This window comes from Patagioenas fasciata, chromosome 3, assembly GCF_037038585.1.
Source record: "Patagioenas fasciata isolate bPatFas1 chromosome 3, bPatFas1.hap1, whole genome shotgun sequence".
NCBI classification, from domain to species: domain Eukaryota; kingdom Metazoa; phylum Chordata; class Aves; order Columbiformes; family Columbidae; genus Patagioenas; species Patagioenas fasciata.
The window spans coordinates 85,045,485-85,189,663 of NC_092522.1; the positions used below are offsets into that span (position 1 = coordinate 85,045,485).

At 35.1% G+C, this 144,179-nt stretch overlaps 1 long non-coding RNA gene across 3 annotated transcripts; it reads right to left on the reverse strand.

Moving 5' to 3' along the window:
* Positions 1-6,105: 6,105 nt before the first annotated feature.
* Positions 6,106-91,869, reverse strand: LOC136099285 (uncharacterized). 3 transcript variants are annotated; one of them, XR_011738671.1, is made up of 6 exons: positions 91,710-91,869; positions 88,396-88,532; positions 86,077-86,168; positions 32,428-32,596; positions 16,145-16,277; positions 6,106-6,246 (listed from the first exon to the last, which is right to left on the reverse strand). It is a non-coding gene; the product is annotated as an uncharacterized lncRNA (long non-coding RNA). The 3 variants fall into 3 exon arrangements; XR_011738670.1 differs by lacking the exons at positions 6,106-6,246; positions 16,145-16,277; positions 32,428-32,596 and adding exons at positions 62,329-62,775; positions 89,740-89,853; XR_010651067.2 differs by lacking the exons at positions 6,106-6,246; positions 16,145-16,277; positions 32,428-32,596 and adding an exon at positions 62,329-62,775.
* Positions 91,870-144,179: the final 52,310 nt, after the last annotated feature.

Consider the following 144,179-nt stretch of genomic DNA (forward strand, 5'->3'; position numbering starts at 1 on the left):
AAAACTGACTGTGATGAAAATCACTAAAAACAGTGGAAAACATTAGACTTATCAGCTCCTGTGAATTTTAATTGGCTTTTTAAGACTAAAAATATAAAGAAAGTCTGTGGTAAGAGATACTATTTGAAAATGATAAATATTGAAATGATACAGATGACATGAGGAAGCAAGAATAGTTACTTTAATTGGATACCAGGTCATGAATGAGGAAAAAGATGGAAGAGATTAAATGCCTCATAGAAAAAAATGAGTCTTGTGAGAAAGAAAGAGAGTCTAAATGTGAAAAAGAGATTGCATTACTGCAACCTGCGTTGAAAGGCTTAAATAGCAGAGCTGGAGAACTGCTCCTCTCAGACTGGCATCTTCTCTTAATAACCTCACCAGTTCCTCTTTGCTATTATTCCCAGTATCACAGTATGTTTGGGATTGGAAGGGACCTCGAAAGATCATCTAGTCCAATTCCCCTGCTGGAGCAGGAACGCCTAGGTGAGGTCGCACAGGAACGTGTCCAGGCGGGCTCTGAATGTCTCCAGGGAAGGAGACTCCACAACCTCCCTGGGCAGCCTGTTCCAGTGCTCTGTCACCCTCACTGAGAAGTTCTTTCTCAAATTTAAGTGGAACCTCTTGTGTTCCAGCTTGATTCCATTACCCCTTGTCCTATCATTGTTTGCCACCGAGAAGAGCCTGGCTCCATCCTCATGGCACTCACCCTTTATATATTTATAAACATTAATAAGGTCACCCCTCAGTCTCCTCTTCTACAAACTAAAGAGACCCATCTCCCTCAGCCTTTCTTCATAAGGGAGGTGCTCCACTCCCTTAATCATCTTTGTTGCCCTATGTTGGACCCTCTGCAGCAGTTCCCTGTCCTTCTTGAACTGAGGGGCCCAGAACTGGACACCATATTCCAGATGGGGTCTCACCAGGGCGGAGTAGAGGGGAAGGAGGACCTCTCTTGATCTACTGACCACCCCCCTTGTAATACACCCGAGGATGCCATTGGCCTTCCTGACCACAAGGGCACAGTGCTGGCTAATGGTCATCCTGTTGTCCATCAGGACCCCAAGGTCCCTTTCCCCTACACTGCTCTCTAATATGTAATTTCCCAACCTATACTGGTAAGCCAGCAAGAAGAAAGTGAAACCTACACAAAATGAAAGTAAGGAAAAAAAAAAAAGAAAGAAAAAGGAAGGAGCAGTCTGAGAAACAAAGTGGATGACATGCTGTAGGCATGCAACTATACTAAGTGTGATACTGCTAAAACTTGCATAGGTTGATTAGGAAGAAGCGGTTTTAACTGTCTTTAACTGCTGGCTTTATTCATATTAGCCACATATACGGCTAACTCACATATCTTAGGCAGACTGATATAAGGCTAGGACACCTGAGCAAGGCCACTCACAACCTTTAAGTGTAATATTTAGCATGATTCCAGCATGGGTTTTCTCCAAGCTCGTTAGCATCTTGCCACCTTCCTGAACAAGGCAGGGGCAGTTCCCTTTGGGCAGCATGTGTGAGGTATTTTTGGGAACAGACACGAATTCAGCTGTATGATGCTGAGCTGTGCTGTGTTGTTCTCTCTCAGCTCCAGAGAATAAGTTTTGGCTTATTTTATTTAGAATGTGAGAAGTGGAAGGTAACTGACCCCAAGCTCCCAATCATGCTTAATACTTTATAACTTAGAAGGGAAACATACACAGCCCCATACCTTTGCTTTGCTGAAGTGTGCCCCTATGGGAACAGGTGTTGTATTTAATTAGAAGTTTGACCTTTTTTTTTTTTTTCTTTTTTGTGGAAATAAAATGACAAATGCTACTAAGTAGATCCCCTTTAATGTAATATCCTCATTTGTTTGTTGTAAAGGTGGATGTTGATCGTGGGGCATTTGCTTGAATTAGATCTGAGCAGCATCTGGTATTCTTTTTTGTGCTGGGATCAAGCACATACTCATAGCTTCAAAGTAGAATCTTTCTCTTCAAAAAGTCTCTAGTTTTGTGGTGCTTTCCCAAGTCATGAGTGTCCATCTCCATCAGTCACATACTTGCAGTACGCTACCCCTCAACTTTCATGTAATTTCATGCAAAAAGACTTCTAAGCAACTGATTGATAGTTGACCAATCGGTCACTGCAAACTGGAGCCTTAAGGATTCTTAGTGTAAAAATTCCTTACTGATATCAGGACCCTTTCTCCAAGGCTGGATGGATCTCTAGGATGCAGTATAACAGTCTTTCCATGATATATACAAATGAACTGATTTTGGAGATTTTTTTGTTCAGTCAGCATTTCATGCTGCTGAGTATATGAAAACAGCGAGAATAAATATGAATAGCCCATTGAAAATGTTTCTGCGGGAAATTGTCCTTAATTTGCGTGGTATTTTGTAATAAGAAAAATGGAATATTTTTTACATTTGTGATTTTTCATGTAAAAAGCAGAAGTTGTTTTTTACTTTTTTTTTTTTCTTAAGCTACAGCAAAAAAATGATTAAACTTTGAGAATTTTGAACTGTGACTATATATTTATACGAAACACTAGAATTTACAGATGCTAATTTGAAAGGAACCGAACTTCTAAACATTCTGGAGTTGTCCTTTTGCTGAGGTTGAAGTATATATTGCCTGTATAAGGTAGAATACAGAAGCATTCTAACAAAGAAAGCACTGGTACAGTGTCAGTGCTTTGGGATGAGTGTCTTGTATAAATGTTGTCATCTTTCTTTTCTATATTGATGACAACTATAGTGATGATGGCAAATGAAGTGAAAAGTTAAGGTACAAGGAAACAGCAGGTTTGGTTTTACATAATCGTTTCTTGTAGTGGAGAAAAAGGGCTCACCGGTGTTTTTAAGGAACAGTAATACTTTGACATTTGGAAAAACTGTTGTATAGCCTGAAATGAAATAAATGTGTCATCTACCCAACTGCATTTTTGAATAGGGTATTTTGACTGTTAGAACAGATAAGTATGGTACAAATATGATTGAAAAGTGAAGAAAGTGAAAAGGACAGTAGTGCATAAAGTCAGCAAAGATAAAACTAAAACTTGTTTGCATTCTGATGACAAGTTCTGTGACAAGATAATCTTGTTGCTGACAGCAATACCTATAGCAAACTGGACAATCCAAATTTCTCAGAAAATTGCCTATTAACAGTGGTTTAGTAAGAGAGGAAATTAAACACTTCATGTAAAGGAGAAATTTATGTTACATTTCTCAACAAATTATTTATGAGTCATATTAATGTATGTAGATATGAGATCTAGACAACTGCTAGTAGGGACAAAAGTCAGCTAAAAACCTTCAGCTAAAAAATAGAACTACAGTTCAGAACAGGATTTGATGTAGTATCATGCACGGAAGAAGAAGCATTTTTAGGTTAAGTTGCAGGTTAGTCAATGATCAACTGCTCCGAACATGGGAAAACTGGTAAAGTCAGTGTGCATAGAACAAGAGAAGACACTAATAGACCCTAGTCTTTATCTCCAGCATCTCCTGGGTTCTTCCCACTGCCTATTCATAGTCCTTGAACCCCATTTTAGCTCATCACAGAGATGCCAGTCCCTGCCCCAGAAATGTTACAGGAGTGCCAGTCTCCAGCCTTATCTCCTGGAAGAGCCTCAGTCCTGTGTTACAGGTAGTCCTGTTCCCTGCAAACCTGAGGTGCTGTCAGGACATTCTGGTTGCACCCTTGACTGCACTCGTTGTCTCACCTTCTCTGATAATCACATGCGGATGATTAACAGGACCTGTCACTGTCACTATCTTGGCCTCACTCAGTCACGAGGGGATCTCTAGCCAGCTGGTGCAGTTCCCGGTCACGTTGACTCCTGACTCATCTGCCTTCAAGAAGCAGCCATCAGTGTTTCCTCCACAAAATTTTGTCTTTTGGAAAGTCATGCCTATTCTGATTTTGATTTCAAAAACAGGCAGAGGAAAAAGTAAAGGTATAATCTTTATAAGATCATAAAAGCTGATCTTGATTTTTCAACAAGGGTTAAAAAAAAAAAACCCAACAAGCACAACCACAAAACAAACAACAAAAACAAGCTTGTCGTTAGTAAGTTGTTGTAATAGTGAGGAATTATTATATGAGAATGATCAAAGAATGACATAGTCTATGGAACCCTAAAGAATCACAAAACTAGGGATAATATAGACCAATAATTAAGACAGGGAGAAAAATATGTAAAACAGCCAGTAACAATGATTTTTAATGCTTTATTTTTAAAGGAAATGTGTATGCGATATGACTCTATAAATTAAACCAAATTTAAAAGTTCAGCTAATTAATAACAACAAGTTTTTTTACTTTAAAGTGGCAGACTACTTTTCAGTAGGTCATTTTTCTTTTTTTTTTCTGAAAGAATTGCCATGTAAAATTATAATTATTTGAAGATTACTGACAAATTTTTGATAACAGCAACTCCCACTGACTTCACTTAAGGGAAATTTCTGTCTGAAATCTTTTTTCCTGGCACAGAATGATTAATAGCTTTCCTAAGAAATGATGCCAAATCTATTTAACTGAAATGCAATTTCATGAAGTTACAACAGCAAACATAGGGTGATCTCATCCCACTTTATCTGTTTCACGCTTCATGCTGCAAATCAAAGAAAGAGGGTAGGGAAAAATATCCATATCTTTAACAAGGCAGATGGATATGACAACAATTGGGAGGATATTTATCAGGAAATAAGATCTATTTAAAATGACTTAAAACCCTGCAAAGTAGTTTTTTGATCACTTCACGTTTTAATTCATATTGAGAAGATTTTACAAGTGATTTGAAAGCATGTATCATATTTCATAAACAAGGTAGTGCTAGTCCCTTTCTCTTGGGACCATACCTGATGATTCGTAGGCTTGCTAGGATTCCTTAGCCTACCTAGGCTAAACAGACATGTTATAATTAAAACCTCATAATTCACGCTGTTTGCATTTCAGCTCCCCACCCACGCTTTTCATTCATTTTAATTTAATTCAATTGAACTAACAAATGTGGCAAACTCCACGTTTAGCCCATATCCTTAAGGTCTTGCAACATTGTCTCACTTTGGGAGAAAATAATTCCACTGATATATATTTTTTAATTAAGAATCAGAAGTATTAAAAGCTTGATGATCTCTTCACTATTGTGTGAATGAAGGTATGTGTTTAAATTTTATATATATATAAATATATATATAACATAAACCATTTCACACAGCGTTCTTTGTCAATCAATTTGTGCTGTGACTGACAGAAAGCTGGTAGCTTTTCCTGATTATGTTTTGACAGCTATGCACAATACCTAAACCATGAAACTGAATAAATGTTGCTCATACTTGTACATTCACTTTATCTTTACATTTGATGAAAGGGTTTCATGATGCAGTTTCTCTGGATGAATTTAACATTACCTTTTTTTTAGATAGCAAAAGTAACAGAGTTGGAAGCACGTGAAAAGACTGAAAGTATAAATACGCTGCAATGCAATATTTTTTGTGCTCCTTGTTGTTCTGAGATCTCTGATATGAAAGAAACTAACTTACTGACTTCAGAAATTCATTCATTTCAAACAAATTGTCCTTGTCACAAGAATATGCTATTATCCCAAGAATTTGCTTTTCCATATTTGAAGCATTCCAAGTTTTGCTTCTCAAACACCACAATTCTTGAACACAAGATTTGGATAAAAGGTTCTTTGGAATGCAAGTAAATGGAGCACTCAACTGAAAAACTGAAAATCAACAAGATCATTCAATACATAGGTTATGCATATTTCAGTGATACTTATCTTTTTCTTACTCTAACTAGATGGCGATGATTAAGCACAGAAAAATCTAGTCTGTGAAAACATGAAATTGTTTTAATTGTTGTGGGTTACAAAAGCTGTTTTGATAAATAAAAAAATTTATAGAGTATACATCTTGGTTTTCTAGGTGAAGGAATTTATGTAGCTAAATTAAGCAAAAGTAATCTTTCCCTACTGGGAAAGTAATTTATAGGCTGCTATTTTTTTTTTTTTTTTTCCTCCCCACTGATCAGATCTAAATCTGTCCTAGTGGACTGAAGTGCAAAGCTAATAAATTAATATTAAAAATAAAGTAAAAGCACATAATTGTAAGGGATAGTCCATCCATTTTAGGAGAACAGAGCAGTTCTTATTGAGCAGGCCAATAGGGGTCATTAAACACCACTGGCTGTGGATCCTCGAGAAGCAATGACTCTGCAGACTTGGGATCACGTTTTCCTGTTATACAAAGTCTGAGGGGTAAAGACCAGAAATGAACTGTGAAAAATATAATAACTATTTTATTCTTAGAATTTGGACACAAAAATATAAAACCACATTGTAGATAAACTCTAAAAAACTCTGTAACAGATCATATTTGTCTGCTAGCACAGAACCTACTTCCTCATTTGTCCAAACTGCTGAATACAATTAATTATTATACGCAGAACTAGCAGCTATAATTTTCAGACACCTGCAATATTTGTAATTGTGACCTTCGAAGAGGTTATCTACCTTTCCCCCATTTTCAATAAATAGTTCCTATGCTTTCAATTTGCAGCTATCAATCATCATGAACATAAATATATAAATATGAAAAGTGTTCTGCTGCGTGTTTCCTCATTCAGGTAAGTACAGAATTTCCTTGGGTTTCAAAACTTTATCCTGCTTCAGATAAAATTCCAAAGGTGTGTGAGTGGTCTCATGACACATGACACTTCTGTGAAAAGAGAGATTGACATTAAGTACACTGGCTCCTTCCACATATAAAAAAGTTATGTGTTTGGGAATTCTTTGTGTACAAAATTATGTCTAAGAAAATGTGTACATTATATAAAAAAATGATTAAGCTTCGAGAACTTGATAAAAACCAAACCAGAAAATTCCTCAAAATTAATTGAAATCTTAGTGTTGACTTAGCTTTTGATCTGAGTAGAAATTATTATGCATTTAACCAAACCCTTAAAAAAATTGTAAGCAAGTAGTGATTTATCATAGTAAATATGAAGAACTTTCGTATCAATATCAGGAAACTTACTGACAGAAAAATATACATAACCTTTGATTCTTCACTGCAGTGCTCACTACATACCTGAAGTAGCCATACTATAATTACACTGTGGGCTTTAATATCAATTATCTTCATGCAAACAAGTGTATATATGGGCATTGTCTCGCTGGATTCCACCAGAACACTCAACTGTAACACACTACAGTGATTTTCTGGCATAAAACTGTGGATCCACGGAAAATTCCATACTTCTAACCTCTATGTACACACAGTCATCAATATTTTCATACGTAAGCCTAAGGGTGTATCACATGCCTATCATTGGTAAAGGAGAGGATTTATCAGGAAACTATATGTGTTGTGTGTGCAGAATGTGAATGAAACTCTCTAAAGAGTGTGTATCTGGTCAAATCAAGAACATTACTGTCCTCAATGGAAGACTCTGAGGGGCTTCTCTGAAATAAAAACTTGCCAAAGCTTTTAGAAACAATCAGTAAAGTCTATCTCTGTCATGATTCTTGACAAATGCTATTTGAGAAGAACAGGTATTTTCTGACAAATAATGGCATTTATGTCTGTTGTCTCCCTTGTGTCTCTAAGTGCCAAGTGTGTCCCTCATATGCTGGAAACTGTCTCCAGTCTTATAATTTTAGGAGATTATATTCCAATATGTGACACAGGGTATCTGGTCAAATGAAAGGGTACTTAATGTTGTTTAGCAACATGGTTTGTGCAGCTGCCTACGTTTTTTCAGCCTTTACTCTTCTGTGTTAATTTACCCAGAAGATGTACTTGAAAGACCATGTACGGAAGTATCAAGTAAAATATATCACAAAAAATGACTCACAGATTGTCTAGTGACCTGGAAAAATGTTACCTGAAAAACCAATGACCTAAGTGTGCCTCTAAATCTGAGATCATCCAACACAGAATTCAGAATTCCTCAAAGTGGACATGTAACTAGTGATCCAAACAGAAAATTAAATCTAGCAATGATTTCTTTATAAATCTATATATGAAAAGGTCTCTGAAGTCACCCTTTCTGCTTGAAGCCCCCTCTTCTATGCCACACTGAAACCTGCAGTTGATAGTACCCTGTGAATGCTTTCTATATTCTGCTTTTCTTTTATTTATTCTTTCCTTGTATTAAAAGAAACCAGAATAAAACCTAAAACCAATTCAGGTATTGATGCATGGATGTAAAATGCTATACTGTCAGAGGAGTTATGATTTTAATCTATTGTAGAAGATATGCTACATAAGCTTACTTAACAGATGTTTAATGCTGAGATGTGCTCTATTGTAATTTAGAAACTATTAATCTGTAAATTAATTGAATAAAAATTAGTTTTCATAATCAAACTCCTCAAACTCAGAATAACTGGAAACAGCTGTACTACAAGCTCAGAATTTCAGAGTAAAGTGTCAATGAGTATGAACATAAATTCAATTTTCACAAGCTCTAAGGACAATACAAATGATTGACTTTCTATTCCTTAGTCAATAACTTATTGACAGTCCTGGGTACGAATGACAAAACAAAGAGCAGAAATCAATGAAAGTGGAGCAAAGATCAGATCAATAGCTGAATTTCTCATTAATGGAGCAAATGCCAGTTTTACTCACTTAGACAGAAAAAGACAACAGCCTCATGCCCTTTCTGATTGAGAATGGAATGGCAGAGGTCAAATATGCACAATGAATATGAATCTGCAATTTCTTTAGACCAAAAACCCCTTGCATCTATGAAATTTATTTTTAAACAGATAGAGGATCCCTAGAGTAAAGTCCAACAGACATCACAAGAAATTATGGTTAAGCACTTATAGTGCTGATAGGGGCTATAAACCTGCTTTCACACACGGTGCTGCTGCACAGTTATAGACTTCAAAGCAGAAGAATGTTCATAAATTTACCATTTGCACAAACAAAATAAGAGTGTATGTGTGTATAGGGGTGGATGGGGGAAATCTCTACTGTGTTTGTCACTTAGGTTAAAAAAGAAGACACAGTCTTCAAAATTTCCTTTGCAGTTTTCAAAAAAGTCATGTTGATAAGAACAACATTTATGCCACTTTTTTTTTTTTTTTCCCCTGATCTTAAGTTTATATAAATAAATGGGAAAAGTTCCTGATAATGACTGGGAATTGTATAGATGAATAAAAGAAATAAATGAATAATGACTATTCAGTCTAATTATATCGAACAGTGATTGTACTAGTTTCACAGTGTCTCAGCCTGTTTCATGGGTAATTCTTGTGACTTGTACATCACTTTTCAACTATTTTTGTTAATGGACTGTTGGTTTAAAGAAAACCCAGTTCGTTGACAGTACACTGGTAATTTTTTGTATAATACATGGGTTGCAACAATGCTTCTTAAATCATTATTTCAAATTAAAAAAGTGGCTTTTCCTTCATCAAAAGAAGAATTTTCTGAGAGAAGCATAAATTAGAAATCAAGGGGCAGGAAACCTCAAAGTTGTTCAAGCTCATAAACCAGAGCCATTTATGAGAAGTAGTTTTATATATGCATTTGAATTGTGTTTTATTTTAAAATACAGCTTATTGATGGCCATATAAAAAAGATACTAAAGGATAATATATGACTTATTGGGTGGTCAGCTAGTTACTGTAAATTGCTATAGAGTTCAATGGATCAATAGGTTAACTGTAAAACCTTCTACTTATATACTTATAATTATCTGTAATACATGATACATAAGCCTAACATGCTTATAGTATTTATTAACTTCTTATAATCTACTTACACATAAAATGCTCACTCAGGAATGGCAATATATCTGCAGCATGAAGATTGATCTGTATCAGAACAGAATCTGAAGAATCCAAAATTTTTACCTACAAATCAACCTCCGATAACACCTGAGGTAAAAAACTAACAAACAAACCCACAAACCCATCATGAATTTATTTTGCAAAGTTAAAAAAAAATAGTATAAAACCATGAAACTGTCCAAGTAACATATTGCAGGAGTCCTACTTATAGATTTTTTTTTTATATTGTTGAGTAATAAATAACAGTAATCACCTGATTGCAACAGAAATTTGCAAAGCACGAATATACCAAATAAAACGAGGTCATTCTTAGTTCAGCTGTTCTTCTGTAAGAAGAAATTGCTGTAAAATTAACAGCTTAATTCAGGTTAAACTCTTTAATTATTTTTCACTGGCTTCTTCTAGAATTTTAGGTTGCGTAAAAACTGAATGGCAGTCATAGCTTCTTAGAAGTTATCAGTACTTTGGAAATTCAGATCTTAAATCATATAAATTATATCAGCCACATCATAAATATCCTGCTTTCCCAGACTTCTGTATGCCAATTTCCTCATGTTTCCATGACTGCATTGCCTTTAGATGAAGTCACAAAACTCATTAAAATGCTAAGCAACGCTAATCAACCAGCCAGGCAGTAATCAGCATCAGAGAAGAAATGTGGTCTTAATCAAGTTAGGCAAGTTCAAAAAGAAAGGAGGAAAATGGAGCCATGGGTGATGGGAAAAGATGTTTGGAAATGTATGCATTCGTGCCACCAGATTGATGGAACAGGACTGGTTCTACCTAGAGGCACCTGTTCAGTTGTTTAGCAAGTGTATTATGGACTGTTCTTCTGGTATTATTGCTGATTTTTTTTTTCATCAAGGAACATAATGGTTGGAAAAGAGCAAATTGTAAAGAAAGGAATACAACTTGAACTTTCTGAAGCTTCCTGGATGTTTGAATTCTGTTGGGACACAAAGGACCAGCTACCAATGAACAACCTTCATAAACTTCATTATGTTTTAAAACAATTATCAAGTTCCATCCTGAACAAACAGGAAGGAGAACAGAACAAGGAAATATGAATTCTGGATTTAAATAACAGATACCCCTGCCATCAAAAAGTATTCTTTAGATGTTACAGTTACTAGTTAAAAAAGAAGAAAATTCCCCACATATTTTATGATATATGAATCAGTTTGAACTGAACTGAGAAACACCAAGATCTACAAAGAACCCTGAACTTCTAGTGCCAGCTGAATCCAGCCTCTGGCTCAGCTACTGCATTTCTATACAAATCCTTTTGCTAAGTGTTTTATTTTGGTGCATTATGTACGAAACCATGGACAGCTTAGTCTCCTGGACACTTAAAAGCTGATCATTGCAGTGCTCCTTGTGAATCTAATCACTAGTTCTTTACCATATGCTTATTGTATATGTAGAAAAACCAACATGACCCCACTTGCCAGCTCCTCTAAACAATAAAATAGTACAGTGAATAATACATCAAATCTTTAGTTCAAGGCTACTCATATTCCTAGATGTTATCAGAGAACAAATTCCTTTTCAGATTCAATTTATGAGGACTGTAAAAAGACAGTTCCTTTGAATTTATCTATACTTATGTTTCCGGAAGTTTCAAAATTAATAAACACCAGGCATTGATAACTACAGTTCAGAGGATTTGCAAAGGTAGTCACAGACTGTCTGTGAATTTACCTGCCTTGCTGAGGAGAATAAGCCATAGGACCACTAAATCCTTAATTACCTATGTACCAGATAATTTTCACAGGATTTATCAAGGAGCTCACCAATCACTTAAGTAATAGATTTTATTTTGTTATTTTTATTTTTTCTGGGGCAGGGGGAAGACATTCCTTGTTTTTGCAGAATTCTTAAATGGTACACTAGGTGTCTGTTTAACTGTTGTTTATCAAACCTGAAGCCTTATGGAAACCTTTCCATCAATTTCCTTGGCCTTGGACCAACTTGTTGACCAAAAGCTAGAGATGTGGACCTCTTTTAATTGTGATATGCAAATCTAAAGGTGAATGCATTTTATTATACTGATTTAGAAATATTGAAAGATCTTAGAAATTCATTATTTTTATATTTTGAATTATTTTCAGCCTTTTGGATACTATAGTACAGATACCCACATCTATACAACTTTCATAATTTAAATATTTAGTCCCTATTTTGTTTCTTATTTGGAATTCAGCAGAATAAGAGAGTCTGTCAAGAGTTATTCCATCTCTAAACTACAGTGCTTTAAACATGCTTTCGTCTAAACTCCAGTAAAACAGTGTCAGATCAGATCTGGTGAAGTGCTAAACTTTATTAGTTCTCAGTGACTTCCTTGGGATCTGGAACATTCACTGATGCCTGAATATCATCTAGTTCTGATCTTTGTAATTACTCAAACCAATCAGGCACTAATGATGGTATCCAGTACACCATTTCCATGTGTGCTGACTTGATGTCCATCTCTCAGGTTTCTATATGCAAGACTGTTCTTCGGTCTTCAACAGCACACCACAAATTTTCAACTTCTGTTTATATAAGCATTCTCTGCTAAGAGACAGAGTCCTAACAGTTAATGATGTTTTTCTTTTGCAGTCTTCAGAAATAAAGAAAATAGGATCTGGCACTTTATTAATCTTCTAAATACTGACTACGTTTAATTCAATATATAGTGTTATAGATGCACTATAATACATATTTCAGGATGTTTTTTCACAATTGTGTTTGACATCTTGTGCAGTGATCGGTTTGGAGTGTTTTAGTTGTTTGCTGGTGGTTTGGTTTTTTGTGTGGTGGATTTTTTTTGTTTTGTTTTGTTTTGTTTTGTTTGTGGTTGTTGTTGTTGTTGTTGTTGTTGTTGTTGTTGTTGTTGTTGTTGTTGGTTAGTTGTGGTTTTTTTTCCCCTGAACTCTGACACAGAGTGGATGTGTTCTTTTCTTTATTTCAATATCTGTCTGTTCTGTACAAAGCTCTGAAATCATGAAGTTAAGCTGCCTTTCATTATAATGGGGAGAAAGGAAGGAGACCAAAGTAGATGACATTCCCTCATAGCTTAACACTGTAAGTTGTATTGAAATTCTCAAGAAAGTATTGAAGTTTGAAATCTGCTGTTCCTGCAGAGTCTTAGGAAAAGAAGAAAAAACTGAAGAAGTGAAAGGTGAAAAAGAGATAAGAAGTAGACTCAAAATTTAATTTTTAAATTTCCTTTGGTAATGGAGATTTTAACTTTAAATGTCTAAGTATTAAACGTTATGCATAAACTTAGAAGAAAGTGAAGGAGCAAAGGAGTATTAGACACTTCAAGTCTCCTCCACAGTTTTGCTTCCCTCTTGAGTCTGTGGAACCAGTTCAGCTGTCCAGACATGTCTCTAGAACTTTTTTGTATGTCCATCTGGCTTGAGACTGATTGTAGAAAGAAGAGTATTTTGTCATCTTTAGGTCCCAGTCATATATCCCAGCACCAAGTGAATAACTCAGATAGAGAGGACATGCCGAATGTATTAGATCATGAAATATGGCTACAAAATTTAGTTCTGAAAGTCCATATGCAGGGCTCTAGAGATGTGGTTAAGCATCCATAATGTTCAATCAAAATGTAGAGACCAATTACATTGCTTACGTGTAGGCATCTTCTTCCATCAGAATACCCATGTATCCAAAATATCTGCTTAAGATGGCAGACATGACAGAGGACCTGTTTACTACCTGTGCCATTCTGGAGCTGGTCTTGAGGTCAACCCTTGGTCAACAGAGGCAACGGAGTCTGGGAAGCAACTTCCTTCACCAGCAACCAGGCTACTGACTGTCACTGCCATGCTATCCCCACATGGTGACATGACATGTTACACTGTGCAGACAATTACCCAGTTCTGTGTTCTGTAGACCTTTTAAGCAGACAATAGCCTGCTGCACAGAAGAACATAGACCTGAGAGACAGAGATGGCCAAAGATTCACAGCACTACCTCACATGATGCACAGAAGTAGTTTGACCACTTCTATTTTGGGCTAACAGAAATCTCAGCAATTACAAAGTACATACTCAATATGTAGTTTCAAAGATTTGAAAAAAAACTAGATTAAAAAGTAGTGTTTACCATAACCATAGAAAGCTTCAAAGACTGAGATCAGTATTACATTTCATATTTCTCTTTCCTCAGACACTAATGTCGTTCCCAGAATTATTTTTGATTTTTAGTGTAAAAAGATTCTTCTTTCTTTTTGAACTAAAATGTCTTTGACTAATATAATTAGAATCTAAAAATTTAAATAACCTTTCTGTAATGAGTTCTCCTGTTGTAACACAGTAATATTCAAAGGGTAATTTCTAACATATTTTTAAATGGGTGAGGCATATGAAGAGAAAGCTGAAAAAGGTATATACACAAAAAATGCATACACCTAAGTTAAAAAGATACATAATTACAGATCATTAGTAATCATGAGAAAAACACTTCAAAAAAATCCCACAAAGACTTACAATGTCTCTGAAGATTTAGGATGAACTGCTGATTTTACAGTCAATCTTTCCACATTTTAGATTCAGCTCACAAGAAAAAAAAAAAAAAAAGATTGATACTGAACTTTGAAACAGGACTAATAGAGGACAAGAACCACCAAAGTTTTATTACCTACAGTTTTCTACTTGCACAATTGGAATACAGCAACCACTGAGTATCTCCAGTTCTCAGTGCCTATGGTAGGAAACACTACATTCTGTAAACGCTTGGGAACCATTTCTGCCTTCATACGTAGAACTTGAGTCAGTTGCGCTACTATCAGACTTCATAATTATGACTGAAATTGCCCATTAAATTTTGAAAAAAAATTGAAACTTTTTAGTTTAATTTTTCATTACTATTTTCTACCACTTATAGTCATAGTAGGATTTTTGTACCTATGAGATGGTGCAGTGAATTATACTGAAGCTAAAACTTCAGGCTTTTTACACAATTCTGCAGAGAGAATTGTCAAGATTTTTAACTATATAATTTCTGGTGTTGAGTCTAGAACCTTTTGAAAAGGTAGAAAATTAACTATGTAAACTTCAAAAAAAAAATCACTCTTGAACATTTCTACAGCAAAATACATTTTGGCAGATCCTAGTTTTCTAATAAAAATGACTAGGACTTACTTTAATGTTAGTTTTCAGAGAAACAATCTTTTGCAGTCTCTGCGAAAAAGGATGTAAGTAAAATTCCTGACCTGAAAAGTTTGTTGTTTCAAGTCCCAATACAGAAAAAAATAAATATTTTTTTCATAAATAATGGTTAGTCTAATTAAAAGTCTCTAGGATTTACCAGAGAAGACAGTGACTGAGAAAGCAAGTCATACAGAAAATTTAATTCATATTGGACAGTTATATACTCTGATATTTTCTTTTTTAATTTTCAAGTAGAGAAGACAGATGGAAGGCATACCCTTGTAAATCATATGGGAAATATGAGACTTCACAAGGAATTTTAGTGACAAGAGAAATGGGCACAGGTGGGGCCATTAGTCTTAGACTGACATTGAAATGGGATATATGCAAATTTTTGGTCATGTAGGAAGCCAGATGCAGTGATGCACAGGCAATTAAAGGTAGCAGGAAGAAACACATCAAAACTTTTTGGTGTGTTCAGTTCTTTTGAGCCTTATTCAAACAGCTAATATGTTCTAATTTTCTACCAATACCTTGAATAAGTCATTAGTACTTGGAATAAGTCCATTCTAGCTTCACTAGAGTTAGTAAGCATAGATGTTTTCTGTAATTATGACTCTGAGTGAAAAATTAGTTGTCCTTAATAAGTTATCTAATATACTTGGCACATCAAATTAACCTGCTAAAAGCCTGTCTACAGGGTGTTTCCAGAAGACAGACCCAATCTGAATTGCAATTCAACAAGAAATTGGGTCCATCATTTTACAACACCCTGTATTTTGGGGATGGTGAACAAGAAAGAACATTTTCAGTGTCTGTGGTAGCTTTTTTCAGTAGCTGAGATTATTTTGGAGCAATATTTTATTCCCCTGGAAGAGAAATAGTTTCAGAGAATCCAGTTCTGCAGTTTTGAAGGTTGAATACAGAAACATAGTTGATGTGCTGTAGAAGGATCTGCAGTACTTGACATTTCTTTTCCAGTAGTGCATAGTTTCATACAAATCAACATTAGGAAAAAAAATTGCGGGAAAGTTATGAAGAAAGGGAAAAACATAAACACAAATTATAATAAGTGAGAAATTGGCTATTCTTTTATTTTTAAGGCAGTAGATTGTCATGACTCTTAGTGGTTGTAGTTCAAACACAGAAAATGGCTGAACCATATGCAATAAGGAGATTCTGTAAGTCAGTTTACCTCAAGCAGCTGTGGAATCACAGGGTAGCTGAGAATCAGAAAGGAGCCTGTGCAGATTATCCTGCCCAAGTCCTCACACACAGCAGGGTCAGGTAGAGCAGGTTCCATAGGGCCATGTCCAGTTGGGTTTTGGCTACAAAAGAGTCAAAGCTTTAGGCTACCAAAAGGTTGAGACTCTACAAAATCTCTGAGAAACCCTTTCCTATGTTCAGTCACTTTCACAGTAAAACGTATAGTAAAATCAATAATTAACTTAATTACTTCAGGCATGAAATAAATGAGTAGAAATCCCTGAATGATGGAAGACAAGCAGATAGAGGCAAAAGTCCTATATTCTTGGTCTGTAATCTGATCAAGACTAAATAAGGGTAAGTTGTCCTTGAACTTTCAGGTTTTTATCTAAGATGCAAAAAGTCTAAAGACACTGTCTGTCTGGAAGACAATGGCTGAAGTGGTGTTCATATTGGCCAACAAGCCTGTTGAGTCTGGTTGCAGACATGCACAGGCTTCTATTAATTTACAGTGAAGAACACAACAATGAGGAAAAGATCTCTCTATACTTTATGTCATATTGCTACTGATATCTCTGTATTAAACTGGAGGGGGTTTGCGGGGAGAGGCTGATGTCTCATCGATGTCACTGTTCCCAAAGGATAACATTATCATATATAGTTGTTGAAAGGCGCAATGTGGGTGTGTTTTGTTTTGTTTTTTCTTTTAAGAAAAGGTTAACCTGATTCACTATTTCTGTATTGTTCAACGTGCCAGAGTATAATATCAAAACAGGTCAGGGAATACAGGATTTTCCTGCACAATTCCAATAGAGAAATTGTTCCAAAGGACCAGGATAAAACCAATCTACTGCCTAGTTATTCTCTGCTGCTGACACACCTACAAAGACTATGCTCATGATAAACAAGGATGAGCTTTTCACTTCCTGGAGAAGTGAGAAGAAAGAGTAGAGCAGTTTGCAGCCCTTCAAATATAGCAAAGGTATTGTAGTCAAGGTTGTTAGTTTGTTAGAAAATTAATCCAAGAAGACTTTTTTTCCTGACAAAATTTTACAAAATAAAGAATTTGTCTCACTTCTGTTTCCACAGAACTCTCCATTGTTTGGTTGTAAGACATGTATTGTAAGAGAAAGCAAATACAATTAACAAAAACTTGAAATAAGATTAAAGCTCATATTACTTTGAAAGTCAATTTTGATTGAAAATATCAACTCTAAATGTCATTTGCCTGGACATATTCTGGCATTTCAGTACTTCTTACTTGTGAATGTGCAGTACTTGACAAAGGCATTAGAGCATACTTGGCAGGCGTAGTCATTTGAAAGGAGCTCTGAAACTTTAGGAAGTGATGGCAGCACTAGAGTTGCTCCAGGAAAGCTTCATGCCTATCTGACTCGAGTACAGGTGTAGGATGTGGCTATTCCATTCTGTCTTCCTCACTTCCTGCTCTCTTCCAATTTCTCTGAAACTTTCTAGTTTGAAAATCCTTTGAAACTCTTCTGATTTGATTAAAAAAGGCACCATTTAAAACATTCTTTCTTCCTCTTTTATCTGACTTTTATCATTCCCGAGTGAATCTTACGCAGACTGCACAACGGCAGGATAAATATTTCATACCTATACAAGGCTCAGACTAACATCCATCAGTTTAGATTTATGTAAACAATACTAATACTAAAACTTGCTTTCTGAATATTATTTTTTTTCTAGTTGCTCCCTTATCTTAGAACTTATTTGTTGTGACTTTCCTTCTACTGTTGATACATTTTTGCAGAGAGTGAATATTACTTGTCATGGTGTCCCTCTTAATTTTAAAAGAGGAAGATTGTTCCACAACGTGACTGACAGTGCCTAAACCTAATGAGCTTAAACATATTCAGAAATACTCTAGTCTGTTTAATTACAGGTGTACAGGAGGGGTAGATATTTTCTACATGTACTCAACCTTTTCCCTAATTTAGGTTCTTCAGAACAACTGAATGTAGTGCAACCAGATGGCAGGAGCTCTGTAATTCTCTTAAGTAATAGAACACAGAATAGTCAGTCTTTCACAATTTGTCCATGCCACCGTCATACACAAAAGTTCTTGCATCAGATGTCTCAGAGTATATCATCATTTACTTGCTTGGGGTACTATACTGAAAAGCGTTCATCAGGGATAAAGTTTAAGCGAATCGGATCGGACAAGTTCTGTATAGAGTAGGTTATTCCAGAAGCAGCATAGCAACATCAGGAAAACCTTTAAATGTAGCCCAAACTCATTTTCCTTTTCTGTTCGTCCTGCAGATTACTGAGGTTTTTCTTCTCTTTGGTATCTTTGGCTTAAGACATGCCAACAATACTATTCTTGCCTTTAACTAGGGGATCCCGGATGCAATTTCTTCCTCTCACCTACTTTGCCTTCAGTTAATGTAGTGACATTTAGAGAGTGTAGTGATGAAAAAATCTGTGTGAAATATAGATTGTAAAGCTAAGCTTGCATATGAACATTTAAAAGGGTAAGGAGAGGGTGTCTTTAAAGTAACTGAACTAGTAACTAAACATGCTACTAAATACTACTAAATATTTTTGATTAAATTACTATAACCATTGGGCCTCAGTAAGTACATTTGTCTATATTTTGTTCAAGAGTTACAATACATAGTACAAGGCCCAGATTGGTAAGGGTTTAAGTTTTAGGTTAATTTTTAATGTAGACTGTAAATAAGCAAAAAAAAAAAAAAAAGCTTTCTTGATATGATGAATTGTGAGACAAATCTTCTACCTCAGTTGAGGTGTGTTTCAAGGGTTGGGAGCATACTTGTGTTCAATACTCCTTACAGAATCTAATCTTGTTTTTATCTAAGCCTTAAGTCTTGTATCTCAGAATGGAGAGCATCTCACTTAGATTTCAAGTGCTTAGAAATCTTTATGCAGCAGAAGTGTTAAGAATAAAAAGCTTGTATGCCACGATTAGGAGTTCTTAATTAATGACTTTTATGAGATATAACAAGTAACATGAATGTCAAACAAAAGTATCATCACACGTAATAAAAAAGCATAATTGTGACCTTAAGTGGAATTAATTGACCAGGGAGTAACAGCATAAAAATTCCGAATAGCCAGGGAGTTCATTTTTAGGGCAGTATGCATCTAAATGCTTCATGCAAAACAGCAAATGAGGGTGAGATTAGAAATAAAATTATACAAAATCTACAGTATCTGTAAATGGTCTACGAAAACATTCTTCCTAAATAATCTATAAAGTAAATTTTCCTTATCAGTTAGGCAGGACATGTGCGGGTTGATTAAAGGAGGTGATACCAATACTATTTGGTTGTAGGAACATCAAATACCCAAGTGTCAGGTCCTCCAGGATGTCAGGTGTCATGTGTGCCTGAGTAGGCCAGAAGAATAAGACAGAAGGAAAATCCCATAATGAAAGTGATATTTTTTTCCTCCTGCTACACGCAGGCTTTGAACAGCCTTTTTCATTCACTTGTCTTCCAAACAAAATGCCTGTCCTACATTTTGTTCGATCTCTGTTCTATAATACTTACCTATCAGAGCAGAGATATTAGGAAACAAAGGTGATAGAACTTCATTTTTTTGAATGGACTTGCACAGAAGACAGTCTTTGAAGACCTCCCACTTAACCTATGTTACTCCTATGTCTCAGTTAGGAAAATAACCACCTTAGATTATCTCTTTGTGCATGTACACTAGAGGCATGCGGACACTTTCAGAGTTTCTGCCTCATTAAGATAATTTGCTTCAGTAAGCATAGATGAAGACCTAAACTCTAACTTAATTACTGCAACCAAGTGACTGAGATTAGGTGAAAAATTTGAACCCAAACCTCCAGAATTAGATGGCTATGCATAAAAGGTTGTGGTTTGGTTTTTTTTTTTTCTTTTTAATTTTATTAGTGTTTCATGTGTATGATCTACTTTATGAATCTTTTGCTGCTGGGCATATGACGAAAAATTACAAAAGCATTCAAGTCATAAGCAGTATTTAAGAAATTGCAGCAATTGCCGCAGGATTATGTGGGCCACACTATGAAGACAGAAAGACATACAAGCAACTTTAAGTTGCTTTAATTTAATTTTGACTTAGTTTATTTTTCTGTTCTTTTGTGTTATTGGGATCCTAATACTGGAAAGTCAGAACAAATTCGAATTAGGCTTGTGTAGGGCATCTTACTTACCCTTGATCCTGCATGTGTGCACCCATTATTATAAAATCCTTCAGGATTTGATCCTATGTGTTATTCTTTTATTTTTTGTTCTGTGAGATCCTGCTCATTCAACCATTTTGTTGAAAGCAAAATGTGCTTTTGTATTGATTTTGGCTGCAAACTTTAGGTCTTTCACCTCAATTTTATGCAGAAATTGGCAAGTAAATAAAGTTATACAGGAATTTGGAAGACGGTCATGTAATTTATGTTGCTGAAAGTTATCCTAGGAATTTAGATTCTGCGCTATTCATGCTGTGTAAAAGCTTGCTTAAGTAACTTAGTGTTGGTTTTGCTATTTGATTGAATTATTGTAACTTTTTAAAACCATAACATAGTAGAAAATAACAAATAAGCAGTAATAAACCACAGTAATGATACATGCAGTTTTGTTCTCTCTTTTATGACTAGTCTATGTACAAGACTGACATGCACTCTAACTCAAAGTGATTAACTCTTCGATCCATAGATTAGCAATCTGAAGGATCTTTTACAGATCTCATGTTTAGGCCATTCCTGGCCATAATCCCTCCTGTGTTCCTGTACTTACTGGCTCACACTTAAATTGGTTTTCTAAAATTAAATTATATGAAGACCAGCATTAAGAATTAACAGTTTTTAATTAGAAACATAAAGGAATGTTACCAACTATTTATAGGCAGTGAATGCATCCAGAGAAATCACTAGTTGAAATCTGAGGAACTTTTTTCTAGTATTCATTCAAGTTAAGGAAAAAACTGGGCTCAAGGGTTTCAAAGAAAAGCATAAAATATACCATCTACTATGATTTAGATATTTAAAACATTCAAATGTTTATGAAATCTATCCTGAAGCTAGTACGTACAGAAAATATCAAAAATAATAGAGTCTCATTGAAATCATTAACCAAACTTGGGCTAACATCCTCAAAATTAAGCTTATATTAATGCAGTTTTCTGGCTCAGGGACCAGATTTCCTGATGTATTTCTTGAGAAGAAATATTCAAACTGCGGAAAAGTGTAAAGGACCTCTAAGATTAAAAAAGTACGTACCGAAGTAATTTGTTAGTCTATTTTTAAGTCTACTTTTTTTTTAAGAGTTAAGTTCATGTTGAAATATTTGAATCCATTATTTTTATTCATTAAAAATCGTCCAAGAAAACAGTTGGAAAATGTCAGAAATGTCAGTGTCTTAGATATATTTTCTAAATTCTAGAAAATGAATTATAGGAAAACAGTGTAATTAGTACAAGACTCCTTCACAGACATTTAGAATTCACTTGTTTCAAATGAACTGTTATAGTAAGTTGGCATAAAGTGTGTCTCCTTCTATTACTTTTAGTAAAATGGATTTCTTGCTGTGATAAGTGATGCAATTGTAAATTTCAACTGAAAAGTGATTCTGATAAAACAGTGGGTAGCATTTTTATTTAAGTAACAATGATGTTATTCAACAGCTATTATAAGTGGTCTGAAAGATGATGCTATAGTCAAAAGCAACTGTGGAATGTCATTGTTATCTTTTAGTATCTGGAATTTTTGTCCTTCAGAAGAAGTCCTGGGACCTGTATGAACAAATGTAAATATGAGCAAATTTAGAGTATCAATGAAATAGAACTTCAACGTAAAGAAAGATCTTTCAGGTTTGTGTTGTTGTTGTTGTTGTTATTGTATAAATAAAACCAGAATGAACAATAAGAAAAAACATCTCATGATCAAGTATGAAACTATTAATTAAAACATCTCAGTTTTAATGTTTTAAATAGACAAACATGTATGTGATATATAACTTTGTCAATTATTATTTGCCAGATTGCACATTCTGGTCTTACATCACTTCTTTATTACCAGTTAAATGATACAGAGAGAGGCCGTGGTTATCAAGTTATAGTTTTGGAAGCTGCAAATAAATCTCATATTAGAGGTTTTACATAATTGTGTGAATCAATACTGGAAAAGTCCCTGTAGCAAAATTCATTGTTTCTGTTACACTGGGAAAATGCAGACAGGCAACATACAACCTGCATCATCCAGATTAATTAGAAGAAAAAAATCTGTAAGTATATCCAGCCACCTACTAGGCAGGAACATGTTGCTGTATTAGCTGAACAGAAACCTCCTGAATTAGCATGATGTGCAATATTCTGTTGTTATACGTGGTTGACAACAAAGGAGATGGAAATAATACAATGGAAAACAAAAATCTATTCAAACAAATCCTTAACTGGCAGTATTGAAAAAGAGCTCTGTAATGTTTTATTTTCTTTTTCATAAACCATTTAACTCAAAGAAAGTAAAAATAAATGGGAATTTAACTATTCATATGGCAACTTCATGTGTCCAAAGAGTAAGGAGTTGAAATTTAAAATAATCAAAGTGTAAATAAAATGCATATTTTTAAATCATAAATATCAACTGGAACAAATTAGCAAGGGATGTCATAGATGGATTGTTTGAAGAGCTTGTGTCGAAAATAGTATGTTACAGTTAGACAAATGGCAAGAATATGAATTGCAGGATGAAATCAATGAATTCTTTAACAATGGAGGTCAATAAACATAATGTGAAATTTTACCCTCATAATCTAAGAATCAGATGAATTGCTTATAGGTTTTCTATATTACACTGATATGAAAATATTGTTTAATCAATAAAAAATTAAAAAAATACAAGTCATCACTAAACCCACTTCTAAACAGAATCTTGTTAAATTATTTTAAAATTATGTCGACTAAGGAAGTCATAGGGATCATGGAGTGGTTCAAATGGTCCTAATTTTCTCCTATAAGATGCTTGTGTGACACAAGTAACAGAAACCATTATTAATTCTTTGTGATTTAAAAAAGTAAGAAGACGTTTGGAAGAATCATATAAAAATGCCCCACCTCAGATAAACAACAGAGATATGGTGAGTCAAAAATAAAAATGGGTTGTTCATCATGAAAATGGAGATGATTGGATGGCTGGACACTTAATGACATATAGTGATGAATCCTAATGAAATATAATCTTACTGAAAACAAATTTAGGGAAGATAAATATTTTACAATCAATATGTTTAAGGAAGACTCAAATAAATATCTTCTAATGACAGTGGAAGGCAGCTATCGACTGTGAGAGAAAAAAGTAGTACATTAAAAAATCAGGTAAGTAACAAACTGCCAAATGATTCTATGTCTGACATAGACATATATAATCACCAGTTCCAAATTAAGAGTGTATTATAAAAAAAGATGTGAAAGCAATCTATTAATATCTCACATAGTTAAATTGATACTTCCAATTACAAGATTTTGTTCACAGGTGTGTAATTGCATTACATCTTAAAATAACCAAGCTTAAGCAAGTTAGATGTAAGAAAAGCCTCAGTTCAGACATGTTAAATAAAGTGGTGTTAACATTTACTTAATAGTTAAAGACCCAGAAGATTTCTTCCTTACTAAGAATGTTACATCTCAGGATGTGCAAGCTCTGCACAGGTTTTGTAATTGCTTTTTCTTATACTACCACAGTACACAGCAGAAGAAAGAATGGAAAATATCCATCTTTCATATAAATATTTATTGCATCTTAGTCCTCAAAGAAAAGCAAGAACTGCCCAACTCAGTAACAGATGGGACTGGGAATGGGATTCAAGTTAAATTACTGGGTTATGGAAGGCTAACAGAGAAAACCTTGTATTGAGGCTGAAAATTCGGAATTAAATTCTGAAACTACCTGAGTACTAGATCTGAAATCTACTGAAAAAATGGATGAAAACTGAAATGTAGTGAATAGCATGAGATATGTGAAATGGTATACAGTGTGGATGCATAAGATCAAGATTGTTGTATTAATTGAGTGAAATAAGGCATCATAACCTAGCTTTAGGAGTTCTCAATTAGCATTCTTACTAAATTTATCTGAATGGAGTGTCTTTGAATGTATTACTAAATTTAAAAAAAAAATGATCTAGTTAAGGAGGAACCCATGGGGGTTTTTCTATAGTGTTTTTCTATATCTATGTATGTTTATGTTGATCTGTATCTATCTACATGTACATGTTTCATATTAGAAACTGTTACACCTTAATAAAACTGCTAAAAGCTGATGAGAGGAATTTCTTTGCTAACATTGGTAAATCATTAAATATATGACATCATCTTTCTCCCACCTACCCCAGAATCCTGAAGAAAAGTATGGGTGATTCCCTGGAACTATTATTCCCAGGATTGCTCCTGACACATAGTTTATGTCATTTTTTGTTCAGTAGTTTCCAAAAGCTGTTTGTAAAATCACAGCCCCCCTCAAACAGATTTTCTTTCACACAGACCTCCTTTCTTATTTTCATTGAATTACTGTAATATGCTAACAGCCATGGTTCCTCTGATGCACATGCTTTGACTTTTTTGAGCTGTAACTGCTGCTGTAACTGCTGCTGTCCCTAGCTGCTGCTTCAATAAGCTTTTACATATAGGGGCTGAACTATGGTAAAAAGAAGGTTTTCAGGAAAAGACTCAGTCTTCATGCAAAGCAAATGTCATTCAGTGGCATTTTTTCATGTCAGGGAGAATGTCTTTTTTGGCGGTCAGGTTTCTATTTAACTCCTTGAATGTTTCACAATAAATCATTCAGTTTAGCCCATTGATTTTGTTCTTGTTGTTATTTATTTATTTATATTATACAGCTCACTGAACTACTACCAATTTGTCAGTAGCTTTATGGAAATTTGATGCCTCGAAAGGAATGTACTGATGTAGGTGAAATCACACCAGCACCTTAGCAAGAGTTCTATTAGACTTTTCCTTTGTATGTTAACTCACATGCAGTTCAAAATTTGTATTAGCTTTTTTATTTTACTGCAACAACATTTCACATTGGAAACTCATATCTAATTCACTGTCCAGAGTTAATGCTTTTCAGGTTTTTGCTTCCCTTTCAATCTTTAAAGGGTTTAATTTATCTCTTCACAGATTCTCGAGCTTGTATTTTTTTCAAGCTGAATCTCTGATTTTTCTGTCCATGCTGTTAATCTCTGAGTGCTCATTGGTGCTTGCAACTCTTCTGAATATGTCATTGGCAAATTTCCTTAGCAATTTCCTTGTTTGCTACTTCTTCTTAAATACTAATATAAATTATATATCTGATTTCTGAGTCTTCAGTTTCTCAAGTTGATATGTGAAAATATGAAAACAGTATTTCAAATGTATTGTTCTGTCAGCCTTCAATATACTTTTTCTCTAAAGTAATTGTGAATGCAAAAATCTATGAAAGATAGAAAATAAAGAACTTCCCTTATTCAGTTTTGAGTTGACATCCATGCTTAAATTCACCACTGACTTCAACAGTAGAAATAGCATCACTACATACTGTATCACTAAATCAAGAGAACACCTTGCAGGAGTTTGTTTAAATCTTTAACATATAAACATTTTAAGAATGGGAATATAAATTTCATTTTATTAAAAAAAAAAAACTTTTTTTTTTTTTTTTTTACATAAATATTAACTCATATGCCCTTACACAGGCAGAATACATTATTTTATTGGTTTCCTGAGCTAACTTTCTGTGGGATTGCCCTACTTGGTTAGATGTTCTTGATAATAGATTTATCTTCAGCCTCAAGGGTTGCTACTCTGTCACCATTAATGAACATAATAGATATGTTCCTTAGAAAATATAAAATGGTTTTACCAAAATTAAGAGACTCATGACTATTTATACAAGCTCAAGATTACTCACACGTATGTGTGACTGCATTTTGTTGCACATTTCTATGTGACAGATTTCTGATAATGTTGCTGTCTAGAGTATTAAATTCAGCATATTGCCATGTTACTTTAAAATGAATGTTGTGCTATCCTCTGTTAAGAATAAAGCATTCTTCTTCTCCACTGGGAAGTAGTATCCAAAATTATTATATATAAGGCACTGCAAAACTTTTATGTCTAAATCTCTGAATATCATTATTCAAAATTGTTACATTGGGAATATAGGCATTTCAGTACTATCATACTTTTGATATATAGACATAGTAGTGTGTGTGTATTCATGTGTGTGATTTATCCTTATTGCATTAATAATTTTCATATTTTATTGTACGAATAATGCATTAACTTTATTTTTTTTGTGCTTTGTGATTCAGAAAACAATTTCACAAAACCTCATCTTCAGATCCATTCTCACTTCGACTGAACACTGTAAATATTATTAGCTCAGAAATATGACAGCTATGAAAACATGCGGAGCCCATGGATTCCAGCTGAGAATTGAAGGGAGGTTTTGAGCAGAATAACTAAATAAGCATGTTTACTAGACCTCTTATTTTTGCAAAGTTTGGAAAATGCAGAATTATAACATCTAAGCTGACTTACTTTAGCAAGAATTTCCATTAAAAATATGTGAATTGACTATATAGTGAAGTTCTTTCTTCTTGATTTAGAAAAAAATCCCTTACCTAAATGTGGTACCTCACCATCGTTTCTATGAGATAAGTGAGACTCTAAGAAAACTGTCACGAGAGTAAAAAAAGGTTGAGATTCAGATATTTAGTAGTAGAATTATAGCAAAGTTTGACATGGAAAATATGTTGGTAGAGAGAATAATTTATAGTTTTCTGAACTCATCTCGGAGGATCTATTTTCTCTATGAGACTCTTGTATTTCCAATGAGAGCAGGAGCATTCAGTTCTGTCCCTGTGTCATATAACCTAGCGGTGTCTAAAGCTCAAAAGTACCTTGCAGAACATACAAGATTTTGAGAAATGTGAACACATTACCTACATGAGTTGATTAACAGTAGAATGAGTGAATGAAGAACTTAAGTACTTATTTCACTGTCAGCATGAAGCAACTCAAATCAAACTAATGGGAATAATTACATCTCAAAGATTACTATGTGATGAAGTTCTGCCCTGAACATCTGTGATGTGGGTCAGTAACCTGGGCTCTTGACCCCCAGATAGCATACAAGCAGCTCAAGTGCAGTTACTGTGCCAAAATTAGGCCAGGGGTCCTACTGGGATATTATGTTAGGAAGGCTGGAAATTACTCATAGATATGCATTATTTGGGGAGATAGTGAACAACAAAAAAAATCCACCAAGGCCACTATAGCCAGTGGCAGAGGTCATAACTGACAGGACCATGACACGGTTGGCCATCTCCCACTTTCTAGGCTCCCTTGGAGGTCCTGATCCTCAGAGTAAGTGTCTGGGGGTTCATACATACAACTACTTGGACCTGGAAGCTCATCTTCCCTGTTTATAACTTTCACTTTGAAACTAAATACACCGAAATATATTATTGTAAGGGTATTATAATTCCATAAACCAGTTTTCTGTGTCATGGAAGTAAAAGCTGGTAGTAGTACTTCAGTTAAAAGAAGTAAATTGTTCTTAGGCTACTTATTTATTTGCGACATTATCAGGTTTTGCAAGTAATCTCAGAAACCTGAATTCAAGCTTTAGCAACTGGGGCTTGTTGTAGTGGTTGAGCATAAACCACCTTCTCATAAACAGGAACTTTACTGAATTAATCTTGGAGAATGAAACTATATAATTTTGCAATGCATAATAATCATTCATAAATGCTGTTTTAAGCAGAAGACCCCAGTACACAACCTACCAAAATACATTCTCAACAACTTGATTCACTTAATAAAGACCAGACTGCCTGGAAACAGAAAAGAGTAGACAACTCTTCAACACATTTTTATGTTCTGAAGTGTTCACTAGAAGACAAAAGGAATGTGTTTTGGTATGACAAGCTGAAATTGCTAAGACAACTAATAGATAATTTAGTAACATGTTGGTGGAAAGGTGGCCAAAGGTCAGATATAAAAACTGTGTTGGGAATTAGTTACTGAGCCAAAAAGAATAAAAGGAGAGTCCTTGGAAGTTCTGGTAGTTACAGTATCTGAGCAAATGGGGGACAATCTGAAGACTTTTTCTTTCTCTTTCCCTTTCTCTCTTCCTTGCATAGTGTAACAACCTTACATAAGAGCCAGTATGAAATATCATTTTCCCTTCCTTTACAAAATTGGAGACTGTTCCAGTCATGATCTGCCATCTGTTGATTTCAGTGCTTCAATTGCTTCAGAATCTTCTGGAAAACAACTCTTTCTCGATAAAGGATTAAATGTACATTTAAAGGTAGCTTCAGCTGAGCAAGTACCCAGCTAATCCCCTTAGCACACAGGGACAAGGCTGCCACCAGCTCTAATTGATTCCAAAACGAATCTGTATAGAAAATCAGAAGGTTTGGATTCCCATGTGAGCTTCAATAAAGAGCCAGGATGTAACCCTGACAGCTGAATGGATTCAAAAATGAGAATCTGATAAGTGGCTTGAAATTGTACTTAAGTCCAAAAATTATTTGAATGCTCTTGTTAATGGCACATTGTATATTGTCACCTAGTTAATTATCTCTGAAGATGAGTTCTTGCAAAGGAGAAAATATGCCAGCCTTTCACGGTCTTTTCTCATCACGTATTTATTAAATTCCACCCCTCTTCGCCAGTAGCTAGAAGGCAGAAAGAAAGGATTAAGCGACTCCATTTCCTCTGTGACTGTCAGTTCACTGTGCCAAACTTCAAATATGAACTGTTGCATGTACTGTCACAGACATTTCCTTTACATCTTAATTTGCAAATGAGGAACTGACATTTGTTATGCCTTGTATTTGCACACATGAAAAGCAAATACTGTCACTGCTGGCTATTTTGTTTATCCCTTTGGAGATAGTGTATGGCCTTTTTATAAATATTCTTCAGATTTTTTTTTACTAAGCAAGATAGTCATGGAGTTACATGTCCTCATACTTTATTCAGAACCCTATCTGCAGTTTATGAAGAATGCCCTGCATGCAACAGCTATTTAAAACAGTATCTTTAAATCTATTATCAGTTTGCTGTTTTGCAATTTCTTGATAGATGTTCCTATTTTGTATATGTTTCATATAGATGGGTTAATGAGTTTTTGTGTGCATACAGGTACCCCCTCCTTTTTTGTGTTTCACATGTATTTATCTGCCTATCACATTTGTATTAATAATGGAGAGGTAGAAAGATTGTGGTGGAGACAAAGACTGTTATGTCCATTGTATTATCATAATATAATATCAGATATAAACTGGGGAAGAAATGAAGACGGAAAAAGATATTAAATGGAAGGTTCATTAGAGGAAGATATCATTGAGCAAAATAACTTGTCAGGGAAAACACTACAGATATGCAGAATCATAATCACGAATACCCAAGAAAGTGACGTTGAGGAGTAAAATCTGTATGATTTTCATTTTATCATAAGTTACAAACTTCAATATATTTATCTGCAAAATTATTCTTGTCTTTCTGTTTTGAATTTCAGTAGACTTTCCTGAAACAGTAGTCTGTTCTGACTGTCCTCATGCTACAGAACTTCCTGAGGAATCTTCAAGTCTTTTCTTCTTCCACTTCTGCCTCATGTTTTGGGCAAAATTCTTTTTAATTTGTCGGAATAGTTAGCACAGCAAGGTGCAGAGCTAGTATACTTTAGTTTAATTTGCTTTGAAAATACACATCTTATCTGACTTCTGAAAATATATATTTTTTTCAATACTCAAATGTACATAAAATTTGCCACTAAAGTGGTATTTCTTTTCTTGCATGGAAAATGTAGATGCCTAGAAAAAACAAACAAACAAACAAACAAACAAACAAACAAACAAAACAAAACAAAAAAACTGAGCACCCAGAAGAGAATGGCTGTGTTCTTGTGTCATATGTGGTTGTGAGTTTATGTTGATATATACATTTAGAAATTTAAATCAGTCTCAGAGGCCCTACAAGTCTTCTCATGGGTTTTCCTGGAGTCACAGCTTCATTGCTTATATATCTGAGTACAATTACAGTAAATGCCACTTGTTTGCTATTTCCAAACATACCAGTCCATGCTGGAAAGTTGACTAGATTTTGAACTTTCTGGACAGAAAACAAAACCAGCAGGAATCATTCTGACCAGTAATTTACAGTCAGTGCAGAAACACTGACATATACCTGAGATTTCATCTCTCTTACAAAGCTGCTTTTTTTCAACACCTTCTCTTCTTTGTCATTTTCAACAAGAGTTGAGTTAGGAAATTAGGAACCCAGAGAAACAGCAGCAGCTGCCAGTTGCAGAAGGCACTGTATTTTCTTCATGTGGAGGGTAAGTAGGACACTGTTGGTGACTGCTGAGTTCCTGGCTAGCAAATTAAGAAGTGGTAGACACAGTGATAATCCAGACTGGGTGAATAAATATAAAAAAAAAAAACAACACTGAACTGTTCATTTATAATTAAACACTATTCATGAAGCTTGAGTCAAAGCCCAAGAAAGTCAGTGGAAACACTATTATATACTTTAATAAGCTTTGGATTTGAACCTAAGCAAAACTGCTGTCATTTAAATGGGTTCCACTTCAGTGTGTAAAGTGCCTGGATATCTTGGGAACATCAAGAAGAACTCATATGAGAATTATTATCAGACTGTGACCAGGGTAAGTGGTAGCATGTACAAATGGCTTTTCTGCTGCCTTAATATTGCACCTGCATTACCTAAAATAATCCTTTCAACACTCAGTGAGGTATGGTATCATTATTCTACATCTGTGTTTTCCTGTTGTAAAAGTTGTCCAGAATGTGCTCATAAAAGGTACAAAAAACAATTTCCTAACATATATGTCAGAGGCATAAAAGACATGGAGGAAAACAAAAGCTCTATGCTGTTTAGATGTACATACACACAAATATTTGGTTCTTTAAATGAATATCAGTATACTACTATTGACAAGTGATGGTATATCAATTTTAAAGCAGGTATGTTTCATATTAAATCATAACTATTATAAATCAGTTTTGAAAAGATTTACTGATATACATATACGTTATATATGACACGTAACATCTAAGCACAGATAGTTCACAAGAAGTACTCAGTTTGTGGAAGGCTGTGCTATTCAGCAATCTGAAGCACTTAAATTTACTATTTGTTTGAAAGATCAGTTCTATGAGGAGTATGTGTCATTGCCTCTGGTCTGTAAGAACATGACTATTAGCTGGCATAGCCTGGAACTATACTAGGGTGGAGCGCTAGTTGCTTTTGCTCCTTTATAAAAAATTGGAAGAGCAGACAGCAGTATCCTGTTCTATACACAAATTCAGTGGCTAAAATGGTTTCAAAAACTTGAAACTGGAAGCTTACACCTTCCATGACTCAATCTCTATATGGTTCCAACACAAACCTCCCTTCTTTTAAGGAGGCTGTGTGGCCCATTGCCAAAAGCAAATAAATAAGTAAATGAAAAGGACTCCTTGAACTGGCAAACAAAACAAAACAACAAATGAAGTTGTATACATAGGTACACCCTAAATTAAAATTTTTCTCCAAAATGTCTCAAATAATTGGTTAGGCAAATTAGCAGAACTTGATAAATCAGTACTACTATAATAGCCACTAATTTCTGTGATCTTTTGTATTCAAAATTGAAGAGATATATTTGGATATTAAGCCATTTAAATTTGCAGTGTTTCTCTGAACTATTCTTATAATTTTCTTATTTTACGAGTGGAACAAACTTATTGTTTAGGCAATTAGTAAGATTTTTCCATATCAGAAACAACAATCAGGTATCTAAGTCCCATTTAAATTGAGCAACAGGCAGGAGGCCAATCTTTTACATTAAAACTCAACTTGACTTGCTAGGAATCACATGGAAAGTTGAGGAATAATCTGTTGAATAAACAAGAAAATCCTTTATGTATCTTTGCTTAAGACTGGGATATTGTCCCACAAGTTCTATGTATGTTATTGAAGCTCAGTATAATGTTGATTGTAAGCCATCATTGGAGAAGAGGAATAAAATATTTTGTGAAGCAAATATGCATCACACATATCATAAATCTCTTTTAAGTATTGAAGACTAGGTGTTCACCCCTTACCTTTTCCTCGGTTAATGTGAAAAATTAAATACCGTTATCTTGGCAAAAACCAAAATGTACCATGGTATTTTTTATATTAAGCAAATATATAACTAAAATCCTGACTTTTCCTTCCACAGTAATTACTTTTAAACTTTCTTACCTCTGTGTCAAAAGGATATGGATAGCTTGACTATAACCTCTTCACCTTCTTGCTTTGCATTTTTGCAGAATATAATTTTTTGAAAGATGAAATGTTTGACAGCTCTCACAGGAAACACTTCACTTATTTTGACAGTGCTATATCCAGCATGTCTTCTTTACTAGGCAAACTGTCGGGAAGGGAAAATAGAAATAACAACACATTGGCTTTTTGGTTTGTTGCTATGGCTAAACTGCATAGCAACAAGACTTAGAACATTTGCCTGTATTCAGGAAAAAAAAAGTGAAAATTTAGCTGCCTGTGTTAAGTGCATAACACACGCACACAGAACAAAACCTCATATCCACATTATGACTGCACATCTTCTTTATACTTTTCAACAAGAGAGATAGATGGACCTTAACTTTTCAGAAGGTTAATCAAGTAAAAGGTAAAATAAGTATGACTTGTCACTGGGAAATATTTCTTTATATGAATTAAGTGACTCTTCTTATGCACAGAAAGAAACATAAGAGTAGAGACTGGTATTTTGATATAGAAATAAGAGAAATAAAACAAAGGACAAAATTCTATTGACAACACAAACTTTTAGCTGTTTTTCATGCATCTTTCAAGCTACAAGCCTTTCCAGAGAGTTTCACAGAGCATAGGATATACTTGGTTGTTCAGTTTATTTTACTTCTAATTGTTTTTGGGGGGAGGGGTTGTGTGAGGTTGTTTGTTTGTTTGTTTGTGGAGGTGTTTGTTTGTGGGGGTGTTTGTTTGTTTGTTTCTCCTCCAAGCCCGTATGTGGTGGCTTTTCCAAAATTTACTATTATGTTGTGAATAAATGAATGAAAGTCTTAGCTCAGCTTCTATAGCATATTCAGTTGGAACAGCTATAGAACTAATTACTGGATGTAAGGCAATAAAGACTAAAGTGATTTTTTATTATTCTGCTTTACTGTTTTGAAAAAAGTGCATAAGAGACCCAGTTCACAAAAAAAATAAAGATCAACCTAAACTGTAATTTGCATCCTCAATTTAAATTGTTGGTATCTCAGGTTTCCATAAGACAACTTCACTGTTGCAGATTAATCCAATCATAGGATATCTGGACTGCAGACTATAATTAAAGATTGTTCCAGCATTTTGCTGCTAGATTTGAGGTATTCCATGTCATTTTGCTTCACCTCTCTGGCATATTTTTACTCTCAAATATCTCAGTCAGTGTAACAAAACTGAGGGTTTAGCTTTCAAAGTTGATTTTGTCCTTTAAGAACATCTACACCTTACCTACTTTTGCTTGACTAAAACTGTTATATAAAATATAATCTATTGTACTCATGTGGACAGATGTAAATGGAAACAAGGAGAAAAAAAAATAACCCATGCTGAGGGGCATGTACATTTCCAAAAGACTGAGCAGGAGGTATGTAGACAAATCCTATTATTGGGTAATGAGATTTGTACGCGTACCCGAACACTATTATGAAAATGTAGCTCTTTTTCAAAACAAAGTGAAAGAAGGGGGCAATCTTTTCAGCTGGGGTCAAATTCTGCTTCCAGTAAGGATGTAATAAGTTCCATGAAAATCAACCTTATTAGTGTCCAAAAGTGGCTGAAAGAAAGAAATAGCCTTCACATTCACAGAAATTTCAGATGACTTTGAGCCTGATCATGCTCTCATTGAAATTAACAGGAATTTTGCCATTTGGATGTAGCATTAAGCTTATTAATTAGTAACCTACTAAAACTCTTTCAGTGTTAGGATGTTTGCATTCTTTAGAATAGTCTTGTCCTATGAAGTGAAACAATTCCTATAAAATCAGGATTGTTATGAATAAAAGATTCATTCATTACATAATTCATGCACTTAGAGGAAAATTCTTCCAGTATCATGCATTTAAAAATAATAAATCAAAATCCCAATAATGACTGAAAATTGTGAATTTTAATATATGGTAAAAACTGTATATCTACTCCGTGTCTTCTGCAACTAGAGAACACAGAGTTATGTTCCCAAATATTTGTTTTTATAATCGCAGAGGCTAAGAATATACTTTTCCATAAAGGTAAACTGGGACTCTTTGCTAACGAAAAGATTCTTCCAGCAAAGAGATTCTACCAGCAAAAAGATTCTACCAGCAAAACTCCTGTTAAAATGCAGAAATCTGAGAACATTGAATCACTTTAAATTTGAAGACAACTATGTGCAAAAGATAAATATTTGAAGGCAGCTTTATACAGTACTGGTAACCTCTGTGCTTAATCAGCTCATATGGTGAAGAATATTTTGCAAATAAATTTTTTTTTTTGTTTTGTTTAATCTTCCTGGTAACACAGGATTATTTCACAGTAGAAAGATAACTTGTGAAAGGTAAATAATAATCAACTATTTCTACTTCTATAAATAGGCAGATGTTAGGTATTTCATACATGAGAGAATAAGGTCTCCATACCTAATTTCCTTTTTACACTGTATGATTCCTTTTTCCTAGGGAAATTCCTAGGGAAGAGGACTGTACACTCCTCTTGCAGCTTGATGCTTTCTGCCTTCAGAAGCTGCAGTGATTTAAATGCTGACCAGTAGGGGTAGGATTTTCACTATCCTGTCCAAAGTAAAGTAACTCAGTAGAAAGCCTTCATGGTCTGAGACCGCACTATTATTTGTAAACACAGTGTGTATCTGTTATCTTCCATCTCCAAGATGTGTGTCAAAACAGTAACTGTTCAAATCATTGGATGATCTGCTTTACAGAATATTTCTAATCCAGGTAATGGTCCTATTTATACATACTTTCTGCTGAATATATTAAGTCAGATAGCTGTAAAAAATTGGATGTTTGGTAGAAAATATTTGGTGATACAAATGTTACAAAGAAGTAAATTCATGAATTTCATCTTATGAGAACTGTGTATGTATTTGTAACTACAGAATCTAATACCTCCAGCTGGTAAGTTGGTCATGAATTCAAGGTCAGACCAGATGCCACTTCCTTTTTCAAAAAACATGTGATAGAATTGAGAAGACAGTCATAGAACAAAATGACAGAGGATTAATTTGGATGAATAATAATATAGTGTCTCTCTCTTTCTCTTACCAACTGGATTTTCGAGCAAATGTTTACACATGCAAATTGTGCAAGAAAAGGCTGAGTTATGAAAATGTAACAAAAACTTCTTTCAGTAGCTAGTTTCCTCTCACCAGCTCAGGAGGAGGGAGACCTTGCTGTGAAAGCTGTGGCTCTATCTATATTTTACTGGTGTGGGATATAGGTTGTCTATTACTGCTCTTTTTCCCTTTCCATTGGAACTACCATTGACGTGAAGTGATGTCTCAGTTTTTCCTTATGTGTATTTCTGAGCTACATTCATATGTTATGACTGAGTATGACTCCGTAGGTGAAGAAAAAATGCTGGAAGAAACGTGAAATAAGTTTTGATTGATGAGAACTCTGTCATGATGTCATTTACAGCATGACCTTGTTTCTGATCTGTGAGCCAGACAGAACTTCTTTCCTATATAAGGGTGACACCCATGTAAAACCAGTGGAAGGAAGATCAGAACAAGGCTTCGTGTCCCTGGGAAAAAATAGAGATAGCACAAAATAATGATTTAATATGAGGGCATGGGTGAAACACTACTTCCACACAGACAGGGCTGATATACTAAGGATGTGTGAGAGGAGCAGAGTTCCACTGTTGTCATGGAGACTGAAAAAAAATTAACAACTTCTAAAAAACAAAAGTAAAAGCTGTTTAGAATCTCTCCCATCATCATCCTTACAAGGACTAATCTAAATTCTCTGATGTTTATTTTAGACTCTGAGGAAATAACAAATAACTTTTTTTAAAATTTTTGTCTCTGAATGTATGCTTTTATTTTACCAGAATCAATTTTAACAATAAATAATTGAAAAAGAAATCCTGTGTATGTTTGTAAATGCATACACAGCCAATAGGGAAGAAGCTAGCATCACAAAATCATGCAGAAATTACAGAGCTCAGTAGCTACCTTTCTTACGCAGGTGAATGCACAAGCAGGAATCTGGCCCAACGCTCTTTAAACAGAGTTTGAAGGGATTTGAGGGAAATTTGCAGCAGATCATTTACTGGATGAGGATGATACCCAAACCACACAGTACAAAAATCTTAAGGATTAATCTTTTCAATTCTTCCCTCCAACTCATCTTGAAAATGCCAGCTTCTCACCTTCAGCAATTTTGAGTCATAGCATGGAGCTGACACCTGCCATGAGAGTTCTGTGACATTCTTCAGCAGAGGTCACTCTTTTCTTTCAAGTCGCAGCTAGAGAAGGTGGTTTCTGTGTCCCTTTCCCTCATATGCAAGAGATTAGTGAGTAGTCACCTAGGAATATGATGCTCAACTTATTTAATAAAATATGTAAATGATACCAAGGTCAACTAGACGAAGAATATGGATTTGCAAGTTTAAGGTGAACAGGAGGTGATGCGGGAGGCTGGGAATTGTTCTTTCTACTAAGATATGGTAACCAGTAACTCTTTGATGTAAAATGGATAATCATGGGCCCAAAACCAGATCTTACTCCTTTTTAGACAAAACTTTCAGCCCTGCAATGAGTGGTATGTGTTGCCATACTTTTTGTTGAGCTATGATGTCATCCTGTCACAGAGCTGAGGTAAAAAGAATTTTCATAAATCTCCTAACTTATTCTTGCCTAGCCGATATTTATCCTGAAAGAAAGACACATTTCTGTGCTTCTCTAACAGGATTCTCTGGCAAAATTTAGGAGCCTTATGGGTAGTAAGTCATTACCTACTGTGAAAAGGGATGTTCACAAAGCCAATGTGAATTTAGGAGAATATTCCCATCATAAAGTACTTAGGAACACATACAGGTGTGTTACTCATTAAAGACCATTTTGATGGGCTGGTATTCATGCAGAATAAGACTGTATCTTTCCTATGACAGCTTTTTACTGTCAGGACTGAAGTTCCTGAAGATATCTTCGGGTTTTTATATTTTGTATCTTAACAATGAACTAGAACACCTTATAAACTTCATGTGTACTGCAAAACAAGTCTTAAGTGAACGAAAAGAGAAAATACTAAACAGAATGTTATGATTGTTTGAAACCAAAACATAGCCAATACTTCGAATGATTCTATTGTCTGTTTGTCAAAATCTAGCAGAACATCAAAATAAGATCAAACCTGCTGATTCAGTACAGATCTTTTTGATATAGCAACTGTCATGTTATTGCTAGTTACTGGTTTAAGTTAAACTTAAATTGTTATTTATAGTATTTCATAGCTGAGACTTTGACTTCCCTTAGACAAAGCTGGCTTTTAAGCTTACAGCTATTGTTATCACAGCAGAAGGTCACTTCAAATCTGTTCTTCAGTCTAAATGATGCTTAAAATCAATAGTAGTTCCTGAATAGTTTCCCACTCTTCTTGGCTCAGTGGGTAAACAGAGGCCTTGTTCAAAACAACAGAATTTTCTGGCTCAAAGTCACCTTTCAAAAAGAGGGAGACATAAGAATTTGTATCTGTTGATTTCATTTTGGAATAGTGTTGTGATTTATTTACATCACCTCGACAATTGCTGCTGGAAGAATGTCCCAGGACAAGAGAATATATTCTTGCTGTTCTAAACTGATGTCTTTAGAAAGAAGACTAACAGCTCCACAAAAAAAAAATATATATGCTGTTATGCAAATATCTGGATGCGGTGAATCACTAAAGAGACAAAATCACAGCTAGAGTAAGAGGGCAGTACTTGTGAAATGAATAGAGCTGGGCTTGCCTTTTTCATCAAAATATTTTGCCTGAGGCTTTCTAGCATCCAAAGCGTAAAGAGCCAGTATACTATCATTCTGCCTGAGCTGTACAGTTTTGCTATGGAAAAAAGATCTTTTTCATTAGCAACAAGCCCACTGAAAAGAGAAGCAATGGATTTCTTTAGCCATTAATGGAAAAAATATTAGCATAACATTAAGTACACAACTGGGGAAATCCCCAAATTAGAATTCCTCACTTCGTGTGGGTTCAGACAGACTTTGTATAATTTATATTATACTCTAAAGTACAGGGGTCTGATTTTCCCAAATTCACATGTATGCAGAACTCAGTGATTAATTTCAACAAAACGCGTATGTGTAATTTCTGTAATTGTACACACAAATCACACATTTGCCTGTAAATGGCCACCTATTCATTTGCAGATGGTGAAAAAATGGCTTAATTAGAACGGAAATATTGTCTTTATGTAGCTGATTGGGTGCCCATTTACAGCAACTTTCATGCAGGAAAATTCCCATGTCCACTTTAATAAGGAGATGTTTAAATATGTTCTTGAATTCTATTGGGTCAAATGAATGTTTAAATTTTCTTTGGAGAAAGGATGTTTGTCTGAATTTGAATTTATATGCATAACTTCAGACTTATTTCATGTGCCAATTATTTTGTTATTTAGAACCCACAGTGTAGTAGTGGGGAACTTACAATTAGAGAAAGGAGATTACTGAAAATGAACCATTCCATGTTTGTAAGTGTAGTCCTGCTGATCCAGTTGAAATGGATAAGATTTACAGGACTGGCATCCTAAACCATAGTTTTATGATTTAGCAAGAAAATACATACAAGCAAAAATTAATATTGGTTAGTTTATCTTTGCACAAGACTCCATTACAGTTCATAGACTACTGGTAGGAAAAGGAATTCTTCACACATTTGAATGGAAGCTGGATAAGGCCCAGAAAAAACCCCACATCTTTTGACACATTTTAAGGAAAGCTAAGAGAACAGAAGATGAGAGGAGTTAAACAGATTTCAGATCAGTTCTTGCTCTCTGACACTGTTAGCAGATTTTTAGAAGTAAAAGGCAAAATCTCCTGCCAGTTACATCTGTGTAACATTGACTTCAATAGCATTTCACAGTTAACAGAACACAGAATAAGACCCAACATATCACTTCTCACTAAACACATCCTAATACTTTGCTTTTCAGGTCTTAAATATCCTGTTTGCTAAAAAAGGTGAAATATAGCCATAAGAAGTTTCTGTTGCCTTTTGCAATGGTATAAAGGAGTCAAGCTACACAGATGAATAAAATCTTTTAGCAACAGCAGAAGTATTTGTTACCAATGAGAGCTATAATTCATTGGGATGCTATAATCTCCAGTCTCCTCTGAAAAAAAATTATAATCCTCTCCCTTATCTATCATATTTACTTTCCTTCTCCTCCCTTTGTTTTTAACTATTTCATTTTGTAATTATTTTACCTGTCTTTGTGAGAATATTTAAGGATCAGAGTATTTAAAATATGTCATGTACAACATATTTGCATCCCATTATGCTATCTATACATCTGAATCTATTTTCCATAACTGTGAAAGATGATAAACCCAGCTGCAATAAAGGCTACAACAGATAAAAGCTATCAGACACATAACCTGTCTTGACTGCTGGTTTATTCCATTTTCTTCAGTACTATGTGAAATTGGACTCTTTCACCTTCTAGAAAAGGCAAAAGTTTTCAACCTTTTATCCTGATTCCTCTTGACTTACTCCAGCAATTCAGTCAAATTTTCTCTCTGTTGCTCAACAAAGTCAAAAAATTTTGTATAGGAGCAAAACGAGCAGAATTTGTTCAACTTATTCCAAACATGCTGTGAAAATGCTAATGTGTTTACATAAAAGCGCAAGTCTGAAAACACAGTAAATCAACCCCATGCTGTTTCAATGTCAAAAGCAAGAATTACTGAAAATGTTATTAAATTATTGTAAAAATGGTAAATTAAATCTAAACTGTAAATGATGAAAAGATTAGAAGGGCTTTGAGTACAGTTGGCAATGTTTGTTTTATAACTCTGTAAATGTCAAAATTTAGACATTAATCATGAAAGTCAAATCTAGATTCAGGTTTGGAGTGTTTTTACAAGCAGATAGATTTTCTGCCTTTCTCAGACAGTCAATGTTTCTCTTTTAGTAAGGCATTCATACAATCAGACTGTTTCATTACCCTTTTGATAGTTCTAACACTTTAAGGTTTGAGGATGATGGGCAAGTCAAAGTAGAGAATGTAATATTTTTCATGTTACACTTTTAATGAAGTAAATAAAATATTATTTTCTGCAAAGCTACTAGCCAATTGCTTTTGGCAGAAAATTGTACATGGCTGCAGACTGGTACATTCTACCAGGAGAAAAAATAACTAAACAAAGAGTATACAAACATGTGGCTGTAAGACAGGAAGATTACTAAATTACTAAATTATTTGTCATTTTACACCTTGCACAGAGATTGAATGACTACAATAAGCATATTGCTCTTTTGACTTTTTCAACAGCAAATCCAAAAGGCTAACTGGCCGATTGTAAACTTTGCAGGAATAGATTTTGTTTTCCTATGAAGAAATATGAGTATGTAATATTATGAAGAGCTTTTCAAATTCCTCCAAAGGTGTAATCATTCATATATTATGCCACAATTCATGCACAAATGTTAATGATACTGAAGATATTTAGAACTGGTTTTTAAAGGTTCATACATATGTTCATTACTTTACAGAGAAAACATCTTCTTGTAATTGAATTGTACTTTCAATTAAATTTTGTAGCATAATAGAAAAGCACAAAGTGCAACAGAGAATTTTAATGCTAAATTCCTGAAGAAAATATAGATACTGCCATTATTTGGGCTGTAAAGTTGAGAAACCTGAGGTACTTGGTACATCAAGACTCAAGCCCTGCCTTGTGACGGATGGGTCAGCCGCCTAAGTCCAGACTACAATGAATGTGATAAGCATGAAACTCACAAAAACTTGATCTTATTTCAGAATAGGACATCTAGCCTAGAACAGTGCATTCCTGAAAACACACTGAAGAATCAGTACTGGGTTTATATCAAATATCCCATTTGCCTACATAAAACTCTGGTTTATCTCCCCTTTCCATTCTCTGTTTATTTTAGAGGAGACACTAATACCTATCACCACCAAAAACATCACAAGTGTTGGACTGTAAAGTATTTTGGAGGATGCTATCCTCTCTACGCTCTACTCAGTTTTAATCCACCCCCTAGTTTTTTTGTTTGTTTGTTTGTTTGTTTGTTTGTTTGTTTTTATTTTTTTTATTTTTTATGAAAGAGAAAATACCTGAAGTCTGAAGTTTTGTGTACTCCCGAGAGAAACCTAAGCAAACTGATCCATATCCAGAATTATAAGGTACATTTATTAACACATGCGCTTAATAACACATATCATGTATATATCAACACATATACACACACATATATAGGTATTCATTTAAATAAGAAAATAGGTATGTACATTGTATGAGGTGATACAACTTCACTAGAAACCTTTAGATCCCTGTTATTTTTTCTTACATAGATTGGAGTGACAGAATTGATGTGTAGTTCTGTAAGTTCCCCTTTGGCAGATACTTGATTCAGTCATATCAAAGCAAGTATTCATATACTTACCCCCTCAATTTCCATCGAAATTCTGTAGAGTTCTGTTACTGGTTTGACTATCAACAGAAAAAATAAATGTTCATCCAACTCGACGCCTGATATCAGGAAAGGGGTGAACAAAATGTGAATATCCTGGGTGAAATCAAAAGTCTGTCAAAGGGATGGTGTCCATGTCACGTTACATATTACTTTTCACATAGGGTGATGGAAAGGAAGGCAGGAAATACAGGAATGTCTCTACTTAGGGCAAAACTATATTCAGCCCAGTACTTATTTTAGTTATTGTAAGCAGGTGAAGAGTGAAGAAAATATGAGCAAAGAAAGTATGACAATACCAGCTCTTAATGTTCTCAACTACATGAGGCTTCTGTGTTTTTGATAGTTCTCTGCAGATTTCTCTTCCATAAGTTTATCACTTGAAGTCATGCAAAATCCTTATCTTAAGAATCCTACTAAATACTATGCATTTAATGAGGGGGTTTTTGCAGTATATCTTTAAATGTGCAAAGATTTTCCAGGTGTCTGGAAAACCTAATGAAGAAAAACCTAAAGAATTTAATCTGTGTTTAAACTAGTAAGTTAGGCAGTGGCTATAAATGTTCTCAGGTGATAGAACTTTATTATATGCATCACTAAAGAGCAAAAGTGGTCAGTAGAATGGTTTTGGCCTAAGCTACTGCTCTCTCAAGCATTCCCTGGACGTGGTCAAAGAGTAAACACAGTCACAGGGTATCAGTAGGGACTGTCAGCATTGCTAGCAGAAATGTCTTTACAAGTGAATTCACAGATGCTTTATAGAAAACAAAGAGGGACTTTTCAGTGAATACAAAGTATGTAATTTATTCTCAGCATCTTATGAAAATGCAATGGAAATATTGATAATGTGGATAATGTAGGATAAAAAAAGAATTACAAGAATGTTTACAAGACAATGTCAATGCAAAAAAAAAAAAAGAGATGAGAGGAAAATGTTTTCTGGAAAGAAGATGTTGCTGTTTCTATGTTTAATTAACAGTTTGTGACAGTGAATTGTCATCTCACTTGGGTGCCTAATGGACAGCTCAGTTTAGAATGTACCATCTTTGGACACGTTTTTAAAGAGTTTTCTCAGCTGGAGTCTGTTTGTGTTATTGATCCTCTGTCTACAAAAAATCAGGAAGGGAGCAACAGAAACCAGGTTTATATCTCTACTAGGATTGACAAAACTCAAACTTTCATTTCTGGACTGCAGAGAAACAAGTATTTCTACCGAATAGGTATAGTTTATACAGACAATTTTGAAATCCCTGTGATAAGCCCAGAAACTGTTTAGACTTTGCAGTATCCTGTGGAGAAATAGTAAGTGCTGCTAGCTGTGGCAAAATGACCTGTGTGTAAGTGCTGACTTGATATAAACAAGAAATGGCCTAAGAACCACTTGACAAAAGGAGATGGTCTGGCAGTGACTTTCCTGCTACAGCTCAGTAAGGTGTAAAATGAGACATAGGAGCAGTTCCACTGTGCACAGCGAGATATAGAAGAACAGGACAAAGAAACTAGAAGAATCTCACTCTAACAAACACTGAAGGAGAAATGTCTATAAGGGGAAGGGTGATTACGCGAGCTGAGACCTGGAGATGTTTGTGACCTCACCACAAAGAGTGATACAAGGTTTCAAATGCCAAAAGAGAAATGATTGATGAATAAGTGTATTAACTTCATAGCTTTGGATACCTTTCACAGAGATGTCTCTGAATGGTCTTGGAAAAAGGGAGAAATATCACATAGGTGACTAACCTTGCCCCAGCCTCTCAAGGAAAGAAAAACAAAACATAATTTATTCCAGACTGATTTTCAGCTGCAAAATTTATAAGGTGATCTGAAGGACACAGCAAAATGTACACATGAATAACAGTTTTTCTTTACTAATAAAATATGTTTGTTTGTTTGTTTTTTCCTGTCATTAGTTTAATTCATAATTTGTTTAACCAATGTTTACTGAGTCCTCTTTGCTGATGAAACAACACTAACTTCCAAGGAAATCAACAGTAATCAATCTAACATTACAAAGAGAGAAAAGAGTGCTTGAAATTTTTAGTCTAATAAAAAATGGGCCTAGATTATTAGACTGCTTTGTGAGCACTTTGTAAAAGAATACTCATACTCCAGTGATTACTTTTCTGTGTGTTATTGTCAAGTTCATTATTTTATTGAAGACTGAAGTCAGCATTGCATGTAACCAATTTTGAATGCTAAGCATCATAGTTTCAATCAGTCCAGGGAGACCAGACCACTTGGAAGGCTGGAGTGCCCTAACAGTATGTCTGAGGAGTTACAAATGAGCATTTTACAAACAAACAAAAACATTGAAACGAGGCAGTGCAAAGGTTTAATTTTCCACAATGGAAGTTACTTTATGGATGTGAATTTAAACAATATTTGAAAACACTAATCATCAGTCATGTATGTACCTTCATAGACTTCGGAAAGAGCTTCAGTCTGGATATCAGCCTCACTCAAAACTGGAAATATCTTCTCAGCTAATCAGCATGGGCCCTGATCCCATTTCCAGTGAAACTGAAGGTAAGACTCCCATTAACTTGAATGGTATTGAGGTCATACATACAGAAATTTAGGACAGGTTCTTCTCTCTGTGTAGGACTCAACAACCTATTAAAGCATGTCTTTACATCAAGATTCAATTAATATCTCTTCTTCTTTATTTACTTAGGTGTGGGTTTTGATGTACATATTTCCTCAGTTCGTCGATAATGTTACAAATTTACTCAGAAGCAGTAGAAAGGCACCTGTTTCTCCTCTGAGCTCTTAAGTGTGATAGCAATACCAAAGGTCCACTTGAACAACTGTGCGTGCATTGCAGAATCAATATAAAATAGCAGTTAACTGAAAAAAAGACTGTGCAAGATAAAGTGTATATATATACAAGAAAGACCAGTAGCTTGAGCTCAAAACTTATTCTGAAGGGCAAATGGAAATAAGCCAAGCTTTATTTACTTCCTAACACATTAATCACTGACACACTAGTCACCTTGAAAGTATTGATATATCTACCTAAAAGGTCTTCAACTTAGGATATGTAACCAGATTCATCCTGTTGAATTTTAGATGTCTAGCTCAGTTGCCAAAGCTGGATAAGTAATCTCAAGGTTTCTTCTGTAGTTGATGGGGAGAGAAAGAGTCTTCCAAAATCTGTGTCCTAAAACCACTGATTGTTCTGAATAATTCTAACAGATAAAAATGAGATGTAGAAAACTGTATGACATGTTCGAGTTCACAAGCAGAATGTATGTGCGACAGAAAAGCGAGAATAAAATGTGCTTGTCTACCTTGTCCAGTATTTAACTTATATTTTGTTATATTCTTTCTGAAGTGACATTCTTAGCTGATGAGCTGTCTATTTTAGTAACAGAGGGTAGATGGAGAGCATGTGCCACACTTAAAAGTCTCAAAAAATGTTTCTGTAGGATTCAAGTGATGAACCTGTTCAGATGGTGAGAACTTCAGCAGCTGCTGGAGATGTCCTGGAGCTACTTGGTTGTTTCTACCATACTACAGCTGGAGTCCCTCTTTGCTGTGCTCCGTTGATAAAGGCTGAACCACAGATCAACAATGTGCTGCCCGTACAGTCTCACAGTTGTTCCTTCGCATGTCTCTGGCATTGTAAGAAAGACCGCAGAGGCAACCAGTCCCTGTCCTAGTTTTTCCAGTTCAGCTTGGACCTTAGTACAAAATCTTTTTGACTTGGTTGATTTCAGAAAATGGTGAGTTGTATTTAAATGACTTGTCAGAATTTGTATACCTTGCTTTAAGATATCTTTACATGCAGTAGAGGGTAAATGATTTTTACAGTGTCCTGGCTTGTCTTGTACTTGATTTTGTCATGTTGACAGCATGGCGCTCTTCCTGAAGCAAACACACTGTGAGCTGTGTCTTGTTATATATGTCTGATGTTAAAAAGCGAAGTCAGACAAAATATACCCTTTTGAAGGGGCATTGACTGCTGAGCTGCTAGCCAGCACTGACAAGTCTGCCTGGTCTGAAAGTTTTGCAGGACAGTATGTATCAATGAGGGAGGAGAATATAAACCTCTACAACTTTGCTATTGGGAGAGACTCACAGGAGATAGAGGTCATCGTAAAGTTCCTCAGACACCAGTATCTTCCAATTGCAACATGACATTGAAAAAACATCAATGACAATGCAATGTTTAAAAACATACATGAATCTGTGCCTAATACTGAAGAGAGGTCTGGATAGTTCGAAAGTAAAATCATACCTGTTTTATTTCTTTAATCAGAGAAATTTCGAGGAAATTTTTTTATGGCATCAAGAAGGGTAATCTAGTCTTTTGTTTTTGTCCTATAGATCCTAAGAGCATGGAATATGTTACTCAAACAGTTTATATGAAATACTGTTTCATTACAAAGGTTTGTTTGTTATTTAAATTACCTTTTGAGAGTTACTAGCCTGCTTCTGCCTATCAAGGGAACTCCGGGGAAGAAAACTGTCTACCATAACTGTTAAGTCCACCCACATATAGGAATTTGATTATAAAAGCTAAATCTTGATGCATTATTCTGCAGCAATAATATTTTTAATTTAGGAGCGGAAGTAATATTCATTCAAAAAAAAAAAAAGAAAAAGAAAGAAATAAAAAAAACCAAAGATAATGAGCCTTCTAAATTTCAAACTGATAATGTTATGTTCCACAAGACTCCTTGGCTCACCTTTTAGACTGACTTTAGAAAAGCTGTTTATTAGTCTTAAATGTTATTATGTTTGATCACAAGTGTGGTAAATCTTGAATTTTCTACTTTCTGAAGCTTTGTCAGAGCCCTTGGGAGTTCAAAACTTTTTGCTTATCTCTGACAGAAATTCATTTACCAAATCAACTTCAAAACAAATTTACTCCTCTTTGAAGTACAAAACTGCAATGTTGAGGTCATTTGCATTTACCCATTAAACTATAGCATTTCTTTTTTTTTTTTTTTTAATCAAAATGACAACCATTAGTGGGAAAAAAAAAAAAAAAAGAGTATTGAGTCTTTCTATTTCTGTCTAGCTTGAAACTCATAGAATAATAAGGAATCACCTCAGACAAGCACAGATGAAAATGGGTTCTGCCCACTACTGTATCTGAGCAGCTAAACATTTCCGAGCTGCTTTGATGGTTCTTACTTTTTAAAAGGTTTTATCTGAGCTTCCATATTCTCAACCACATTGAACTGTGTGTTATTAAAAAGTAGTTAAATTCTCTTTTCTAAAGTGATTAATCTCTCCCCAGCTAATCTTCTCATCCACACTCTGCTTTTAAGGCATAACAGAAGCTATTTTTCATTGGATTTCAGTTGATTAGATAGTCTGATTTAAGGCTAGTTAAGCTGTGTTTCAATTGTGGTGAAGAGAGATTCCCTCTGAGTGCTAAAATCCCATTGTATCTTCTGAGGGTGTGGGGCCATGGGGCTGTTTTCCTTTTTTTTTTTTTTTTTTTTTTACTCCATTGAGCTAAAGAAGAGACCAATCCCAGCTGGATGTAAGAGCACATCCTTAGAAATTCTTTCCCTCAGGCTAATGCATTCACTTACTTGCTTTCTTTTCTCCTTCTAGCTTCCCATGACATTCACAAATAAAGCTGTTCCACTATTTGGGGAAAAGTTCCCTCCCCTCTCCTCCCCACTACATTTTGCTCTGATTATAAGTTCAGAGCCAAAAATGTCAAGAACAGAAAACCCCCACAAATAATTAACATTTGTCAACAAGAACCATTATGCTGCTGGGTGCAAAGCAAAATTACATTTGCTACTGAAGAAATCAAGTATGTCCTGAGGAGGGGTGAAATTAATGATGCTTTAAAAGTGATTGAAATAGGAAATTAATTTTTAGTGAATAAATAAATAATACTAATAAGCTAACTTTATAAATAGGTGATATGAATATCATCTATAAGTAATTCCTGTTCTGATGAGGAGCAGGTTAGGGAACAATGGGGGAAATATAACAGTATATGGTTCAGAAAATCTAAATTATTTGCATCCTATATTACCTTAGAAATGTATTATATTGCTGCTTCAGATGTCAGAAAAAAATGAAGGGGGCTCTTTGAAAGGTTTGAAACTATTTTTAAATACAAAGGAAATATGGGATGATTACCACATGATCATTTCATATATTCAGCAGAGCAGCATAGAGCTGGTAGATACTACTTTCAAACATGCAAGTCTTTCTATTGACTACAGTGAGACTATGTCTTTGTTTAATGATGGCCATGTGTTTCATTGTTTTACTGGATTGGGGCCATCCTGCTCACTGTCTTGCTCTGCTTTGTCCTTGTTCTTCCTCAAATACTAAAGCTCATAGCAAGAGAAAAAACCACCAAGATCTATAGGCTAATGCACCTAGCAGTAAGAGATAGAATAGATGCAGAAAGAACAAAGAGATAGAAGATAAATCTGATTTATTTTTTAACTAGAACTATGAAGAAAAATGGGGACATGAAAAACAATAGCTGCAATATATTTGGTTTGCAATACATGTTAAAATCTTTGTCAACATTAATTAAAATCAGCTTTGATAGAAACATTGTCTCATTGAAAGACTGAAAGAGGATGAAAGAGCATAAACAAAGGATAACGTCAGCAATATATCCAGATGAGAAGAGGTGTGTAGCATGATGCTGCAAGGATCTGCATTAAGTCAGGGATTAATATCTTCACTAACCCAGGAGAGAAGTAAATAGCATTAATTACATTCACAGATAATACTAAAGAGATGCTTGGAGGACAGGGAAGTAATACAAGGAGACTTAATTATCTTAACTAGCATCAGAAAATACCTGTATGCTCATGCTGCCTGTCACAGCAAGTCATTGGTCTTGACTAAAGCCCCTCAGAAGTAATAAAATCAAAAAATGAGTTGTTATAGAAATGAACCAGAATAAAATATATATTTTTTTAAAAAAAAGGTAAAAAAATAGAAAATGGTATCACAAACATTCAATAGAAACAGAACACACAGCAGTAATTCTGAAAACTGTATGTGTAAGAAGAAAGTCATTTACACACATTTTCCATGCTCATGTGGTATGAAGAAATCAACTCATTTTTGAGACCTATATGCAAAAAAGCATCAGGTCTTGTGGGAGGAAAAGTACTTCGGTGTATGATCGAAGCGTGACTGTCTTTAGAAAATTATATATGTTTCTGAGCAGAGCATTACAAAAACGATGTTAACAGACAGGAAAGTGCTGAAAGACACAAACATTTGAAAGCGATTGAAGATATAATTATGCCTGTATGTTAATTTTTCTTGCATTACAGAATTTATTCATGCTGTTTTTAAACATGTACCTTGTCACTTTGCATAGACTACGTTATAAATAAATAAAAAAAATATATAAAATTCTAGAATGTTTAAGATAAAGAATAAGCACAATAAAATCGTACTTAAATAACATTATGTGATCTAAAATTTTTACATCCAGACAAGAAACTTAGAAAATTATTGTTAAAAAGCCCTTTTGGTTTCCTACACTTTCCTTTGGATATGTGCGGAAAGTATTAAGAAAGGTGATTCATTTGATTTATATTACACACGCAATTATTTTTATCTACAGTTATATTTTACATGTTATATATTGTCAGAGGGGCATGTTTTACTTTGTGTTAGATTCGTTAACCACTTCTTGTGATGTTTGAAAAAATATTTCTATTTATTTGGGCTACCTTCTAAGTATTTAAAAAGATTTTGAAAGACCAGTTTATCTTACTTCATCATGTGGTATATAGGGGCAGTATAAAAAAACAAATAAAGCTCAGCTAGGTTAAACATCTGAAAGGAAAAAAAAAAAAAACAACTTCATATCTGTTTGGTGGGTGACTGTGTTAAATGGGATTCAGCTGAATATTTCCGTCTCTAGAAACATGCAAAACAAAATTGAATATCTTAATGTGATAAGTCACAAATTGCCAGGGAGACAGGCAGCATGATTCAATAATTTTTTTCCATGTCTAATTTGTAAGACTGATGTTATTATCAATAGACTCCGAGCAAGTGGGGTTAGGGAATGTTTGAACCATGTGTGATCTATCACCTCCACTCCCCTGCAGACCAGTGAAGTGCTTTGGTGAACCAGGTCTTAATGCTTGCAGCCTTGTTAACCTGCAGGGTAAGAGCCCTGGGAGGATCAAGATCACTCCTGAAATCAGACAACAGCTGAATTTTTAATAAAGTGACTGCCAAACAGGGGATTTCAAATTCTGGATTTGTTTCATTAAAATTGTAGCTGACAATCATTTTTTTCTAAGCTACATTCTGTAGTCCAAATTTCTCTGAATAGACTACTTTTAACAGCTTTGCCCTATAATGCTTTCTTTCCTTTTTTATATAGGAAGGCAAAACATAGTGAAGAAAGACTAAATACCATCTGAAGTTCACCTTTTTCTTGGTTATGTGAAAATGCAGATTTATCATCCAGAAATACTATAATTCAGAGTTTCTTTCCTATTACTATATTGAAAAAAATACAGTTTATTTTTATTTTTCTTATAATAAATCCTTGAATAAAAATGTTATGTTTGATAGATATATTGAGACTTGCTATTTTAAATCTATAGCCAAGAGATAGGTCAAAATAAGAATACAACTAAACTGGCAATCTGGATTCATAAAAGACAATACTGATGGCCCCTATCTGACTCATATAACACCTATGATCATTGTTTATGGGAGCTTAGACGCTTATGGGAACACAATGAAAATAAAATTATTTAGCAGTTTTATAGCTCACTGAATTTTCAGAGCAGTGTGGTGATGTTAAAAAAGATTCCCAACAATTCTCTTTTTAGTAGATTATTAGACTAGATTAGATTATTATTAGATTAGATCAGACTACTATTAATTATTTGTTGTTATTATTATTAATTATTATCATTATTTCTATTATTCATTGTTATTATTTCCATTTTATAGACACAAAGATCAGATGCCCAAGACAGAAATAATGGTAGAGGCAGAGGCAGAATTAGGAGACAAGACTGAACCTGCTAAATATAGACTTATTTAGCCAAGTAAGAAGTCTCTACTTTCATAATATTTGCTTACTAAACCTTTACTGTTGTTCCTAAACCCAGATGAGTAGTTTAAGAACAAAACCAAAGTAAAAATTATTCTTATGTGTTCTGCCTAGTACAGGGAGAAACTTCAGTGTCCCAATAATCACAACTTTCTGAATCTAATTTCAGTAGTGGGGCATAATTCAATAGAATCACTTAGAGTGGTTGGCAGCTCCAGCCCCTGTATGGAGCATTTACAATCAAATGTAGCAATATTTCATCAAAATGTGTTGTCATTTATACTGTGCAAAACACAGAACTAGCTTGTCTTTGTAAAAGTGTAATTTGGGCTATGAGTTACAAGTATGACAATAAATCTATTTCTATTAAGTTAAATATCTATGAAAGATTTGGGTCACAGAAGGTGGTTTTTAATTCAAGTCACTACTGTACCATCAGTTATTAAGTAGGAAAGAGGTTTACTCTGTGTTTTAAATCACTGTGAGTTTTGCAGATATGCACTATTCTCACATTTTCTTAAAAAGCTGTAACTTGCGGGTTTTATCCACAGGTCACACACTGTCATTTCCAAGCTGGTACCAAATGAGCCATAGAGATGGCAACACACTGCACAGTTTGCACTTGAATTACCTTGTAGTCGTACAAGCTTTGCTTTAGCACTAAGGAAACAATTTAGGGAGGGTAGAACAGAGCTTCAAAGAGTTCTTAGAAACCCCAGTAAAGCTATTTGTACTGGTTTCTCTGACAACTGTGCTTTGCAAATTCTTCTGTAGATGGTTGGCCCATTTTCTTGTCACTGATACAGATCAAGCCTTTGCTTGTCTCTGTAGATTGTTTGTTTTCATATGTCTTCTTTCAATAGCACTAAAATAAATTGCAATATGACATTTATATCTCTCCTACTGATTTAATCTCCTTGTTAGTCTCTTTGAATAGAACAGGGAAGGGGGAAGGTGCCCTCAAATTAATGTGTTTTTCAATGCTCATTTTTATAATGTTTATTTGGCCATAAATTTAATATTATGAACAGTTTTTTTTTCTACTTGGTGATGATCACAATCTGTTTGTTTTTTGTTTTTTGGTTTTTTTTTTTACCTTTTGGCCTAATTCTCACAGTGAATTTACTGCTCATGAAAATTCCTGAGTTAATCACTTAGAGAATGAATTACACCAATTCACTCACAGGCTCCAGCAAGCAGTAATGTAGAACAAAATATTCAAGTCACTAACAATCACCCATCCTCTTTTCCATCCTCTTTAATTAAGCAATTCCTCTCAAAAGATAATAGAGATTGAGGTTATCCAGTGTTTTTGCAGCAGTCATGACTGTGGAAACCATCCACAGTGAGAGCTGTCTGAAAGGGAAACTCCACCTGGATGATGCTGGCAGGAAACCAGGGAAGAGGGGGGGATGCACACTACAGTCCTGCCACCAAAAGTTACATTACACATGGTCCTGGAATGCTCTGTGTCTCCTAGTGTCTATCAATTTCCTCAATGGAAATGAGGGAATAAGAGAGAAAAAAGGAAGGGCAAGAGAAAGGTAGAGGAACTGCCTGAATAGTAGATTTTTAGGACAGTTAGGAGGGCCTCACACTGATAGCTGACTGAGCATTAAGATATACTGAGATATATTAAATGTATCTCACACAGGCTTTCCTCTCAGCAGTGCTGCAGCTGTACATGGTGGTCAACAATATATGGTCCCCTCTGCCTGGGGACATTGTGCTTGTCTGGTGTTGCACCAACCCCTGAAGCTGCAGTGAGACTCTTTCAGCAGGAGGAGGATGAGGAAAGAGCACTGGTGGGTATGAGCCTGTCCCCCGTACACATCCTATACTGCAGATATTTTGTATCTCTATGGTCCACACCAAATGCAAGTCCTTTGAGCTGATTTTTTTTGCAGCTATGCAATTTTGTTATCCTTTCCTTTCTATAAGGCAGATAGAAGGATGTAGAAGAAATTCAAGTGCTGTTGTGTTTGCAAGAACTTTAACTAGTAGAAGAAACAACAGAAGAAAAAAATCTATATATTACCTGATAATAGAAGTGTCTTGTGGTAATCAAACACTCTATTCACAGTAGCATACTAAGATTACAGGGTGAATCCTCTTTGTCAGATGTAGAAAAACACTGAGGAGTTTCCTATTGTAATGGCAAAAACTGTTCAGTTGCTAATGGAGAACTGCTAATGAATAATAAATCAAGGTTCATACTTACTTATGTATCCAAAGTAAGGTTTTGTTTATGGGAATATCTTTCATCAAAACTGTTTTTTAATGAGAAAAATCCCTCAAAAGTTTAATGTTGAACACTACATTAAAATGTACTTCCACACAGCAAAATATTAATAATGTATACATTGTATTTTACAGTTTCATGATAGTTACTATAGGGGAATATTTTTTAACTTAGATTTTAGTTTTTCACATACTTAGCCCCATTTTAAATATAGATGTCAAAATATGATTAAGAGGGGCATTTTTTCCCAAAACATTTTCATGCTGAGCACAGCAGTTAAAGTAATTGCTTCTCTCTCTGAGAAGAAACATGTGGGTTCTTAAATTCTACAGTAATAGACACCTTCTCTAGACTGAAATAATATGGCTTTCCTCAGGAGGGAAAATTGCTGTGCTATGGAGAAAGTTAATCTCCTCTGAAAGCTGTTCCAGTTTGGAATTCTGACAGTTTTCATGGATAAAATTCTCCTTGAGAAGCAATATAGGATGGGGAGGACAGTATGCAGAACGATGTCCTTCACCTTTTAGCAATTGCCCTAACGGTAATTCTGTTGGGGTTTGCAACTTTCTTATTTAGGTATCATTGGGCATGGAAAGATTCAAACTCATTTATGTAGATGTTGATGGTGGATATTTGGGATTCATGCAAGGGTCTGAGTACACATGCCTGATAAGGTTTTGACTTGCTAATTAATCTCCACGACAAGAAGATACCGTGTGTAACTCATGAGCTGGGGTTCCAGTGTCAGTTTTGAAACAGCTGTATTACTTTCAACTCTGGAGGCAGGTGGTTTGTCATGAGTTCGGAGATAATTGCACAGTGTAGGCATGTTGCTAAACATGTATACACTTCTCCAGAGCTACTAAGAAGTATAACATAAGGTTAACCTAAATTAGTTCACATCCCAGGTGTCTTAAATAAGGCTGTAGATTGAAACATGATCCCACTTGGAACCTTCATCTCCAACCCTTTTGCAGAAGGTACATGTCTATAGATTTTTTTATCTAGCAACCAAACAGGGAACAATGTCTTATTTGGAATGTTGCTGAAATAAATAGAACTTAAGTGACAGCCCCATTTTACTTGATAATTAGAAAAATGGTCCAGCAAAATATGTGGGTACAACTTACTCCTCTGCTTGAGTCTGTGCTGAACCACATATACTTGAAGGAGGAGTATATCTATGAAGATCTAAGATACCCTGGGTATTCTCAGCCTCTCTATTTGTTGAACACATGCCACTGGGTGAGATGAAATTCTACAAATGGTGGATCAAAATAGAAGTAAGATTAGTAAGATTAAGACAGGACACAGCTATTTGACCTAGTGGTCATAATACTTACTATAAGATCCTTTGTGCTGATTTTTTTTTTTTTTTTTAAAGTCTGTTTCAGTACTTTATTCAAAACACAAAAGAAAGTGAACACCATTACTACTGGATAAGAGGGGGAATCCAGGGGGTTGAGAGCTGGAGAGTGCAATATTTCTTTGCTCTGAGTAACCAATTCAGTGTTAGGTAGTTCTCTTTGGAGAGTTTCAAAAGAGTGTTTATATTGCCCCAGATAAAATGACACTGAGGTGGATCTCTCCTTTTCCAAACAAACTCTATGGCTCCTGGACTAATACATAAAAATCATACAACACATGCATCTTTTAAATGAGTTGGAAGAATGTAAACTTCTCTCAACGAAACCCGCAAGAACTTACAGTTGAACAATTGGAATGAATGACAAAGAAGTAGTAAATATTGGAGAATTTAAATAGAAAACAGAATGGATGCCAGCTTCAGTAGTAGCTATAAAACAGCCAAATTTAGCCAAAAGCCACCCTCTAGAGACCCTAAAAAAATGAATTAAACTCTCTAGGCTGCACCTGCAGAAACAGTACCTGCAGGAAAGCAGAGGAGTGGGAGGGTAAAAGATTTAAAAGCCTAGGGTTACATTATATTTAGTTAGTTAGTTAGTTAGTTAGTTAGATAGTTAGTTAGTTAGTTAGTTAGTTAGTTGTGGTTTGGTGTATCTTATTTTGTGTTCAATTACCTGTTTGCATCATTATGCAGACATTGTTTTGTTATCTGTTTTGAGACATTTCTGTTTTGTATTTTCTTGAAGAAAGGAGAACATTTTAATGTTTTTAGTTACTTCAGAGTAGTTTGGTAAACTAAGTGCTGTTTAATATGGGAGTGTGGCTCATACAGTTATTGTGGTTTCAAAAATAAAGAGTAATTTGTGTCATATGTTTGTACTACTCTAGAAGAATTGAGAAAGCAAGATTAATGTAAATTAGACATCATTGTGCTCAGAGGCATCCACTACTAACAAAGTTCATTGTAATGAAGGGTGAATGTTGTGCATGATTAAACTAGTCATATACAAACAATAGCTCAAAGAAACAAAGCGTAATTTTAGAATGATTTTCTTCTCCCACACCCTCTCATTCCCCCCAGCAAAGAGAAAAAGAACATGAGGAAAAGAAGAGCAGGTAAAAACAACCAGGAATCTGCACTTCACTACTGAAAGCAAAGCTGTTTAAGGTGAAAATGGACGCAAAAGCAGTGATCGTGACTGGGATTCTATGAAATTCAGGGACAACTTGGAGCTGGTGTACCAATTCAGCCTAACAGCCGTTAAACAAACAGAGACTTGAACCCAAAATCTGCTGCATTATTCACAGTTTTTATATCTCAGATTTTGTTGTGTAAGCCAAAGCTGAGAAAAATAGCACTCTCAGATGGCAGTGTACCTCAGTGATCTGTAGAAATACGTCTTTATCTCCTGATCATAGAAGGAGGGAGTAACTGGTGTAACTAACTTCTTGCAGTTTCAATGAGATGAGATTAATCCCTCGGGTTCTCATAACAAGTGAAATCTGATATGTGAATGTCTAAACTGATAAAGTCTGGTCTTGTAATGACCTTAGTATATGCTGATTCTTCCATCAATAAGGATTGGATCAGATTGGACATGTAAGGAGTAGAGCCAAGACAGAATCTTAGTTATCAGTCTCACATTTCTGAATTATTCAGTTATAGAAATTTGAATCCTAAAGCTTCCTACTGTTGACTTATACACCAACTAGTGACTGTTAAAGCAGTTTTCCCTGTTCAGAGAACCTTGAAAGATTATATCTAAAAGCTAAAACTATATATAAATTCCAGTGGCATCAGTACCATTTAAACATTGAACTTCAATACTCTCGTGAATAAAAATAGTTATCAAATTAAGATTTATTTGGATTAGGTTTTAAAAATTCTATTTCACTTTTGTAAATAAAAAGATTAAGGAAATCTTGATTTTTCTTCTATATTTTAAGTATTGCTCATCCTTGTTTTATTTGTTCCCAGAAATAGAAGAAGTTGTTCAGTTATACTAAGTAAATTTTATTTAGAGCAACACTAATGCTAATGATTTGTTTCATTTACATTTACAGAAAAAAAGTATTCTTATTTCAAGCAGCAACCTGGACTCTGGCTATTCAATAAGCTTTTGCCTTATTCACTGAATATAAAAAAAGCTCTGATGCCTTCTTTTTCTCCAAGGCTGGGAGTGGGAACCCTGCCATTAATTCCTTGTATAATTTCACCAAAGGGATTCAAGGCAACAGGCACTTCTGGACACCTTAAAAATAAAATGAACCAAATCTGAGTTCTGGCAATATTCTCTTTACAGAGGAGCTACCGTCTATTTGTTGCATGTATTGTTTACATTAATGTTTTGCTTTGATTTAGGAGCTCTGAGATTTGAGAAACAAATCTTCCCGTTGTTCCAGTTTTTTTCTGTCATTGTAAAGCAATATCAGAGTGCATGAGCTGGTTGCTTTTCTGATGGAAATAAATCAAAAGACACATGCCAGGAGCACATGCAGAATCCTACAGCCATTACTAGGCATTCAGACTAGAGCTAATCCTAAGTACCTCCCTGTCCCCCCCACCCTGAAACATGTGTGGAATTCATGCCGGGTCATCAGCACTGTTTCTCTACACGTTTTCACCACAAGTCTTCTTTATGCACTGCGCAGCTTGCTAAGGCAGGCACAGCTTCAATCATTTGATTTTTCCTCCTTTGCTTATATTTTAATGTTACTAACGATTTTGGAAAGATTTGTATTTCTTGGTCAAAATTGTTTAGCTTTGTTTTGCTAATGTTACACAGTGGTTTTTATATGCCCTTCTCTGCACATTCCATTTTTTCATTCTCTTGTTCAATTAGCCATCAAGAAATTCAAATAAAATAACATAATTCTCTATGACTATCTCAACATGCATTGACAATTCTTTGAATAAAAATATTCTGTATTTTCTTTTCTATTCAATACGTGGTTGGTTTTGAACAACATCCTGCTTTGCATTGCCACATTAATAAATTACGTTCAAAAAACACTGACAGCATGATTGAACTCCTTAAAGCCCAGGGCAGTTAAAGAATCTCCATCTGTGTTCCATCTTATTTTTCCATATGTATTGCAGCATATAGACTATCTTGACCTGTATTATTGTTTTTGTAATTCTGAAGTGTCATTAAATTCCCATGGGAAACTTTGTGGTTTTTAGATTTCTCTTTGGCATAAGTAAAATTATTTCAGCTTAATACTTACTAATTATTTAACCTATCATTACTGTACAAAATTTCATAAATATTTACTTAAAATTAGAGTTGATTTTCTTTACCCATACACTAATGTAATATTTGATTTACATCAGCATTCAAGGAATTGAATGTTTTTTCACTCATAGAAAAGCTTATTTTGAATTCAGAGACTAGTTACACTCTTCTAAAAAGCCAATGAAGTTTTTCAAGCACTTGGTAAGAAAAGAAATTATGACCCAAATAATGCATTCTCTACATACTTTTCATTTTGGATATGTGCAGACAGGAGTCTTAATTTTCTGTAAATAAAACATGTAATAGTCTGATGCTGATTCCAACTCTAAAGGAGTTTTGTTGTTCTAAAATTGTCCAACTGGACTTGCTGCTTCTTCCTGAAAAAAAGTAGACTATCAGTTGTATTGCAAAGCCTGGTCATACTGTCTTTCATTCAGATTCAGATCAAGGAGTGTGGAAGAAGATAAGGGAAAAATCTAGGAATTGAAGACTGGCTCTGAAGGGAAACAAGGAACATCATGTGGGGAGGTCTGTATTATAAGGAAGTGAATAGTTGTATGAAGAATGATATATACACTCGGTTTCAAAGCATGAATGATAAATAAGACAGCAAGATTGTAGCCTTGCATCTCTCTAATGGATAGGTGGAAGTGAAGTTTTTGTATTTAAGTCTTTTTGGAAATCAGGTTATGTCACCTGAGTATTGATGATCTGTGCACTCTGGGATTGGCAGATACAGCCCAAGGTCTCCATTGAGTGTTTTGAGCACAGTGCTCTAGTTTAGTCAAAATGTATATTTGTATTAACTAACTCCACAGGGGATTAAGGATTAACCATATCAGTGTTAGAAACTGTGGGGATCCTTGATAATAGTATTTCAGTTATTTCTTTTGAAAATGAAGAAAACATTTTGTTTACAACTGGACATATGATCATATTCATAACTAGGTGACCTTTATAACTGACATATTCCCAGAACTAATATGGAAATTCAACGGTCTTAACAGTACTAGAAATGAAGAGAACTGCAGTAATTTGGCTTGAAATAAAGAATCTAAATAGTTTTCTTTATTCAGCATTATGATTTCTCTTCAGAATATATGAAATTTTGAAGATAAAGAAAATAAAGTGATAGACCTCTTACAACACTTTAAACGAGACAATACAATGAACGTTTTCAGCATCAGAATCTGTACACACAAGTGCCAAGGGTAGAATGCACTGGGAGTTATTGACCTTTGAAAAATCTGATGCAGCGAATGTTTTCCATGCAATAGTGTTCCCAGGAGACACAGAGTGAACATGTTGAAATATGAACTATTATTTGAAATTTACTACTACAAAAGAAAGGGAAAGCTTTAGGCTAAGTACTTCCTTGACAGAAGTTTCAGTTCTATTGATTCAGTCTGAGTTCAGTTCTGCTGGCTTCTAACAGTCTTTGTCCAGAGACATTGGAATTCCAGCTCTATGACTGTCTCCATTAAATGTGATCATGGTCTCTTTTATCTCCAACACTTTGTCAAGGCAAGCAGAACACCAGCAAAATGCCCATATCTGCCTTTCAGATAAAGCCAGAGGATTTCCCTATATCGCTATTTCTCTGCTAGTAAACTTGTTGTTTGGAGCTAGATGTCCCATTATTATTAGTATTAGTTATCTTACCTAATGTCTAGGTAATGTTAGCTAAAGTTCAGCCAGGTGATGTTGACAGAAGTGAAAACATATTTTTGAGAACTTTTTTCCTTCACTTACTGTTGATGATTCCCACCTTCAAGTTACTTGAAACTTTGAATTATATATATGAAAACCCCAGACCTCTTCGTGGGCAGACAGAAAACCGACAAAAAATATTTTCTTTTTGTCACTAGTCAATAGACATCTACACATTTATTTCTCCATGTTAAATTACATATTCTTTCTCTGGACTAATTAGTCTACTGTTTTCTACACTGTCAGAATTAAAAAGAGCAGTCAGCTTCACCCTCTTACTGCAATAACATCTTATGCAAGCCCTGCAACAAATTTGCTGCATCAAATTATTTACTTTAAGATATTATAATAGATTTCACTTATATGCAAAGATGTTCAGAGTGAAGGAAATCAGAGAGTTTTGTCTGGAACTCGGGAAAAAAAGTAAAGTTTATGACCTTTGGTAGAAGGGGAAGGCCACTCAGGAGGACTGCAAGGATGTTGTGAGGTTATGCAGGAAGAAAACTGGAAGGTTGCCTTCTTTGTTTCAGTCTAATAGTCAGACCAATTGTTCTCAGGGTATTTAGCCTCCTGAGCGGAAAGACAAAAACAGGGAGCAGAATGAAGCCCCTGTACTCCAAAGGGAAATGGTTAGTGAGCTACTACACTATTTAGATATGCACAAGTCTATGGAGCCAGATAAGATCCATCCAAGGATTCTGAGGAAGTTGGCGGAGGTGCTCACCAAGCCACTTTCAACTACTTATCAGCAGTTCTGTCTAACCATGGAGTTTCCTGTTGACTAGAGGTTGACAAATGTGATGCCCACCTACAAAAATGGCCAGAAGGAGGTTCTGGGGAACTACAGACCTGTCAGCCTGACCCCAGTGCCAGGAAAAGTTATGGAGCAAAGTATCTTGAATGCCATCATGCCGCACATACAGTACTGCCAGGCAATCTGGCTGAGTCGGCATGGGTTTACGAAAAATTGGTCCTACTTGACTAACCTGATCTCTTTCTATTACAAGGTGACCCACTTAGTGAGTGCGGGAAAGACTGTGGACATTGACTACCTAGACTTCGGTAGGGTATTTGACACTATTTCCCACAATATTCTCCTGGAGAAACTAGCTGCTCATGGCTTGGACAGGCATGCGCTTTGCTGGGTAAAAAACTGGCCCAAAAAGTTGTGGTGAATGGATTTAAATCCAGTTAGTGACCAGTCTCAAGTTGTGTTGCCCAGGGCTCAGTATTGGGGCCAGTTCTGTTTAATCTCTTTATCAACAAACCGGATGAGGGGATTGAGTGTACCCTTAGTAAGCTTTCAGACAACATAAAGTTGAGTAGGAGTGTTGACCTGCTTGGGGGTAGAAAGGCTCTGTAGAGGGATCTGGACAGGCTGGACTGGCTGAGGCCAATTGTATGAGATTTAACAAGGCCAAGTGCTGGGTCCTGCACTTGGGTCACAACAACCCAAGTGCTACAAGTTTGGGGAAGAGTGGCAGAAAAGCTGTCCAGTAGCAAAGGACATAGAGGTATTGGTCGACAGCTGTCTGAACACGAGCCACTAGTGCGTCTAGGTGGACAAAAAGCATCCTGGCTTGTATGAGAAATAGTGTGGCCAGCAGGACTAGGGAAGTCATCTTTCCCCTGTACCCAGCACTGGTGAAGCCATACATTGAATACTGTGTTCAGTTTTGGGCCCCTCACTACGACAAAGACATTGAGATGCTGAAGAGAGCTCAGAGAAGGGCAAAGAAGCTGGTGAAGGGTCTGGAGCACAAGTCTTATGAGGAGGAGAGGAGGGAACTTAGGTTGTTTAGCCTGGAGAAAAGGAAGTTGAGGAGACACCTTATTGCTCTCTACAACTACCTGAAAGGAGGTTGTGGTGAGGTGGATTTTGGTGTCTTCTCCAAGTAACAAGCAACAAGACAAGAGAAAATGGCCTCAAGTTTCACCAGGGAGGGTTTAGACTGGATATTTGGAAAAAAACATTCATAGAAAAGGTTGTCCAGCATTGGAACAGGCTGCCCAGGGAAATTGTTGAGCCACCATCTCTGGAGGCATTTAAAAGATGCGTAGATGTTCTGCTTAGGGACATGGTTTACTTGTGGACTTGGCATTATTAGGTTAGCAGTTGAACTTGGTGATCTTAAAGGTCTTTTCCAACCAAAATTATTTTTTGATTCTAGCATAAATAGCAAAGTGCTCAAAGTAAAAACATAACAACCCTACACTTTGCCTGTGTACCTGAATCCACACTGAGAAGGAGAAGATAGAATGATACCAAAAACATACCCAGTTAAACTCACTGTTCTTTAGAACTTCTGGTTGATAGAAAGCATTCAAAATGTGTAATTGAAATTTGACATAAACCCCTGCTAATGAACAGATATTAACTAAAACAAAGACATACAATTTTTGTTTGTTTGCCTATTCTAAGTTTGATTAGACCTACTTTCCCTCATGGTGTGCAGTATTTTCTTAATTCTAATGTTAGAATTAGCCTTATTGAAGAACTGGATTTCTTATGCTAAAGCTGCTGTACATTACAGTAGCTAATGTTGGAGTGGGTTTTTCTAACCCTTCTCTACCCTAAAAACACAATCTAATTTCTCACCTTATTTTCTCTTCTACAGAGATATAAATTAAAATATGAGGTATATATGAAAATGTTCATTTATGTTAGAGCTGATGCTCTGTTTTTCTACTATAGAAGGAGGGAAACATTTCTACATATGTAGTTCAACATTTTGTGGTATGATGTGTTCATGAGTATATGCTGTATGCATACGCACAGATGCAGAACTAAGAAAAAGATTTAGGACAGAAAAAGGATAAACAGGTTTATGGGTAGTCTTTTATTTGAGATGATATTGAACTGACTGAGATTTTCCAGCTTAGAAAAGAAATTGTTTAAAGGAGAACACACAATGGATGTATAACACAGTGGGTTCAGTGGAGCTGGTGAATAGGGATGGAACAATCAAAGTTGGGCATCAGAGAAAATGATAAACACAATTAAATTGTAATTAACCACTCTAGAGCAAATTAGACATACAATGCACATACACTGCAGAATGCACTGACACAAGATGCTGCAGGATGGGTTCAGGAAGAAACAGCACATCTTCATGAAAGACAAAATGTATGGCTACCATGCCCTGCTTCAGAAGTCAGATTTCAAGTTTCAGAAAGCTGACAACATACACCAAGGAAATAACCTCTTGTCTTCTCTCCTTAAACACTCACTGCTGCCACTGTCAGAAATAACTTACTGGCACAGGTGGACCCTTGTGATAACTAAAAAAAAAAAAAAGTAATAAAAGAAAATGTTAACAATATAGGGAAGACACATTACAATAATGCTATCTAGCCTAAAACTTTAAATAGTGTCTGGGACTATTCTCAGATATTTTGTGCCAATCAACACAAAACAGCATACCTCTATTCTATTAAACTCTTACTCTTATAGAGAGTGGCCAAATCCAAATTGTGTATTCAGAAATGTTGCTGGTTGGTGTTAAATCCCAAACAATCCCCAGGAATTGTGTTGCGAAGAATCATTTGGCCAAGGCCAAAGGCATGCCATGTACCTTTCAAACAGTTTAATGGGAGGGATAATTATATGCCTTTATCCAATAATTGTTTAGTATCCTACAATAGAAATAGATCTCGTACTACACGTACACCACTAAAAAGACAGCAATGATAAATATAGTAGGAAAGTGAAATCTATTCTTCATTAATGTACAACAGATCATTTATATTTTCAGTAAAATCTTACTGCACAGGATACAACTTTTGATGGAAATAAAAAACAATTGCTTCAGATCTATACCTTTCTAAACATTCCTTTCCCCTACTTTCTCACATTTAGCATCAAGCTAAGAACAACACAACAAAAAGGAGAGCAAGACCTTTAACAGTACTGCTTTAAATTCACTTGCATCTTCTCCTGAAGTTAGCAATGACAATGCACCAAAACCTGCATTACACAAAACCATAAGTGCTAAAATTACATTGAGAAAGTGCAATGTATTTAATTCTATGACTACTGAGATATTTGGGCTATTCCAAATACTGTGCTCCAAAACTAAATCTTGGGATAGTAATGTTATCCCGGATAAAGCCTGGACAAGGCAAATCATAGCATGAGCATCACCCCCAGGGCACTTCATATTTATCATACCCACTGAAATATGGAATAACAAAATAAAACCTAACACAATTACATAATAATGAAATAAAGTTTTGGTTTAAAAAAATACTGTGGCCGTCTTTTTGTATCCTTATCAATCTGCTAATCTAAGAGTGGCTAGTTCTACACAGACTAAATGACTCTAATTGCACAATTACAGCATTAAGACTATTCCATTTACCCAGCAAATTGATTGTCTAAACGTACCTAAGTACTTTATTATAACATAGAATTTCATAAGAAAATAAAAACAATGTTGATGTTCAGGCCTGTTGAGAAGAAAAAGCAGGGCCCAGGTTTTAGCTAGTGTAGATTCATACGGATCCACTAGCTTAAATGGGCTTCGTTGATTTACACTAGCTGAAGCATACAGCCATACTTACTAGCATATTTTGCATACCTTTTGTTCTTCAGTATAACCACACTTCAGCTGCTCATTGTGTTTGTATCACTATGTCTAAGATGGACTGAATTCTAGAGGCATACTGCTTACAGGAAATGTTTCATATACAGCTGTCAGTTTGCACAATCCTATTAAAATTACAACTAAATAATTCTAGTAGGCAAATTTTTAAAGATTTAGTTGCTTTGACATGAGGTTGACTAGAATAACTTACAATGTAAACCTCAAACTTGCAAAATATTTAAACAATCAGACTAAAACATTAGTGCAAGATAATCTTGGCAGCACAGGAATGGTGCTTTAATAGTATGTATCTTTAAAGAATCAATAGATGTTGCAGAACAATATTGAGTGATGTGTTTTGAAGTCAGATCATTAACACACTTATTCTGTGTTTTTGAGAGGAGGAAAAGGACCATATTAGCTCATGTTTCTTTTGCATCTTGGACTGCAAATTGAGCTTCTGTTCCTTAGGGCTGTAATTTTTTGCCTGCAAAAACTAAGTATAAAGGCTAGTGTTGCTTAAGTAAGAAAAATATAATTTATTTTGTACTTTGTAGCATAGTGAAGCAAAATTCCGAAAGACTCTCATTTGAGGTGTCTCTTGTGACATCATTGCAATATTGTCTGATATTGTGGCAGTTATTGTTCCGTGACTTTGATAGTCTTCAGAATTAATCCTTTAATGAGAAATTCAGTTACCTAAAAACATGTAGGTAATTTTAGATGTCCCAGGGTACTGTGGCTGGCCTCTAGCTGTCCCTCTTGAAAGGCACATATCTTCTGTGAGTTTCATGTCATATTTGTTGGCCCCATATAGAAGCACATGTACACAAATATCTAAAATGGTACTGGATGACCACTGTCACACACTTGGCTATCATCTATAATGTAAATTATCGCCCAATATAAATGTTATGAGGACATATGATGATTAGAATTGCAGACTTGGACATTTAAAGTGGCAAGTGATTGGGGAATTTTGTTTGCCTTCAAAGCAAGTAACTGTAAACTTAGCCATAGGACCTTAATATGAAGACCTCCTATGTTTTGGTTTTGTTTTGAAATAACAAAATATTGTATACAAAAGTCAGGATCAAATAAAGCATAAACAATTTTCAGAATATAAAATGCATTTATTTTTCAAAATGAAAGTAGCATTACTAGAAATAATATTTATAAAGACAATGAAATTTCCAGGAGAGTAATGGGAAAAATACACCGCCAAAAAAAAAACAGTGTGGACCCAAAGTTATCCTAGAGTGTCATTCAATACTGTAACATTATCTTCTGCTTTGTTTAAAAATCAATTTTGATACATCAGAGACATCTCTGTATCAGCAAAGATCAAGAATTTTGAGAATTAGGCATTAGGGCTGAAATTCAGTTAAACACTTAAGACACCAAGCTTTCAGATGTCTATGGGTGTTAAAGCTCCCCCTATCTACCCCTAGTCAAAGGAATCAGTTAAATATAAAGTGGTTTCAGGGACAACACACAATAAATTTGATTCAGCTGCCTAACACCAAGAGGTGGATTATGTTACCTGGAGTATATGTATGTGTAGCAATTGAATTCCACCTTCTTGTGCTATGTCCCATTATAATTTATGGAGACCTTGTCAGTGGATCTTGAGTGGGGATTTATCTGCCACTGTTGCAAACACCTAAGATGGGGTTCTGTTACCTATACAAAGGCATCTTGTGCTATTTGTAGCTGGCCATTCAAGATGTCCATGCAAAACTGGCAAATATGACACACAGGAAATTAATGCCTTTCTGGTGCAACTGCTAGAGGCCATTTGGGGACATTTTCCATTTATCTCAGAAAACAGCAAAGGTCTTACATTCAGTTGAGCTGAATTATTCTGCTGCTGGGTTCCACTGCTGAAACACAAGATTCTAACATAATTATAATGAGCTTGTGTGTCATTGTATATTTCTTGAACATCCATAGAGGGCTGGCAGTTATACCACAAGAACTACAGGTGATCCATACCTTCTGGAACATGAACCAGCAGCCAAATGGGTTTCATTAGGATGTTTCAAACTTTGTTTAAACAATTGCCTCTGTTTAAACAATTGAATTCTACCTGCATATCTGTAGACATGCAAGCCAAGGTGTCTGACTTAACAACTTTTTAACAGCTTCATTAGCTACAGGGTAAGCAATATACTTGTAGGGTTCACAGGATAAGAATGATGACTACCAAGACATGTTCATGGAATAATTAGAGATGGGAATAATCGCTAACATTCAAACTCCTATTTCCACTTCTTAACACACTGAAGATTGAAATAATTTAAGTTAAATAGTTAATGTGATATAATACAAAGATAGAGACAACTACTAATTTGAGATTCTGATATGATGAATTAAAGCATAATTTTTAAAAATAACATATTTATATAAAATGCATCATTCAGTATATCATTCCATATATGATAATACACTCAGTATAGGTTTATTTATGCATTTTTTTAAACAGTGAATTAAGATTTCTTGTTGTTTGGAAAACACATCCTAGTAAATATATTTTATTTAAATAAAACCTTATCTTTTGATGGAAAAAATATTAAGCATGTATTTATCTTCTCTAGTTAATTATTTTTCATGACCTGTTTTAGATTTTTAATCAACGGTTATATTTAATTCACAAGCTTCAATATATTCAAGTTTATTAAAAATGCCTTTTCCTTAATTCAATGTTTACATTAATTTTTCTTTCTTTAAATCAGGTATTGGTGAGAAGTGCTACTTCCTTCATATGAACTGGCTTAATTTCTGGATCCTTGATGGAGAAGTCTGAAGTTTAAGCTTTTTTCCTCTCCTATTTCCCCCATTGGTCTTACAGCAAACGAATATGCAACAGGCTGGTTGAAATTGCAAATCTTTAATCAAAATGAGAAGTTCAGGATTTTACAGACTTCTTTACAGAATTCAGCCTTGTAGTTTTATATTGGACAAAACTCAGTGAACATTCTAGCCTTCGAGGCATCAAAGCCGAGCATCTAATTCAGTTCTATGTGGGACAAGATTTCGTCAAAACATTAAGAGATTGGAAACACATGGATAAAAATATGTACTTCTCAATTTTTAACTATGCATTTAATATAGATTTAGCCCAAGTCTTGACAAGAGTAAAGTTAGCACAAGTATGAGAAATAAAAATTTAGAATCATAGAATGTCCTGAGTTGGAAGGGACCCATAAGGATCACCGAGTCCAACTCCTGTCCCTGCATATGACAACTCCACAGTTCACATCATGTGTCTAAGGGCATTGTTAAGTGTCTTGAATACTGTCAGGTTTGGGGCCATGACTACCTGAATTTATAGCAGTGTAGAATATATGCAAGACAGAGAGATACTAACATCACATAAGGAAAGAAAAAACATTGCCTATTGAGAGTGGTAAACTAAAAATGATGTGAGAGAGGATAATAAATTGATTTTTATAACCTAAAAGACATTTTTTCTCTTATTTTTTATCTAAAGATCTTTTGTGTCTGTTGTTTATTTCCCCCCACCCCGATAATGTAGAGATACCTACTGTAGAAGTGTACAGATCTGAAATAAGTAATTTGATGTGCTCTTTAAAAGAATTTTAAAAAAGAAAAGGATCTGAATAGTTCTCTACCTTCTGCTGTATTTTACTTCCTAAAGATTTCCTTGCAAATTAAACAATGTATGGACTGCTAAGCAGGCAGTATAATAACTGTCTTTTAGTGAATAACAACAGGAAAAAATCCTGTAAAAATGTTTTTGCACTCAAATAACAACTTCTTTTTTTGTAGTTTGCCTGTAACAATCTCTGATGTTTCTGTTTGATCAATTAAATTATCCATGCCTCTACCGCCTGAAAGTTAGCTGATTATTTTTTCTTACATGAGGAAAGATTTCAATAACAGAGAACATAGCTGCTTCAGATTCTATGGAATAAAAAGAACAGTATCTAATGGCAATTTATCTTATCCTAAAATACATTTGTAGTTTGTTAAAGATGAATTATCCTATGGAAGTAACTTGTTTCATCTCTGTTAACTACAAAATATATAGTAGAGAAACTTCTGCTAGATGCTTGAGGTTATAAATGAACCCCATCCTAAAATATTACCATATTGAGTTCAATTCCTTCTGAAGTTGCCTGTTTCTTTCTATATCTACATTTAATGAGATTAGGCTTAGAAGTTTGTCCCTAAATATCTAAAACCAAGTAAGATTCATTCTTTCTAAATACAGACATTATTAGCAACACAGTTATAACTGTAAAGTTTAAAATTACATAGGACATCTTTCCTTACAACATTGCCTGAATATATTACTCAAATAACTGAACCTAAAAAACACAGTTAAAATCAAATACACTTGGTTTAAAAGAATTTGACTATTTAAAGTACTTTCAGAGTGAGTCTCTTAGGTTTAGAAATGGGTAGCCTATTTGATTTGAAAAAGCATAGGTCTGCTGACATTCAAGATTTACTGCGAAGTCAGTGTGTTGGTTACTGTACTTAGTAAGGACATGACTGTTTAGAGACATTTATTTTTATAATTATTTGTTGGACTATTGTATGATAGTTGTACTATATTTTTTAAAGTTTGTTACCCCATTTTTTTACTTCCATCTCCATGTGTGTCGGTGCCCAGGGCTACGGATGTATGCCTTTGTATGTGTGCTATTTTAATGAAAAGGAACATAATTAAAAAAAAAAAAAAAAAAAAGTTAATTTTCAGCTTCAATGCTCTGATTTTCATCAAAGCCAAATGTCACCTGTAAAAATAATAAGTACATAATTGGACTGTGAGGTACAGCTGGATAGGGAAGTTTGTCAGTTCAGATCCTTCTCATTACTTTCTGCAATAGCGACCCAGAATGCAGTGGTGGAAGAGTTTAATGTAATATATTGTTCAATACATAATAGTGAGAAAGCTCTTTTATGTTTTATCATGTATTTTCTAAGGATTTCTTTCTTTACTTAGCCCAGCTCAGCACATGGGCTTACATTTACCTATAAATATACAAGTTCCTTTAAATCCATTGAAAACATTGAGATATTTTTTGCCATAGATGATTTCAGTCTGTGTTTGTATTTACATCTACTTCTCCCAGGGGTCATGTGAAGAAAATTTCTGGACCAGGAAAGATAAGGAAATATTTTGACTCTGATAAAACCATGAAAATCTCGTTGCTACTTCCCTATCCTGAAACAAATTCTGGCAGACTACTAGCTATTTACTTCCAAATTAATGGATGGAAATACATAAAGGTATTTTCTCATTTCTTTTCTAGGTGCTCTTCACCTTTCTACTAACTTTTAACTTGATCTAAACTCTAGTTAGATTTATTGTTTCTGCTTATTCTTAGCTTTCGCAATGGATGTTGCTTCTGTGCATTTTCTGCTTAATAAATTAACTATAAGAGGCAATTTATATATGAAATACAGATTTCCTTATTTTATATTATATATCTATAGTGGCATATGACCAGGAATAAAATATTGCATAGTTAAACAAAAATCTTGTGATAAAAATAGCATTTCTGGATGGACTCTTGCTTGAATTTCACACTTCTATCTTGGCAAATTTGCACTATTACATTTCTAGTCCCCTAGCATAAATTTCAGGACATCATAAAAATAATGTTGTCTTCTCTGGTAAGACTAATCTGGGACCTGAAATTCCATCTTGTTCTATGGCTGACCAGAGCAGAAAGGGGAGAAAGAAATATCATGAAGTGAAGAAAATTACACTGGAGAAATTATAAACATTTTCTATGTCACTAAACAAACTCAGAAAGAATGCAGTTCCCTACTGTGCATCAGGAACATGTAGATCTGATTCAAATTCTTAAAAAAGATTTTCACTGAGACTTTCAGGTAAAACCTACATGAAGTCATCATAAGTTCCTGAAGCAGAAACCTTAGGAATAGCCTTGGTCATTCTTATGTTGACGTTATGTCCAACATACTATGGTCTTAATATTCTCAATACCAGAGTTGTTATTAATGGAGCACATCTAGGGTACAGTTTGCTTCCTCCTGATGTAGACTTCTACAACTAGAGGAGATTATTCTTTCCTTGAAGTATTGAAAAACAAAACCAAAATAAAAAAAAATTAATTGTGCACCTCAGCACATCAGCAAAAGCAAAGCATACTGTGGGAACTAGAAGAGAGGTGATTTTGAAATATAAATCTGAGAAAAATTAGTTTCAGGAAAGCATGAAGGGAGTTAAAAGACAAATCCCTGTGAAAAATCTGTCATTCACAGACTGAAAAATAGTACTCTTTTTTTAAGACTTTAAAATAACAACCTCAACAAAAGGAGAGGCGAACGAAGTTTGACTTATCAAGCTGACAGTGGGGGACCAAGATGGATTACTGAAGCTGTAATCTGTGCAGTTTACCCACAATTCAGCCTCAGGTGCTTCTGAGAAGAAAAAGATATGAAAAAATGATATGAACTCATCACAAGTTACATAGATTTACTTCAAGTCCTTATCAGAAGAAGGACATCTGAAAGTTGCCTGCAAGTTTTAAGAGCAGTACAGAACACTCCTCAGAACTTAATAATCACTTTATTAAACTTGATTTGAGAGAGAAAATATCATTCATTTTGTAAGAAGCTGGATGTAGCTTCAGAGCTCTGAGCATGAACAAAAAACTTCATCCTCCATTTTATTTAGGACAGTTTGCAGAAAAGCATTATTGAACAGGGCTGAAATTTAATTTCAAAGTCAAATTGTAGAGAAGACATAGCAGCTGCATATTGCTCTAAGAGGAAACAGAATTGGTGGTACAAAGATATATAAAATAACTGGGTTTAGAGATTCATTGGCTCAAGGAAAACACCGATTTTAGCACAAATGTTGAAAGACGTTGCCTGGAAAAGTCCTTAGAGATATTCAAAACCCATCTGGACAAGGTCTTGGGCAACCTGCACTAGCTTTGTCCTGCTTGAGCAGGGGATGTTGCAACTAGATTATCTCCAGACATTCTTTCCCATTTCAACAATGCTTCTGACATTTTTTTGTGTGGGGGGGTTTTTTTTGTTGTTGTTTGTTTGTTTGTTTGTTTTTTGTTTTCCCCTGTAGCCCATTTACTGGAATGCACAAGCATACCCAAATTCTGTTTCTGGGGAAAGAACACTCAGTTTAACAAAAAATTACGAAGAGTTAGACAGAGATAGAAAGTCAGAGATTATTGGTGTTATCTAAGAAAATTATGACCTATGTCACAATCTCTGGTTCTGTCAAGACTACAAGTAAGAAAAGAGACTAAGCTCAACTGTCACTTCTACAATCAGATGATTACAGGACAAGATGTCTCCAGCCTTTCTTAATGACGTAATTGATTCCCGATAGCTACATCATATTAAATTTGTTCACTGGACTATTGAAAGCAAATATCTTTCACAGGCAATTCAAAGTGTCAGTTATGAGGCTTATCTTGAATCTTGTGCAAGATGAACACAGAAGTATAAAAGTGGTGGTGGTGCAGATACTGCCACTGTAGATACTGTATTTGCCACTAAGTAACATTGCATATCTTTTTACATCATGATATATGAATATCATCAGTGGAAAATTAAGCAATTTAGGAGGAAATTTTGAGAATGTATACAGGATTTAAGATTATCATCAACTAAAATGAGGAGGTTAATGACAAACTTTATTTTTTCCATTGCTGTAGATATGCATATTATAGTCCGTGAAACACACAGAAGAACTTGTAGGGGAAGAACAAGTAAGTCAAAAATTGGAAGATCCAGTCTGGAATATGATGTAACCAGACCATTAATGTCTGCTAGAGGAGGAATACCAGAACTGGCTCATGCAGGTCCAGAACTCCAGGCAAGTCAGATGTGGGTATTTGCACACAGGTCTCCCACATTCCAGTCAGACATAGGGATCTGGGAGAAGTCTCTCCTGGTGTGTGTTAGAGAATCTCAGAACTACAGAATGGTTAAGTTGGGAAGGGACCTTTTGAAATCATGCAGCTCAACTATCTTGCTCAGTCAGAAGCCTGGGACCATGTCTGGTTTTGAAAAATGGGGTTTTGAAAAACTCCAAGGATGGAGACTCACAATCTCTCTGGGAACCTGTTCCAGTGTTTGACCACCCTCACCGTAAAAAGTGTTTTCTTGTGTTCAGATGGAATTTCCTGGTTTTTAATTGGCAGAGATTTTTCCTGTCCTGTCAATAGACACTGCTGAGAAGAACCTGGATCCTCCATCTTCATTCCCTCCCATCAGGTATTAATACATGCTGAGAACCCTCTGAACCTTACCTTCTCTAGGATGAGCAGTCCCAGCTCTCTCAACCCCTCCTCATCTGATAGGTTCTCCAGTTGAAAGCAGCCATAGAACAAAAATTCTGATGTCTTAAATTTTGGATTTAGTTTCTTAAAATAACACACCCTTTAAGTGTCTCCTTGCAATTGTAGCCCAGAAATAATTTATGTTGTTTGAAAAACTTGTTCAATATCTTTAATCTATCTGTTAAGTACACACAGACTTTCAGTATCATACTCTATAACTAATCCATGTAAAATAATTATGTATACCATGATATTTCACTCTTCTAAATATGTTGGGGTTTTTTTTTAATGTCATCAGCAATGATTTTGTAAAAAAAAAAAAAACTGTAAAAAAAGATTACATCAGTGGGTATAAGATAATACATACAAATACCAGTCCATTTCTGATCAGTATGAAACTTCCTGATAACACCATGCGAATTCTGGTATTCATTTCACAAATGTGGATAATGAAGATGTGAGTGGCAGAGCATGTGTCAAAAGTATGTAAATGAATAGATGTTTAATCTACCCATGCCTAAGAAAAACAATCACCTCCTGCAGAAGGATTGCTTTCATTTAAATATTGCTAGCTGATGAAATCCCAGCACTGTAACAAGGATTTATAATTTGATAAAAATTACTGGTGACTGCATATGCATTTTCTTCAAACTGCCGCCCTGCTTCTTGCTAAGTGCACTGCTGACATGTTTGATATTGAACTTGAACTTAAAAATTACTATCCCAGTAGATGTTTATTAGATTTAGCTGGCTGAAGTAAACCTAGACACAGTGCCCACAGTACAATGTAAAAACAGATGTTATTTGTGTGTGCCGGGAAATGCTGCACGTTTCTTCCAGGAAAAAAGAGAAAACCAGAAATAACAAGAACAAACACACTCACAAAGTAAAGAATTATCCATGCTATTAGAGGAACGGAGAAAATTGACCTGTGTTAGACTAATGTAATGTCATCTTTGAAAACATTACAATACTGTGTAATGCAATTTATTTTTATATAATCATTTTAATACATATTATTGGGAAAAAGCTTGACAGAAAGAAGCACTTATAAATTCAATACATGCCATGAGCTGAAGCAGAACAATCTCAGTATGGGGATCTAATTTTTCATGTGAAAATATTACATTTTAGTAGAAACTAAATGCATACGGTTCATTATAAATTATTTTAATGGAAACATATAAAGTTATCAGAAGTGATAATTTACAAAGAAAGACACACCCACTAACACTTAAACTAATAACTTAGGCTCTTCCCTAGAGAATCAATGTATTTTTTTTAAGAAAAAATAATATTCTGACAAATATTGCAAAACTGTTTTCTGTCTACAGGTGACTTAAATATTATAACCTTAACAACCATGTAACTATCTGCTTCTTCACAAAGATTTCTGTTCAACCAGACACGTAATTATGTGTCCATACCTACTAAAGTCAACTGGAGCAATATATGTTGTGATGACCTGTGCTTGTTGGCAATGAATGTCTCATGTGTCTGTAGGAATCTTTCTGCTGGGGTTCTGCATGATCTCTATCATCCTACCATCTCCTTTTGTTCTACAGCTCTTTGCTGTCACTGATTAATAACATTGAGCTAGTATCAGAAACCTACATTAGTAGAGCATATCTCAGAAATATTCAGTGTTCAATTTCAAATGAAGTTTAACAGTGTTATGTATCATTTAGTGTTAACTGTCATACAAATATCACAGGATTTGTTTGGATGAAGGAGAATGAATGATAAATACAGAAAAGAAAAAAAGAATGGAAGAGGTGTAAAAAGGCAGCAAAAACAGTAAGGAAAAGAAGAATAGGTATCTAAAGGGAACAGGAGCAGTCTCAAGTGTATTGTCATGCATATGGAAAAATAAAAGAGTATGCAGAGTATGACACAGCAAACACAAGATTCATACCTAAAAGAAATCAAGCTAGGGAAATTAGTTATGTGAAAATAATCATGTTGCTAGTAAGTAAATGAGAAGAAGCTAAACATTATCCTGAACCATACTAAGCCTCTAAGCTTCCTGTGCTATGAATACAGCTTTCTGCTTTGTTACCGTCTTCTCTTTCTTCCTTTTCCTCCCTCTTAAATATGGGTGTAGAAGACATACCTGCATGCTACATGTATGTCAATGAATTACCTCCTAAATGTCTTGATGAAATAACATAAGGCAATTCTAAAAATATTGCTGATTATCAGTTTACTGATATGGCTAACTATGTAGGACTACAGGTAAAATCATCCAACAGAGGAGAAATCCTCCCAAAAGAACTCACACCTCTAAAGCGTTTCACTGCTTTTAATAATTACCCTGAAAACTTATGTTCAGTTTCTGCTTAATTAACAAGAAACCATGACTCTACTGGTATCCCAGCTTTAGCATGAAAACTACCTGGAGACCAGGGAATTTCTCTATATGCTCAGAAACACTTTTATTTGGATAATATCAACAATTTGGACTCTACTTTATGCCCAGTCTTGACTGAGACTCGGAAAGTACACATTCCCCAGCTAAGTTCCCCATTTTGGAACTTATTCCAGTACTTATTGTCAAAATATAGCTTGTAAAACAGGATCAATTTTTTTTTTTTTTTAAACACTGACAATAGACATTTTATTTCTTGATGTAATATTTCTGCACCTGGAATACTCATGGAGATGGAATTTTATCTTCAAATTTTTCCTTTCACTTAGTATTTCAATCATACCTTTCATAACCTAACAGACAGGTTAAACACCATGTTTTGAGGCAGTATTTGGAGTTGTTAACATGAGGTGAATCAAAAAGAATTATAACAGTGCTCAGCAAGAATTGAAAAGTGTTTCAAGAAACATCTGTTTGTAGCATTTTGTACAGATCTTCACTCCTGTCTGAGTCCATCTAAGCTGTTATCTCCCTCAACTTTCTGACTTCCATGTCTTCTTTTCTGAGATACTTGGTTTACCCTAACTCCACTGTGGAAGTTTAAGACAGTATACTGCTTCTAGTGGCAGACACCATACCAGATATACTCCTGTTCTTAAATTTGAAGGCACTAAGTTACTTTCTAAATTTATATCTAAATTCCAAGTGGGAAAGAAATTTAGATCAGAGTTTTCTTCTTTTATGTTTGGAACTCTTAATTAGTGCTGATTGTGAATCTTCAAAACACAAGTCCTTAATAGTAGAGTTATTGGTCACTATTGGAAATGCAGACTTTCATGCTTTTAAAAAATATTACCATTAAGTTTCACTCTTTAATGGAAGAAACATACTTTTACACTTTTCGAAAATGTAATTTGTGTTGTCCTCATTACCAACTTCATTACATTACCCAGTTTCCTCTAGGAGGGTTTCTTAGTATATCCTAAAGAGCCACTAAGTACCTGTGAGTATTTATTTGAAAGAGATTTCATTCTGTTTCTCAGGTTGGGATATTTTGTTGAGTGGTTTGGTGTGGTGGTGGGTGTGGTGTTTTTTGGGGTGTTTTTGGTTTGTTTGTTTTAATACTTTATCTGTTTTTAATTTAGCTCAGTTGTAAAGTGTTATTATGATCATTCATGACAAAGGAATCACCAAATTTCATAGTTTTATTTTACTCCTTATTGTTTATTTCTGTCTTTTTCATATGAAATACTTATACTTTGCTGTCTGTGGTTTTCAGTAAGCTGCCCTAATTAAATTTCAAAACCACATTTCAATATGTTATAGACAACAAAGCTTCTACTTCATCACTGTCAATTAGACCAAAAGAATCCAAGAGTAAATCAACAATATTGCAATTTCCCTAAGTTCTGAATATTTCAGTTCGTTGGAAACTTCTCAAGAAAGATAGGAATGCTCTGTGTTTCATGCTATAAGCCAGGGTCCTTTCGTTCTGGGATTTTTTTCACAGATTTTAGAGATATCTGACTAGGCTCCAAGCAATCACTATTTACTGTGAATGCTTCTAGTTAGTACGGGATGAAGTTTAAGTGAAAGCAGCTGAGAGCCTTGTCAGTATGTATATGACACTAGCTGGAAAAGAAATTTGTTGTTTGTTTTTCTAAGAGTTTTCTGTAAAAAATCACTAGATGATCAAAGAATTTCATATCACTGATTATAATCAGGACAAAAGTTTGAAAAAAGGGTTTAAATTATAAAAGGCAATCTGAGAAATCAAGGTAAAACAGCAATATGTTTCTAGCTTCTGGCTGTAGAAGACAGATCCATATTTCTTATTTACATATTTTAGGTAAATATTTTGCTGGCTAACTGCTTTAAATAACCCAAAACTTACCCTCTTCTACCAAAGTTTTAGGAATTCTTGTGAGCTTAAAATAAATACATCTATATTTATTTAGAAATGTAAACCTTTCCAATATATTTTACCATAATTTCTGTTTTATCACCCATTATAACTGAACTTTAATCAGCACTGTACCCGTGGTAGACAAGATTCATGTGCTTTGGCTGATATACATGTGCCAAACTTTATTGGAAACATGTTAGAGCATAGTGATATCTGAGTGGTGTCTCTCAAGAAAATGTAAATTTTATTCTGATTTGTGTTTCTTTCCATCTTACTCAGTTAGCAGTCCAGGAAAAACACTAAGATTTAGAGTATTTTTTAAACATCAGTCTGCTTTCAATATGAAATAACTGTTCTAATAATTTTTTTCTCAAAAATCAAAGTTTCTGATCTGATGAGTGAAAAGGACACCAACTTTTTTTTTTTTTTTCCTTGTAGCACAAAAGGTTCTAGGCAACCTCATAAATCTCTAAACTCTCCTGAGTTCATCTGGTCTTGCTGGACAAGTCTGATGAACTCCTGTGAGCCACTGTTTTATTCAGACCTTCTGGTACACATCTGCCACCCTTCCATCTCATGGGACAGTTATGCAGCCAAACCAATACGCTACAGGATCTCTAAATCAGTAGATATTTGAAAGTTTTTGCTGCTAAGATCAAAATGTCAGTCTGCATTATTCACGTGTTTACTGTCTGGGGAGATCATTTATTGGAAAGGCCCAATCAGAGCCACTCTCAACCTTAACTGAGTAATAGTAACAAAAACTTGTCATCCATTCAGATGGTTACAGTTAATTTTCCATGCAAATTCCACCTATATAATACCAGAGATTTTTTGTTTAAAGTCTCTCATGCCTTTCCTTCTTTCCTACACAATTTCTGTTTGGGAGTATGCCCTGACTTGTTCCAGGGACATTTTTAGGAGAAAACTTGTAATGAAATTCAAGTATTCTTCAACTCTCTGCCATAGTCTTTCAGCTAAACTTAGAAGAGAGATGGATTTTTTTTTTTTTTTTTTTTTGTGATTCAGACATTGCATGTAGAATGGACACATAACAATGAAGCAATTAGAATTTCATGCCCAGTTGTGAGCACATGTTGAATTTAATATCACCTATGAATCTTGAATGAAGCTCGTGGAATGAAACTGGGTCCTAAATATTTCAGTTACTGAGACAGCTGGATGGCAGGACACTAAAGACAGATACATGTAGAGGAGATAGAGTAAGATATTTGTAACAAGAACAAATGACATCTGAAGTTTTTGGTTGAAGTACATTTGTTCACACAATTTAAAAAAAAAAAAAAAGGTAGAATTTACAATAATATTTGGAAGGTTTTATTAGAGGATGGAGAATATATTAGATGTGTAATTCAATAAAACTACTAGAAAATAAACAACAAAGTGAAAAATACTATATTACACTGAGTTACTGATATTGCTTTCTTTAGGTAGAATCCTTCTTGATATCTTTGAGTTTGGGGAAAGAGGAAGCATACACCAGAAAAAAAAAAAAAACAAAACACAACAAACTTAAAATAGATTGCGATAGAAATGCAAACTATTTACAGATGACAGTAATTCCAAATATTGCTGTTGGTAGTTCAAAGAGTGGAGAATTATATTCTGTTCTTAGTATATTGCTGTGGCACAGATCACTATTATTTTGGTCTTTATTGTCCTCATATTGACACAAAAAGTCACAGTTTCATATATGTAAGGTTGCCAGTACTTCCAGTGATACATTGGCTTCTCTGAGTATATGGAAGAACTGCTGATGTCCTGCAGGACTTTTACAAATCTTAAGGTGGAAAATCACCAGTGACATTTCTTATCCAGTGCAAATTATATGTGCTTCATGTTTGATTGAGTACTTACCAGTACAACGTGTATTCTGTTTGCTTGCTTGGGAACAGGGGAAAAAGTAATGTCTGCTGAATGAAGAAGGGAACTACACCGCAAAGTTTCAAAAGCAAATTAGATCATGGTTTTGTCTGAAGGGGCCTGTCTGTCCTTTTTAGTGTGCATGGACATTACTTCATCAGAGTTAGGAGTCCAAGGTGGCTGCCTGTGACACAAGCTAAATCATCCTATTTTCTGTTATTTGTCTCATAGAACATAATCATAGAATATCCTTAGTTGGAAGGGATCATGAAGTCCAACTGCATAGGACAACCCCAAAATTCCCACCATGTGTCTGAGAGTGTTGTCCAAATACTTCTTCAATACTGTCGGGCTGGGCACTATGGCTACATCTGTGGGAAGCCTGTTCCAGTGCTCCACCACCCTCTGAGTGAAGACCCTTTTCCTAATATTAAACCTAAACTCACCAGCAGAACTTTTGTCAGGCTTCCTGAAAAAATGCCTGTAGTGCTCTGATTTGAACAACAGGGTACTTCTGCAGCAGGTTTGCACTTTATCTGGCAATCCATGTACTGTTTTTAACTTTAATATAAACACTGAATCCTTTAAAGTATTGCATATTCCTGAAATTAAAAAAAAAAAAAAAAAAGAAAAAAAAACAAAAACAAAAATAGCTTTTTTTTTTGAATGAAAGCATAGGTATGGAGTTATATGTTCCTGACTTGTATTTTTTACAATACAGTTTCTCAGATTATTTTATACATATATTGAAGCACCATGTAAGAAAAAAACAAACCAAACAAAAACCAACAAAGCAAACAAAAAACACACACAAAATCAAAACCAAAACAACAACAACAAGAAACAAAACAAACCAATCAATAAATAAAAAGGTATTTAGAAAAAGTACATTAGCAGCTACAGGAAACAGAATTATTCTCATGTATGCTGTTCATATGTTTTATTGCAAAGTTTGGTGAATACTGTATTCCAAATAATGTAGGTAATGAGGAGAGTAAATGGCTTAATCAGTGCCATATAAATATAACTGTACCATACCCTCTAAGAAGATAATATTTTAACTTCTGTTTGTTTTGAGTAATGAGAAATAAAAAATATACAGAAACAAAGGAACTGATCTATAACCTTTCATACAGTTTCCTTATGACAAAAAAGTCAAATGCTGTCATTTGTCAAGATTCTTGAGAAAACAAAACCTTAATTTCAGAACTATGAGAAATATTTCACTTTGTCAGTGTTCAATATCCTGAAATGTTGAGGCATGTCTATGAAGGGACAATCATGATAGAGATTAAAAATATTCTGTGTTTTCTATTGATATGAAGTTGATTTTATACACTCATAAATTGCCATTTTGAAGGTCTTCAAGTATGGTGAAAATCTCTTCACTGTGAAGTTCACCAGGTAAAAAATATCCTTCGAATAATCAAATTTTGACATTATAGATACATTCCTATTAATGGATCAGTTAAGATTAAATTTCAAATTAATTTCATATGCAACTGAACTGATTTTTGAATAGTGTTGGAACACTGGAAAAATGAAAAAATACCTTTTAAAACCAAAAATGAATACATATGATCATATAATAATACATGTAAGGACAATAATACGTAGATGAACAAAAATATGTAATCTGTAAACATATGGGATTTTTTCAACCTTGAAAAGAAAGCCATTTTCCCTGTCATTTCTATGCCATGCAGTGAAAGATGGTAAAGCCTAGACCTATTTATTTCAGAGAGGCTATGAATTTTTCTAAGCTTTCAGTTTCACATATGTAATAATTCCTAAATAATACTTGTTTGAAGTACAATCATCTAAAAAAATCTTTGAAAAATCAACTTAATAGGCAATATTGAAGGAAGTCAGTGTTAACTAGGAAACTTTGTACTTTAGCTTAAATTAAAATTTATGTGGATCAAAATGAGATATTTTTTTTCATCATGGGCCAAGAGCAAAAAATGAATGACTAGCTGAATGAACTGTCCTTAATAGAAAACAAAACTAAACAAAACCAACCAAGCAATCAAAGCCAACCAACCAACCAAAACCAACAAAAACAAAGCTACAAAAAAAAAATGAAATGAGCTTCAGAAGGCAGGAGTATTTTATCAGGTGTCAAAAAGGAACACAAATATTCCTTTTATAGTTTCAATATCATTCAATATGATAGCTGTCAGAACCTTGTCCATAACATTCACAATATGCTTCCAGGGAAAAGTACCGATTTTTAGTTATTCTAGTCATTATGGGCAGATACTGCTGGCTGGGAAGGGAAGGTAAAAGGAGGAGAGGGAGAGGAGAGGAGAGGAGAGGAGAGGAGAGGAGAGGAGAGGAGAGGAGAGGAGAGGAGAGGAGAGGAGAGGAGAGGAGAGGAGAGGAGAGGAGAGGAGAGGGGAGGGGAGGGGAGGGGAGGGGAGGGGAGGGGAGGGGAGGGGAGGGGAGGGGAGGGGAGGGGAGGGGAGGGGAGGAGAGGGGAGGGGAGGGGAGAATAAAGAAGAGAGGGGTGAGGCGAGGCGCGAGGCGAGGCGAGGCGTAAGAAAAAGGGAAGGGAAGGGAAGGGAAGGGAAGGGAAGGGAAGGGAAGGGAAGGGAAGGGAAGGGAAGGGAAGGGAAGGGAAGGGAAGGGAAGGGAAGGGAAGGGAAGGGAAGGGAAAGGAAAGGAAAGGAAAGGAAAGGAAAGGAAAGGAAAGGAAAGGAAAGGAAAGGAAAGGAAAGGAAAGGAAAGGAAAGGAAAGGAAAGGAAAGGAAAGGAAAGGAAAGGAAAGGAAAGGAAAGGAAAGGAAAGGAAAGGAAAGGAAAGGAAAGGAAAGGAAAGGAAAGGAAAGGAAAGGAAAGGAAAGGAAAGGAAGAAAAAAAAGAAAAGAAAAGAAAAGAAAAGAAAAGAAAAGAAAAGAAAAGAAAAGAAAAGAAAAGAAAAGAAAAGAAAAGAAAAGAAAAGAAAAGAAAAGAAAAGAAAAGAAAAGAAAAGAAAAGAAAAGAAAAGAAAGGAAAAGAAAAGAAAGTTAACTTGTTTCATGTTTCTGAAATAAACTTGACTCTGGAATGATTTCTCCTACATGTAAGTTCATTCTGAGCTTTAGACAAACTCAAGTAAAATGTTAAAATGGATGACAACCACAACAACCGTGATGAATTGCAGATTTAGTAGGGAGATTAAAAGGGTTTTTGCCATACCGATAACCAGTATATCCAGGATCACAGAATTTCCCTCTACCTCTCAATTTATTTGGGGCTTAGTTCTGCCTTGGAAGTGGTCCTAAATTTATATGAATGGTGAACTGTATCAAGTAATTTTAAATTGAATCTTAGTTAGAGAAAGGTTAACCACCTATGCTATGCTGTGAGCAGAAACTGGGAAAAGAAAGATGCGCACAACTGTGGTGGAACTATGAGAGGATAAAATATGAAAATCACATTTTTTTAACATATGTTTAATATATACATATGTATAAACACATAATTTTATGTCTGTATGTTTCATGTGCACATACAAATCCAATCATACTTTTACTCACTTTCTCTTCCTTTATCTTTGCCTAGGTGGTTAAGTTTTTTTATTGCGTAGTTAACTAGTGTATGTTTTTAATCTACTGCTTCTACCTATATTTCCATCATGTAATTTTCAAATGTAAATTCAGTCATTTTTTAAAAGTGCACTGTGTCTTGTATTTGTCTATGAATGTTAAACTTTATTTTTCCTTTATTACTGTCATAATGGCTATTGAAGGTTTATCAGACTTGTGTTATCTATTTCCTGTATTATTGAAGTAAAAATGTTGGGTTTTGGTTTGATTTGGTTTGGGTTTTTTTTGAGAAAACAGCACAATGAGAAAGAGACACTCAGATTCTTTGATCTAATCCCACTAGATACATGAGGTAACCTGTGTATATGTTGTCTATCAGGGATATAAAGAGGTAAAATCTGAGAGTATTTACAAACGTAACTGGATTGTTAAAGAAATATAGAGCTAAGCGCTCCAAAAAAAAACAATTAAAAAAAAGGTACAAAACTTTTATTTCATAATGGATTTTTAACTATACTTTAATGTCATCTACAGGTTTAATATGTTTTCTAACATATTCAGAAACTAGACTTAATCTTATAATCCATTTATTTTTTAGGTGATACAAGTGGTATTAACCAGAATAGAGTATGACCCCTGACTGGTTAATCCTAATTAGAGCTAAGCAAGAGATTACTTTGCAAAGTTTTCTGATTAATTTAGTAAAAGGCTGAACTACAACTCTTCTGAGGTGTGTTGTTCTCACCGCCTGGAGAAAGAAGAGCATAGTGTATAAATTTTGGATCAATTTGAAGAGTTTCAGTGATACCTATTTGATGAACTCAGCTCAAGTGGGAACAGCAGGGCAGGGCAGGGCAGAGTAATGTTTCCAGGGAGACATGCTTGGCAGAAGATGATATAATTAACATCTACTTGACAGATTATTAAAATTCCAGTCCTACCCCCTGCCCTCCACTATTTGTAAGGGTGTGTTAAACCAGCCTCTCAAATGCTTTAAACCTCCTCCATGACCAGGATGATTCAAAAAGACCTCAGAAATAGAAGAAGGATAAGTTGAATTTGCAAATAGACAGAAACCCAAAGGGTGGTTTAAGCATAAAGCATAGTTTACGGCATCTGTACTTAGAGTAGGACAGAGCAGCTGAAAGAAATAATACAGCTCAACCCAACATGCCTACTCCTTTTATCTTCATCTTGTCCTTGTGAGGAGGTAGGTAGCAGCTGGTGGATTCACATAACAGTAGATTTTTCTGCCATGTCACTACTTTGTGCTAACGGTGCTCCAGACACCATCAACCTACTGTGATAAATTCCTACCGCATTGTGTTATTCAAGTGAGGTTCACAGAAAATGGCTGTGATATTAGAGAAAATCAGTTCTTAAAGTACTCTCAGATAAACCTCAGTAATCCACCAGCATATCAAACAAACAAAAAACCCAATAAATGAACAAAAAAAACCAAAGAACAGTACTATGAACTTTATTTTTCTTTGAAAGAGAAGTTTCTGTGGGGTTTTAAACTATCAATTATAGGTTGTCCTTTAGATCCATGTTTACAATCCAGTAAAATGAGATGATTAAATATTTTCCTCTGTTGGCCAATAAAAGTCACAATTAGAAGTATGTGAACTCTGTTCAGCACCTCTTATTTCTTTGCTGACAAATTGCTCATTATCTTCATTAGGAATATTGTGCAATTATCCAAATATAAAAATTAATCTGGCAGTCGTTAATTTTTTCTGCCCCCGAAAAAAGAGGGCTGATCTGAAAAATTATGTTCTTTTTGCATTCGTAAAAATTAGGTAGGCATAATTTGAGACAATAGAATTCTGTGAATTGTGTCTCAAAACAGGTTTTTAAAGCATTTGGAGGGAGGCGGGGACAAGAATCAGTAAAACTTATGTTTCTGTTGAAAACTCAAAATACCAAAAGTAACTTTTTTTTTTCTTTTAAGCAGTTTTTATATTAAATAAATAAATATTTCTGCAAGTGAAAATAGAATTGTTGTTTCTTCAGTGTAATGTTGTTATGTTCAGATTTTCAAAAGTAATTTCCAACCTGATGGCATTCCTAAACATGTTTTTACGGGAAAGAGTCTTTTTCTTTTAGGTAGTTGGTAAAGGCTGTAGAAAACCTAGCTTCTAGCTGAATCTAGTTCCTCAGTGGACACAACTGAACTTAGACCCTTTAATATTTCGATAAAGATAATGTACACTTCCAAATTTGGAAAACATACCTAGATATTTAACTCCAGCTGAAATTGATAGGAATTAAATGAGTACATATCCTTCACCACTTGCTATTTCAGCCAATACAGTCATTTGGTCATTTGGTCAACATCTTAGATGTTCATATTGCAGGGCAGCAGGTGGCCATTGAGTGAGAAGCTGCTATTTCCCACACTTTACCTTGAGTTTCACGCAGTCTCTTTTCTCTGTTTCAGCTTAATCTGTAACAGCTACAGCAATAATTACTCATACAGAGCTTTACAAGGGTAGTGAGAGAAAGAACACTGAGTCCTTTGAAGTGGGTTGGAGAGCATTAAGAAGTCCCTTCTCCATAGGCATAGTGACTAGATGTTTTTGACCCTTTGAGCTGAACTAAAATCAGTTATTTATATACTTTGTTCCAGTTTCTTTAGCCTTCTAACTTTAAAGAAAAAGATGAATATATTTATTTAATGGCAGAGCATTTGGACCAAACCTTTTGCAACATGTACTCATGCCGAACTTCGGGAGATATTTTTAGTTTAACTCTATAAGCATTAAAAGAAAACTACAACTGCAGCAGCTACCAGTTAAGAAGTAGAATCTGAGTCAAATAAAAATCCATTATTTAAAACTCCTGATACATTAGTTCCTCCAGCAAATATAAAACCAAACAAATTGTGTGGGTATGTCAATCAGAAACACATACAGCCACACAGGGTGGGGGGAGAGGGGAGAGTGGAAAAGGTGAGGAGAGAGAGAATTTTAGTGTTTATTTTCTTTTGCAAATGTTTAACTTGCAACAAATGTGGGTTAAATCCCCTAACATGAGGTTTCTCATGAACATCTTCTATTTACATTTCTGTTAACCCCCTTCTTAATTAAACCAGGAATGAAAAACATTATCCCTTGCTAAGTTTATTGTGGAAAACCACATAGCATTTATATATATATCTATATCTATCTATCTATCTATATATATGTATAAAATTTAAGTCAAAGAGAATTTTTTTGAAAGTGGGATTGGACCCCTCTGTTTCTTTTAACTAGACATCTGAGAATGAAAAACACAGCTGTCAAGATGTGTTCTGGCTTGCGCTATGAGAAACTTAATCCATCCACACAGTAGTGTGATGTCCTGTTAGTGGGAAGCAAGCACATGCTAATTAAATGTTTCAGTTCTTTGTTTAAATGCTTGCAATGCATTCTCAAAGAGAAGAGTGTCCGGTGCAAATTGTTCTTGAGAAAATTACTTGGATTTCTGAGCTTTGGTTGTAATAGAAGTGTAGATGTTGTTAGCAAATTAGTGGTTATGGTTACAGTAAATGGAAAACAGAAAAACAATTATGGCTACAAATTATTTCAGAAGTATTAGAAAAACAAGATGAGCTACTATGTCACTAATGGCAACTGGATGAAACTAGAGCTGTAAACCTAAAAAGCAAGACTAAAAAGTGAATGATTTAGCATCAGAGGAAGACATTTTATAGGAAGACATAATGTTTCGAGGTGCCAGTTGGAGCTTATACTCCCTGAACACTGGTTAGGTTTATACTCCATGAAAATTGCTTGTCATGATTTGTGTTTTATGTATTTGTAATCCTTAAGTTTTGATTGCATTACATAATTGTGACATGGAAGATTACTTTTGTTTCATACCAGCAAACCTAAGTGAGGTCCGTGAGATCCAAGAAGAGTGTAAATAAGGAAATAACATGTTTTGTTTTCAGAATTTACTTTGATTACATGCTAGTTTGTTATATTTCCTAAATAGCTATTTGTTTTACTTACTTTTTGTCTTGTACCAACAGATTCATAAAGTTTGGAACAGGTTCCTTCAGTCAGAGAAAATGATTGAGTCCTCTAATGAAGGTTGCCTGACACTGGAGATAAAGAAGAGAAGACTATGCCCATCTTACAGCAGAAAGTGGATCAACTGAAAATATTTACTGTTCCTATTAAAAATGAATTAACAAAAACAGGTGGCCTTTTAATTGAAGCCTTTATCACTCTTTGCTCAATTTCATTTAAATGCAAATTTGAAATCCTTTCTCTAAGCCAATAGAAAGTTGAAACTGAACATGAGCACTGGTTTACTAATGATGCAATTATGTGGCAAACCAGTAAGCTTAACATGAGATACCACAGATACTGGAAATATTAAAGCAGGCAGGGTCCTCTTGTTTGAGTATATATATGTAAGCTGTTAAACTCATAATCAATACAACATACTTCGCCTGGGTTTGACAAGATACTTATTTCAATTTACCCTTAAATATAGTGTCTTGTGTTTCTTCTCTCCCTGGTCCCACAGTGGGTGCACTTTAGACCCAGAAGAGCTAAAGCTGATCATAGCTGTAAAAAAGAGACTTGTCAATACTGAAGTCTGACATTCCAGACTGCTGAATTTCTACATAGGAGATAGTAAGTCAAGGGCCTAGACAGAAAACTGAAGTCTTCAGTTGCTTGCTAAGTGATTGCATCTTCTGAGTGATCCAATGGAACTGACCTGTGGGTCCTCCTGGAACCTTTTCTCTTTTCTTCCCTTTCTTTTCCCCTTCCAATTCCCCTTCCTCTTTGTCTTTCCTTTTCCTTTCCCCCTTCTCCTTCCCTTTTCTTTTCCCTTTACTTTCTCTCTCTGTCTCATAGAAGACTTTTCGAGTTGGTCTTCTTTATTTGTTTGTCAAAAAGGTTTTTTTTGGCTGTATGGTAGTATGTTTACCTTAAAGTGGAATGGATTTCATAACTGTTTTGGATTTTTCTATAAATGTTTGTAGTCTATACTAACATGAGATATGTTTTCTGAAAAACGTTGTCACAAAGCAGCTGAGAAGAAGGTGTCTGTGTCCTGGCAGCTGCACATGGATGGGCTGAAATGTACGGGATAAAGGGTAGAACTGCTCTTCCACTGAATAAAATCTGACTAGTCTATTTGGAATGTTAATAATAATAATAATAATAATAATAATAATAATAATAATAATAATAATAATAATAATAATAATAATAATAATAATAATAGTTCAGCTAACTAAACAATAACAACAAACCAAACCCAAACAAAAGTACACTCTGATGCCATGAAAAACTCTAATAACACTGACTGGTTTCTAAGGAAGCAGAACTAGCCCCCTGGAACAGATAGCATTACTCAGAGTCTGCATGATGTGTTCAGTGCTTAATTGACACCTCCCACTCTCTTTTTTGATCTTGGTTATATTAACAATATATACATTAAAAAACAAACAACAAACAAAGCCACAAGAAAACTGAGGTATATGTACAAAAGAGACAAAACAGAAATCAAAGCTAGGAAAATAAAAGGATTTATAGCTAAGAGAAAGAAAAAGAGACTAAGAGAGAGAGAAACGTTTTTCCCAAAAAAAAAGATTTATCCTGCCTAGGATATTTAAGAATATTTCTTTTGAGTTTGACACTTTTGTACTGTACCTTCATACTGAAAGAAATAAGAATAAACATTTCAGGAAGGAGTTGTATATACCTTCAGTGATTCAGTTATCACAGCAGTAGTATGGCTGTTTCAGGCTATGAACAGGGATATTTTTCATTAGTCAGGAAAAAAAACAGTAGTAGGCACTATCAAAACTCTCAGGATTGTATAAAAAGCAAATTTTACAGCTTCCAGGTTCAAAAGTTCAGGTCAGAGGTGTGGCTGCGTGCAATTTATTTTGCATATGAAAGCAATAGTCTTGTGACTTTCCATATTAATGGTCCTCTTTCATTATAATATTAAGTACACTGGGAAGAATGATACATCGTGCAGTATAATATAAGTTGACATATACAAAGGAAGCATAAGAAAGCTTAGCTCCTGATACTGTTATTTTGCTTCTGGGTATCTCTGAAATGCTGAATATATTTTCCATTTGATCTTAGCTTAATGCAGGCATCAGCTGTTTGCAGATGGAGAAGCAGACTTTAAAAAACACCCAGCCATCATTCAGCCAAACACTTGACTCCAAGAGTATTTCATTAATTGGTGAACTATTGAGATTCTTCTGACACCTACACAAATTATTGTGCAGAAAATAGGTAACTTGATGCACACAGCTAATGGCTGTCTCCATAGAAGCCTCTTTAATTACTAACCCGTTTTTTCCATAACCAAGTCAAGGGCACGGTATTTGGTTTTTCAGTCCTGGCTTTCCTTGGTAGCAGGAGGGGTCCTTTCCAGGCAGCAGGAAGTCTGGAATGGCTGATTCAGCTTCTTCTCCCTGAATAAGGAACTAATCCAATCGACACACGGTGAAGTAAACAGATAGTGACATATTTATAGACAAACTGTCATACTCTCGTTTATTCCCAAAACCAAATTATTTCTGAATTGCAAGCATGGAATTTAAAAAGCCTGCCAGCCTCAGCAGCTGGTACATTTCTATGAGACCCAGCCATTAAGGCAAAAAAGTAAATTTCAGTATCATGTAGCACATTTCTTTACATCTTCTAGTAAATCTCTCTTGCACACTGAATGGAAGAAATATGCAAATGTTCTTTTCACACTACAGATATCATAGTGTAAGTTATAAATATCTGTTTTCTTTTTGTTTTCTGTTACATATGTGAATAATTTTTCGAAAAGCAAGTTGACTTTGCCCTGTCTTAAAATGTCTTTTCTAATGCAAAGAGAATCTATTTGAAAATATTTATCTTGGTTTGGCATATACTAAATACTAAATAGACTGGATTTTCAAAATCAGAATTAGTTTAATATTGTTCCCACTGAATGCTGAACTCATGCAGTGCAATGAAATCAGGACTCCACCTGCTCTGTCAGAGCCTTGCAACTAGTGTTATTATTCTAGGGGCTGAGTATCCAGCCCTTTGAGCCTTTTACAACAAAAATAGACTGTTTAAATGAATGATGTACTTATCTGTCACACTGTATCAAGTATCATTCTAGTGCAAACACCTCCTTTCTGAACAGAAGCAAAGAAATGTGTTATCCTGCCCTGCCATTATATATTTGTAACGGATGAAGAATGAGGTCTTCTTCTAGTGCATTTACTGAAGATTCCCCTAGACTGAAAAAACTTTTAACTACCGTGCTGTTAAAAATAGGGTCAAGCAAGTAGCTGATGCCTCCAAGGCATGGAGTGAGGATGAATTTTCCTCAGCACTGCATAAATAGAGCACCCAGCGATATTCATATTGCATGGTGAATCCTCCTTAGGCAAGTCCCTAGGGTGTCCTTCTTCCCTGTTTCGTTGGATTTAGGTGAGAGTTCCTGTGGAGGATTTTGGGGTTTTTGAGCTCATGATTTAAGAGTCTGATCACCAAACATATTTAGTGTCTGCAATAATTCATGCCTAATTTTCAGTTAAATCTAGATTAATTGGTCAGACTTAGATGTCTCAGGAAGGAATTTTTTGAAACTGACCAAGCGAAGCACTATTTGAGCTAATTATGACATGCAGAGGAAGAGTTGGGAGTTACCTGGTAAAAGTAGCCAGAGATGAGTAAGCATCCCTGAAATTATGCTTAACTTCCTGCTTTTGGGTTCTTGAACTGTGAACATTAATATGGAATTAAACTCCTGTTAAATGTTCCCTGTAAGGTAAGGCATGTGTTTTACTCAATTTCCTTTGAGAAAAGACAAAAGCACAAAATAAACAAAAATCTGAAGAGGAAGTCAATAGTTAGTAGCTTGGCAGGTTACTCACCAGTGCTGTAGAAAATTTAAACCTCCTATGTCAAGTTGAATGCAGATAAGAGATCTAAATTAATTTTCTACATCCTTAAAGAACATCCTTATTCCATCCATAAAAGTGGAATTTTTTGATTGTAAGTATTTTGATTGTCCTCACCATGGTCTGTTTGCTACGCTGGTACACATCTGCCTCTTTAAATCTTCTTTTGGAGCTACTCCATCATATATAAATAAGCTTTATTAATTGGAGGAGATAGAAATATACATTGCATTATCTGGTAATGACTCACACAATATGTATGTCTTGGTCTATCCTACTGTACAATCTGTCAGAGTTTTTTGTTTGGTTTGGTCTGGTTTGGTTTGATTTGGTTTGGTTTTGGTTTTGGTTTTGTTTTGTGTGTGTGTGTGTGTGTTGTCTTGTGTTTGTGTTGTTTTGGGGTTTTTTTTTTGTTTTTTTTTTTTATTTATTTATTTTTTTTCTGGGCAGACTCTGAAGCTAAAGGATCATGATGTTGTAATAAAGAAGCTTTTCTCCTGGTAGAGTTTGAAATGCAGGAATTTTAACTTTAACAAGAGCTTCAAGCAACTCATTAACTCCTGGCAGGATCCAGCTTCAGCACCTTTGTGTGTGCAGGGACTTATGGAGTTAGGCAGCCAAGAATGCATTTTAAGGATGTAAATGATGGCTAAATGGAAACTGAAGAGGAGGATAAAGATGGAGGCTTTTCCAGAGTAACTTTTAAGATGCAGAGTGAAAAGGCTGAAGAAGTACTTTTGGGAAAAAAAAAAAAAAAATCGGTTGCACAGAATTTAATTTGAAGATGAATATATTTAATTTTGAACTTGTAAGCATTCTCTAGTAGAAGTTACTAATTAAAGTTCGATTCAATGAAGCCACTGTAGAGCAGCAGTGTAACCTGTGTGGCAACTCAATGTTACAGCATTCCTACTTATTTACTTATTTTTCTTATAAATTGACATGCGCTTGTGCTTTATTGGAGTACTTAATGGTTTTAGTTGCCTGAGAAATGCCTTTTTGAAAAGAGTATTTGAAGACTGAAGAAAAGAGCACCTATGATACTAATTACTGAGAACATTCTTGTGCTTCAGAAATATTAAAAAAAGGCCTGCTAATGTTTACTTTTCCACTGAAAAGGGGTTTTGCTTAGCTAAGCAATGTACTGTGACACTAAGTCTCTCATATAGCTTTTTCCATCTTGTCATCTTTTGTTTTGTTCTCCATTAATTAGCTCAATCATCAAGATTACTGACATTTTCTTCATTATTAATTTTCAAAACTATATATGTATCTCATTTGTTTTACTCTTTCCTTGATTCTTTGCAGCATTTGCAGGAGACAGTACTTCAAAGTATAATGTAAAAGATCTTAGAGCAGCAGCTAGTAAATTAGACGTTTAAAAGGCTAACGTTTTTCATTGTTGTCCTTTATGAAGTTTCTAGTTTCTTTAGAACATTTTTATATTTTAGTAAATGGAGTAATAGAGAACATCCACATACACGTGCCTCTTTAATTTTGCTTTAGATTAGCTTTATTAAAGCCTAAAACCAAAAACAACAGTGAAGTCTCTTGCAGATAACCTGGAATATGTCTTCTTTCTGGCACCAGCCAGAGCACAAAATGGTAGCAACGTTTTACAGTTAGCAGGCTTGTAGCTATAGAAAGGCTCAAAAAAAACCTGTACTGAAAGCAAAACCACAACACTTATGCGAAGTATGATATTCATATACCTACCTTAGACAGTGGCTGGCTCCATAAAACACTTCTTAATATGTAGCCTGACTTTGCCTTATCTCACATAGGGTCATTTCCACCTATATCAAGAATATCTGCACACCATTTTTGCCCCACTCTGCTTTCACTTTACACAAAAGGAAGTGACTGCATAAGCTGTAAAGGACTGAGGAATCAAATAGCTCATGTGCATGCACACATGTGCATGTGCACACACACACACACACAGAGGGGAACTGCCGAAATCCCATCTGGATACCACACTCCCACAAAAGGAACATGTTGACAGCTCAGTATCACACTCTGCCCCCCACACAGTGGTCTTAGACAGGAAATAAAATCTGTATCCAGCAGTGACTGGATTTTGGAGAGCAATAAACAGAGACAGAACATAGCTAGGACTCTGCTGTTAACACCTCTTGCAAGAGGGGACATGCACAGGAACTTTGAGGACAGGAGATGAGCCTAATTTTTCACCATAGTGGTGTCATTACCAGAAATGTGTTCCCACTGTTATAATCACTAGCAGCCTGGGAATCCTTAGGGTGAGATCGGCAGCTGAAGTGCTGTAGCTGCAGATTTCTTCTCTAAATATCATTGTCTCTGTTGTACTGATAGGGAGTATGAAGGGCTTGCTGAAGGTCATGGAGAGGCTGGGGCAGATGAGTAGCAATAAGAACTATCAAGCCTCTTCAGCCTGGTCCCAGATACTGACATTTTTCAGATTCCTGTGCGTTGTGAGGCATAACATGCTAAGATTTCTAACTACAAAAAGGAGCTTCTTATTTCATCTGACCTTATTGTATTTTCATTTTTTATATTTGAATGCCAGTATTTCTGATATTTCAGTTTATCTTTACATATTAAACACCAGTAAAAAAAAAAATAAAAATATGGCTATGTTTTTTTTGTCACCTTTAGAATACTTTTCTAACCTATCAAAACAACAAAATACTATTTCTTACCATATAAATTACTTACAAAATTGGCAATTAAATATTTATTTCAGGTTTTATTATGTCTTTTCAACACTTATTTCCTCTTTGGTTTAATATTTCTATAATACATTTACTTTGTGAAATTTATCGCCTTGAAACCCTGGAGACAAGAAAGAACACTTCCAAAACAACCAAAGAAACTTCAGAGCACAGCTGTAAGTCAATGGATCTTTTTTTACTCAGGAAGCTCTGATCATTAGGAAATAAAATAAATAAATAAATGAATTACACCTTCACAGCCTTTTAAGTATGGTGATTTCAATTATTGACTCATCAACTACTTCTTTTCTATGAACTTCTGGGAGATCATTTATGTAAAAATTAGGTAGCTGATAACAACTTAAAAGTAGTCTTCTCTAGCTAGACCCAAGCCCCAATTCTGTCTGCAGACAAAATGTAAAACTTGAGTTTGAAATGTAAGAAAAAGGGCAAATCAAAAATAAAATCTGATGATAAAGATGAGAAGAAAAGAAAATAAAATTGAGTTGGTGGACAAAACAGAGAGAAGAGGGGTGGGGGGAAACTCTGTATAAGAAAACAGATGATCAAATTTCGAGAAGTTACCTCCTGAAAGTAAAGCAGAAAGGAAGAAATTACAATCCTGCATGAAGGTTCCAGTGATTTAAATTGTGAACTTTCTAAAAATTTAGTGAAACAGACCTTTTGAGGCTCTGTCATCTATTACATCTTTTTGCAAAATATTTCTTACTGACTACAAAATGAAAGAATGTAAAGGTCTGATACTTAACAGCCTGGAGCTACTACGATCCACAGAGCTGCAAAGGTATAACTCTGACACTGTACAGAAATATATTTCTGATAAGCATTATTGATATGTTACAGGAAAACAACTGAATATTTATCCTGTTCATCAGTTATTTTTATGTCACACATCAAAAGCTTAATGCTACGGTCCTTGATCAAGAATGGAATGAAATTACTAAATTTCAAAGTCAATATTATCTTTCATTATCCATCACACACTATATGGGTAATGTACCGTTCCAGTAAAGTGTCTTAGTCTTTCTGCTTAATACAAGCTTGTTTTCCTTGCTTGTGACAGCCAGGAAACAGTAGAAGTCACTTCTAACCTCTCTAGCAGTCTGGCCAGTTCCCATGAAGCCCTGTGTGAGAATATGACTGATACCAAAAAGAAATCTAAAAATCCCATCTCTTTTAACTCTGAGGAAGTTCACAATTGAAATCACTGGAACTTTTTTTGCAATGTAATTAGTTGTTCCTTCCTCCTCAACTTTCCCTGAAGTGTAAACTTATAAACAGATTTTCCATTTGCTCTCTTCAGTATTTTTATTCTTTTTTGTGCTCTCCTTTCCATAGTTAGAAAATTATGCTAAGAGGATAAGATATCTAGATGATGTGAAGTCAGACTAACAGATGTGATTAGCAACTAGTTTTCACAAATATCTGGAAATTAAACTGTGTCATCATATGTCAGTATGAAAATTTATACACATACAACACTCTTATGTACTTAACATATTAAGTAAACATTGATGGAAGATGGAAAAAAAAAGAAAATCAATACTACAAAAATACTGTCAGTGAGGAGTCATTCCTTCTAACTAACTCTAGCTTTGTAAATTTTTAGAATGCATTAAAAAAAAAGTCACACAGCTAAGATGTAGTTCTAGACACTTAAAGTAATTTACGAAGGAAATAATATGTACAATAGCACTATACAGTAAAGTGCGAGCAGCTGCTGATACTGACATTACAGATGGTTACAAAATGTATAATTTATGTTTTCTGCAACAGTAAGTGGAGAAACTGTTTAGACATAGATTCATAATTTTTTTTTTTTTTTTCAGCTCTCATCACTGTGGACATCTACACTCAAAGTCTGTGTTTTCACAGTAATATATTTTTGTTATTAATTAGTTAGCATGGTACCTGCCTCTTGGATTTTTATAGTTTCTCTGGGAAGGTGATTGTCTCAGTATATTATCTACTTTTTGACTTTATAGGAATGTGGAAGCAGTCAAGCACTCTTTAGTCTAGATGTAGCCTCTCCGAAGTGGAGGAAATACACAGTGAAAGATGAGAAGTTTACCATATCTAATATTAGAAGACACAGTTGAGTGTTTATCTACTGCCAATAATTCAAGGTTATTCTTGTGCATAAAACATATCGAATCGAGGGACAAAACGTTATCGAGACAGTTATTTACTCACATTTTCTAGCAAAAAAAAAAAAACAACAAAAAACACCAGCCACTCTAATCCCATTCCCCATCTTCCTCCCAACAACAAAAAAAAAAACATCTTCCCAAACAACATCAACAAAAAATTGAGTCAATTTTAAGACTTTGCAGAGAGACTGTATTGGATGCTGGAGAGGTCAAGTGGGTTTCATCTTATCTATACTTAAGCCAGTGGAAGGCCTAGCCTTGTAAGCTCAGCTTATCATCTAAGATGTCTCTGTGGTTTAGAGGGAAGAGAGGCTGATTTATCCAACTTAGACAACTATCTGGAGATGAAGTAATTTGCTAACTACATGAATTTATCTGCAGGAACCACTCTCTCACTTCATTAACTACAGAGTATTTCTGTTTGACAAGCTGTGACTGGGCCTGCGGTGTTTGGGGATCTTAGGCAACATGATCCTTAGACCTTACAACACTGACTGAAGTGGAAGGGACCCAAAAGGATCATCGAGTCCAACTCCTGTCCCTGCATATAACAGCTGCACAGTTCACATCATGTGTCTGAGAACGTTGTCCAGTCTCTTCTTGAATACTGCCAGGCTTGGAGCTGTGACTGTCTCCCTGGGGAGCCTGTTCCTGTGCTCCACCACCCACAGGGTGAAGAACCTTCTCCTAATGTCCAACCTAAACCTCCCCTGGCACATCTTCCTGCCATTCACTTGGGTTCTATCGGTCACCAAAGAGAAGAGTTCGGTGCCTGCCCATCCTTCTCCCCTTGTGAGGAAGTTGTAGATCGCGATGAAGTCTACTCTCAGTCTCCTCAATGAGTGCATTTTCTTCCTTCAAGAGAGTTCTGCATATTGAATATGAAAGTCTAAAGGAAAAAAAAATATAATCATGTCTCTCATTGTGCTAAACTTATGGTTGCAGTTCCAGTACAATAGAGTCTTCTCCTGAAATGCCACAAGCCAAGGTGGTCCTTCGAACTCTTAATGTCCATCTGTTTCATCAGTTGTTGCCTTTCAGTGGTAGATTTTGAAAAGCACAATATAATCCCTGTAGCTCCTAATCGCCTAGAAGCATAAATCTCTCAAGGATGAATACTTTAATTTCTGTCCCTGAACACTGACAGAAGCTTTAAATTCTTGACAGTACAGTGGCACCTGATGTCTGACTCAAATCTTAACATCGTCAGGGCTGGAAAAAATTAAAGATTTTGTTACCACTCACACCTCTAGAGTCTAGTCCCTCTATGCATAAAGAGGAGACAAATTACCTTTTACAACTAAGTTTAGTGGTTAGAACATCACCTTGTCTTTACTGGATTTCATTTGTGGGCACCTGTAGCCTTAAACATACTGGGATCTTACATATTGTGAAGTGAGTTTTCGTCGTTGTCTTCTGCTTCTGTTATTCTTCCTGATATACACCAGTTTTCTATGACTTAATCAGCTCTTAAGAAAATAGTTCCTTTGTATTTTTTTTTTTTTCTTTCTTTCTTTCCCCAAGTATTTAGATGTACACTATTTTCTTTTTAGGTTTGACCAAAACTTACTCTATTAGGGTACTTTATCATTAAGGTAAGAGACTTGGAGAGACATTCCTCTGTCCTAAGTCAGGCAACTAAAAACTTTATTTATAAGACTGAAGTACTCACCCTAGGCTGTTTTTATAATACATAGAGAAGTAGACACATCCAGGGATACCTCCTAGAATAGCTGTCTGGGATAACTGGCAGAAGTCCCCATCCTCTTACCGCTAACTACAAAGGGAAGTTAGATAGATTAGTTCAAATTTGAAAGTCTCACTTTCAAATATCTAATTAGACAAGATGAAACTCACACTGGGACTCAATCCCATCCTGTCAGCAGAGAGATTTGGGCTTCAGTCCTTTGCAGAATAAAGATCTTGAACCAGGAAGCATTGTTTGAGAAGGGCCCCTCCTTCTCCAGTTTGAACTGCATGGAGAGCCTAACTCCAGGAGGGGGCTTGGGCCTCTTTACTCCAGATGGAGACAGGTGTCCCCTGTTACCCTGGAGCCAAACACTTAGTCCTTGTTGAACGCTAGCCACATCGCACTTTTTAACATAATTGACAGATAAAATGAAGCAATAACTTATCAGTTAGGTGGCCTATGTTAAGGACCTGTTCGGGAATTTAATGGTTGTCAGTGTCTAAGTAACAGGTGAAAAAATGTCCTGCTTCAGTGGTGGCTAGTCTTAAATTTCTGTAATGGGGAAAAAAATGGGATCTAATTCAGCTTATATTAAACCAGGGAGCTGGCAGCCAAGTACAGTGTTAACTGTGACCTTTATGATACAAGCTCATGTTTTACGCTGAATCAGTGAACCTAAGATGTTGTTTGAAAGGAAGCCTTTCATACAGAGTTCATTGCTACACATTAATCTTTTTCAAAACACACTAAGAATCTATCAACACTGACCTTCACTGCTTTATATTACAATGGAGTAAGAGTGCTGATGGCTGAAGGGAATACTACAATAGATTTGCTTCAACTGAGAATAAACAATTAGTTCAAGAATGTTTAGGTTGCACTCAGTTTCCACACTGCTGGCTTGTACTGCTGCCTGCTAAGGGTATGTCATTTTTTTTCCTTCCCATGAATGGAAAGGTGTTCCTAGACCTTTTCTTATTTCCAAAGGAGGTGACAGATATTTTCAAATTTTCCTATTGACTGTAATGGAAACAGAAGCAGAAGCAAAGTTCTTTCTATGGGGGAATTCCTTTGCATACACAAGACCTTACATTACCACTCACCTCAGCCCAGTGCTATTTCTCACTCAAACTACTCCTACCTTCTGTTTTCTCTAAAACCTCACTAAAAATTCATTCTTAAATGCCCTTATTATCCTTTTTAACTACTTTCCCTACTAATAATATCATAAAAACCCTAGTAACTCTTGTGATCAATCTAACTTTTCTCAGATTTCACACAGAAAACGAGGATATTACCTACATGTAACCTTTTATTAAAAAAAAAAAGAATACATTGCTTTTCATAGCCATGCTGGCTTAAGTTAGGACATCAGGAGATGGTAATGTAAATGAGGAACAGTTGGATTTCAGCATAAACTCTGAGATAAGCTCAATTTAGTTGTAAAAGATAGGAACAGAGTATTTATTTATTTTAAGAGTGAATGAGTGAAAGGGTATGTATGTGTGAATATTGAAGGGAGCAACCAGATGAAATAGGGAAAACGAGACAATGTTTCATGAAGAGTGTTTTTAAAATATCTTCTTAAATATTGGTAAATACCTCAAAAACTGAAAATATTCTGAAAATTAATATTTTTTATTAATCTTAAAAATGAAAGTGTGAAACAGATTTAATCTTGCCTCAAGTGTCCCTCTCACTGTATCAATAACAAGACACTCGCAATTTTCTTCTTCTTCCTCAATGAAATGCACCACACAGAGGCAAACTCAAATCTACTGTCATTTTTCAATTTAAAACTAATCTTCAACGATTAGGTTTTAGGGAAAAAGCTCACAAAAAGACTCTCAGAAAGTCAGGTTCACATTAAACAGAAATCTTCCTATTGCCAAACTGTTGATATTTTAATTTACTCCCTGACATTTTAAATCCCATCATCTGGGCGTATGGTGATAACTCATTGCATATATCACACAACAGAAAAAAACATGTCTGTTTCCACAGCTGAGCAGACTGATTTTTACAAAGTTGAGCCAGTGGTGTATTATCGTTTCAAACAAGGACAAGTTGTCAAGTTATTTTTGCCTGAGAGGCAGCCGTACATTAACTCAAGGCTGCTAACAGAATAGTGACAAAAGAGGCACAATGCTCTTTCTGATTCCCTGCTTCCTTCTCCTGAGACTCAGGCTCATTTGGAGCGCTGATACTTACCAGAGTCTACAAAAAAAACCACAGCAGCTGTTATTGAGAGAGAAATCTCTATTTGCAACAACAACAAAAAAATCAATTAAACAAGTACTTTAAAAGAAAACTGAAAAGGGCTCCACACTTTGCAGTCTATGATGCAGATATATATTTTCTAGTTTTAAAGATACTTAAGAAAAATAAAAAAGAAAAAGAAAACACAACCCTTTCTAGAGATACAGGAGCTACAGGATCTCAGGGGGATTTAGTTCAAAACTTGAAAGCAGATTAGCTACTTTTTGTTGGCTTTGATAGAAATCTTTTGTCTGTCTGCACAGGCATAGCTTTTACTAATAATACGGGCATGGGAGTAATTTCTAGTAAGCTTGGCTCTTGGGTCCTAACCAAAACTGATTTTTTCATAGGTCTATATCTCTGTGAAGGTAGAAGTTTATGCTTGATGCCTGATTTGCTTTCAGACATTTCAAAGCCTGTGGAAAGTAGTAAGAGGCAAAAGATTCAGGTAAACTAACTGGAAGTTTAAAAGTGAGAAAATTTGGGGCTTATTCTCCTCTCTGCTCCTATTGCTGGGTTACCTGTTAAAATAAAAAAAAAAAAAACAAAACAGACCCCAAAATCGTGAAAGTAATTCAGAGAACTTTTTGTGAGTATTTACTTTGATTTTCAGTGTTTACTTTGTGTTTGAGAGACACATTTTTACAGAGATACATGGCTTCTTTCTGACATTGTACCTTAAATATTGACCAAGTAAATATTTGGCATTTGAACAGTAATTTTCAATCCAAAGATTACAAGACTATAGATCACTGAAACAAAGTATAACCCCCTCAGGTGAGATAAAGAGGCTTTATTTACACATGCATGTACTGTACATTTACTTATTCCCTTTCAAAAACGTCTGAAGTTTTTTTCTCAGAGAAATCATTGAGTTATGTTTGCATTGCTTCAGTGTATAGAAAGCAGAGCACCATCCTGCTATGGACATAAAGACATTTCCTATACTAAAAATAATAATCTCAGAAGAATAAATTGCAGCACTTTTGCATTTTTTTTAATTGAGTTTTGCTGTTTATTTGGTTTTGGTATTTGTTTTTTGGTGGTTTGTTTGTTTGTTTGTGGGTTGATTGTTTGTGGGGTGTTGTAGTTATTGTTGTTGCTGTTTTCTAAAATGTAAAATTGTGGCCCCAGGAAGTCCAAATATTTCAAATTTTAAAGCTAGAATGCTGAAATCATGCACTCTAAACAATTAGAATGGAAGGAACACAAATGCTATGGTATAAGCAGCAACTGAAAAAATGTACAGAGGAAAAATAATCTGACCCAGAATTCTACAAAATATACCAAACAAGTCTTAATAAATAGCTTCCACTTGGATATTGACTTTCTTATAAAACTTTCCTTTCATTTTGCATTGTGTATATATGTGCATGCACATACATATTTATTCAGTCACAATTTAACATATTAAAACATCTTTAGTAAAAATTGAAGAAGTTGCACATCTCACTGAAAAATGTGTGTGTTCTAATGGAAAAACTTGCCTTGTTGTATCAAGAAAATTTGAGGTCTAGTAGAGCATTCATCTTTTTCTGCAGTCAATGAAAAAGTTATTTCCCCACCTGTTTCATGGTGTTAAATCCCCAAGTAGGGGAAGAGGTTGAGCTCTACAGAGTCAGCTCATACAAGCAGAGGTACTGGAAGCAGATTTTGTATCTATGGTAACTTCTAATTTGAATGTCCTTTTGCTTAGCTTGCATGTAGGAAGACAACATGAATTCATTATATTACCCTCATGAAGAAAGAAACTGACTGCATTTTCTATGCACTTGTTCCATTTTGAAGGTCAATTTTTGAAACAGGGTATGCCAGCCCCTCTAAGTGGCAGCATAAGAAGCGGCTGACATTTGGTATTTCCATGTAAGTCTCAGAAGAATGAACAGATCTGTTTGTAGCTAGGCCTGAGTGAAACTGTTCATTTTTGGTTTGTCAAATTTCAGACAATATCTTGAGGCCTGAGTTTCATCTCACACTGATGTAAAATACTAATCTCTTGATTGCCATGAAGCCAGTTGGAGTTACAACTTCAGAAGAGCCAGGATTTTCATCCCACAAGTAATTGTTTTGAGACTAATAGTGTTAAGCTTCCATAGAATTAGCAATAAATGACAGAAGTACCTCTTTATTTTAAAATTTATTAGCAAAAATCCTTCAGAGTGACTTCCTTCAAATAAATATATATTTTTATAGAGATAAAACCTCTCTTTGTACCACAAACTAATAGCTAAAAGAAAATTATTTACACCTGAATTAAAGTGAAGAGGGAAACTTCATTTGATTAAGACATGGCTACATACCTCCTAAATTAAACAGAATTCATGTCTTTCTAGAATTTACTTTCCATGACTCCATCAGTGACATATGAATTCAAAAATTCTCCCTACCTGTACCCTTTGGCCATTGTGGTAGCTAAAACTCTACTGTGATTCCATTAACCAACGTCTTGATTGAAAATATTAATTTATTCACAAAGGTAGAAAGCCATGTAAAGGATGAATACAAGACAAATTACAACTAAACCAAAATCATCCTTAGAATTTCCATTACAATATAAACATAAGGTGTGAGATTTATGATTGTAGAAAAAAAATATTTAGTAAATATAATTCTAGTTGTTTTCTTCTGTAAGTGGACTACTGAAAACAAAATAATTCTTAATTCTTACTTCTTAATTAAGACACTTAATTTTGCTGCAATACACCATGAAGACTATGAAATGAGCTAAAACCAGAACAAATAATATAGCTGTCTATATTTTAATTTTAAACTTTAAATATTGGCTTATTTTATAAACAGACAATGTAAATGCAATTTATATCTATTATAGTTCTGTCTGCTGTGTTCTTTTCAGGAAAATACTGAAAGTATGGTTTTTTTGTCATAATCTGCAGACTATTTTACACTTGGAAATATGCACTCACACAAAAATATGGAGGAAACCCACGACGCAAATAGAATTGCTTTTTCAAAATGGAGGATAGATTTGAGATGTTGAGTACCATGCATAAAAATAGAGTCCTTTGTTTTCTGTTTTTGTTCTGTTTTTTGTTTTTGTGAGCTAGTCATAGAACTTCTAACGTGTATGTATAACATATCAGAATCAAACCATGAAAGTGTGAGCAATAAAAATGTGTTTTAAGTAAACAATGAAACAAAATAAAAATAAAATATATTTGAAGTGACAGCTATAAAACCAAAAAACGACATTTCACAAACATTCAATAGGTGATACCAAAATGTGACAATTATTCTTCAATGAGAACGTTAAGTATTCTCTCCACATTACATACTCCAAGATGTAGCAACACAGCACTTTTGCATTTACTTCAGAATATCAGAATAATATTTAGCCAGTGGTTGTTACGTTTGGAGCATCAAGTAATTTCTTATGTATTTATATTTAGCTTTCTCACTTTAAATAAACATTTATATTTTGTTTTGCTATTTTTGGTAGGGATTTTTGTGGTTAAAATATGGAGTTCTACATATGGATTTTTTTTTTTTTTAATAAAATACATTTATTTTATGTGCCATTTTCATTCTTTGTAAAAGCAGAAATAACTTCACAAGGTATAAAGCAGTGGTAAATAAAGTCCGACACACAATTTTCATAGAAATATAGAAACTTAGAAATACATTTGCCAAAGGTCTTTGAAGCACAAGTTTTTGTGACAGTTTTAAAATTTATATTGTTGGTTTTTTTCCTCTCCTTTCTAAAGACATGACAGGGATATGATCCAAGATGCAGGAAGATTTATATATAGGGTTCAAAATGTATAGAATACACATACCACTTTTTGATATTTACCTTATTTGTGTAATCTGCTCCTATGTTCAAGACAATGTGCTTAGAAACTATTGCTAATATCTGTATCTGCAAGGCAGCTCTTATCTGAAATGCCTGACGTACTGCATCATGATAGGATGACTAATCATATCATAAAAGTTAAATGAAATCATCTAGCCAGGAAGAAGAATGCATTTTAAGAGTTCAATATTTTAAATGAATTATCTCTACTTTCATAGTGACTAATGTTTGAGTGAAAGACAGGAACGTAAAGCTTGATTCTCCTGGACTAACTTCAATGAAAATGCTGTTGTTTACCTTTCTGAGCACAGGACAAGAGTATTTTGTTAGGAAGACAGTGATACATGTGCATGTGCTTTAGAAAAGAACTTCTACTTGTGCATAATTTTCTTTTTACCTCTGACAAACTATGCCTTCGGTAACAGAAGTATACACTCTTCATTGCAGCAGAGAAAACAAAGCAAGCATGACATAGTACATGTGTGGGGCTACACAGAAGAAGTAGCATGCTAATTTACTTCTTTTTACAGCATTCATTTTGATATAAATATTAAACTTTTCTGTAAATAAAACACTGATGTTATAACAAATTTAGAAATGTAAGAAGCTTAAGAATACAATTGATTACGATTGTGGCCTACAAGTGAGACATTATAACTTTTCATGTTTTTATTAAGCTTCTGCTAAACGTTTTCACCAGGAACTAAGTAAAAGAATGTACAAGAAATCTTTCTGTCCTATGGAAAAATGCCATATGTCATTAGGCAAGCTGTCTTTGCAGAATGAACAGTGTCCAAAACACCAGTCTGTAAAATTGAAAAAGGCCAAAATGCTCCACATCTTATCTTAGGAGAATTATTGACTCAGAGGCACCATGTGTGATGGCTGTCTACAGCAAGCGTGGTCAAGATTATCATTAGGCATGCCACACACCCAACACTAATTCCAGTGTCAGGAATTCAGTTCTAAAGCAGCTCTGCTGCAGTCAGTTTTTGGCATGACTTCAAAGCTAATATTCAAAGTCAGAAAGCTTAAAACCGTGCAAGCTTATTTAGATTCTTTAAATGGCCTGGCTTAGTAGATTTGCGGGCATTTGAAGCTTTGTAAATCATTGCAGACTGAAAAAGTAAAAAAATAAAAAGTTAATCTTTGCAGTTAGAATTTTCAATGACATGACATTGGATGCATTTCAAAGTGTTTTCCTGCCTATCAAGAACTCTTTCTAAATCTAACTAGTACTGGAGGCATGCGTATAGTAACTTTTTTGATTGTGGAATTGTTTCTTTGATTTGGTATATTATGAAATTACACAAGAGATCTGGAAAACAAAAAGCAAAGAAAAACAACCCAACCTCTTCATTTTGAATCCCTCCTACATTAAGAAGTGACTCTTTTCTTATCTCTTATGAAAAATTGTTGGACTTGAGTCACCACTTTTTAATGACACTATCTTGTGACTTGATGGCTGTCATGAAAGAATGTGTTGGTACTCGTGTCACCTAAATTTCAAACAGCTTTTGCAATGAGAACAGCTGAAAACCCTACTTACATGAATACCAGTTCTACCTCTATTACGTGCATAACTTCATGTACTTATGTGTAATATCCAAAAATATAAAAGCAGCATGCAGAACAACACAAACAGGAAAAAATAACCTGTCATCACATCTTGATGTAACATTACAACTTTCTCAGTACTTTAAAAACAGCTTGCAAATACTCTACCACAGGAAACTTTTTTCCCTCACAATAGAGTAATTTTCCTTCAAAGTTACCTCAGTCCAAGATTGAAAGGGTATGATTTGGTCTGTGGTTATTCAGAGTTCTTCTGTACTGAAACTGGACCTGGCTTGAAAATCCGTCATACACTTTTGTGGGTCAGCACTAAGACCTATGTATTACCCTTTCAGAAAGGAAAAATCTGGGCTTTGGACATGTACTGTGATCTCAGAAAGCATTTTGTTATTAAATGTTAGATTCGTGAAGTTATTGATAAAAAATTTGTTTTATATTTAGCAATTTTCTAGTATTTTCTTCCATATCCCAATATCATTTGAGCTCCCTGAAGTTGAAACTATTTATCTTTTCTATAAAATAAATCAATAAAATTCCATTGAAACTCTGTTCTCAAAAAGTCAGCTATTTCTACAATTTAAACAGGGTTTCCCTGTCAGAGATTGCTTACATAATAGAATAACAGTACAAATCTATATAACAGCCACTGCATGTTTCCCATAGTAAATGGAAAGTCTCCTCTTGTTCATCTTGGTAGTCCAACAACTTTAAGCAGCTGTATGATTAGAAGAAAATCTGAATGACTCTTTTCCACCATCTCTGAAGCCTTACTTACTGCTGCAATAGGCCCCTGTTCTTTCAACATTAGACTCCCAGGCCACACTTAGGCTGCATATTCCTTACTTATTACCCCATCCCATACCTAGTTGCTCTCAGAGAAGGAGCATTCTCCCCCTCACTTGCAAACAGTCAATCCAATACTCCAGTTTTCCACACTTTTTGCCTTTCAGAAAGACATAGACCGGCCTGTAATATATTTTAGAAATATATTCTTACTGCAGAAATATTTTACTTTAATGTGTGTACCTACTGTAGTACACTTGCAGTATGAGTTATGAATAAACAAACAAGTTTTAACACCCCTCAGAGTCAAGGGCAATGCTCCCAGTTCCCTCAACAAATTCTAATGAATTAATCTACATCCTTTGCACGGTCTTGAAATAGAAGAAATAGGTTCAGTCAAGTTCTGGAAACTTATCGAATTGTGGAGCCATGTGTAGAATTAACAACAGTGTGGTAAACTACGTCAGATCTCACTTGAAATGATCTACCTGCTTCATTCAAAAGGACAGAAGGAGAACACAGAACTGCTCCAGATTTGCTGCTTCCATATCTGCCTATTGAAGTACAGAGACTTCAGTGCTCCACTGCTTCAGGCTGGCCAAAGGTAAGCAGGATTTAGTTTCTGAATTCTAGCATGAGTGATCAGGACTCTTCAAGGCAATATGTCTGCATTTACTAGAAGGCATTCCTCTTTTACTGAAATCTATGTATTCAGCTGTTAACTAAGACTTCAAATGGATTCTTTGGGTTTGTGAGGACACAGAATTTGCCTTCTCAGCTCCCTGATGAGGGGAATTAAATTAAAATTATGACTGAATGCTGATTTCAGACAGTGTATATGAGGGGAAATGCAAGATTGACACATCTTCCTAGATCTAAAAAGAAGAAAAGAAATGCTTCCAGGATACTCTCAGATTCATTGAGGCTATATGATTGAACTAAGTTTTGAATCTAGAGCCTCTACAACTCTAAAGAGCTTCTCTGACCATTTTATCTAACCATTTACAAAGGGCATTTTCTGCACAAACAGACTTCATCAAAGACTTTCTCACCATTTCCATGTAGTGGAACTACAGGAAATTCCTAAAGTTCCCCTTTAAATTAGGGGTTTATTAGTTTAGTACAGTGGTGTTTGGTCTCTAAATTACTCCGAGGGATCTAACTGCAGTTATGTGACTAATTGTTCATCTTTTAACATTCCTGCAAGCGAAATGTTTATTTACTTGGATTATATTTCAATTCCAGTAGAAATGCTCACAAAATGCCGTATCTTGGCAATGTTCCAGCTATACTTCTGGACTCCAAAGGAATATAAGAATATCTATATTAACCATTTATTTCTCTCTCTCTTTCCTTAACAGCTTGGATTAATGTTACAATGTGTTTCAACAAAACCTTCATTGATTCAAAACTGGATCCATGAAAAATATATAAAAACATATTCTTTTATCTCGCAGAATTGGTTAGCAAAATGATTCTTTTCTCTAGTAGTTTAGTTTTATTGACCACTTTATCTGTTACAACAGTAACCAAAACTGGTTTCCACACAAAGCATAATCTGAATTTGAATCTTGAAATTCATAATCTTCATTGAAAATTGCATTAAAAGCTCATCAGTGCTTTACTTCTGCTCTCTGCATTGGTTTGTGGTCACAAGTCATAAAGACATCTTGCAATATTTTTAAACAAAAGTCCTGCTTTTATTTCTTCCTGTCAAGCTGACACACAGACAAATAGAATACCGTTAGTTTATTTGTATGTATCATTTGACCAGAAATCACCAAAATAGATGTTTCATTTGAGTAAACTATATCATATCATTGCTATGAGGATTTGTATGTTTTTATAATTAGAAATTGGAATTTTTCAAAACCCAGAAGTGGTACTATAGTCTTTGTTGTATTCCAAGTTAAAACTGTGAAAAATAAAGAAACACAACTTATAAACTGTTCCCTGTAGAGGATGGTTACTCAACACTTAGAAGAAGGTACCAGAAACTAACATTTGTAGGTTTTATACTTGTAGTGTTACAAGAACAAGGATTTTTTTTTGATGCAAGAAGGAGGAAGGAGGAAGTTTGACAAGAAAATCCAAATTAATTATTTAAAATACATGCAGTAAAAGTAAGCAGTTCAATTCCTTTCCTTTTTATTTACCTTTTGCATTTTTTTCCTGATGAAGAATTTTCAGGGTAGTCATTTTGCACAAAAAAAAACAACAACCAAAACAAAAGTATTCTGTAAGAAATGAAACCAAATAAAAAGCTGTTGTTTTGTTTCCAAAGAAAAATGAGTGTGAGAATAAAAATGTACATTTTTAACATTAAATAAAGATTTTTTTTTTTTTGCTAAACAATACAAACACAAACAATCAACTAATTGCTAAACAATATAAACACAAACAGGTGGCTGTCAGCTCATCAGAGGAAAGAAATAGGCAGAACGGATTGAATCCTTCTGCTAGATATGGGAGGATACTACTGAACAACCCTGACCTGGAAATGAAGGAAAGGGGAGGGAAGCACTAGCTGTGATTGTGTCAGCAGCAGCCTCTCAACGTCCATCTCCTCTGGTCTTCTATCGTGACCTTCTTCACAGCTGCTGAGTGAAGACTCGGTTGGAGATGAAGGATGTGCAAGACTGATTTTGCCTCTCCAAAAGCTTCCAGTCCTTTGAAGGAACTGAAAAGGAGTGGCAGAGACACAGGCATCACCAACTCACATCAAGGTCCTGAGTACTTACAGGGCAAAGTGCAGGCCCAGAGGATCTGATGAGAGGAGCAGTAAATGTTGGGACAAGATAAACGCCACCATGTTGCCAGTGAAATGGTAATAGTCCCTTTGCTGACATTGGAAGGTAAAGAAGGGGTTCTAGAGGGGGAGTATAAACAGCTGGTTTCTCTTCACCCTCAGCTTTAGCTAAAGCTCATCTGTGGGTGGGAGCCTGCATTCTTTTCAATCCACTTCAACATCTTTTTTAAACTACCTAAATCAGGACTTTATCGTTCAAGTTGTTTTTTCATGGCTGCTAGTGAGAAAGATGTCTCCAAAGAAAGGATGAGTCCATCTAAGAAATAAATTATTTATTTCTTTTGGGAGGTATTTACTTTCCTGGATTATAAAGGCAGTGTAGGATGACTATACTCTGAAGGCAGTCTTCTTTAATCAGGAAGATAAAAAAGGCTCAAATTGCAACATCAACTCTGTTGCACATGCACATGCATTTTCTGACCATACAACAGTATATTTTCCACCATTTTTTGGCAAATACAGCATCTTTGGATTGTGAGTGTTGCAATTGCATAACTTAATTCAATTTATTTCATTCCTTTCACGTCTTCAGACACCTGCTGGAAATAAAGGAGTACCTTTTATGATAAAACCCTGCCTAGTGTTTCTGAATGCATAGTTAAATGAACCACCCATGCATGAAGAATAAATCCCAAACTGTTCTTTCACTGTGCTACATGAGGAAAAAAGAAAATTACTGCACAGATCCAATACATGATTTATTTTGGATGGGCTGTGGTCAGACTCATCTCAGACTAATCTATATATCTAAAATTAACCAGCTGACCCTAAACTGGTCAAGTTGGGTTCTCTTTCGAATCAATAGAAGTGGCATATCCAGGAGACAATTATTCTCATTCTAAAATAGCTGTCTACAATATGAGAGAAGCATTTTTCCTAAAAGTCTGTTTTTCTCTACTGTTTATAAAGATGGTCTAGCATGCCTGACCTAGGCTTAATCAGACTTTTAGACATCTAAACTTACGTCAAAGGAATTTTACATCAAATTTACACCATATAGTCACTCAGGAGGATTTTTTTTGGTCACAAAACTTAATTTGATAAATATAAAACACTATTCATACACAGCTAAAATTTTGGGGGAATTATAACTGCTGCTTTGTGGGAATTCACCTTATTTTTTCTCTACTATAACTTAGAATAGGTTGAGATTTCATTCTGCTTCCTGATAAATAAGACAGAGTGGAGAAAGTCCTGGAAATCTCTCTGGTAGATGAAAATATCAGAAAATTAAGTTTCAAGGGATGCCTTATTATATTATCATGACACTGTGGCAGTGATACCTTTTGAAGTTAAGATCCTGCCTTTGAACAAGAGTTGGTTCCTATTCTTTGCTTGCATTCTTTATTCCCATTATAGCAGCCACACTATTTACCTTCAAAGAATGTACACTCACTTGTTCTTTCAGTCACAATAAAAATTAAGCAGCTTCCTCAACAAGCCATCTAATAATGATGAAATACCATTCCAAATTTTATTTCAAAGGAAACAAACAAACCCAAAACCCAACGTATCACATGTTTCCTTTAAAACCAAAGAAATGCCTAGGGAATGCTGAGCCATCTCTGTGAAACCAGCCACTCACTTCTGCACTTCTAGAAATCTCCTCTAACAGCCACAGGACAGAAATTGAACAAAGTTCACATCCGATATGGGCTGAAGGAGAGGTCAGATTAAGGAGTTGCTTGGTTTGTCCTCTCTGCAAACATAGATTACTCTTGAAGGACTTGTGAACAGTTTGTTGTTTTTCATCAAACTTAGAGCCTTGAGCATGTGGAAAGCCTTGATTTAGGAAGTGTGAGCAGCACAGCTCACCTAGAATTCCCTTTTCAGAGAAGGAAGCAAGCTGTTAAGTGTAAGACTCAAGGCTCTTCCACAAAAAGATCAGTATCATAGCACTTTTGTGAAATGTCTTTGGGATTTTCTGCATCTTTTTCCTACAAACAGATGTGAATATTTTCATGAAGACAATTTCTGTCTAAGACATCTGTTTATTTTTTCTAAAAATGTGGATGAGCTATCATGTAGTCTTGATCTGCTCACCAAGCTAAAATAAACCAGAACAACTAAATGTATATATAGATATGCATGAGCACACGGTTGTATTATACCAACCGTATCAGAAACACTTTTGTCTTGATCTTCACACTAACATAAGCAAATCACAATAAAATATTTTGCGGGTGTGTGTACAGGCACAAATGCACACATTGCTTCAAATATTTGTCCTGATGCAACCTCTTATTATAAATAAATAATAAAAAAGAGAAACAACAACACCAAATATTTGAACACTTAGGACTTCTTAAAAGTTTGGTATATAAGATTATGAAGACCAATATTTTTTTTGGTCAGAATTACTTGTGTACTTCATACATAAATGGGAGCCAACAATGAATTTCTAACCAGTCTGATGGGTGCTGAGGAAAATCTTAATAAATATTTTCATATTCAGGTGCTAAAGTAGTGTGGATTTTAAATAATATTCAGGAAATTTTGTAACTCATTAAAAAAACCCTGATTTGCTCTGAGAAAATTACAACAGCAAATAAACCCAACAGTATTATTTTAATTTATTTCTATATCTAGTTACATGGCTTTATCTTATTAATGCATTTTAGTGGAACTCTAGTTCACATATGGTATTTTTGATAAAGCATACTGAGTCCATGCTGCAGCATGTTAAAATGAGTGAATGACAACAGTAACCTATCTGCAGTTGTATTTGATATGTAGAAAGGAGCTGTAAACAGGAGAATAGGCCTACAAACTGGATAAACAACTCTTGTTCCCAATATCAAAAGGACAGAAGTAAAAAAGTAAAGGTGTTTGCCATGTCATGTCATGAGTAAAATAAAAAAAGTATGTTTTTACATTTATTTATGTGTGTATTTATTTATTTATTAGCAGCATTGGGAATGGTGAGGAACTGAAAACCAAAGAGTAAATCTCAGTTATATGGTGGATTAAAAAGTCATGACACTTGGATGAAGATCTAGAGAAAGCAGAGGTGAATGGGAAAAAGTGAGCTTTTTATTACAGTGGTGAGTTCTAAGGAGGCAAGAATTTTTCCTTATTATAATTAATATTTCTTGGTTTTATAAGAGTGGCAATTAAAATGGTGCACAATAAACTAAAGAATTGCCTTTCTAGATGTAAGACTAAATGTGTCAACTGATTAAGTACCTTTTTTAGATAAAAATAGAGTTAAAGTAGATAATTCCTTGCCTAAGGAAAAGACAGAGACAACTGTGCAATGGCTTTTAAAATCCTTCTCTGTGGTAATTTCATGCTAAATACCCAGTTTCTCACTCCTTTGTCAAAAAAAACCAAACCAAACCAAAAACTTTTGGCTAAAGACATCATGGAAGAGTATTTTCTACATATAAGTGAGAAAAATATTTGACTAATAAATAAAAGTTCTGATCAATGATTATGAAATATAGATGAGAATATAACATTGTACAAGTTCATGCAAATATACATAATGCACTGGGGTAAAACATAACTAAATGAGTTTGTATTGAGTATGTGGTTCTTTGTGCCTCTAATATACCTCAGGAAAGTACCTAGAATTTTTCTAAAACATTATCATGCAGAAGGATTTCTTCCCCCATTAAAGACTCAAAGAAGCATTCCTATAGTGTATTGTATGATAGCATTATTTGTTATTCTTTTATATGTACGTGTGTCTGGGTATATACAGCCAAATTGATGAAATAGTCCATACCACAGATTTCATTCACATTTATCCTAAATGTCAATAACCTATGTTCAAGTAATGAAAACTAAACACTGCAAAGAAGCCATGCACATCTCCTGACGACAAAACGCAGGGTTTGCATAAGTCGCTAACTAAAAGCCTCTGTTCAGTTAGCAATGCCAGTATTTTTGTGTTTCTACTGTTTGACACAATGATGGATTATTTATTTACTGAACAGCACTGGTGGCCAGAAAATCTGATTTTCATGCATGAAAACCATGAAACCTCAGCCACTGAACAGCTTCTTTTACATGTGGCAAAGGTCGCCTATCAGGGGATTTTCTCACGTTTTGTGTGATTGGTCATGCCTCATTTCCTTCAAGAAAATATGATTTCCCCAAAGTGTGCACATTTTAAGAGACTCACAAAGACTAAGAAAGTTATTTCCTCTTTGTTTGTGATAAGCACAAATATAGAGACTAACCTACAGGGAATGACAAGCAACTGTTTGTAGCTGGAAACCATATTTAATCCTATCATTAAGGAAAACCTCAGAGCACACTAGGAACAAAAAGAGTGCAAAACTAGACACTTAACCTTGTCACTTAACCTTTCAGACTTCCAAGTACTTAAAGAAAATATTTAATATATTTGATAAGTTATTACCCTGTGTCAGGAAGGTATTACCTGTTCCCTGTAAGAGCTTCTTTTTAAGCAATAGGAAGTAAAACTGAATGAGATGATATTGGATTTTTATGGTTCCCCCACTCCCACATACAAAATACTTTTATTTTTATATTCTAATATCTTGCAAGAACTGAAAGAAAATTACAGCTCATATTACCCACTATTGGCATAGTGCTTTTAGAAGGTGGCATTGCAACACATCTTCTTTCTGAGTCTTCCTCGGGACTAACACTGCCTCTTACTGGTCCACGCATGTATAAAGTGTCACAATGGAGATCCTCTAACAGTTGGGATTTTAAGATACCATAATGACAGATAACTATGAAATCACATTACACTCATACGGGTCATAGGCCTATCTTTCGAGAGGCTGGTCTTTTAGGATGCTCATGGATATTGACTAATAAATGGACAAGACTCTGCAAGACCTTTCAGATTTTCTGTAGGTTTTGGTAAATTCCACATACCTGCAAGTGACGATCTATGCCATTCACCTAAGGAGTGATTTCCCATTTTGTGATTGCTTTATTCCTTTTTGTTTGAAACCCATTGAAATTAATAACCTGAACTGCTAGCACATTTTATTATATCAGTAAGGTACAATGAAAAAGAAGTTCTTGCTACTTTTTTCTGTAAGGCAGATATCTGACTCTAGAACATTAATGACAACAATGCCTAACGTGAAGAATACACAGAAACAGGACAGGGAGAGGTGCCCGAGGACTGAAGGAAAGCAAATGTCACTCCAGCCTTCAAAAAGGACAAGAAGAAGGACCCAGGTAATTATAGACCGGTCAGCCTCACCTCTGTCCCTGGAAAAGTAATGGAACTGCTTATCCTTGGTGTCATCTCAAGACATATCAGGGATAAGAGGGTTATTAGGGGCAGTCAGCATGGCTTTACCAAGGGTAAGTCGTGCTTGACCAACCTCATAGCCTTTTATGAGAATGTAACAAGGTGGATGGATGATGGTAGGGCGGTGAATGTGGTCTACCTTGACTTCAGTAAAGCCTTTGACACAGTCTCCGACAGCATCCTCACAGCTAAGTTGAGGAGGTGTGGTCTAGACAATAGAGTAGTGAGGTGAGTTGCAAACTGGCTTAAGGAGAGAAGCCAGAGAGTGGTGGTCAATGGTGCGGAGTCCAGTTGGAGGCCAGTATCTAGTGGAGTGCCTCAGGGGTCAGTACTGGGGCCAATATTATTCAATATATTCATTAACAATTTAAACGAGGGAATTGAGTGTACTATCAGCAAGTTTGCTGATGACACTAAACTGGGAGGAGTGGCTGACACGCCAGAAGGCTGTGCCGCCATCCAGCGGGACCTGGACAGGCTGGAGAGTTGGGCGGGGGATAACCTGATGAAATTTAACAAGGGAAAGTGTAGAGTCCTGCATCTGGGCAGGAACAACCCCAGGTTCCAGTATAGGTTGGGGAATGACCTATTAGAGAGCAGGGTAGGGGAAAGGGACCTGGGGGTCCTGGTGGACAGCAGGATGACCATGAGCCAGCACTGTGCCCTTGTGGCCAGGAAGGCTAATGGCATCCTTGGGTGTATTACAAGGGGGGTGGTCAGTAGATCGAGAGAGGTCCTCCTTCCCCTCTACTCCGCCCTGGTGAGACCCCATCTGGAATATTGTGTCCAGTTCTGGGCCCCTCAGTTCCAGAAGGACAGGGAACTGCTGGAGAGGGTCCAGCGTAGGGCAACAAAGATGATTAAGGGAGTGGAGCATCTCCCTTATGAGGAAAGGCTGAGGGAGCTGGGTCTCTTTAGTTTGTAGAAGAGGAGACTGAGGGGTGACCTTATTAATGTTTATAAATATATAAAGGATGAGTGCCACAAGGATGGAGCCAGGCTCTTCTCAGTGGGAAACAATGATAGGACAAGGGGTAATGGGATCAAGCTGGAACACAAGAGGTTCCACTTAAATTTGAGAAAAAACTTCTTCTCAGTGAGGGTGACAGAGCACTGGAACAGGCTGCCCAGGGAGGTTGTGGAGTCTCCTTCCCTGGAGACATTAAAAACCCACCTGGACATGTTCCTGTGCGACCTCACCCAGGCGTTCCTGCTCCAACAGGGGGATTGGACTAGATGATCTTTCGAGGTCCCTTCCAATCCCAAACATATTGTGATAACTTCAAAAGGAAAACGTTATCATCTCAATGAAAAAAATGTGATCTGTTCAAAGAGTAATCCCATGGGTTTTAAGTTTTGCTATCAAAATACAATTTTCTGCACATCAGAGAGGGAAATAAGATAAAATATTAAAAAATATATAAAAAAAGATAAAAATATGGTTAATGAGGGCTCTGGGTTCTTTTAGTAATGGGGAGATGTTTATATATTGGCATTGTGTTGTATTTAATCCATTAATGGTAATATGCTTTGTTTTATTTACAAAGGTTTGTAATCTTCCTCGTATCTTTAGCTTGCAGTGTTGATTGAGTCTTTTGGTATCTTTTTGCCAGTAGGGTAGTCATGAATTATTGTGACTGTTAAAAAAAAAAAAAAAAAAAAAAGGAAAAAAAAAAAGGAAAAATATTCAGGGTATAGAAAATACTAAAATATAATAAAGTGATAGAAAAAGAAATACTCTACCCCAGCAACAATGAGAAGGAATGTGGTAGTGTAACAATGTTTAAAGTAGATGGGATCTGAAATTTATTAAAAACTACAAATTGACTCACACACCTAAATGAGGAAAGATCGTTATAGAAATTCTACTGTGCTAGCTAAAATAGGAGAAAATCTGCTATTAGCATAAGTCTGTAATCAGTATGAAAGAGAAAGGATGAATAATTAGTGTTGGTTTGGTTGGCTTTTTTTGAAGGAAAGTTTTAAGCTGTGTGTCTGAAGAGAAAGTGGGAGTGAATGAAATCTTAATAAGGTTGGCATTGGAATATGGAATATTTTTGCATGGCAAGTCTTGAAGATTAGAAAGCTTGAAACGTTTAAAACAAGACTGGACAATGAATGATTTAAACACAATGAAGAATGCTTTAATAGTTGGATAGAAAGACAGAGTTGAAAACCTCATATCTGTCTTCTGCATTTAACTGCTATCCCCTTTTAATAATACAAAATATGTTGTAGTACTTCATTCCACAGATCATAACAAGCAAAACACAATACTTACTGAGGAATTTTGTCCCTGCCCCTTTTTCTTCTGGGACAGAACTGCATATCAGTATTGATGACATACCATTTTCTAGGCTGTCTACAGCCATGCCACTCTGAGAATAAATGTGATCAGATACTGTGCACGGTGTTGCCAATATAGACACTATGGAAAGGGCATGTGCCTCTCTGTTATGTTAATTTTGCCAACTCAAACTTGGCTGCTGCTTCAGCTGCCACTACTATTTATGGAAAGCAAATTTGTGTTAATAAACCTCTCATGTACTTACAAATTGCCTGGAATAAGTATGACTGTTAATGCTCTGATTTATCTTGGGGAACTGGAAGAAATTTTACATGTAGAATGTCAGAATATATCAAAACAGTGTAATGATTGTTTTAGTTGTTCGTTACTCTCCAGACGATATTCTTCTTCTAAGCATATGATATAATGGGATAAGGTTTGTACAAAATAACCAGGAAAATTTACCAATGAGTCTGAGATTTTGTACAGAAATCCTTCCTTTTTTCTCTTTTTTTTTCCCCCTCCACTGACTGACTGAAAACTGAAGTTCACCCTGAAACAGGATCGTATGTCTTTATTTTGCAATGACCTTCTGCTAATTTTTGCCTCCTAATTTATATTTAACTTCTGTATTTCTAGATTGCATACAATTAGGTTATTTACAGATTTGTCCTGCCTTCCTTTCTTCATCCTTAAATATATTAAATTAAAAAAAAATCCTGAATTCATATTTCATCTTATATTAAAGATTCCAAATGTTTCAGAATTCCCATAGAAAACTTTAATAAAAATGCCCCTTTTTCTTTTTTTTTTTTTTCCTGTATTGTACTGCAATAAATGCAGTAGATATGCTCTGTTTTCCTGCAAGATAAGCAAAGATCAGTAGAAACAGATGAACAATATGTAGTCTGCTTTTAGCTTAATTTTTTTGGAATAAGACCTTTTACTTTTAATAAAAGCATAATATTAATAATTAATGCAATATATCAGCCATAGATAACAGTTGCAACACTGGTTATCAATCCAAATAATGAAGATATGGTTGCTTTATTTTTACTGACCAGCAAAAATTCACCATAGTTGTAAAGCAGTTCCATTTAAGGCCTAATGAATATTTATTTTTCACTTTTGTCATCACTACGAGAAAGATTAGCAATCGTTTCAGTGATAAAACTAATTCAATGCCAGAGAAAGACAGGGAGAAAAAACCCCAGAATCCTCATAGAATCAATTCTTTTACGACTTTGGAAAATAACAAGTAATCATTGCTTGTTATAGTTTTTGACAGCTTAAGTACAAAAAAAATCAATTACCATGAAACTACTATCCAGATTAATGTTGAAAATAAACCTGCTTCTTAGGTACCTGATAACACAGCATTGATTTTTATTGTTTGAGGGAGGCTGGCTATATTTAATTTCTTTTATTGATTTTCTTTTTTTTCCTTAAGTCTTATATTCAATGAATGTGAGATACAATGCAATTTCTTATAGCAAACTAATGCCAGCCACCAAGCCTCTGAATTAATTTTACACGAGTGAAAGCAGTGCTTAGTAATTTGCTGAGTATTTGAGAGCAAAACTAGTATTTTTCCTCTTTATTATTTATAAATATCAAGAGGTCCAGAAGTGGGCATGGTGCTGTGGGCTCAAATGAGAAGACCTTGCAGTAATTTCTAATATCTTGACATTGCAGCACCTCATGTCCTATGCCTTATGTACTTTGAATGTCAGTAATAATTGAAGGCTTTTGAAAACTGGGGGGAAAATATAATCAGCAAGATTTCCAATTGGTTTTTGAAACCATGAGTTTCAAATCAGAATCCAATTTTAAACAAAAATGAACGCATGATTTAAAAAGTCATATAAACATGGCAATTACAAAAAAAATATAATGTATTGTTCGGAGCTTCAAGTGGTTCTAATCATTTTTCCAACTAACAAATAACTAAAAACAAATAGTATCCATGAGCCTGTGTGAGTAGAATTTTAATGATTCCTGCATCAGCAAAGTGAAAGCAATGTCATTTTGATAAGAAAAATGCAAAAGTTTCCTTCAAATAAATGTAAAATATGCAAATGAAGTGATTCAGAAAGGCAGAATGAAAAGTTTGGAGCACTAAGTATTTCAGTTTCACTGAAATGTTGCTTGTCGTGTCATGCATTATAACTTCATAGCAGCAGCTTTCCTTGTCTAAATATGCTAGATAAGGTGGGTGCTCTTCACAGAGATTGCCTGTTATTTGGAGATAGCTCAGAGGATGAGTTTCTCTGCAGCTAAGCACTGCTGTATTTAACTGAAGAGGAAGATGGTGACATCTGAAAGCAGGTAAGCAAAACCTGACATATAAAGGTGCTATAATGCTCAGAGCCAGTTTACTGCAGCAGTTGAAGATCATACTCCATCTAATTCAAAACAAAGTAAGTAAAGCTTGCCCAACTTACCCTGAGGAGCTTTCAAAGCTTAATAAAGATATCATGACTATACCTGGAAAGACTTAATTACTCCTGAACTTCTATCCACCCTCATGACTTCACCTGTGAGAGGCACGGCAGTGGGTGGCAGTGTTATGCTGCTGCTTCCTAAGCAGAGAAGCTATTTCAATCATGGAAAGGAGAAGAGATGTATCTAAATTAAGTTTGAGGAACCACTTCTTTACCAATAATTCAATCAGAAGTGCCATAATGAGTGGCATAATATGGTCAGCTCCAAGAGTTTTATTGAAAAAAATAGAACTGAGAATATTTATTTGAAAGAGGGAGGGGTTTCTGTTGTTTATTTTTTTGAATTGGTGCACACATTTAATACTCATGCATAATTATCATCATTATCTATGGTGATAATACCTACGAAGTTTCCATCAGGGAGTAAAAACAGCTATGCTAGGTGCTGTTCAGATGTAGCTACTTACCATCTTTATACATCTTGATACTGAAATTTTTTGTTGAACAATTGGCTCTGGAACAGAATTTTGATAGACTGGTCAAGCTGAACATCAATAGAAAATAACATAATATTGATGAGAAATTATCCCTCTATGGAAAAAGGTTGAGAGGAAAGATAGTATCTGGGCTGTTTAGGCATTCGAATGGCTGTTAAGAGGCTAAATTCCTTACCTGTCTCTAGAAACGAATTAATTGCTGCAGAGGACAGTTAGAGTTGCAGCCAACTCTCCACCTCTGGAAGGGCTTGCTTCTTTCATTTGATCTCAAAAGTGTATAGCGAGATTGGCTTCCTAACATCAGCAGTAAAAGTTGTAGAGCTTGAAAAGAGGATGCAAATATTATTTAATCTTCCTAGTACACAATATTTTGTGCAGCAAGCTTTTGAAGGAAGCAATATTTTGGAGGCAATGCTAAAGCTTTTGCAGACATATTGCTGCGTGCATAAAGTCTGACCTGCAGTCAAGTGCTTCTAGAGTTCATGCACTGTCCAGTACCCACAGTAAGCCTGCAAGGCTGACAGCTCAAATTCACACACTGAAAAGCTGACTGGTTATCACTAAGACACAATAAATCTGGTGCAAAAATGCATCACTTTTTTTTTTTTTCACATTCAGTTCTGTTCTGGAGTCTAACATATTCTGCTTTCTACTGTAGATAGGTGGGAGTGTGTAAAACTTACCAAGCTTACTTGTGCTCTGAGTAAAAACCCACTCCACCTTCATTTATTCAACACCTCTCAAGATTTTGAGAAGATGGAATATTTTTAACTTCAGCATATAATATTGTTACCCTTATGGTGTTACAAGAAAGACTGGATGAGTCTATCAAACGTAATTCTTTCAAAGTCTTCTCAAAGAGCATTACTAAGTTGTTTAGTCCTCTATGTATGGCGTCCATGTGCAAATCTACTTGATAAGAAAGATTAGTTTTAGAGGAGCAGAACAAAGTTGCTATTTTTTTTCTCCTCCCACTTGAATAGCTATTTGTCAAGAGAAAGTGTAAAACAAACTGATGAGTTATGACAAAGATTCATTGTACAGATATCTTACAGTAAGTATTTGTTCATGGCAAAGATATTACATTTTCTTCTGAGATGATGCCTGTGCTACATCCCAATTGCAAAGCAGGGACATGCTTCTGCTCTCTGGCAACCAAGTAGAGCCCTATGCGCTGTAGGGATAGACATGAGCATAACCTCTAGTCCACCTTCTGTCCTTTATGCAGGGGAAAATGCACTCACACACAGGCTATAAAGGCAGTCACAGCATCAGATTTGTACACACAGATATTCAGGACCTGTAGTGTATCTCTGCAGTACAAACTACTTAATGTCCATGAGGAGAAATTCAAGGTGTGTTGCTATGAACAATTGCAAGATACTTACACAGTAGATGTTCTGTGGGTATCTAGAGAGTTTCACAGCTTATTGAACTATAAGAACACATGGAAAATGGGAGCTGAAAGTCTTTGTTAATGCAGGCCAAACATAGCTGAAGCCATATTTGATGGGCCTGAAATGTTTGGGGCAACCCACAGGTGTTCTCAGTTATCTTCTGGACAAAATTACAAGTCTACTGAGGCTTAATAAGTACTTAACTACTTCTGAATGGACGTATCTCTCAAGTACAAATGATTGGGAGCCTGGGTTTGAACTCTTTTCCTTACTGAATGACTGCTCTTCTCAGCACCTCATGAATGAGCAAGAGCAGACATTAGAAAGAACCTCCAAAAATGAATTCAAAACATAGATATGATCATTTTTAACTGGAAGCTGAAAAGCGTTCAAACATGTTTATCCCAGGTCCTGGTATTTTTATTTCTGTTTAAAGCTGGTAAAGAAGTAAGAATTCACTTTATGTTTCTCTTCCATTCTAGAAGTATTATTCATGCTTGCAGTGTTCTTCCACTCTTCTTCACATGCCCAGTTTGAGCCATAGTTTGGTCTTGTAAAGACATTAATAAACTCATAAATTATAATTCAAAAAATGAATTTTGCCATTTTTAATGCAACATTCTGAAAAATAATGTGATATCTTGTTTATTCCTTGTTTGTTGTTGCAGGTTTTTTTTGTGTTGTGTTTTTTGGTTTGTTGTGGGTTTTTTGGTTGTTTGTGGGTTTTTTGTTTGTTTTGGTTTTTGTTGTCTGTTTGCTTTGGTTTGCCTTTTTTTTTTTTTTTTCTTTTAATATATGGTTTTGTGTATCAGTTAATTATTTTTATTCTTTAGGCAGTGCTAAAGAGACCCAGTCAAAGCTGGAACCGCGTTATTTTATACAGTCTTTACCCATTCAATGAAGAAAATTATTTCCATGCTGAAGCTCAGACTAGCCCTGACCATGATAAGACAGAACAGCTTGATGCTACCAACAGAACAAGGAAAAATGAAAGTAAAACAGCTATATTTATGACAAATATTGATCAAACAAATACTATTACAAAAGTAAACTTTTTACAGCGTATTCTAGATAAAAGCAAATGGGCAATCATATGAGAAATTTCTTCAAATCTGTCATTGTTACAAATAGCTTGCTTGCAGATTGCTTTGCAAGAAACCAGCCTGTCAGTAATTTTCATATAGCCTTAGAATGCAGTAAAAGTGCTCTACCTAGGGAAATGTTCACTGCAAATCCACAAAAGCATTTTCAGGGAAATGACCTACTTTATGTTGCAGTCTGTGATTTCTGTGTGTGCAGTACAGTTTCTGGCTCTGGGTCTAGATATTCATAGAGGATTTGCAAGATCTGACACTGGTGGATCTTCTGTTTCTGGTAAATTATTAGAATTATTAATTGGATAATAGAATCATAGAATGCCCTGAGTTGGAAGTAACCCACAAGGATCATCGAGTCCAACTCCTGTCCCTGCATGTGACAACTCCACAGTTCACACCATGTGTCTGAGGGTATTGAAATTATAATAATGATAAAATGACCCATAATGATAAAAATAATTTTAAAATAATGCTACCCACTGAAGCGTGAAAAAGCTTATCAATGTTAGGGTCACTTAACAAGAAAATATGCTAGGCTAGGTAGAGGCAAATGTATCTTTCCTCACATTAAACAGGCAAAAATAAACTCAGGTTTAAGATGATCATAACATAGAGCTCATTTACTTGGTTACTTACCTGCTAGAGTTCCCAGAGTCCATGAAGATCCACCCTATTTTTCACATCTTCCTCCTAAAGCCCCATCACCTAAACCTCATATGTTGTCCCCCACATTCAGGAAGCAAGAACAACAGGATCCCAAGGAAACACTGGACTCTAAACTCACCCACGAAAAGCTTCACCACTCATTTGGTTATCAGGTCTAACACCTGAAGAGGATTCCTGGAAATGACCAAGCAACGTGGAGGTGCTGTGTGCTTCCCTAGTGTACCAACAGGCCTTAGTCACTCTCACTAGCCTCAGTAGGGACTTTTACCCATGCACCTTCTGCTCCTAGTTCATTTTCCCTTGTGGAGTAGCCCAGTATTTTTTTTAATAATTATGAGCCAAATTCTTAGAACTACTTGCCAATACTTTTGGAGCTAATAGGTAGAGGATAATAATTTAAATACTGCTTGTGGAGGACAGCAAAGGCAATTATTATTATTTTTATTTTAGTTTTGCAGTACTGTTTTTTGTTTGTTTGTTTTAATAAAAATGCATGTAGAACATAACTATTTAGTGTATTTATCAGGAATTACAGGCAAATATTCCAGCAAAGAGCATAGAAAATGTGTATGTCAGTCCTACTTATTTCACAAGTTTTTTAAGGAAGGAAGAAATCTTCTAGACACCTTCTTTTTTTTTTTTCTTTTTTTTTTTTTTTTAAATTGGATATTTTTGGCTAAGAAAGTTGATTCAAAAGCTCCAAAAATTGTGAATATATTGGCATAATTTCTGAGTAAAACATTTCTTCAGACTTTTCCTTACATAGATCTAGTGGGCAGGGATGGTTTGTGTATTTTGATGTTTTCTTCTTTTTTGATTAATTAAAAATAAAGTTCATGGAACATGCTGGCTCCCAGTTATTCCTTGAATGGCCTATCTTCCCAGATTTCTTGTCTTATTTTCACTTCAGAAAAGAACTTGGGCTTTTCAGCCTTTAAAACGGAGCTGGAAAGCCCAGCTGGCACAACTCTGGAGATTAGTGGCAGAAACCTGATATTCTGTCACAGGAAGCATTACACTGGGTTTTTACTTGAAATAAATTAGTATAGTCACATAAAATTGAAGGAATAAGTCCATAATAACATTTTCAATCTAGAGGATCATTAGAAAACAGAGCTGAAGGATTCATTACTAACAGGACTAATACTTGAATGAGGGAATGAAATCTTTACCTATTATCATTAATCAGAATGGTTTTATTCAGTTCTGTAGAGTAATTCTGATTTTAAACAGATGAATTTCTCTCCTAAACAAATGGAGATATCCTAAATTCAGTGAGTATAAAGTGTTTAAATACCAAGTATATCTTCATATGTGGATTATTTTGCCAGTTTATTTATTTATTAGCTTAACTGTTCAAAAATATTTGGTCAGCATCTACTTAGGAAAAAGGTAGGATAAATCAATGGTTACTGCTTCAAGTGAAATAGAAAGTCAGTGAATTTCTCTGTTACAGATTTCTTCTGTGGTCTCAGGTAAATCCCTCTATTCACACCACAGTGCAAGTAAAGGTAATTTCATATTACAGAAAAAGGTGATTTTTATAGAATGAGTGGAAAGAAATTTCATCAGCATCAGAATAGAAACATGAGTTTCTCTGTGAAAGGGAATAAAGGCCAGTCTGTGGGAAAACTTACAGTTTATTTTAAGAAATGTCATATGGATTTTGTAGAGCTAATACATTTTTGACCACAATGCTATCACCTGCCTGCCCTGAACCAGCTCATGGTATTACTCTAAGACTTAATTTCAGTTGTGTAGTTGTACAGCTCGAAGGCTTATATAAAACAAAGTGGACTATAAGTCGTCACTTCCACACTGATTATTGTGAGGGCAGAGGGGAAGGTGGGTATGTGGAGTGGAATAGAATGGAAAAATAAAAGATTAAATGGAAATAACTGCACTTCTTTCATCCTAATAATAATAATGGGTAACCTTTACACACAGTAGAAATCTGGTGTGATTGTTTCCAAACCTGTTTATAGTGTAAAAGAGGAAAATGGCCACTGCAATCCATTTTGGCATGGCTTCAGATTAAATAAAAGTTTTACTTGAATTAAAGTTTCCGTTCTCTAAGGTTTCATCATTCACCAAAAAAAACACCAGAAAACAATGTCTCCCTAAAACCCCTCACACCTTTAAGAGGTAAACTATTTATTATTCTGTTACAAAGAAACAAATTCTTTCTAAATTCTCAAGAAAAAGTATTTTTTTTCTACTCTGGAGAATGATTGAGTAATTTTTTTTTTTTTTTTTCAATCAGGAACTGCCAGTAAATCATGTCAGACATAAACATATTAAAACAGGTTGATACAAACACTGTCTGTTCAAAGTGTTGAAATTCCCTGATGTAAAATATCTACAATGTCTTCTCGAACTACAGACTAATGTGATATGTAGAAAAAAATCAAAACAACAGCAAAATAAAACCTAACTCAGTCTTATTCTCTTCTGTCTCCTGGGATTATAGTCTAATCCGACATTGCAATTACTGGTACAGTGTTGTGTCTCTATTGGTTTTTATTTATTTAATTGTTTTAATTTAACATCACTAGAAACACTTGTTTCCTAGCATCTTCCTAATTTTAATTACTTTTGGCAGTTTGGTACATTTTGGCAGGATGAATGACAAATCCAACTTCTTTTAAACCAAATGGATTATCTTTTTTCTAGATATCACAGTTGTTATTGCATTTTCTTAGCAGTCCTAGTGAAAACAGACCCATGACTAACTTTTTGCTTAAGCACTTCATGGAAGAAAGGCAGGCAGCAAGTTTCAGATGTTTGTATAATTAACTTCAGGTGCCCCCTTTTGAGATCACAATTTATCTGAAAGAATTTGCACCAGATTTCTGGCACATCAGTAAAGGTAAGAAACAGAATTGGTCTAATTCTACCCCTGGATATGCAATTGGAATGTTTATGGAATTCTGTAGGCTGTAAACCTCCAGAAAATTAGACAGCTATTATTAGACGAGAACTTCAGTTATTATTAAGACAGATAGGTAGAACTATTGCCTCTAAATCTGTTGGTTTGTTTGGGTTTTTTTGTTTGTTTTTCTCCCAATCTTTACCTCCGCAAGACTGTAGAGGCAAAGAGCACTCACAGGAGACACAGAGTATACACTAGGATTTTCTCCTAAAGGCTGTGATCAGTGTAGAAATGGTTCTTGACACTAAAAATTAGATTGTATTAGTATTAATATTCAACAGTGTGATAAATGAAAAAAAATTGCATTCATTTCATGCTTCAGACTAAATGAGACACTGCTGATAAAAATAAATACATTAACTTCACAGTTTGAAGGTTATCTTTGCAACTAGAAAGGTTAGAGGTTATGTTTGTTTAAAGGAAGATCAGGTGCTACAGCATGAGATGATAGACATACTGGGGAAAAATCCATGTCTCAGAATTGGGGCAAAACCCAATAAACAGCCTGTAACAGGAAAGGGAAAAAAAAAAAAAAGCAGGCAAGCAGGACGACATATATTTATCTAATTTCTTGGAAAGTGGGACTATAATGAGACCTTTCAAAACTGAGTTCATTGACAAAATAACTAACAGAGGTTTACAGCTCTGCATCTTTTGGGTCATTATAGAAATAAAATGAGGTCTTTTGCCTTCAGTGAGTTCCCTAACTGCTAGGCAACTGGCTATTGAAGAGTTCTTTTCTCTCTTATTTTTGACCAAAACCTTTAATGAAATCTTAAGAAAACTTCCCAAGGAAAAATAATCACTGAAATCTATGTATTTCTAGGCAAAGTTTATTTTTAACAAATGAACATTTTTCATGGATTTTTTTTTTGTCTGAATAGTCCTGAATAGCATTAGGTCTGAGGGTCCTTGCCTTTCTTCATATAGAGGGAGGAAGGATGCTGTTCAGCCCTCTGTCCTTCCCTTTTTCACCTGAAGCACAATATTTTTGTTAAATGTTATGTCTTGCATTTGATGGGGAGAGGGAATTGCCCCTTTTGCAGTCTGACAGGCAAAACCTGCTGCAATTCAGGAAATGACGTTATCTCTTACTGACTAAAAAATTTTTTAAAAAAAGAAAAAAAAAAAAGAGCTTCCAGCTATGTGAAAAAGCAGAAAGCCATGCCTGTTGAGGAAAAAGAAAATACTCTCATTTTAACTGTGACAACTGAAAGCTTTGTAGTGTATGATTATCAACAGCTGACATCTGTGCAGAACCATCCTGTATGACACTGATGTTCCACATCTCACATGCAAGTAGCTTTTAGCAGGGATGGAATGAGATCTCAGTCAGAAACCCCCTAGGGACCGTCTATAGGAAGAAAAATCTCTGTAGCCAGATTGCCAAATCATTGCCTGTAGGCAACCTGATTCCAAACAGAAAGATAAAACCAAAACAAAATTGCAGAAACAAAAGGTATAAAGTTTTCTGACTTCAGAAGTATCTCCAACCTGATCTCCCTTCCCTTGTGTACATCAGCAGCTGGAAATCCAGATAGGCTTTCAAAATAATTATAGATGTAGAAATGTTTTATTTTGGGGGCAATTTTACACGTTGCATCATGATGATTAAATATAATAAGTTACCTCCATAAGTTCTGCCATTTTCTTTCTAGTAAATACCCATAGATAAAATCAAGAAAGGGAATTGGGAGACAATAATGTGGATAGAGATTCAGGCTATCATCCACAGGACATCATTTGTGATATTAGAGACCTAAAATACTCCATGGCTTTAGGGAACAGAAGAACCACTTCTGTTTATCCAGGTTTCCAATTTTTTTTTTTTTTTTTTTTTTTTTTTTTTGTACGTGTGACAGATGCTTCAGTCACAGAAAATGTTGCTTTGTCCTCCAAAGTACTTGAGTCATTTTGCAATTGAGTTTTCTGAGCCACAAAGTTACGTTATGAGCCTTAGCACAAGTGGGAGTAGAAGGGGAGAAGAGGTGTAACTATTGCTCTGTGGGCCACTGAAGAAAGATCAGTTTGGCAGAGACTACAGGATCTGTTTCACTGGACTAAGTGTTTAAAAAGCCATACTGGGGCAATTAGTAGGGTCCCATGGAAAGTAACCTGTAATTGTGGGACTTGGCACTTAGCAACACAGCTTGTGTAAAATACAAAGAGAAAAAATACCTATATTTAAGATAATGCAGAAAAGGAGCTATGTTTTTCAAACAGTACATTTCTCTTTATTAAGACATCACGTTTTCAGTCTCTTAATCAACACAATGTTAAGAGGCTTGAAATCATTTTATCCTACTAAGCCTAGCGCTCTGCTCAATTATCATCATAAAAAGGAATGGCTTTTGTTCTGCAGTTTGCTGCAATTGGTTTCCAATAATTACCTTTATGGTTTTTTAGCTATCTAGTTTACAGAAAAGATGATAGTGTAAGTAAAGTTTACATTAAAAAATGTTCAATAACTTGTTATCTGAAGATAACAATTTAGTCTTATGTTCACTGCATATATTATGGCTTTTGTGGCTTCTTTTCCCTTTGAATGACACGGTCAATGGTTCATCACATTTGCACCTCAGAGGCAATTGTTACCCACTCATGTGTGAAAATAGCAAAGCCTGTTTAGATTAAATTGCTTGAGATCACCATGGATTGGTAAGGGACAAATCATAACATTTCTCTTGAAAGAAGGTTGTTGTTGCCTTCCACCTTGCACATTCTGGGCAAAATTTTAAGTACTATACAGATGTATACCTAAGAATACAGAAAGTATTCAAAAATTATTCTGTTCTTTCTGCTCAAGGAAGATAAGCACACTTAATAAAAAAGGAAGAAAGAAATGACAACAAAATATGTGAAATATTTACTTGCATTGCCATTTAAGACATCTTAGATGATAGGAAAAGTACAAGAATATATGGAAGTCTCTAGGGAAAAATGTATATCAGAACAAAATATGCAATTTTGTTGTAAACAGAATATGTACAATAAGCATGCAAAGATACATTAAAGATTATTAGATCACGTAAAAATTACATATACTAAGTATGATGTTATAATTAAAAATATATTTTGTTTAAAACACTGAATGAATAAAATAATTAATTATAACAGTTTATTTTAGTTTCCAGATTAGAATACAGGATATCTGTGTTGACTTTGATTCATTGCTTTAATCAGTTTGCAATTAACTGAGATGTTAGTTAAGTGAAGGTGGTCTGTACTAAATATAAATGCAAGTATAAACATAAATAGCAAAAATATAAATACAAACACTAGAATTATAAATAATATAAACATATATTTCCAAAATGACTTTTTTAATGTAAAATTGTAATTGTCTCTTGGACAAAGAAAACATAATTTTTCAGGCAAATCTGTCTTTGAAGACAGTCTTTTGTCATTATCTTTGCTACTTGGAATTACACTACACATGTTAAAATAAAATTTAAAATGAGGCATTATTATAAATACTGCACAAAAAAAAAAAATTATATTAGCAGTATTTTTCCCTACACTAAAATTATATACCTAGTGCAACATAAATCAGGAGATAACCAAATCCTGTGAACTAACCATGAAAACAAGAAGCTATCGATTCCAAGGTTGCTGAGGTATGCATGAAAGGCAAGTCATGAATATGTGAGGAAATCAGTAAAAGTACTTTCACATAAGATAATGTTAACATTTGTGTTCAACATACAGTGAAAAAATGTCAGTAAATTGATAATAATGAACAAAAAGTGTTCAGTTTAACCGTGTATTTCAAAACTAGAAGCAAAACTCTTCAACAACGAAATCAGTGAACTTCTCTGTCTTGGAGCATGATCTGAACTTTCTAACCACACAGCAGTTTGAGGAGTACCAATACTGCCAACTCTCCTTGATCACAAGTTTCGATTAGGTAATTGTTTCAAAAGGCAAGTAAAATATCATACTTAGTTCATCATTACCTCTTGTCACAGAAACATTGGCGTCTTGTTTCTGTGTGTATGCTTATACCCAGGCACACAACTGACAAATATTAAAGGTAGGTAAAGGACTACATATGCACACCTGTGAGCACAGACAGACAGACATGCAAAAAGCAAAAATGTCAGTTTAGGACATATGACTTAGCAGAGCTAATGGAGTACTGGAAGTGCTATGTTTGAGGTTGCACCAGCTCAGCGGCAATCTGGACCTAACTTCTCTACAGGATTTCTGGGGCACACCAGCTCAGCATACTTAATAAAGCTTCAAAGGGTACTACAGGCTGTATGTTGGGTAACCGATGACTTTATCTGTACAATATGAGCAGACAAGCTTTCTCAGTTACGGCTCCACAATTGTGAGCTGGTTCATGGGGAGGATGCACCCTGCTTAGGGCCATGCCCTTTTCCATGCCTGCCTCACTGCCAGCAGCGTCCATCATCCTCTGCCTTTGACCGCTGGGAGCATGGCAATCCAGGCCTATTTACTGCAGGGAAGAACTTCAGGGCAGAAGGGGGTTCCCTGCAGTTCTGCATATCTAAAGTATTCCCACAGAAAGCAGGCACCATTTGGTTATTTATTTCCATGACATAAAAAGAAGAAAAATACTGTATAAATATGTAGAAATTTCTTTATCTTGTGGAGGGTAACTTTATCCCATATGCAGAACAGAGAAAGCTTTCAGAAAAGAGACAAAATAAGAAAAATTATGAAGCAGTCTGTGGACTGCCAGACATTCTTTGGTGTTCAGGGTATTTTTTTTCTGAATAACTCATTCATTATTTTTGGGGTATATTCCAAGGAAATATCTACTTGAATGTATATAGAAATTTTAATTTGCTTCAATAAAAGATCACAACTAGAGTTCATTTTAACAACAGAGTGAATTTTGTCTTTCATGTACAGCTAGAAGAAAACAAAAAAGAATTTAGAAAAATAAGAATTACTTAAATATTTACGTAACTGTGGCAAATAAAGTATTATTTAAAACCTTGCTGCTGATCAGGGTATGTTCATCCAAAGAATCTTGACAAAAATACAAAAACCTCATCTTTGTTTATTTCATGTTAGGATTTTGTATTTACTTAACAAATAAAAATCCAACCAAACAAAAGCAAACAACAAATCCTTCTCCATTTGAGTGCTTACAGGAGTGTGGCAGTGACAAACTTTAGGCATTTTATTTCAGATATGCAGGTGTGCTTTTGAGTCTCTGGCCTAATCCATGCCAAAGTCCACCCCCTTAGCTGACTTAGCTGTAGACATGTAGTTGCTTTTTCAGCTTGGAGCGTCAAAGGTGTTTGAATACAATGCTCTTTTCTTATTGTCTACTGATCTTAGAAATGGCCATGCTTTAAACCTAGTAGCCTGGTGGACCACCTAGTCTGGAGACTGGTCTTTAATTCTCATCTTGACTAACAGCTGTGACTATGTGAGGATATGTTCTCATAGCCGAAAAACAAAGCTAAACACAGCTAGGTGATGAAGATTCAAAATAACCAAAATTCAATGTTCTTAACAGATTAGAGTTTTCCATATTGTATTTGGCTGTTTCAATCTGTACGATGCTCAATTTCTAATGAAATTCAAATTCATAAACCTAATCTATTCCTCAGTAGGATTTCTTTTTATAGACACTTAATGTTAAAAACCAAACCAAACCAAAATCGCAAACAGTGGGATTCTGTTTACTTTCTACATTTTGCAATTAGAACAACCAATGTACTTAGACAAAAAGAAAGATGTTCACATCATTAGTATTCCTTGGTAAATCTTTTTGGTTGAATGAGTGTTTGAATATCTAATTAGTGTTGGTTTAGAGACTCATGAGACTTTACAACTACCTTTTCAAATGAAAATTGATCGAGACCGAAAATCAAAGGAATGTGGAAAAATACTTTTAAGATTTCTTATGGAATGTGTGTATATTACTAATTGAACTAAAATAAAGGATTTCCTCTATTAGTGAGAGTATACAAGATTTTTAAAACTACTGAATAAATATTACTATTGCGTTCACACAAATAGGGTGTTTTTCATGCAAACAAAAACTTTATTTTAAAATAATATCCAAATGAAAAATTACGAGCTGTATTTGAGTATACTGTGTGCTGTGGAGTAATTACACATCTTTACCCCCAAAAAAAGAAGAAAAATGTAACAAAAGGTAATAGTTTTCTAAAGCCTAGTTCTCTTTTGAAACTGTTATTTGTTGTTATTTTATTGGTTGTTTATTTACTGCATGATCAGTGTTTTAGTCCTAATATCAGCCCTGTCTGGGAGTCTGTATGGTTGGAGTCTGCTGATAGAGCTAAACAGGCAATGTTAAGTTACAGGAACAAATTTACTGTATTGAGTTCAACTTTGCAGAAGTGTATCAAGTAATGCTTTTAAAAAGTGCATGCTTTTAGATAAATAATAACAACAATCAATTAATGACCTAAAAAAAAAAAAAGTTAAAAAAATGAATTAGACTATTTGACTCATGCTGCTAGTAAAATAGAACTTCCTCATGTCATTATGGATGCATCAGTCAGTATAAAGGATATAGCACAATTATTTGCCTTTTGAATTTCCCTTATTTCTTCTACTGAAAACTCTTACTGGCTTTTGATGTGTGCGTATGGGTCATTGGTATATTTTGTATCTTTCTCTATGAAGTTCATAAAGAAAAGATAGATTCTTGCTTATCTGTAATTGGGTTGATTTGTTTTCTCATGTAGAGAATGGGGAATATTTTTTATATATACACTCAAAAGTTGAAATGTTGAACTAAATACTGCTGCTTTTTTTTTATTATTATTTTTTATTTAATGCACATATGATGATTAGTGAACTGGCATAGAGACAAATTAAGTGTAAATTCCTACTCCAGTACTAAAGACTGAATCTAGAAGACGAGTAACTGAATCCATTGCAACCAAACTCATGAGATCACTAGCATAACTGTAACATTCAGACCAGTGTCCTGTCATTTTGCCTAGTATATTTATAGCACAGTGTATGAAAGTAAATTTTTAACATATTCTGCTAACTCATGTTGGGTTTATAATTTTAGAGTTGAGATTTAGTATTTTATTTACAAGGGTGTTACTATAAGCATATAAACTACAAACAAAAAAACAATTAAAAAAGTGCGTAAACCTGTTTTCTGGATATTACAAAGTGATCTGTGACCTTTCCTTACTGCTAAACCAAATAATTTTGTTTGCTTTGGAGTTTTCCAAATTTTCCACTCCTTCGAGAAAGTTTGTTTCAGTATCTTCATTTATCTCAGCAAACTGCTCTGGTTTTTATCTTCAGCCATAAGACCGACATTCAGGCCTGTGATGTTGTAGATACTAGTATTTGGCACTAATTATTCAGGAAGTAAAATGTGGTCCCTCTACCTTCCAGAAGACGTTCAGTGTTAGTTTTAAACAGAGATTGGAGAAGGATTGTTTTGCATTTGCAAGTACTATTACAGATTAGTCTGATGCAGCTGAGATAAAGATGTTATTTTTGTTGTCTTTATTTAGTTGTACACTGTTTGTCAGCTCATTTCTGTCTCTGTGCTGTAAAGGCACAGTCGAGAACATTAGCTAGAGGATCCTGGGCTAAATGAAATCAATCTTAATGTTGTCTGACACAGTGTTTAAGTGAGTCCAAATGTAACTTTTCCTGTTTCTACACAAGAGCTATGTAGATGTCTGCAAAGCAGCTAGAAACTGTACCAGTCAGCACAGTACTGCCAAAAGCATATTTACTATTAGCCTTTGGTTATATGATATTGGTTTGTGCTGTGTCTGAGACATAAGACTGGAAGAAAGCCAAATCCTGATGTCATGTGTGGACATCATTGTCACAGCTGATGACAGTTTCTTCAAGATGACAGAGGAAGTTTTCCTGGAAGTTAAGTGAACATAAGATACTATCAGCTTTTGACCAAGCTCTTCATTTATCAAAGAGGTGGCTGAAGGAACAACAAACCTTGCAGCAGTGTTTGTATGTACCAACTATAAGGTAATTAGCCGTCTTTATTTTACTATTCGGCATACTGAAGAGCCTGTTTCTTAGAGCTTTACCCATGTTACTAGAAGCACAGGTAGGCCAAGCTACCATTCTCAGCATTCAGAAACAAACTTTCCACGGGCAGAGCAATTGAGAACTTTTTAATGAAAGCTCAATGCTTAAGTCTTTCCTAAAATTATATTTAAAATCAGTGGAACAGATGATGTGCGGAGTTGAAAACGGGGAATTACAGAATTGGTAACTTAATGGTGTCTGTTATGGTGTGGCATCGAGGTGACTCTTACATGACATGTAGCACTTCAAGAAAGTATTGCTGGAAAAGTGCAAATGATGTGGATGGCTCTCTTGAGACAGATAAGAAAGATTTTTTTCCTGAGAGGGTTCCAGGACAGATGGCATTTGCATATGAAATGGCAGTGATGACAGAACTTGCCCAAGCAGATATAAGTTGCTTCCAGGGAAACAAGAAGCTGTTGAATGACACGAGGCAGGATCAACATCAACACCTATTAGAATGGCCTATCTGAAGAGATGCTCAGATAACCATTATGTTAGACACTGACAGCTAGGAGACCACAGTGCTATAAGTTTCTGGATTGGAAATCAGTTTTTACCAAGGAGAGCAGCCAGTGAAGAAGAAGGAATGGAAGAAACGTATGTAGCAGGAAGTAAACTGATAGATTCAAACCAGCAACTGCTGCATGCAATAGAGAGAAAACAACTCCTATGAAGTTCAGGGTTTTCATTACTGCTACTTGACTATGATGATTAATGTTTGTAGAATGGCTGTGTCAAGGAACAATCCTTTTGAATTTGTTCCTAAGAGTCTTTAGGAACTTTTGCTTTGGCTGCATAGGAGAACATGTGGAATCTGATGATGCATTTAGACACATTAGTGATATCTCTGCTATGCCTGTGAATGACAGGAATGAACAACTCCAGGCTATGCTTTGGACTAAAATATTTTCTAAATCCATATAATATAACTGAGTCACCATTAATGATTTCCATTAGAATAAAATATTGTAATGGATATTTTAAATAAAATAACAACTTAGACTGCAGTTTAACAAATGTCTAAGTAGACATAAGCAGTTTCACCATTTTTAACCGTATTTTGTAGTGTAGGGACTAGCTTTATCTCCCAAAGAAAGACAGAGAAGTAAAGGATACAAATAATGGATTTAATCTGTTCACTTAGTTCCAGACAGCAGGGCGAAATAGGAGTCCAGAAGTATGCAGAAATAGAGTGTGATAGTGACAAGACATATTTAGTAAAACTTTCAAAGACTACATTGAAAGTTTTTATTATAAGGAAGTGGATGACAGTTATTCACATCTTGCTTGACACTGAGTCAGCTTTATGGAAAGATGATAAAGCTTTTAATTTTAAGAGTTAAATACATTATAGGGTAATCTGGCATGTCAAATTCATTTATGTCTGAAATTTTACAAAAGAATTACAATACTATTACAAAGGAATTACAATACTACCCCATTCTCTAATGTGTTGTTTGTTAGGGTAGTTTGGTTTGCTCTGGTACGTTCGTGAAGTAAGACAAGACATTGGACATAAGGAGTTGTCATTTCTAGATGCAATACTGTCAGCAAAACCTTCAGGCAGCTACTGGCATCACACTGGGTTTCTGGTTTTGTTTATGATGAAATAGCAATGGAGGCAAAGATGTTGTAGATTTTCTCACCTTGGTTGAGCTAAGAGCAAAACAGATGCTGTTCTGTATAGTAAAATATTACAGAAACAATAAGGAGGGATGTGCTAACACCTTGTACCATTCTGAGAACAAGCCTCAGGTTTCCAGTACATCAACATCTGAGGAAATCCAGTCAACCACTAATCTACATCTCGAAATGTTATTAGTTATATATGAAGAAAAAACTGTAATACTTGTAAATGAACTTTATGTCTTGAGGAATCTGTCTATGACACACTAGGCTCCCATTATCAAGACCGAAACAAAAATGGAATTCGTTGAACTTGTATCAAAATGTGTGTGTGAGAGCAGTCATATTCGAACAGCATATAACCATGCCTACATATAACAGAAACAACTTAGTTGGGTCTGAACAGAGAACATCAGCAGATTTATTATGCAATGCATTTCAACATATATTAGAGTGTAACAGTTGTTCTGCATTTGTTTTACTAACAAAAAACCCCAAACAACCAAACAAAAAATGGCATCCTTGCAAAGTCGATTGGAAATGACTGGTATCTTTACCAGAGTTCACTTACGAGAATCTTGTAGATTTCCTCTATGTAAGTTGCTGAACTTTTCTGAAGAGGCTTTACTCTTGTCTTTAGAGCAGCAGAGAGTTAAAATGAACTAAAAGAAGGAGAGTGTAGTATTTCTATATGGTATTGTCCTAGCATATTTTTTATTTTCAGTATTTAATGTTATTGCTACTAACATTCATAAGGCCAGAGTTCTGTATGCTTTGTACAATTATTCATTCTCTCTGAATATTAAATATTTCAATTTCTATATCAGTTTCCTTTTCTCAAATAAGAAAAATATATATTATGCAGTGAACTTTACCATATAAATCATTTACTCAACTTACCCTAAAGCAAGAAAGGATTGATTAAATAATAATGGACATATACATTTCCACACTTTTTTTTTTTTTATTTGACAATTGTATCAAGGAAGATTTTGCCCCTGTTTAAATATGCCCTCTGTTCAGCATATACACATATGTCTATGATGTGCTTCATACACAATTGAGTGAGGGCATTTTTTTCTGTTTCTGTTCTGTATAAGGGCTGGAGTACTTACATTGTATGTCACAATTAGGTTTGTCTGTCAAGTGTGTATTGATAACCTGAAGTGCCATCCATTTTGCAACACACTCTGTAATGCTCAATGACCTCAGTGTTTGTTGGAGGCTGACTGTATTGAAATGGCTCCAGAAAGAATCATATTTCATATATACATGGTTTGTGTATATTTTTTTTCCAACAGTAGAACAAACACATAATACATTGCTTTACTGTATTTTATTTTATTTTTTTTTAATTCGTCTATGTACAGGATAAATGTGATGTCAGGCTGCTAAGGTTAAAAGATGCGGTGCTAGACAGTATTGAATAACAAACATACTCAAAGTAATTTCACATACATGAGTAGGATCTTCTGGCAGTTTATTCTGAAGGTTAATAAAGAAGAAAATTTTCCCTCCACTAGTATTACAAGTTTTGCACATCTTCTGTTTCGTCATAAGACAATTCCATTCACTTCTTCCTAATATCATGTTCTGGTTTCAGTGATGATAGAGTTAATTTTCTTCCTAGTAGGTAGTATAATGCTGTGTTTTGGATTCAGAACAAGAATAATGTTGGTAAGATACTGATGTTTTAGTGGTTATTAAGTAGTCAAGGACTTTTCAACTTGTCATGCCATGCCACGTGCACAAGAAGCTGGGAGGGGGCACAGCCAGGACATCTCACCCAAACTTGGCAAAGTGGTATTCCACACCATATGATGTCATGCTCAGTATATATTTTGGGGGAAGCTGACTGGGGGAATTGCTGATTGGGAACAAGCTAATCATCAGTCACTGGGTGGTGAAAAATTGCATTGTGCATGTTATATATTCTATTATTATTAATATTATTATTCCTTTTTCTGTCCTGTTAAACTGTCTTTATCTTAACCCCTGAGGTTTGTTGGGTTTTTTTGTGTGGTTTGTGGTGTTTTTTTTTGTTTGTTTGTTTGTTTGTTTTGGTTGTGTTGTTTTGGGTTTGTTTTTTTTTTTTCTGATTCCCCATCCTCTTGTGGGAACAGAACTGAGCAAACAACTGTGTGTTGTTTAGCTGCCTGCTGAGTTAAATCACAACATATCAATGCCATAATGTTTGCTGTTTCTATCATTCTTGACAGAAACACATATAACACTACTTACTGGCAAATACCAAACAACATGGAATACATATGTTCTGGCAAACTAAACAGGGCTATTGCACTGACTGGAATGCCATCTTTCATACTGTTAAATTCTTAGCATGGCCCCTGAAATAGTTTTGGACTCATCAACCAACATTCTCATAGACTATGCCCAGGCACAGTTTGATGCTTAACATGGGCCAAGGACTCCCCCTCACAAGCAATCTGGATGCAGTTACTACAGTTTGGGACAAAGGAGAATTTATCTGTACAGAAATAAGCTGTGCCAAGGCAGCTGGCAGCAGGGCCAAAGAATAGATTGTGGTGCATTTTCTTTATTAGCATAGACATAGTAATGGATTGGAGAGAATGAATAACATGCACTACCCATGTAACTACATCTATTTGGATTCCACAACCTTACTCTCAGCTTTGGAGGGCGGTGAGCTATGCTTAACAATTCAGAAGCCAGCATGATTTGCACACTACTGCAGAAGGTATCATATACTTATTTTTAACTAACGAAAGCAGATGATTGCAATCAACCTAATTCTTTATTAAGGCAATGTTTTGTGATAGCATTTATTTCATAAAAGTTTTCTGTGGGAGTCACAAATATTTATGTGCAAATTATGTCAAACTCGGCCTAATTGCCAGAAGCATTTTAAGATGAATTGATGAAAGAGGCATGCTCCAGCCTGAGTTTTGCATGTCATTTGTTTTGTGACATTCAAGGCTGAAGCTAAATCCCTGAATGTCAGAGAGACATTCAGGATTTTGTGTAGTACTGTCTACAGAGAATGTTTGACCTTCACTACGGTACTTGCTGGGGGCATTCTAGTCTCCTGAATGCTCATAGGAGGTTACAGATACCTGCCTTTTTGGCAGAACACAAAATATAGTGCTGAGCAATTTCAAGTTCAGACAGTGCTTGCAATGCAGTTGAGCCATACCTTTTCACCACAACGTACCAGGTAGTATTTAGACTTTCAGATCTACTTTCAGTTTCTGCAGCATCAAGAAATGAGGATCTACCTTGACTGACCTAGCGGATTTTAGATTAAGTTCTGTATAAGAAGTCTAAAGACAGTGCAAACTTCTAAAAACTGCATTCTTCATATGCTAAATCCTTAATTATGTATATATCCTTATCATTAACCTGTACTCATTATATCTGTCAGTACTGCCTAGAACTGCCTAGGCAGAAAAAAATTCCTCAGGCTTTTCAGCTAAAGGCTGTTTATTTGATGAAACTAATTAGATATTCTTCTCTGCTTAGTTTTTTATTTTTTATATTTTGTATGTCTTCTGGGACAATATAAACTTTAAAGACTTTTTCTTGTGAGGACAGTAATACGATCTAGGGTCTTGATGGTTCACGAAACTACAGAAAAGTTGTACAGGCTCAAATCTTTAGTCACATCTGAACTTGGAAGATTTCACAGGATCCTTTAGCATACCACCATCCAGAGTTTTTTATCAATGTTAATAATATTTTCCAGCAGGACGACTAATGTTTAATGTCTTTTGGATATACCTATACATTCAATTATGGCAGTTTCACTAAAAAAAAAAAAAAAAAATATATATATATATAATTCCATTTTCCTTTTTAAAATGGGAAAATGCAATTAATTTTAAAAAATGAAGTATATAAATAATTATTCTAAGAAAAGAAGGGGAAAAATGAAATTATGAAATACTTGGCCCAGTGCTTTAACTCAAATGTGAAGAGTCTTGAGCGATCTAGTTTCAATTCACCTTAACTATTTGTATTATTCTCCTAAAGAATCAATATGTATCTTTCAACACAAATGAGAACTGAACTCAGAATGGTGTCATTTATGAATCTACATCTTGTTCTGAAAAAACATCCTGCCTTAGAAAACCACTCATCTGGCCACTCCAGGAATAGAATAATGAAAGAAATGAGCATATTCATTCTCTTAATATATTTTAGGTCAGTTTCAACATAGAACATACTCCTATATGAAAAATGAAATAAAATGCTTTTGAGTGCTATTTTTCTAAAGCCTCTCTTTTACCCTGACCAGTAAAGGTGATTAAAAGAATTCATTGTTCTCTTCAATTTACCTTGTTTGTAAAACAGACAACTAATGTATAATCTGGGTTGCTGCAGTAGCTAAAGGGAAAGTATCTTAACGGTCTCAGTTGTTATATATAACATTTGCTTGAATTCCACTTCACACTATCTGCCCCCATTTTCTCCAGGGAAAAGGATTAAACAGTTCTTTTTTACTCACTTCTAAACATGACTTTGTCCTCAGAACAACTGCAGAGCATTGTGGTTAAACAGCACCCTTTCCAAATAGATATTGCTACAGCCTCAGTCTTCGCGGTCTTTTCTGAAAACCTAGTCTGAGACAACTTGATGCCTGGCTTCCAGAGGTAATGAGTGTATACTGCTCTTCTTGAGTGACCAAATCTGTGTAATCCCTCAAGGCCTTTTGAACTATACATGGATAGAATTGCAGTAGTACTTCTCAGAATACGCCTAAATATTGAGCTTAAAAACAAAGCTTTTCTGTAATAACATCAAGAAATGTGAATGTTGCTTTCCTATATGCTGCTGTATTATTTTTACAGGAATCAGAGAAGCATTACATGAAATTTTGTGTCCTATCCTTTGCATGACATATTTGCATAAATAGATGTATGGAATGAGAAATGCAGGTTTTGAAAAGAGACATACAAACCATTTGTATGACTTGATATTTTATTGCATATACAAGCTGAAGCCTTGCCATCTTAACAATAATACGTATCTTCTGGGAACTTCTCCCCAAGGAACTTCCCTCACTATACTCATTCCTACTTTCAAAAGAAGTCTCACTTCCACCTATAAATTTTCTTATTAATCACTCATTTTAAAGCAGTCTGAACCAATTAATACCCATACTACGTTCCTACACTGGGAGAATCATCAGAGAATGTCACACTGCCCTTTTGTAGTGTTCTGTGGCAGCATGCAAATGTCCGATTAATAGGAAGCAAAGTGTTTGTTTAATTGTTTGTTTTCTTTCTCCACTGTATAAAGGAGGCATTTTTTTTTGGCTAGAGAATGTGAATATATAACTCTCAAATGCATCATGAGCTGCCGGTAGGAAATTTAAAACTCATGCTTCCTTATCTGCAAATAGCATGCTCCCATTATGGAATAGGTCAAGCATTCTTTTTGCCTAAACCACATTAGACTGCTTTTGAAGGCTGTCTTGGGGCTTAAGAAGCTCTTGCTGAAGGACTAATGTAAGATAGTGAAAAGTTCAAACTATTAAAAAATACAAAGTAGGAAGAGACTTACGGACAAAACCTTCCTTCAGTTTAATCACCAATATACATCTGGAGAAATTCCACTGAAGCCAAAAAACTACTCTGGAATTAAACCAGAAGAAGCGAAATAAAACAAATATGTTGGGAGAAAAGAAGAGGAGAAAACAAAATGCACTTACACATAACTGAAAGAAAAAACTTCACAAGATAAAATGTCACAAAAGGAAAATAGAACAACTGAGCCACTATTTAGATAAAATAGCAATCAGCTAAATGATAAACCTATCTACCTAATAGTCATAAAAAGATCCATCATTAATGTACAGTTCATATCTTTCAGGTCTTCAACAGCTGGGGTACAAGTTGAAATCTGCTGTAGCTGTTTGTTCAACAAACATCCATTTCGTAAGACTTGCCTGTATACTGTGGAACCTGTATTCAGAGTGACCTGACTCAGAGCACTGCACGGGAAGACTTTGCTGCTCTGCATTCAGACCTCCCCTCTCATGGCATGCGCTCAGAAAATTCATGCTATAAAGCATTTAATTAAGGACATAGACGCACAAAGTCAAAGGCATTTGGCTGCCTAGCTCTTCTAAAAGTTTGTAAAAGTTAAGATACTAAACTCTGTGACAAGATTGGGTCCAAGTCCCCGAATCAGCAGTGTGGTTACAGAGCTGTCTGAACATTGCTTGATTTATTTTTTCTCAATTGAAGCACTGAAAACAAAATCATCATCTTTAGTCTGTCTCTCAAATTAGAGATTTAACCTACTAATCATTAATGACTAAATAGTCAGGACAGTATAAAAAACAATTCTTCTCCACAGGGATGTCACCTGTGCTAGGTGTCAGACGTTATATCATAGCCAATGGAGAATTAAATCATAAAAGAGATAAAACTTGGGCATTATTCAGTTGAATACAGGAATTATTTCAGATACTCTGAGGTATCTTGTCCTGCAGCTGCATCCAACCCAGTCTCCAGCTGCTGCTCCAGAAAGGTACAGACCATCTGTAACACTGTGACTTACCAATCAGAATTATGCACATATCCTGGATATTCTCTAACATCTGAAATGGCACAAGACAGCAATATTTAAACAAACAAAATCCACCTTAGTTGCTTATTCTCAGATCAGATTAATTGCTCTCTCATCTTCATTAATTGCATTAACTAAATCTCCACTGAAAATAATGAAAGACCAGATAATTCACAAGCTTGTGGATGTCTACATCTAGACATTCAATCCCACTGCCTTAATCTCATTATGAATTCTATTATAGCTGACCATAGTGACATCTAGTTGAAAATGTCGTAAATTAGCACCAGCAACTTCTTGGGTCTGATGAATATTAATCATTATTTGAGGAGCTTTGTTTTCCTTTAGGCGGAAGGAATCTATATCTGTGAAGTATATTTATTATCAGAATTACTACCTGATTAAAAGTTTTGGATCATAAACACTGAAACTTTTAAGTTTTGTTAACCCAGAGAGTAAGAAAGGAGAATTCTATCATAACTAAACTACAATAATGGCACAATGATATGGAACAATAGAAAACAAATAGATGATGGTTGGGTAAAACCAGGCTCATGAGACCAATAAGCTCCTTGTGGCACCCTGAACAAAGTTCAGTCGCATCAATTCTTCATATCCTTTCTCACTTCTTCCACTTTGTCTTCATGAGAGACTAACTTCCTGAACAGAATAAATCAGGTGTCATTATGTTTCTGTTAAAGTAAGTAGTAAAACTCCCATTAATTTTAGTGGGTCAAGCGACAACCTCAAGTATATGTTATCGAATGGATTGCTTTGTGGATACTAGAAGAAAAAATAAAATCATGAAATCACATTAAACTAGTTTCTGCTGTACTAACACTTTTTTAATAGAAATTCTGTTTTTCCAAACCATGTTTTGTTTTAGTCTTATTCCTCAAGGATTTAAAAAAATTGTTAAATTGTTTGTTTCTAGGTAGAGCATCAAATATTGAAGGAAAGTACTCCAAAATCTGTTTTACTAATATGAACAACTAGTTACACATTTTCCTCATTAAATGTTTTCAGCCAATAGTCAAGGAAGCAGCTTGAACAGATATTTCAAATGTAACCCACACTATGGAAGAATTTATTAAACTATTTAATTATTTTTTAAAGTATAAATATAATAGATATTTTTGGGTTATTTATTATGAAATTTCTGTAATAAACAGTTTGCTAGTTCCCATATTGGAATGCAATCCTCTCTTGGTTTTGCATAGTGACTTTTTTGATTCTCTGCTAATAAATGCCCCAAAGTGTAAAAATGACGTGAACTTGGGGTATGTTGATACAGAGCTCCTTCTTGCAGTGAAAGTCATGCAGTAGTCTAGTATTTTCAAAGCAGTTTGAAAAGACTACACTGCAATGTTTTCACCATATAAATACTAATGCATTAATACTAATTAGTTCAAAGCTTGTGCTTGGCACCTTTCAGAGTCAGAATGAATTTATTTCTCTCCCTTGTCTTCTTGTAAACTTGGGAAGGAACCTACGAGTGAGGAGGAACTTCTTCAGAGTCACTGGAGACGGGCAAAGCTAGAAATGGGAAAAACATACAATTTGAGATTATTTGCTTCATTCACACTTAGGTCATTAGATTTGGAGTGCGGAGGTACCTCTTGCCAGTTTGTAACTGGAAGAATGGATTTGAGATGAGGGGAAGAATTACCTGCTGCAAGAGGAATATGTGACATGCATATTTCTTCAAATATTAGTTTAACTAATCCTTTTCCATAGTAGAAAAATACTGCTGATTTATTTGACCTTGTCTTCCTACTGGAAAGTTCATACTGTTCTATTGCAAGGCTTGTACTTACTAAACATTTTGTGGACATTTTTTGTCTGGGGATGTGAGGATATGAAATTGATTGTTCTGTGCACCCTTCTGAACCAGATGATCTTAATGATACATGGGGCCTGTTATTAATAACCAGGGTTTTTCAGGCTATGGATATAAGCTTTGATCACATATACAAAACTTCACCAAATGAAGATATGAGGCGATAGCTGGAAATTCACACAGTAATTTTTGTTAATTTTTTCACACAATCTACAAGTCATTGCTTAAACTACACATAACAGAGTTCTGGTTTGTATTCTGTTTTTTCTTCGTGTAGCTGAGCAATGAGAAGGATGCTTATAAAACAGAAATACAGAAGTGAGGGGGCAGGAACCTCAGCAATTCCAAATTACACTTTATTTTGTAAGCCTGGTATGTCAGCTATTTTTTTTTTTTTTAACTTAAAACTATTTTTCAGTGATTGGAATACTTACTACAATATCTACTATTCCCGAATTTCCTCAGGCATATAACTGCAATCGCTCTATATCCTTTATATACATTCAAACATTACTCTCCCTGGAGATTCCTGTTGGAAATATTCTTTTCTCTGTTTACTTCAATCAAAATCATCAGCCATGGCATATCGATTACAGACATAAAAAAATAACTCTCCACAAACCTAACTAAGCAGAAAAAAAAAGGTGAGAACTGTAGGAATATTTTTGCTGGTGTGCAGTATTTACTGCTTCATAGGAAGTTCTCAGGAGAAGCAAACTAAAACCCTGTGATGAAAGTCCTATAATTTACTTTAGATAGTTCAGCAAGAAAGATTCCCTGCAGAAAAGTAAGGAAATGTTTAAAGTAAATTAAATATTAAAGAGTTAGTAAAGAATTATCAAAACACTGTAAATAAATAATTTCAAATTGAAAACAATTTCACCAATGTGTGATATACAGGTTGACTTACCAGTGCAGTTGAAAATGTGACTGTGCTTTTATACAGAACATTCAACAAGAGTGGATTTATTAACTTTATGTCTCCATAGCTAGCCTTGGGAAATAATGTGATTGACACAGAAACTCTGTTTGTCAAATGCTGTAGGATATCTCTAGCTAATATGCAATCATCTCCACTGGTCAAAATCATGCTGTCAAATCATCATCTGGCTAATAATTAGAAAGGTTTCAAACAAAGAAATTCCAGTTCCTCTGAGCAGGCTTTAATTGGTTTTAAATATTCATGTGTGAATACGGCTTTCTTCACCTTTATTCCTTAGACTTAACAGTTTGGCTATAGACCAATCCAGTCTAAAGTTTCAAAGCCAGTATTTCCACAACCATTCATTAGTTTCATCATGAACTGCATGGCCAATGCTTGAATTTTAGGTGACTCACTTTTAACATCATCTGTTTGGTTTGGGTTTTGGTTATTTTTTCATATTTAATTTTTAATGAAGAAAGAATCTGCAGCATCTATTATGGATAGACGTGGTGGAAGTTATCATGCAGTGGCAGTGGCAAGAGGCAAGTCAGCAAAGGGGCAAATGCTTCTCCCTGCAGGAAAAAGCTTCTGATCCTTGCTTGACCTACTCAGATTTGGGGGTCTTCACCTTGTTCTGGTTTAGCTTTGCTGGCAATGAGTTCAGAAAGATGAAAATCCACTGAAGGATGCATGACTGATTCCCATGAGATTTAAAAGTCGCCTTTACATAACACTCTTGTGGAAAAAATTAAAATCAGTGTAAGACTTGGAGCATAAGAACAAAACCAGTACTCTTCACTGAAGTCTTTGGTTGTTTTGAATAATTTTTGTAATTCTTCAG